This window comes from Peromyscus maniculatus, chromosome 8 (genome assembly GCF_049852395.1).
Source record: "Peromyscus maniculatus bairdii isolate BWxNUB_F1_BW_parent chromosome 8, HU_Pman_BW_mat_3.1, whole genome shotgun sequence".
In the NCBI taxonomy this organism is placed as follows: domain Eukaryota; kingdom Metazoa; phylum Chordata; class Mammalia; order Rodentia; family Cricetidae; genus Peromyscus; species Peromyscus maniculatus.
The window spans coordinates 44,118,782-44,260,470 of NC_134859.1; the positions used below are offsets into that span (position 1 = coordinate 44,118,782).

At 47.6% G+C, this 141,689-nt stretch overlaps 4 protein-coding genes and 3 long non-coding RNA genes across 13 annotated transcripts; 3 read left to right on the top strand and 4 right to left on the bottom strand.

Moving 5' to 3' along the window:
- Positions 1 to 2,772: 2,772 nt before the first annotated feature.
- On the bottom strand, positions 2,773 to 8,259 carry Pld6 (phospholipase D family member 6). Of its 3 annotated transcripts, none has more exons than XM_006973624.4 (2): positions 6,060 to 8,259; positions 2,773 to 4,123 (listed from the first exon to the last, which is right to left on the bottom strand). In XM_006973624.4, the coding sequence occupies exons 1-2, from the start codon at positions 6,504 to 6,506 to the stop codon at positions 3,989 to 3,991; spliced, it is 582 nt and encodes a 193-aa protein (XP_006973686.2). In that variant the 5' UTR covers positions 6,507 to 8,259; the 3' UTR covers positions 2,773 to 3,988. The 3 variants fall into 3 exon arrangements, with proteins under 3 accessions (XP_006973686.2, XP_006973685.2, XP_015847962.2); XM_006973623.4 differs by having other exon boundaries at positions 6,056 to 8,259; XM_015992476.3 differs by having other exon boundaries at positions 5,957 to 8,259.
- Positions 8,260 to 8,891: 632 nt separating this feature from the next.
- Positions 8,892 to 12,119, top strand: LOC143266869 (uncharacterized). Its single transcript, XR_013041670.1, has 2 exons — positions 8,892 to 9,023; positions 11,081 to 12,119. It is a non-coding gene; the product is annotated as an uncharacterized LOC143266869 (long non-coding RNA).
- Positions 12,120 to 25,935: 13,816 nt separating this feature from the next.
- Positions 25,936 to 48,199, bottom strand: Flcn (folliculin). 2 transcript variants are annotated; one of them, XM_006973622.4, is made up of 13 exons: positions 48,061 to 48,199; positions 46,805 to 46,911; positions 42,971 to 43,241; positions 42,126 to 42,272; positions 40,243 to 40,464; positions 39,157 to 39,317; positions 34,248 to 34,339; positions 31,912 to 32,102; positions 29,515 to 29,628; positions 28,904 to 29,027; positions 28,269 to 28,400; positions 28,077 to 28,182; positions 25,936 to 26,998 (listed from the first exon to the last, which is right to left on the bottom strand). In XM_006973622.4, exons 3-13 carry the CDS (start codon positions 43,217 to 43,219, stop codon positions 26,797 to 26,799), a joined length of 1,740 nt encoding a protein of 579 aa, XP_006973684.1. In that variant the 5' UTR covers positions 43,220 to 43,241; positions 46,805 to 46,911; positions 48,061 to 48,199; the 3' UTR covers positions 25,936 to 26,796. The 2 variants fall into 2 exon arrangements, with proteins under 2 accessions (XP_006973684.1, XP_015847960.1); XM_015992474.3 differs by lacking the exon at positions 48,061 to 48,199 and adding an exon at positions 47,254 to 47,614.
- Positions 48,200 to 48,487: 288 nt separating this feature from the next.
- LOC107400777 (uncharacterized) lies at positions 48,488 to 57,341 on the top strand. The gene is made up of 2 exons (XR_006075406.2): positions 48,488 to 48,627; positions 56,913 to 57,341. It is a non-coding gene; the product is annotated as an uncharacterized LOC107400777 (long non-coding RNA).
- Positions 54,354 to 83,561, bottom strand: Cops3 (COP9 signalosome subunit 3). 4 transcript variants are annotated; one of them, XM_015992475.3, is made up of 12 exons: positions 83,349 to 83,508; positions 79,816 to 79,945; positions 76,005 to 76,117; positions 75,858 to 75,907; positions 73,675 to 73,767; positions 70,856 to 71,035; positions 69,016 to 69,156; positions 66,856 to 67,029; positions 63,672 to 63,758; positions 59,257 to 59,370; positions 57,394 to 57,474; positions 54,354 to 54,768 (listed from the first exon to the last, which is right to left on the bottom strand). In XM_015992475.3, the coding sequence occupies exons 1-12, from the start codon at positions 83,401 to 83,403 to the stop codon at positions 54,733 to 54,735; spliced, it is 1,254 nt and encodes a 417-aa protein (XP_015847961.1). In that variant the 5' UTR covers positions 83,404 to 83,508; the 3' UTR covers positions 54,354 to 54,732. The 4 variants fall into 4 exon arrangements, with proteins under 4 accessions (XP_015847961.1, XP_006973683.1, XP_076398590.1 ...); XM_006973621.4 differs by lacking the exon at positions 54,354 to 54,768 and adding an exon at positions 56,809 to 57,117 and having other exon boundaries at positions 83,349 to 83,561; XM_076542475.1 differs by lacking the exons at positions 54,354 to 54,768; positions 83,349 to 83,508 and adding exons at positions 56,809 to 57,117; positions 82,572 to 82,851.
- Positions 83,562 to 99,918: 16,357 nt separating this feature from the next.
- Positions 99,919 to 121,227, top strand: Nt5m (5',3'-nucleotidase, mitochondrial). The gene is made up of 5 exons (XM_006973620.4): positions 99,919 to 100,378; positions 105,706 to 105,806; positions 108,658 to 108,718; positions 118,816 to 118,930; positions 120,082 to 121,227. The coding sequence occupies exons 1-5, from the start codon at positions 100,136 to 100,138 to the stop codon at positions 120,222 to 120,224; spliced, it is 663 nt and encodes a 220-aa protein (XP_006973682.1). The 5' UTR covers positions 99,919 to 100,135; the 3' UTR covers positions 120,225 to 121,227.
- Positions 121,228 to 130,868: 9,641 nt separating this feature from the next.
- On the bottom strand, positions 130,869 to 132,833 carry LOC121831637 (uncharacterized). Its single transcript, XR_006075150.2, has 2 exons — positions 132,631 to 132,833; positions 130,869 to 131,176 (listed from the first exon to the last, which is right to left on the bottom strand). It is a non-coding gene; the product is annotated as an uncharacterized LOC121831637 (long non-coding RNA).
- Positions 132,834 to 141,689: the final 8,856 nt, after the last annotated feature.

A 141,689-nucleotide genomic window follows, 5' to 3' on the forward strand; every position in this document is an offset into this window, starting at 1 on the left:
AGGAAAGGCGCAAAGCTACACAGAGAAACCCTGTCTCGAAAAACCAAAAAAAAAAAAAAAAAAAAAAAAACCAGGAACAGAAAAAGAATCACCCTCCCCACCAAACTGATCACACTCAGTAATTAAAGACTGACATTTCCCTAGGGCTGGGATTTCAATGAAGACATCTTTCCCCACTTCCATTCAAAAAATGGTACAAAGGATCTAGCCCAAGTAGTCCATTGAGAAAGAGGCACTTGGACTGGAAAGGAATAAGTCAAACTGTTCCTTTTGAATGAGTTCTGTGTATTGTTGATGTTAGCTATCAAGCGTGGGACAAATGGCTGAGAGGCACAGTAACGTATCAGAGAAGATGGTGGCCAGCTGCCGTCCTCCCCCAGCCCCCAATCACTAAGTCCCTGTGGCTCCCCCCAGTCCTCCTCAACCTGCCCCACCCTAAACCTCTTCCTGGGGGTGGGGGGAACAGGGTTTCCACTTCCCTTCCCCTAGCCCGATCCCTCTATATCCCTTATATCCCTAATCCTCAGCCGTTTGGGTCTTGGTTTCTTGGTCAGTGGCTCCTCATCTTTAGCCTGCCAGCCATGTTCAGCCTAGACTCTGCCCTCCTCCTGCTTTCGCCTTCATACTACAATAAAAATCTTCTCCACACTTTAGGAGTAGTCATGTCCTCCTCCTTTATTTCATTTTTTCATTCAGTTTACACCGATGAATTCAGAAAGGTAGGATGCAGGGCTCAATTGTATTTCTACACAGTAGCTCTGAAGACTGGAACATATCAAGCAATTCCATTTATAGTAACATACTCAAATAATACTCAAAACTACAAACACTGATGTGAGATACTTAAGCCCCCCCAAAAAAGGAAGGAAAAAAACCCAAACCAGATGGGCTGGGCGGTGGTAGCGCACGCCTTTAGTCCCAGCACTTGGGAGGCAGAGGCAGGCGGATCTCTGTATGGCCAGCCTGGTCTACAGAGTGAGTTCTAGGACAGGCTCTAAAGCTACACAGAGAAACCCTGTATTTGGGTTATTTAAAAAAAAAACAAGGCCGGGCGGTGGTGGCGCACGCCTTTAATCCCAGCACTCGGGAGGCAGAGGCAGGCGGATCTCTGTGAGTTCGAGGCCAGCCTGGGCTACCAAGTTGAGTTCCAGGAAAGGCGCAAAGCTACACAGAGAAACCCTGTCTCGAAAAAACCAAAAAAAAAAAAACAAAAAACAAAGAAAACCTCAAACCAGATGGAAAAGACTTAAAACTATCAACACCAACATTAAAAGGTCAAAAATCCAAGCAAGTAGAGAAGTGTATTGAACAACCCTGGGCACTCGTGGTAAATTAAGCCCAAAGGTGGGAAAAGAGGAAGGAGAAACAAGCATTGTTGATGCCAGGTTCCACCGTTAATCCAGACTGATGTCTGTTTTCACCTCAGCCCCTTCTCCAGCTTGGCTGTCCACCCCCGCAGGCTAGGAACCGGCTCTTCATTTCCTAATGTTTTCCTTTCCCTTGAGATCCCAAGAACCTGGCTGCTTTCTATTAGGAATGTGTCGTCTCTTTGATGTGTAATTACTATTGTGTCTCCTTGGCTACCCAATAAATTTGTGAGTGAACAACAGAAAATCGACAAGCATCAAGAGAAATTAAAGATATCCACACTCATGGATCAGGAAACTCAAGATGGTAACCCCAACTTAGTCTACAGGTCAACATCAAAATCCTAGATGTTTTTTTAATTTTTTTCCAGAAATTGGTGTGTTCATTTTAAGATTCACACGGAGATGTAAGAGACTATGTTGGAAACAGGATTCATGTTGCCAGTTCTCAAAACATATTACTGCTGTTCTTACTAATCTAGACTGCTGCTGGCATTACCACATTGAGACAATGCAGAGCCCAGACATAAACCATTAAATGAATGGTCGGTTGGTTTTCAACAAACGTTTTAATACCATTCATTAGGGGAAATCATCTTAAACTGGTGCTGAGACAAGTGAGATATCCACATGTACTATGCCCCTACCTCATAGCACTCAAAGCGGAGGTGGTAGTACATACATGTAATACCAGTACTTAGAAAGTGGAGGCAGGAAGGAATCTAAGGCCAGCCTCAGAGTGAGACTGTCTCAAAACAAAAAAAGATGAATATATGAAGTGATGTCATTTCACAAGTCTTCACACATTCCTGCAGGTAACAAGGCTACTTAACCCCTGACAGCCACAATGATGCCATGTGGATACCAGCCTTCTCTGGAAGGGATGGGGACAGGAGTCAAGGAAGATACACACACCGTCAGGCAGATGGCAGAGAGAAACAGGCTACTAGGAATCATGCTTTGATTTTTTTTTTTTTTTTTTGAAGGTCTGGAAATAGTACCAGAGAGTAGCTGGGGTGTTTGGAAAACACACTAACTAAAATAGACAACACAAAATTTAACAAAACAGTGTTTGCTAATTATGGTATATTCTTGGTGTTTGTTGGATTTTTTTTTAACTTTTTGTTCATTGAATTTAGAATAATAAACTAGGCCAGACATAATGGCAGCCAGCCTGGGCTACACAGCAAGACCCTATCTGTCCCCATAACCCCTCAAAAGATAATAAGTTTTTTGTTTTTTGTTTTTTATAGTAGCCACCAGAAGGTGGCTACTGTACAGTGCTATTGCTCTCCCAGGGACTCCTGTATTCACACAGGGGTCTAAATAGCCATATACCGCCCCCACAATGTATTTTAAGAGTAGCCACATTTGAATGCAGCAGGCTAAGGCAGACAAGTAATAGTTTATATTCTAAAGTAATATTTATTGAAATATGCCACCAGTCCAAGGTCCCCAATGGCACTGTCACTCAAAGGAAATTTTGTGATCTCCCCCCACCAGAGCACACACTTAGGAATTCACGAGCTCCAGAAGGAAAGGAACTTATCCAACATAACTACTTCTGAGTATTATACTTTATAGTGTCTGTTAAATCTTTTGGAAAATCAACATCAAGTTTGCTTGTCTTAACACTAAGTAAAAGGTAACATTTAAAAGGGTGAAAATAGCTGGGCATGGTGGCACATGCCTGTAATCCCAGTTCCTGAGGCAGAATCAGAGAGATCTCTGAGTTGAAGACCAGCCAGGGCTACATAGTGATACTATCTCCCTGCCCCTCCCCCAAAAAAAGAAAGAAAACACCTGTATTGAGCAGCATCTGCTGCTAATGGTTCCATGAGCTAAAGGACACTTCATCTACTCAGACTGACTTTAAGGGGCCACATGGAGCCTGTCACACACACAAGCATGAACAATGACAAAACTAGCTCTTACGTCACTTGAGCTACTTGCATATAAAAACAAAGTAATTTGGAACATGTCACACAAATGCGTATGAGAAACTTGTTCCTCTGACTCCCTGGGATGCCCACGGCAGAGCTCACAGCCTGGGCAGCTCTTCTTACCTCCCTTGGTCGTCAGCTCCTGATCCATGACTGAGCAAAAAGCCATGAGTCCACAGGTGCTAGAGCCGAGGTCACTTCTAAGTCACAGTGTTGCTCTAATGTGAGGGACATGGAAAATTAAAGGCGCCTAGACATAGTGCTCACCGGTGACTAACTGCCAGGCTACAAGGCCAATGGCAGAGGGTCAGTACTATCAGACATGTCGAGTGATGCCCAGAAGCCACTTGAAGAGAATGGCCTGCCTATCTAGACAACTACTGCTAGAGGACACCCTACAGCACTGCCCACTGTCGCCTCCTTCCTGACTTCTCATGGGGATGCGAGGACAAGAAGACTTATCAGCCCAGTGTACCCAGGACTGCCCCCTGCCAGGAAAGGCTTTTCCAAAGCAGGAGGGAACCTCACAAGAGCAAGCTGGAAGACGAAGCAAGACAGAGCAGGGTCAGTGCCCTCGCTGCTTCTGGGGGAAAAAGCTGTACTTGGTGGGGTCAAATTCTTCCCAGATGCGCTCGAACTCCTCCAGGAAGAGCCGCACATACTCAGTGTCCTCCATAATCAGAACGTTCTCACGGTTGTTCTGGATGGCCTGTGTGGTCCAATTGAGGGAGCCAGTGATGAGTACCTTCTTGTCAATGATGGCAAACTTATGGTGCATGTAGCCGAGGTCCTGGTCATGCCGTACCTGTATACCTGTGGAGCCAAGGCAGCCTTTATTATGCCCACGCAGGTGCAGCTACCCCCAAGCTTGCTGATGTCCTCTGTTGACTCCACCGGGAAACCCAGGGGCTGTCCCAGGGTGGTACTGAGATGACAGGGAGAAGGCAGTCTGTCATCCAGGTCAGTACACAGAAAGCAAGGACTCTGGATGACACCAAACACTTCTCTGGGGAACAACCCACCCACACCAGCTCCACTAAGCCTGTGTCTAAATGCTACCTCAGAATCCTTCAGAGAAAGGAGTCAGACGTGTGACACACACCCTTGCTGTTCTTGTCACTCACTGGATAGATAGGGGGGGGGCACGACACACAACAGAAGCCTACGCAGGAAAGGAGTGCACGTTGACTTTGGCTGGCCAACTGGAATTACACCTCCCAGGGTGCCTCACTAGCTGAACAGAAAGAACTGTGCCACATCCTAACCTGCTATCCTCACCCAAGTTCTGGCTTTGGCTTCCTTCCTTTTGGGGGTATGTTGTTTGGCAGGGATGTTGGGGTGAAACCCAGGCCCTTCACATGCTGGGTAAGTGATCTGCCTGTCTTTCCTTTACTGCGCTTCTGCCCTCACTCCATCCCAGCAAAGGCTGGCAGCATCACCTCGCTGCAGACCACCTTTAGTCAGTCCCCAGCAGCTAGTTCATGACTTGGGCACGTCGCGCTGTCCCCGGATGCCTCTGTAGCTATCCTAGCCACCCACTTCCTTTATGATCTTTGTCAAGTTTTCCAGACCTTTTTGATTCATGCGTTTTCCTACAAGTACCTGACTGTACCAAACACGGACACATGGCACACTTGTTGATGGAACAATCTGGAACTCACCCAGCTGTGGCCAGAACATCAGTGGAAGTTCCATCTGTGACACCAGTTTGGTTCTTCCCAAATCTGAGGTTTTGTGACTCGCCAAAATCTAAATACAGTGACATCACCCATGCCCGGTATCTACTTGTCCACCCACCAAAATGGCCTGGCTGGAGATCACCCTGTGACTGCCAGTGAGGGGGCAGGGAGTCGCCATGGTGCTTCTGCTGTGGGTGAGACACAGCAGGTTGGTGCTATGGTGCTCTTCCCAATTTGCTGCCTGAAGCAGATCTGGTTTCCAAAGCCTACATTATCCTGGGGACTAGGAGGGCAGGCTGTGTGCAAGGAAAATTCAAAAGCACCGCAAAACCTGAACATTTCCCAGGGGCTCCCCAAACCTGTCAGTCACTGTAGGCACAATGATGAGGCTAGGCAAGTGTGTGGAGGGGTGGGGGGCACTGAGTCTTGGGTAAAGGAGGGATCTAGCAGTCCCAGTTTGCGTTCCTGCAGTGCCCACCACTTAAAAGAGGGCAAACAAGGGCCACGGACCAAGGGAGAGTAGAAATCATCACACCTGTTGCCTGGGCAGAGCTGCAGGCTCCCCAAACACACTTGCGGGCCAGAGGTGGCTGATCAGTATTCATCCGCCACACTGTTGGGTCCACTTTCCAGTGATCGCCCAGCCTAGTGGGAAACTCACTAATCGACACTGACCACTGGTCACTCCTAGCTTCCCAGGGGCCCACGCAGAAGCAGCTGAGGGTCCTTCAGTGCTGACTGGGTTCAAACTGATTTAAGCTTTACCTTCCATGCCTTCGGCCTGCAACAATCACAAAAATTGATTGCATCTACACACGCCTCCCCTCCAAGGTCAGAGCCTAGGAACAGGTGGGAATTCCTGCACACCTTACTCTAGACATGGGAAATGACATTCTATAGAATAACCCTGGTTCCTTGGCCAGCTCACCCGCGCCTGCCTGCCTCCACCTTCTCCCTGAAAAGCTACCTGTTTTAGACCAGTCGGCTGGGGCATCCACTAAGTCCTCTGCCACCTCAGCCCCTCCTCTAGTGAACACCTCCGGCGGCGGCGGCGGCGGCGGTTTACCTGCCTTGCGCAGCAGGCCGATCTGCGAACCGTTGAGGGCCATGTAGTCGCAGTCGGTGATGACCCGCACGCGCACCCCGCGCTGGTGCAGCAGCTGCACCGCACGGCCCAGCTGCGGGCTGGAGAAGGCGAAGAGGCAGAGCTCCAGACTGGAGCGGGCGGCCAGCAGCGCGCGCAGCAGGCGGCTCAGCGAACTCTCGCTGTGCGGGAGACTGCACGGGCAGCCCGAGGGGGGCCCGGAGGGCAAGCCTGGGGTCTGCAGGAGGGCCTCGGTGCAGGTCACCTGCGACGGGAAGAAGAGCACCTCGCGCCGTGGCCGCCGCCCGGCCAGCAGCCAACGCACCAGCCACGGCAGCGCCTCTAGGGCCAGCGCGAAACCCGCGCCGGCCGCGACCACCAACCGCCAACTCGAGAGCCCCATGGCCACCAGCTCAGAGGTCGGCGCGGGCATCGGGCGCTTGCGCGTGCCCGACACACACCAACCCGTCCCCGCCCCCGCCCCCAACCCCCCCCCCGGCGTGCCACGCCCCCCTGCGCTGGACCGCCCCCAGCCAGCCCCTGGGTTAGCTCCTAGCTGCTAGGCTATCCTGGGCACGCCTACCCTGCTAACAGTTATTTATGTGCCAGGGATCACAGGCTAGTACCATCACCAAGCCAGCCACACACTGCAAGACCCCCCCCTCCTCCGCCCCGCACCCACTTCTGCTACGACCCAACCACCCCTAACCAACTCATCACCCTGGGCCGTACCTGTGCCCACGGTTGACCATTTCCCTGGCTCTAAGCTGGAGGCACTCTCAGGGCACACCTTCCCCCAGGCCCTTAAATTTTGGGCGATAAAGAACAACAGGTAGATCAACTCAGGGCCCTTGAAACGGGGTAATGATAACGATGGTGGTCAACTCCGCATAGGCCAGGTGAAGATCAAGACCAGGATGTGAAAAAAACCAATGAGTGATAGAGCAGATCAAAACTTCAGGGACTCCCTAGCCATGAGAGTTCGTACAGGGATGTTCCCCTCTGCCTAGGGAACTTTTCAATTTTGAGGGAACTTAAGCCCTACACAGATTCGTGCATCTTATGTACCTGCTGACAACACTGTTGAACTCTGGGTAAAACGGGCTTCTGAGAAATGTGCCACCTAGAAGTTCCCACCCTGGAGAAGGCACAGGGAAGAGGACAACAGAGAGAAAAATCCTAAACCTCCAGCCGTCTGGGCCGAGGCTGTTGCCGCTGGCCTGTGCTCAGGAGCACACACAGGCTTGCTTCCTTGCATTGTCTAATTAAACTTGACTGCTTGAACCATTCCTGAAGACACTCCCCACACAAGACACCACCACCCCCAAACCCCCTCCTCCCTTAGGCACAGGGTGGAGAGGGCCATGGGCAGCTTTACAGGCACCTGGTCTGCATTCACGGAGAGAAAAGCCAGGGCAGCTGGGATTCCTAGGCGGGGGAATTAGCCCAGCTGGTCTCGAAGTGAGGACTCTCAGCACCTGCTCTGTTCCACTGAGGGCTGGGTCATCCCGGGGTCCTGCTGACCTGCACCTAGAAATCCAAAGACCAGAGACGGGGTCGGAAGCACGAGGCTTCAGCCAGGGACCTCCCCAGGGAACCCGCCAGGCTCTGGGAAACTGCAAAGGTCCGTGCAGCCAGCCGCGTTGCCCAGAGTTAAATGGCCAATGGCTGGAGGGGGTAATGCTTAGAAACAGAAGGAAGGGTGGGATCTTGGGCTGCCAGATTCCAGTGAGAACTCCTGCGTTCAGTCTCATGTCTATAGGAATATGCCTAAGTATGCCCATGGTGACATACATGACCCACTTCTGCCCCAGGAGAAGGTCCAGAATCAGCCCAGCAGCGGTGAGGCTCTGGAGGGAGGACTAACTAGAAGCCATACTGGGTCCTAATGCCTGCCATGTCTACTGGGTCTCAAGCCGGCTTCCCCTGAGATAGGATGGTTGTTCTGTTTTGGGGGCTCCTTTGCCTTATACCTATGGTCTGCCTTTGTTTCTGCCCCACTGGTATTTCTAGTTTTTAGTTCTAAAGACATGGGCAAACTAAGAAAGAAACAAGCTGCTACCAACATTTACTGAGTTACCTTAGATGGCTGCTTTTCATAGTTTTCTGTTTGAGGGCTCCTAAGTCACAGGAACTTATATTATTCTGCAACTTGATATCTTTTTTCAGATTAAAAAAAATACTTGTTAGCTTTTCAGGTTGTCTGCCTCCATCTGTAGACATACACAAGATGCTTTAATCCCAGCAATGAGGAGGCAGAGGCTGGTGGATTTCTAAATTCAAGGTCAGTCTGGTCTACAGAGTAAGTTTCAGGACAGACAGAGCTACATGGAAAAACCCTGTCTCAAAAACTTAAAAAAAAAAAAAAACTCTAAAATCCAGGTGTGCCTCTTAAAGTAATTACAGCTGGGCTTGGTAAAAGCTAGTATTCCTTCAAAAAGAAAGCTAGGCAAACTCACTGGGAAGGTCACCTGGAGCCAGCCTTTCATCCCATGCAATTAGGTCCTAATTGCATGAGACCTCAAGGTTTTCTGGAAAACTGGGGAGTTCAGGCTAAACGCTAAAACTGGGGAGGGAGTCCACCCACACGGCAAGAAAAAGGGTGATACATATGTTGAGTAAGGGCCCCAAATATTGCTTAATACCGCCTTGAGAAAACCTGCAACAAATGATGAGTTTGTTACTGTTACGTTTCATGGTATTTAAAATTTTATAATGGAGAGAAAATTATATATAAAAGTTAAAATGGCTAAATGTAATCACACATGTCTAGCTCTCTGAATACTCCCTCTTCTCTTGGTCTTGCCCTCACCCTTCAAGGTCATGGATATCTTTGAAGCTCTTTCTGAAATGTAAACTTTCTCTCAGGATCTGTAAGACCATTGGGGAAGAGACTGTTAAAAACCTGTTCCAAGCAGAAAGAAGTCAGCTTAAAATTTATAACAAAAAGGTTAGTAGTTAAAAGTCTATCTACACACAATCTTAATTTGCTACAGCATGACACATGTGTCACTTGGATTCAACTCATCATGTTTAGAAAATAGAAACAGTAAGCTATGAGGGAAAATGTTTAAATGGATACAAAATCGATGGTTATGTTTTTGGTTTAAGAAATGTTAAAATCTTGGAGAAGGTTCCTTTTTTCCTAAGAATAAAAACTAACAGATGAGGCTGAGAGGCAGTGGAGTACACCTTTAATCCCAGCACTCGGGAAGCAGAGCCAGGCAGATCTCTGTGAGTGCGAGGCCAGCATGGTCTACAGAAAGGCACCAAAACTACACAGAGAAATCTTGTCTCGAAAAACAAAAACAACAACAACAAAAAAGCTTAAAGCCAAGTCACAGAAGGTCTGAGTAAGTTATACAGGGTTAAAATGATCTATGTTAGGGGCTGGAGAGACGCTACGAAGTTAAGAGATTCCCAACACCCACATGACAGCTCACAATTGTCTGTATCTCCATTTCCAAGGGATCTGATGCACTCACACAGGCATACAATTCAGTCAAAGCACTAATGCACAGAAAATAAAAATTAAATCTTTTTTTAAAAAAGAATGTACGTTTGATGATTACAATTTACAATTCCCTAAGGTTATAATGGTCTATTCATGCTAACAAAAACTGACTTAAAGATTTATGTCTAGGGGCTGTAGAGATGGCTCAGAGGTTAAGAACACTGGCTGTTCTTCCAGAGGCCTGAGTTCAATTCCCAGCAATCACATGGTGGCTCACAGCCACCTGTAATGAGATCTGGCTCCCTCTTCTGGCCTGCAGGGACACATGCAGACAGAACACTGTATACATAATAAATAAATAAATCTTTTTTTAAAAAAAGATTTATGTCTAATCACTTATGTTGTTTTCTAACTTTGTTAATCTCTGGGTATCTGGAGAAACTGGGTCATATAAAAATTATATTTGCTGGACATGGTGGCACACACTTAATTCCTAGCACTCAGGAGACAGAGGCAGAGGCAGAGGCAGGCAGATTTCTGTGAGTTCAAAGCCAGCCTCGTCTACAGATTGAGTTCCAAGACAGCCAGGGCTACACAGAGAAACCCTGTCTCCAACAACAACAAAAGTATATTTTGTAAAGGTACATTATAAAAGTATCAGGAGCCGGGCGGTGGTGGCGCACACCTTTAATCCCAGCACTTGGGAGGCAGAGCCAGGCGGATCTCTGTGAGTTCGAGGCCAGCCTGGGCTACCAAGTGAGTTCCAGGAAAGGCGCAAAGCTACATAGAGAAACCCTGTCTCGGAAAAAAAAAAAAAAAAAAAAAAAAAAAAAAAGTATCAGGAAAATGAGGTTCCCAGTCTCAATATGGACTGTATCTATAGTTTAAAAGTTTATTTTGATACTAACAGGGCTTCAATTCAAAATGTAATTTTTAAGGCTCAAATTCTTAAAAGGGATAAAATTATAAAATCCTAATCTTACTAATTTATTGTAAACTGTTAAAGATAATTAAGATATAAAGGTTAATGATCAGTCACCTTATAAATGATCAAATTCTTTAATGTGCTCAGAACTACGTTTGTAGTCATGCTAAGTAAAAATATAATTCATTTACAAGGTTGGAGGGAGAGACCAATTTACATCTCCCATTATATAGTTTTCTGTGTGTGTTGTCAAAGTTAAACCTAAAGCAACTACCTCAAAACAAATTTAAAGTAACCTTAAAGATTTTTAACGTATAGTAATATTCAAAATCAAGGATATTTTTAAATAGTTATAAAAACTTTTTGAATGCTTGAATAAAATGGGTAAAGCGTACCACACACTCGCATGGCAGGACACCCCCAGCTCAAGTAACGCACACTTTCCCTTGGGCAGGATCAGATCCTACCAAGAAAACGGCATGCTAGCCTCTTTGCAGGGTAAGGATGCAGGGAAACTAAGAGCTGCCAGAAGTCTGCTGCTCCTGTCTCTGGCTTTGTGGGCCTGACCAGGAAAGTCTCCTCCTTATCTATAGGAAAGATAAATTGCTCCTCTTCTCTCACATGGCAGGAGGATGAATTCCGTGGCCCAGTGGAGGATCTTGGAGTCTGTACCTGCATCCTGAACATCTAAACAACAGAGACAAAGAGCGACGACTCTGCCCTTGATGTCTCCCAGACTGACATATCAGGATGCTGTGAACAGAGGGACCTGTACCTAAGCTGACCACTTGATTGGGATGGGACTTGCATGCTAGTTCAATTGGCCATGACCTTCACCCTGGGTTTCACTTCTTCCTCTTAGAAAGCCAGGCATGGTGATGCACACCTTTAATCCCCACATAGGCAAGCAGATTATACAATTTTGTTTAACAAACAAACAAAGTACTCTTTACTGGGGACCCCAGAGCCACCACACTTTGTCAACAATCCAGAGAGGACAGTTGCCACCAAAGAATGCAACACCCGCCCAGCAAAGACAAGACCAGATATCAACACCTAGAAACACCTCAACAATCATAACTCCAAATGCTTAGACCCCAGTGCAAAAACACAAACATAAACAGTCAAGACAATATGCCTCCCCCAGAACCCTGCATCCTTTCTGAGCCCTAGGGATTAAAGCTGGATGTCAGCAACTACAGAAAGCATATAAACCCATGGAAACTGAACAGCTCACTCTTGGATGAAAAATGGGTCAATACAGAAATCAAGAAGGAAATAAACTTTCAGAATTGAGTGAAAATGAAAACACAACATCCCCCAAACCATGCAAAACAATGAAGGCAGTTCTAAGAGGAAAGTACATAATGCCAAGTAACTGCATCAAAAAAATCTGAGCTGTCTCGTATTAGCAACTTAATGGCCCACCTGAAAGATATGTAACAAAAAGAAATCACACCCACAAAGAGTAGACAGCAAAAGTAATCAGACTCAGGACTAAAATCAATGAAATAGAAATAAAAACAATTCAGGAATCACTGAAGTGAAGAGTTGGTTCTTTGAGAAAATTGAAAGATTGACAAAACCTTGCCCAGATGAACTAAAAGATGGAGAGAGAAGATCCAAATTAATAAACTGAGAGACGACAAGGGGAACATTATAACAGATACTGTGGTGGTATTTTGTATTTTGTGTATGCCTGAAGATCAGAGGGCAAAGCCAGCCACTAGTTAGCCATAGAGGCCAGGCAGTGGTGGCACACACCTTTAATCCCAGCACTTAGGATCTCATGTCTTTGCTACTAGTAATTGGGAGGCACACACACCTTTAATTTCAGCACTAGGGAGGTGGAGACAGGAAGTGATATGGCTGGGCAGAGAAAGGAATATAAGGTGGGAGGAGACAGGAACTCAGTCCTTTTCAGCTGAGGAGTTGGTGAGGTGAGAGGTGGCTGTGGCTTGTTCCTTTGTCTCTCTGATCTTCCAGCATTTACCCCAATATCTGGCTCCAGGTTTTTATTAAGACCAATTAGGATTCGTGCTATGGATAGGAAATACAGAGACTGATAAGAACATAATTTTAAAATCTATTATCAACCAAACTATAAAACCTAAAAAAAAAAAAAGACAAAATATTATAGCATGAATCTTAAAAGTTCTTATTAATAAAATCAAACCTGAGCCAGGTATTGGGGTGAACACTGGAAGATCAGAGAGATAGAACAGGCCACAGCCACCTCACCTTGCCAGTTCCTCAGCTGATCCTGTTTCCTCAGACTGGAAGCCTCTGAGTCCTCATCCAGAATGAATCTCAGCTGAACTGCTGCTCCAAAGCCTGAAACTTTAACCAGCTAAAAGCTTCTAGTTTCTGGTCTTCATGCCTTATATATCTTTCTGTTTTTGCCATCACTCCCTGGGATTAAAGGCTCACTTCTTGGGATTAAAGGCATGTGTCCCCATGCCTGGCTGTTTCCAATGTGGCCTTGAACTCACAGAGATCCAGAGAGATTTCTACCTCTGGAATGCCAGGATTAAAGGTGTGAGTGCCACCATTTTCTAGCCTTTGTATCTAGTGGCTGTTCTGTCTCTGACCCCAGATAAATTTATTGGGGTGCACAATATTTTGGGGAACATAATACCACCACAAAATATTTCTTTATATATAAGACCTACTGGGCTGGAGAGATGGCTCAGAGGTTAAGAGTACTGACTGATCTTCCAGAGGTCCTGAGTTCAATTCCCAGCAACCACATGGTGGCTCACAACCATCTGTAATGAGATCTGGTGCCCTCTTCTGGCCTGCAGGCATATATGCAGGCAGAACACCACATAATAAATAAATAAATAAATAAATAAATAAATAAATAAATAAATAAATAAATAAACTCTTTAAAAAAGACCTAACAAAGTTAAATCAAGATCAAATCAGCAATTTAAACAGACCAATAACACCTAGTGGAAAAAAAGCAGTAATTAAAGGTCTCCCAATTAAAAAAAAAAAAAAAGCCAAGAGCCAGATGGATTCAGCATAGAATTCTACCAGACCAAAGCCACACAGCAAAATCCTGTCTTAAAAAAAACAAAATAACAAAAAAGAATGCACATAAATCAATATGTATCAACCTGTACAAAACTCAAACTCCAAATAGGTCAAGGACATCAACATAAGACTAGATTCCCTGCACAAAACTCAAACTCCAAATAGGTCAAGGACATCAACATAAGACTAGCTCCCCTGAATCTGACAAGAAAAACTGGGAAATGAGGTTGAACTCATTGGCACAGGGAAAGACTTTGTAAGACACCAATAGCACAGGCACTAAGAACAGCAATTAAATGGGACCCCGTAAAGCTGAACAGCTTCTGTATGGCAAAGTGGTAGGCCACGGAATGTGAAAAGATCTTTACACATCTGATAGAAGGCTAATATCCAAGAAATATAAATAACTTAAAAGTAAACAACAAATAACCCAATTAAAATGGGGTACAGATCTAAACAGATTTCTCAAAAAAGAAATAACACAAATGACTAAGAAACACGTAAAGAAATGTTTAACATGATTAGTCATCAGAGAAATGCAAATCAAAACTACTTTAAGATTTCTTACACTAGTCAGAATAACCAAGATCAATAAAATAAATGACAGCCATGCTGACAAGGATGTGGAGTAAGGGGAACACTCATCAATTGCTGGTGGAAGTGCAAACTTGTACAGCCACTATGGAAATCATTATGGCAGTTCCTCAGGAAGATGGGAATAGATCTACCTCAAGATCCAGCTATACCACTCTTGGACATAGAATCAAAGGACTCCACATCCTACTACAGAGACACTTGCTCAACTTTGTTCATTGCTGATCTATTCATAACAGCCAGAAATGGAAAGCAGCCTAGATGTCCATCAGTAATGGATGGATAAAGAAAATATGGTACATTTACACAAGAAAATTTTATTTAGCTGATTTAAAATGAAATTAGGGGGGCTGGAGAGATGGCTCAGAGGTTAAGAGCACTGACTGCTGCTCTTCCAGAGGTCTTGAGTTCAATTCCCAGCAACCACATGGTGGCTCACAACCATCTGAAATGAGATCTGGCACCCTCTTCTGTATATATAATAAATAAATAAATCTTAAAAAAAAATGAAATTAGGGCAGGGCGGTGGTGGCACACACTTTTAATCCCAGCACTCAGTAGGCAGAGGCAGGCAGATCTCTGTGAGTTGGAGGCTAGCCTGGTCTACAGAGTGAGTTCCAAGACAGTCAAGACTACACAGAGAGACCCTGTCTCAAAAAAACAAAACAACAAAGTGAAATTAGAAAATTTGCAAGTAAATGGATGGATATAGGGACAAAAACATTCTGAGTGAGGTAACCCAGACTCCAAAAGACAAATATTGTATGCTTTATCTATGTGGATGTTAACTTTCAAGTCTTTGAAAGATATGTATTCTACAATCTGGACAACCATAAAAGGTGTATCAAGTTAGGGACTAGGGGGAGAAGAGGATCTCCCAAGGAAGGGGAAATAGAATGTATAGTTATGGAGAGGTGCTGGGGGAGACTGGAGTGGGAGGATTAATGGGGAGGGAATAGAATAGAGGGTTAAAGAAGGGAATATGGGGATAGACAGCTAACACTAAGGGCCATTGGAGGCCTCACATGGAAACCTACTACTGTAGACGCTCCCCAAAATATACACAAACATGGAAGAAATCTAAATAGAATCAGCAAATAACAGGGAAACAGACATCCTCCACCACCCAGTAACAGGAACAGGTTACATCTAGTTGAGTTGTTGGCCAAAGGGGCCCTAAGGGAAACCCCAGACATATCAGGCTATTGTCAAGGCTATTGGTGATGGTAAGTCCCTATTGCTGAAGACAACACATATCGAATACAAAGCTGGAAGGTCCTCTTCACATTACCAGAGGAGAAAGATTACCATCAATCCAGCTACAAACTCCACCATCTACAAAAGTGTCCTGCCTGCAAGATAGGCTGGTGAAATACTGGTACAGACATTGTGGGAGTAACCAACCACTCTCTGATTGGATTCAAAACCCACTCCATGAGATGCAGCCCATGTCTGACACTGTTAGGGTGGCCAAGAACCTGAGATGGACAGGCCACAGGCCTAGGGGAAAACCGAATACTACTGTTCTGCTAAAGGAACGTAACAATGAAATGAGTCCTAATGGCATCCTGCTCTGCCCATAGATCAGCGTCCAACTCAGCCATCATCAGAAAAGCTTCTTGCAGGAGATGGGAACTAACACAGAGACCCACAACTGAACAATGTGCAGAGAGTGAGAGATCGGAGCACTCACTGGAATGTTTTCATCCAATCCTCCCCCCTCAGGGTTCAAAGACCTATGAGGAAGAGGAAGTAGAAGGATTTTAAGAGCCAGAGGTTATTGTAAAATATTATTTTAAGATGTTACATTTGTTTATGCTGTGGAACATTTGTTTAATGATGCAAAGATGTGTTGCATTCTTTTATGTTGCATTTGTTTAACTCCGTGAAGCTGTGTTACTGTGCCTTGTCTAAGACATCTGATGGTCTAATAAAGAGCTGAATGGCCAACAGAGAGGCAGCAGAAAGGACAGGCGGGGCTTGAAGGATAAATTTGGGGGAAAAAAGAAGAAAGAGGAAATGAGAGAACAAGGAGAAGAGGATGCTAGGGGCCAGCCACCCAGCCACCCAGCCACACTGCCAGCCCCAGAGTAAGAGTGAAAGTAAGACATATAGAAGTGAGAAAAGGAAAAAGCCCAGAGGAAAAGGGTAGATGGGATAATCTAAAGAAACAAGCCAAGCTAAGGCTGGCCACTTATAAGTAAGAAGAAGCCTTTGTATGTATTTATTTGGGAGCTGAGTGGCAGGCCCCCCAAAGAGACAAAGAGTAAGAGAGCAAAAACAATCAACAGAAGGGTGATGGAGACTTTATCCTCCAGACGCAATGGCACTGACACACATATGAACTATGGTAGCATCCCCACAGGGCCTGCAGTTTCAAGCCTGATGGGGTTCCAACACTAAGAGGGGAGATTGGACACAAGCTCCCATAGCTAACCAAGAAGCTATCTACAGGGGTTGGGGATTTAGCTCAGTGATAGAAGGCAAGCACAGGCCCTGGGTTCAGTCCTCAGCTCTGGGGGGAAAAAAAGGCTATCTACAACTGGTACCACTTGTAAAGGAAAAATTAGTCTTCTCCAAGGGAGTCTCATTGGGTATATCAACAACGTTTCAGGGTAGGCCCCATGCCCAGGAGTAGTCGGCAAACACAAACTCAATGGTATTTTTGTATACTTTTCATCCTATATAGCTTTGTTTGGGCATTTTTTGTCTCATTGGTCTTTTGCTTTTTTCTGATTTTGTGTTTTTTTTGGTGAGGTGTGTGTGTGTGTGTGTGTGTGTGTGTGTGTGTGTGTGTGTGTGTGTCTTTCTCTAGATCTCATTACAGATGGTTGTGAGCCACCATGTGGTTGCTGGGAATTGAACTCAGGATCTCTGGAAAAGCAGCCAGTGCTCTTAACCTCTGATCCATCTCTCCAGCCCAAAAACAATTTCTTTAATTTAAAAAAAAAATGCATTTATGTCGACAAATGACAACCTCAGAAGAGTATGACAGGACCCGAAGTGGCTGTGTATTGTATTTTTAGCTTTTAACCAAAACTTACTGGACACAAAAGCAAAAGGAAAATGTGGTCCATACACGGAGAAAATATCAACAAAAAATCTTTATGCCCAAGGAGGAATTTAGTAAAGACTTCAGAAAGTAAGTTCTTATCTCCCTCCCAGAATTTAAGAAAAATTAAATTCTAAATTAATAGCAGTGAATTGACACAAGCATAGTTTCAATTAAAAATCTACTCACCTGCTGGGCGGCGGCGGCGGCGGCGGCGGCGGCGGCGGCGGCGGCGGCGGCGCACGCCTTTAATCCCAGCACCCGGGAGGCAGAGGGAGGCAGATCTCTGAGTTTAAGGCTAGCCTGATCTACAAAGCTAATTCCAGGACAACCAAAGATGTTACACAGAAAAACCGTGTCTCAAAAAACAAACAAAACAAAACAAAAAATCCACCAGAATCTTCCTTCGGTAGTTAAAAAGGTTTTACTGTAGAGGTTTTTTAATTTTATTTTATTTTTAGATTTATTTATTTATTATGTATACAGCATGTGTGACTGCTGGCCAGAAGAGGGCACCAGATCTCATTACAGATGGTTGTGAGCCACCGTGTGGTTGCTGGGAATTGAACTCAGGACCTCTGGAAGAGCAGTCAGTGCTCTTAACCTCTGAGCCATCTCTCCAGCCCCATAGAGGTTTCTTATCTCCTGCTTAGGCTTATTCATAGTTTATTTTTAGGCTTTTGTGAATGGGACTGTTTGCATGATCACTTTCTCTGGATGTTTGTTGGTGGTGTATAATACAAAGGCTACTGATTTTTCTAAGTTAATTTTGTTTTGTTTTGTTTTGAGACAGGGATTCTCTGTGTAGTTATGGATGTCCTGGAAGTTGCTCTGTAGTCGAGGCTGACTTCTAACTCAGAGATCCACCTGCCTCTGCCTCCCCATTACTGGGATTGAAGGCGTGCGCCACCATCCTTGTAAATTGATTTTGTATCCTGCCACTTTTCTGTATATAATTTCTAGCTTTCTGGTGGAATTTGGGGGATCTCTTGTGTATATCATATCTGCTACAAAAAAAGGGATAGTTTGACTTCTTTTTCTATCCGTGTTCCTTTAACTTCCTTCTCTTACCTTACTGCCCCAGGTAGTGTTTCAGGCCCTACACTGAACAGAAATGGGGACAGTGGAATACCTTGTCCTGATTTTAATGGGATTTGCTCTGAGGTTTTCTCCAATTAGCATGTGGTTGTTTGTGGATTTGTACTGCTGGTTAACAGGAGGGAATTCATGCATGGTACTGTAAACCTAGCCAACTACCTGACCAGTGGGAAGAACCTACTACTCCCAATTTCCTAAGCCAATACAATTCCTGTTTCCTAAAAGCTTCCCCTTTATCCACAGGTAAGTGTAGCTCTCACCCCTCATCCCAGGAGCCTCTTTCTGCAACAGATGAATGCTGTGGAATGTCGTTCTATATGCTGTGAATGTGTTACTCTGATTGGTTTATAAATAAAATGTTGTTGGCCAGTAGCCAGGCAGGAAGTATAGGTGGGATAAGCAGACAAGGAGAATTCTGGGAAGAGAAGGGCTGAGTCAAGAGTCGCCGCCAGCCAGACACCAAGGAAGCAAGATGACAAGGCAGAACTGAGAAAGGTACCAAGCCACGTGGCTAAACATAAATAAGAATTATGGGTTAAGTGTAAGAGCTAGTCAGTAATAAGCCTGAGCTACTGGCCATACAGTTTATAAGTAATATAAGCCTCTGTGTGTTTACTTGGGTCTGAGTGTCTGCAGGACTAGGCAGGGATACAGGAAAACTTCAACCACAGATGAAGACAATTACAGAGATCCCCAACTGATCACAATGCAGAGAACACGTGGCAGTGGGGGTGGATATCTGCTCATCAGGTTCAGCAGCAGACTCCCCCCCCACCCCTGCTGACACACCTGCACCATAAGCCCTACACCTAAGTTTGTGCATTATGGGAGAGGTGGTAGGAAGATGGTAAGAGCCAGAGGCTCAGGACACCCACTGTTAGATAGTTGGCCCTAGACAGGACAGGGCAAATGCACTCACGAAGTCTCGGCCACTGCCTGAACAAGACCAACATAGCGACACCACCAGGTGACATGAAAGTGTGGACGGGAAATTCCATACAGTCCCACCCCTTGATGAAGAGCCGCAGATGGTCAATGTCTACTGAGAAAGGGAGAATCAGTTTCCTCCAGAAACAAACACCCACATAGGTTATTCAATCCCAAGCAGTTGGCCTTGGACACAAATACATATGAGCAAAGCTAAACAAACTCAGTAGGTTACTTATACATATGTACACACATATATTATATTATATACATATGTGCATATATGCAAAAATAATAATTAAAGATGAGATCCTGGATTTGGAGGGCAGGGGACAGGGGAGGAGTTGGAAGGGGACAGGGAAGGATATGCAGACAGAGCTCATATAAGAAGTCTGAAGAAAAAAAAGAAACGAACAACAAAAAAAAAAACCCTATTAAACAACAACCACCACCACAACAAAAAGGCCATGGCCTGGAGGGATGGCTCGCTGGTAAGAACAATGCTCTTCCAGAGGACCTGAACTCACATCCTAGCACCTACATGGCAGCTCACAATAATCCATAACTCCAGTTCCAAGGGGTCCAACAGCCTCTGTGGGTACTAGGCATGAACATGATACACAAACATACATGCAGGCAAAACACCTATACACATAAGACATGGAAAAAATCAGAATACATATCTTTAAAGGAGTTTGAACAGAAATAGCCTCAATGGAGGGGCAATGCTGCCCCCAGAAGTAACTTGGGTTACTAAATGAAAATCACAATGCCAAGCAGGTAATACCTCCCTGTCAGTTACTGGTCAAGGAGGCCCCAGAGACACCCAAAACAGCAGGGGCTAATGCCATTCATTTGTTTGTTTGCTTGTTTTTTTGAGACAGGGTTTCTCTATATAACAGCCCTGGCTATCCTGAAACTTGCTTTATAGACCAGGCTGGCCTCAAACTCACAGAGATCCACCTGCCTCTGCCTCCCAAGTGCTGGGATTAAACGCGTGCACCACCGCACCTGGCACGGTTAATCTTGATTACCCACCACAACTAAATGGTCAGGCTCTACGGCTGAAGACATCAGTCCCCACTTTGAACGCAGGACATAGAGAAATCAACCTCTCCCAGGCTGGCTTGTTGTGGAATATCATTGTAAGGTGTGTTACTTTTGTTTATGTTGCATTTGTTTAACTCTGTGAAGCTGTGTTACTGTGCCTGTCTCAAACACCTGGTGGTCTAATAAAGAGCTGAATGGTCAATAGCAAGGCAGGAGAAAGGATAGGCGGGGCTGGCAGGCAGAGAGGATAAGAAGAAGAAAAGAGATGCAAGAGTGAAAGGGAGAAGGAGCCAGAGAAGGAGGAAGACTCCAGGGGCCAGCCACCCAGCTACACAGCAAGCCTCAGAGTAAGAGTAAGATTTACAGAAGTAAGAGAATGGGAAAGGCCCAGAGGCAAAAGGGTGATGCGATAAATTAAAGTTAAGGAAAAGTGGCAAGAAACAAGCCAAGCTACTATCACTCACCATCACCTCCAGTGACCCACTGGGAAACCTTTTGTTTCCTGGGTCCATGGTCTTGTACTCTGCAGACACAGGAATGTTTCTGCCGGGAAGCATAATAAACATCCCACTGAACTGGAAGCCTAGACTTCTCCCTGGCCATTTTGGGATCCTGATGCCCATGAATCAACAGGCTAAAAAAGGAAGAACAGTGGTAAGAGGCATGATTAATCCAGATTACTAGGGGGAAATTGGACCGCTATTCCACAGTGCAAGCAAAGGAGAGTATGTAGACAACCATCTCCAGGGATCTAGCTGGTGGGGTGTAGCACAAATCTCTAAAGATCTTATCAAATAAAAACAAACCTTTGAGCCTAGGTATTGGGGTGAATGCTGGAAGGTCAGAGAAGCAGAATGAGCCACAGCTTCCTCACCTTGCCAACTCCTCAGCTGATCCTGTTTCCTCAGACTGGAAGCCTCTGAGTCCTCATCCGAATGGATCTCAGCTGAACTGCTGCTCAAAAGCCTAAAAGCTTAATTAGGCTTTAGTTCTTGGTCTTGACACCTTATATATCTTTCTGCTTTCTGCCATTACTTCCTGGGATTAAAGGCGTGAGTCACCATGCCTGGCTGTTTCCAGTGTGGCCTTGAACTCACAGAGATTTGGATGGATCTCTGCCTCCAGAAGGCTAAGATTAAAGGTGTGAGTGCCACCATTTTCTGGCCTCTATGTCTGTCTAGTGGCTGTTCTGATAAGTTTTTTAGGGTGCACAATATATTGGGGAACACAGTATCACCACAGTGGGTAAGGCATGGTGTAGGAGCAGGAAGTTGAGAGGGCATATGCCAACCTCACACTAAAGTGGGAAAGAAAAGTGGAAGTGGGTGGGGCTACTTGACCACCAACCTCCAGTGATGCCCTTCTTCTAATGCATTAACTACCTGTAGACCAAGTGCTCAAGTATGTGAGCCTGCGGGTCCATTTCTCATTCAGACTATATCACAAACGCTTTACCTAAGCTAAGTAACTGGGCCCATCAGATTGAGTTTAAGCCCTAGGACCCACATGGAAGAGGAGGAAATCAGCTCCTACAAGTTCTCCTCTGGCCTCCCCATGTGGTGTGACACAGGTGAATGTGTGTGTACACCCTTGGTGGTCAGCCTCAGGAGGAGGAAGGGGCCAAACAAGGGAATAGACCTTGGTGGCTCGCTTTAGGGATGTCATCTAATGGTTCTTAGCTGAGAAGACCAGCTGCACTGGTGGCTAGGGTCCCTTCACATCTGAGATGCCCAGCTGTACTGGTGGCCAGGGTCCCTTCACATCTGAGGTGACCAGCTGCACTGGTGGCTAGGGTCCCTTCACATCTGAGATGCCCAGCTGTACTGGTGGCCAGGGTCCCTTCACATCTGAGATCCCCAGCTGTACTGGTGGCCAGGGTCCCTTCACATCTGAGATGCCCAGCTTACAGCTTTACTTTACCCATAGTTTTGGAGGTTCCAGTCCATCAACAAATTAACTGGGCCTGCGTCAAGGGAGTTCATCATGGTGGCGGCAGGTAACTGAGCAAAACACACACCAAATGGCCAGGAAGCAAAAGCAAGGAGGTGCCCTTATCCCACAACCCCAAGGCCATGACATCAGTAACCCAATGACCTCCCACTAGGAGCTCCTAGGGTTTCAGGTCCCCCTGAACAGTGCTATGCTACAACATGGCCTTGGCGGGGGACACTTGCTGTGTGATACTGTTCTTGGGGAGATATAAACAAACATTTGCTCACCCCAAATAGGGAACTGACATCAGGCCAAAGTACGGATACCATCAACCTGCTCAACCTGACGGACCAGTGAGTTTCACTGGGGTCACTTTCAGGAGCAGAAATGACTCAGACAGCTGCATCCCAAGCCCACCCCAGCACGGGTGACGGTTCACAGAAGTCGGAACCTGAGCACACTGCACAGCCTGCAGGCAGCTCAGCACGTCAGAGAACATCTTCCCAAGCAGATCCGTCTGAGAGTCTCTCAGCGGTCCTTACTGCTTCTGTCTGTTCTGGGAGGCAGGGGCTACCTGAAGCCATTGAATTGTTTACGGCTTAAAGAGCTTCCGGCAGGCTGGGATGTTTCAGGGCTCCACATAGCTTCTGTTATTCCACCTCCCCTGTAAACATCCTGTCTTAATGAGCTTTTCCCTTCAAGCATCCTGTTTTGCCTCCCTTCTAACATCCTGTCTTAAAACATTCTGAGGTCTGGGGCTGGAGAGATGGCTCAGCAGTTAAGAGCACTGGCTATTCTTCCAAAGGACCTGGGCTCAGTTCCCAGCATCCACATGGCAGCTCACAACTGTCTGTAACTCCAGTCCCAGGAGATCTGATGCCCAAAAGAGGATCCTGATGAGGAGGAAAAAAATAAAAAAGACTAGGAATTGAGCGAATTTACTAACAAATAAGAAATATTAGGTTACACAGGAATAGGAAAATAAGAGTAAGAAACTCCATCTGTCATTTGAAACACAGAAGTGAAGAACTGTCCATGTCTGCTTCTGTGGACCTACCTGCCCCATCCATTCTCCAGATAAAGTTAACGAATGAAAAAAAGAAAGAAAAGGAGGGCATGATCGCTCCTAAGTGTTGGGAATCTCCAGCTCAGGCCCCATTCCAGACCTGCTCTCAGAAAACCCGCCAAGCAGTGGCTCCTTCTCCATAGCTGCGCAAGACCTCGCCTACAGAGTACTTAAGCTTGGGCCTGGAGCCCATGTGCGCTCTCTCTCCTGCTTCCTTTTCCAGAGTCAGTTGCTTTGCCCAGATTAAACCTGGTCTTATTGGTTCTACTAGATCCGGCTTACTGCATCGGCAGAGAGACTTAATATCGGGTACAGAAACCTTTCACTAAGGGGTTGAGGTTTTTATTATAGATATGAGGGAGAGCAACAGGCAGAGGCAGAGACACCTGGGAAGTCCAGAGTGGACATCACCAGCCAACTGAACCCGGCCATGTGAGAAGGGAGAGGGGACGGGATGGGGGGATAGGAAGAGGGGAAGAGGCCAAAATGGCCAAAATGGACGGGCATGGGCAAAATGCCTGAGCAGCCGGGATCAGGGCAGTGAAGCTCGGGGGCTGGCGAGGTTGAGGGCAGGGGGCAGGGTGTGCTAGCCAGGAGGGCCGCGTAACAGATACGGACTGAGGGATGCTGGGAGAACCTAGTGGCCAGCGCCCACCTTGATACGTTAAATAGGCACCTCAGGCATTTGTCCTGAGTTTGAGACCTAACAGTTGACATCTGCTCTTCTCCCTTAAGTGACCACCAGCAAGTCTCATTGAGGTACATTCTGTCTACTAAAAATAAAACACTTATAACTAGAAACCTTCAAATTTCGGCTTCTGTAAAACGTGCTCAGCTTCATGAAAATGCTCTTTGGAGTGGGAATTAAAAGAGCACCCCAAGATAGTCACAAGATTAAGATGATACTTAAATATGAAATATTTCTTAAGACTGGATCTCTTTAAGCAATAGTTAAAGGCTAGGTTGCATGCTTAGTTAAACAATTTTTCATTTTATTTCCGAGTGATGAGAATTTCTCACTGGGAAAGGGTCAGCCTCCCTTAGCAATCTGGAACTCACTCTGTAGATCAGGCTGGCCTTGAACTCAGAGATCCACCTGCCTCTGCCTCCTGAGTGCTGGGATTAAAGGAGTGCGCCACCACCGCCCGGCTGTAGTTAGGGTTTCTATTGCTGTGATAAAACACCATGACCAAAGAACGCAACTTGGGGAGGAAAGGGTTGATTTAGCTTACCCTTTCACATCACTGTTCATCATGGGAGGTCAGGACAAGAACTCAAAACAGGGCAGGAACTTTAAGGCAAGAGCTGAAGCAGGACTGTAGACAAGTGGAGCTTACTGGCTTGCTCAGCCTGCTTTCTTCTAGAACCCAGGACCTCCTGCCCCACCCACAACGGGCTGGGCCCTCGGATAGAATCCTAGCCACTATTCCAGGACCTTACATCCCATGTAAACCGTGTGGCATAGCTAGGTAAACCCATTATGCGCATGTGTGTGGGGTGGGGAATCCATAAAGTGGGTCACAGACTCCCCGCCTCCTTGCACGACCATTTCCATGGGCCTAAGCACACCTTTCCTTAATAAACTCTTATAGTGGGCTTTGTTGTACTTCGAGGCTTTTCTCCCACGGTTAACAGCACCGCTTAATGAATCATACAGCACCACGTAAAACCAGCACCCTCCCTCACCATTAAGAAAATGCCCTACAGGCTTGTCTACAGCCAGATCATATGGAGGCAATTTCTCAGTTGAGGCTCCCTCCTTTCCCATGACGCTAGCTTGTGTCAAATTGACATAAAACTTGCCAGAACATGCACTTTCCGATTGTTGAGTCAATGTTGAAGAATGATACTGTTTTCAGGAGGGTCCACAGTGGTCCAGAACCACGCTCAGCATCCCCTCCTTTGTCCCTATTGATGCAGCAAGTTTTACTCTCTGATGGGAACGCAGAGGACATTCCTTCCCGTGAAATGAACTCAGAGCTGCCTCAGGTTGGGCTCGTACTTATTAAGAGGCTCAGCAGCTGAACCAGCAGACAACCGGAAAAAGCTTTGTTTGAGCCTAGTGGTGGTGGAGCATGCCTTTAATCCCAGCACTTGGGAGGCAAAGACAGGCAGATCTCAGTTCGAGGCCAGCCTGGTATACAGAGCGAGTTTCAGGACAGCCAAAGCTGTTTCATGGAGAAACCCTGTCTACAAAAACAAAACCAAACAAAACAGCTTTGTTTGAATATGGGACAGCGCTTCAGGGACTGTTACATGCCAGAAAGGCAAGAGCTCATATCCAAAGACAACAGATATCACCTTCCTCCATCCATCCGGGACACCCGGGCCAGCGTCGTAAGCTGGCTAGGGCGCCTCCCTCTTCTGCGACTCCACTCTCACACAGAGCCTCTGCCACAACCTTCCCGGGGCCGGAGCCGTTTTCTGAAGTAGGGCAATGTTAGACACACAGGTCTTATTCTGTGGCCTAGCCTGGTTTAGAACTTACTGTGTGGCCTCCGCTGGCCTCAGACTTGCAGCAATCCTCCAGCCTCAGCTCCCCAAGTGTTGGACAAGACTGAATCGTCATGCTCAGCCCAGTCAACAATGGACCACACACACAGCTCAAGCCATGCAAGATTCTGTTGTTCAGTGTGTGAGTCCATCTGAGTCTTGTAGCCATGCCCTATGATGTCTTCCTCAGCCGCGCTGCTACACACAGTTGCATCTCATTGGTAGTCAGCAGTTTAAAAAAATACAGATTTATTATGTTTCAATGATACAGAGACCAAGACACATAAGCTTAGTCTTCATGTTAAATATACACAAACACCAAAAATACTATAAAAACGAACTGGGAAAACTCTTCCAAGCTGCATCCTTATTAAAACTGCATTGGTGGGAGACCATCTGTCTTAAGACCACCATATTCTGCAATCACTGGTTAATGCTGCAGCAGCAGCAGCAGCAGCAGCAGCAAGAAAGCAATGTGAAGTCCTGGTGGCTCAGTTCTGTAATCTCAGCACTTGGGAAGCTGAGACAGGAGGATTGCTACAAGTGTAAAACCAGCACAGGCCACACTGTGAGTTCTAAACCAGGCTGGGATACAGAATAAGACCCTGACTCAAAAATAACAAAATTAAAACAAAAAACAAAAAGAACAGCCCTAGTTTCGATGTATCCACAAGCTGGCAAGCTGACCAGAGGCCATGGTGGGCACATGACCTGAGAATTCCACAACCCAGCAAACACAAACGATGCAGGATGCTTGCTGGCCTCCACAGTGGGAAGGCTTGTTCCTAACCCCGAGTGGACGCATGCATCAGGAAGACCTCCGAGTCAGGCTGACATGATCCATCCCAGTCAGTTCTGAGTCTCTGTCCTCACGAGGCACAAAGCACGTCTTGACAATCCCTGACGGGGCAGTGTGATGCAGGAGGACCACCGTCTCTGTCTCCCCTACATTTCAGTAGCTATGGGATAACACAGAGCCTCCCGGAGAGGACAGAGCCTAGGCCAGAAGTCTTCACTCCTCAAACAGGGCTTCACCGAGCGCAGTCTCTCCCACAGCCCTGGGACGAGCGCCTCCTCCCGGGTGTTCTCAGAGTCAGTTCCGTGCCTCAGGGGCAGTGGGGCTGCGGACTGTGGACATGAGGTGTGACTTGTAGGTTTTGCTCAGGCCCGTCATCCAGAACTTGAGCAGCTTGACGTTGTCTTCCTCTGAGGCGCCGAGGACGCTCAGGAGCTTCTGCGTGTCCTCCTTGGGGCGACTGTCCACCTTGGTGAATTTAAAGAGGACTTTCACTTTGCTACAGGAAACAGAAAAACAAGCGCTTAGACCCACGGCCCAAGTACCAAACTTTCCTCATGGGCCCAGCTTCCAGAGCAGGGAGGGCTCTGCAGGCCCCCCTGGAGTTCCTCCACGCAGAGCAAGGGCGCAGGGCTACGGAATGCCATGCTTAGAGCCTCGCCCTGAGGAAGGCCAGGCCACCACCATGGCACAAAGAGAAAGGTATATCGCAGTCTCAGCTACTCAGGAGGCCGAGACAGGAGGATTCCTTGAACCCAGGGAGGTCAAAGCCAGCTGGGGTAAGACAGGAAAAAAACAATCCTCTCCAAAAAGAAGAGAGGGGGCCCGCTGGAGAGATGGCTCAGCGGTTAAGAGCACTGGCTGTTCCTCTAGCGAGCCGGGGTTCAATTCCCAGCACCCACATGTCTGTATCTCCTTCACAACTGTCTGTAACTCCAGTTCTAGGAGGTTCATGGCACCAGGGATACATGTGGTGCATGCATGCAAAATACCCATTGCATAAAATAAATCTTAAAAAAAAAAAAGGAGATAAATTTATGAAGAAATAACTGCTCATGAGCTTCATTGCATTATCTGAAACCAGGAAAATTGTTCAGCTAGTTCAGCTGATGTGATAAACTAAGGCTCAAGGCACAAGGGAACAAGTAACTCTCCCTTATAAGGCAGTAGGAACGGCTGCCGGGCTGCACCCTGCTGCAAGTGTGCCGAGGTCTGATGCCTCGCACCCCCCACCCCTCCAAAACCAAAGGTGAGTTAAGGAATAAAGAAACAGCGCTTTGGTTGTTCTGAACCTCTTTCACATGGCCAGCATCTAATCTCAACGGCTGCCACCAACCACCTCCCAGGACACAGGGTCCAAGGCGGGAGATACTGCATCACGTCCCAAGGTCACCAAGCTCCTAAGCAGCCGGGCTGGTGTCTGAACCCCACTCTTACAGACTCCTGAGGGCCACGGCCTGGCCTCTTTTTAACAAACCCCCCCCAACTGCTTTTCCACATGAGCCCGCCCACCGCCATGGAGAGCTCCCCCTCCCCCACGAAGCTGGGGAAGCCGTCATGGCAAGGCTCGGGCTTACTTCATCCACTCTTCCTTGAGGCAGATGAGGCACTGGTCCACCACGTCCACAGACAGGTTCTGGTTGGTCAGGGCTGCTTCAATCTTATTCAGGATGGTGGGCCCAACTGGGGGTACAAACACTGCGTGAGGAGAGCCCTTGGTGCCCCCTCATGTCCCGACAAACGGTGACAGCAGCAGCAGCAGCACCCACCTCTGTCTGCGGCCACAGGGCTCCCGCTGGTCACCACAAACTCGTACTTGCTGAGGGACGGGTCGTCCTCGCATCCAGCTGGGTGGAGGTTTGAGCGTGTGGCCGTGTGGACCTCCACAACTACGGCAAACTCTGTAGCAGCAGAAAGCACGCTATCTTGTGACGTGGTCCCCTGACCCCCACCGCAAGCACCCCCAGGCATACACTGTCAGGGACGGGCCTCCCGTGAGCGAAGCCTTGGTGCTGAAGACCTTCTGCAGTTTATGCGCTAAGGGTTAGTTATTGCCTCAGCTTAACTAGAAGTAACTCTTAAATTACAATGATCATACATCGCAAACATAAAGTCATTCTAAGAAGCCCTCTGTGAATAATAGCCACTATTAGGCTACCCTGTAGATGGAAACTGCCTTGAGGTTCAGTGGCCACAGCTAGGGGCATCGGAATTTCACAGCCAAACACCTCTGCACAGACCAGTCCTAATGCCATCAGAAGGCACTGCTCCAGGGGCTCACGACACCCAACCCCAGTCCTCTCTGGGGCTGCAGAATACGGCCTTGCCGTAAATCTGTGACTTGGAGCCAGGTTGCCTTTGAGAGCATCAGGCAGTATGTGTCTCTAAGAGGGTACTCACTCACCCGAGGCCAGCACATGAGCGGGGATAGGCACGGGAGGGCTGAGCCCCAGGAAGTTGCAGCGATAGGCCTCCTCATACTGGCTGCTGTACGGGATGATTCGGACACAGCCGACAGGCAGCATGGTCTGTGGAGGACAGGCTGGCTCAGAATCCACCACAGGAGCGCCCTCTGGATCTGGTCCACAGCCTCCCTCCTGTGTGTCCCTGGTCTCTCAGCCCACACGTGGTCTCCCGCCACGAGGCCCCGATGCTGACATGTGCGGCCTCAGCCGGTGTCCTTGCCTGCTCGGAGGCTCACTGCACAGAGGGGCACTGGTGGGTTTTGGCAGCCAGCAGCCCTGCTGTGAGCTGCTCCTACCCCACCACCCCAACCTGAGAACAGCCGTGCAGCATCGGCAAGTGCCAGTCCCTGCCCACCAACGTCTCTGAAGAACTTCAGACTGAGGAAGGAGAAAACTGTAGCTGTCCATAGTGACAATACAGGTCCCTGCCACAGGAGTGCCAATGCCGCCATTGTCACCAGGCAAAGGAAACTGATTTCTGAGGCTCTGCACTGGTACCCCTAATATTCCAACCCCCATCAAACACCAGCACGCAGGGAAAGATTCTCACCCGGAGGACTTCAAATGCGGAATGGACGAGGTGCACATCTCTGCTTTTCCAGATCACCTGATTTCCCATGAGGACATGCCAGGCCAACATACGAAAAGAGGAGGCACCCAAGACCTGAAATACAGCATTTTATAGGAGCCAATCTGGCCCCATATGCTCAGAGACTAGAATCTCTTCACTGTAAAGAAGGTCACGGTCAGCAAAGGGAAAGTTACTTCTCTTCCTAGGGATACTGGTGACCTGTCCAAGGCTGACAGGGGACAGGAGAAGTCCCCAGATTCCAAAGATATTACATTACATTCTTAACACCCCTCTCCCAACTCCACTTTGAAAACTACGAAGCAAACAGTGTTGACGTTTTGCAGCTGTCTCCCTCCAGACACGCGGTCACACTGGAGTCTTTGGAGGTGACATCTGCCTCATCACGCCTGCATCAGAAGACTGAGGGCCTCCATCCCCAGGATGCGCCCACGTCCTGGCACTCGCCTTCTCCACAGTTAGTTCTTCAGAGGCCATCACCGCATCAGTCAGGTCTCTTCTGTTTGTGCTATCTTTATTCTTTAACCCAAACAGCCTCTCTCCTCCCTGCCTCTCCGAAACTCCTCAGCACTGACAGGAGGTAGCCTGTGGTTTCCTGAGGCCAAACATGACCTCGGAACAAAACAAGACAAACAAAAACAGAGGCTACAAGACCGTACTTTATGAAATGCTGCCAACACTCCTGCCTGCAACAGAAATCACAATCCCGGCTATCACAATCTCGTAAAGAGTCAGCCAAGCCAGCCCAGCTCGGCACAGGAGAATACATGTCCCCAAGCAGAAACTCCAGGGCTCAGTCCGTCTGTCTGGGGATCGAACTCAGGACTTTATGGCTGTCGGTGGGGGCCTTTACCCAGTGGGTCATCTCACTAGCCTCTCCCCTCTCCAAAATGGAAATAATTCTTGGCTGGTAAAATTAAAGCTCATTGAAAAATAAAAATAAAGAAGGTGAAAGATGGTTCAGTGGTTAGAGAGAGGCGCTTGCCATGTCAGCCTGGCACCTGAGATTCAGGTCCAGACAACATCCACACAGAGTAGGAAGGAGAAACTTCACTACAACGTTGGCCTCTGACCTCCACATGTACACCATGGCATGTGTACCCCTACACACAATAACAACAGTAAATAAAACTTAAATACTTTAAATTAAAAATAGAGAGAAATACAGTACAAAAGTAAACCTGGCACAGTTGCACATGCCTATAATCCTAGCACTTGGTAAACACGCCCAGAAATGCAAGCCCATCCTCAGCTATAGTGAGTTCAAAGCCAACCTAGGATACATGAGACTCTGTCTCAAAAAGGTAAAAATAGCGTGAAAAGGGGATAATTTGCCTTCACCTGGAGCAACCCTCCCAATAAACCACATTAATTTCATCACACGATTTTGTCTCTGGTGTGTGTATGTACATCCCACTTCGCTTTGCCTGCTTGCTTTTTCAAGCTAAGTAACATTCCACTGTCTAGATACACTGTAACAACCAAGACCAGCATGCGGTTATGCCCGGTTATTCCAGGAAAGACCACTAAAGTCCAGCCTGCACACGGATAGTAACGGTGCTTCCCAACACCTCCAGGGTCTAGACTAGCAAGGTTTCCGGAGCACCGGAACCCGCAGACAACACTCTCCAGCCCAGCTTCAGCGCAAGCTATGAGGACTTGAGTTTGCACCCCAGAACTCAGATGAAAAAGGCACCCAAGGCACACGCTTGTCATCCTAGAGCTGGGAAGGCACAGGTGGCAGATCCCCGGGGCCAGCCAATTAGTGTATCTGACCAGTCTCAGGCCTGTTAGGGACACTGTCTCAAATACAATGTCAGCAGTGTTCAGTTGGAAGCTCCGCCTCAGCCCCAACTCCTCCCTCTCCAAACCCCGCCCCCCCCAGACTGCCAAAGTCCAGGCTCCTCCCCCAAAGCTCAAGACTGTGGCTACAGGGTTTTTAAGGTCTGCTCCCTAGACCTGCCATGTGATCCCCTCCTCACTTCTGGGGGCACTGGAGAGTCACCCCAGAGTGCTTTGCTCAGATTAAACCAGGTCTTTTTTAATTCGGCTTGATCTGGCTTATTCCATTGGTGAAGAAACCCACTATTGAGGGTCCAAAAATACCTATCAAACAGTGCCCAGAAGAATGCCACTCTGGCCTCTACACACATGTGCATACAGGAACATGTACACACACACCAGATGCCCATTCTGTCCTGGAGTTAAGACACCTGACATCCACTGTGCCCTCAGCCACCCACCACTGAGAAGTTCCGAGTGTCACCCGCCCGTGGATGTGGAAGCAGCTCCGACCCAGAGGACAGGCAGACTGCAGAGTGGCCTGAGCTCTTCAGTTAGGACTACACCCCTGCTTACCTGTCTCATGTGTCGGAGGGACTTGAAGACAGAAAGCTTTGGGGGCTGCCAGCTCCCACAGGCTGAGAGGAAGGATGACTCCGCCGGGCAGGGGGGCAGCTCACGCCCTTCCGCCCCCTCGGGCGTAACAGCAGCCTTCTCCTCCTCTTCAGCCTCAGAATTGTCCCAACTTTCTGATTCTTCCTCTAAGTCTACAGGACACATAAACAGGACAGGTATGGAGTGCTTCCCCTTAGATGCTACAGCCTGGTTCTGTGGTCATTTCTGCCTCAGGGCACCTACGGCTACCCCACCAATTCCTGTTGTATCCAGAGACTGGACAACTATGTGCTATTGACTGGGCATCTGGGGCGGACGGGGAACGGCTTGGGCAGAAGGGACATCTTAGAAGTTTTTCCTGTTCTCCACTGCTGGGAGGCTTGACCATACAGTGCAGACCACCTGTGTTTACCAGTACTGCTCTGCCAGGGGCCACAGCGTGACCACGCAGTGCAGACCACCTGTGTGTTTACCAGTACTGCTCTGCCAGGGGCCACAGCCTGACCACGCAGTGCAGAGAGCCTGTGTTTAACAATACTGCTTGCTGTGGGATGGTCTGTATATCAAATCTGTTGCTCTGATTGGTCAATAAATAAAACACTGATTGGCCAGTGGCCAGGCAGGAGGAAGTACAGGCGGGACAAGGAGGAGAAGAATTCTGGGAAGTGGAAGGCTGAGTCAGAGAAACTGCCAGCCGCCACCATGACAAGCCGCATGTGAAGACACCGGTAAGCCACAAGCCATGTGACGAGGCATAGATTTATGGAAATGGATTAATTTAAGCTATAAGAACAGTTAGCAAGAAGCCTGCCACGGCCATACAGTTTGTAAGCAATATAAGTCTCTGTGTTTACTTGGTTGGGTCTGAGCGGTTGTGGGACTGGCGGGTGACGGAGATTTGTCCTGACTGTGGGCCAGGCAGGAAAACTCTAGCTACAACTGCTCTGCCAGGGGCCACAGCCTGACCAGGGGCCACAGCCTGACCAGCAGTGCAGACCGCCTGTGTTTACCAGTACTGCTCTGCCAGGGGCCAGTCCTTGTGCCCCACACACCATCCCACCCCATCTCCCCCAAGCCAGACAAGACAAACATTTTACTTCCGTTAGTCCTCATGGCGGACCTTCACAGTAGCAGCTCCGCTGCATGTCACAATGAGACCAGAGAGCTGGGTGCCCATGAGCACAGAGCCAGAGTTTGAAGTCAGTTCCGTCAGATGAAGGCAAGCCTGAGTCCATACTCATATCCTTCATGACCCAATTCAGGTTAAATGTGGCTAAGATCCCTGTCTGCCCGCACATCTCACTCTTTTCCCAGGAAACACATCCCACCAAGACAAGACTCTAACGGCCGGCAGAACCTTTCTATTTGTGAGTCATACTACACTGAAACGGTTCGAGTGCTGACTGAACCATAGGGATGGGAAAACAACTCCAAGCTCTATCTTTTCTGAGTGTGCCTGGCTCTTGAGACCTTGCTCCTGAGGACCTGTCAGAGCACAAGCATGTGCAGAGTGAGCCCTCAACTAGTCACAACCTGGAAAGAGCTCCAACTACTTACAATGGAGGAGTGGTAGCGTCATCAGGAACAAAATGTATACCATATACCGTAAGTGACCACTGCTATTCCACCTCTCAGCCGTCAGGGGGCAGAGGGGAGGAGGAAGGGGGATGGGACAGGACTATGAACTCCAGAACTCAAATAATCTCTATGGAAGTTGAGCCACAATTGAGGCCTGCACTCATGCATTGGGACCACCCTAGGAAGTCAGTCACATAGGACTCTAAACCCAAGGCGTAGAGATTCTAAGCATGGATGTAGGGATGATATTGTCCAGTGATTTCTTCTGAATTGAAACATTCTAAGAAGGAGAAGAGAGGCTCATGAGATACAAGTCTCAGGAAGTTCCTAAAACTAACAAGGATTCACAAGGCTTCTCTCTCCAAGGTTATAGAAGCAAAAAAACAATTGCTGGGGAGGAGACCAGCTGAGCTATCTAGAGGAATCTCTGGCAATGGAGCTACCTGCAGGGAACTCTCCAACCTACTGAGCTACCTGAAAGTCCTGCAGGGAGCTCCAGGGATCCCGAACCCACTTGGGAACGGGCCACCAAAGCAACCATCCCAGAAGATGAGACAGAATCATAACAAAATCACCAAGAGCATGGAACTGGTTGTCACAAAGGCCCTTCGGGCTTGTTCATATCTAAACTCCCTTGTACCAGCTCCACTCACTGTGGCAGCTACAAAGCCAGGGGCCCTGCTGCCACCACAGATGGCCCAGCAGAGATCAAGTCTTACCAGCAAGCTTCTCCATCTGGACCAGGGTGTCTTCTGTGGGTGCACCCTCCAACAGCTTTTCTGTCAGTCGGCTACCACACGCCTTCAGGAGCCTGGAGATGGAGACAATACCAGTCATGAGGTATCCCTGCCAACGGGAAAACTGAATCTGAGGCTTACCAAGCCCTTGGTTCAACTCCAGGTCACAGAAAATGGCCTACACAAGCATACTGGAGGACCCCCACACACACACATACCACCACCACCGAGGAATCAAGTGTCCTAGACATGAGTCTGGTCCTCCATTAAAGGGGACGAGAAAAATGGGCTGGGGGAGGTTTGGAGGAATTGTTGGTTTTAATCCCAATTCAGAAGTCACCTTTGAGACAAAAGGAACATTGGTAGCACACCAGAGAGCTCTTTAGTTCTACTGAGTGAAGTAATGTCTTATGGCTACATTATAGATGGAAAGACACAACCAAAACATTCTAGACAATTCTCCAAGGAAGGAATTACAAATGGCCAGTAAGTACGTGAAGACATACTCAACATCCTTCGCTATCGGGGAGCACAAATTAAAACTGCCTTCAGATTCCATTTCATACCAGTCAGCATGGTTGTCCCCAAGAAGTCCAGGGACCAGGGCTCAAGAGACGGCGCAGCAGCTAACAGCCTCTGCTGCTCTCACCGAGGACCCGTTCAGTTCCCGCACCCGCGTGGGGGCTCACACCGTTCCTAACTGCGGTTCCCCAGGATCCAACGTCCTTTGTGGTTTCTTTCTTTTTTTCTAACTTCCACAGACATCAGGCACACATGTAGTACACATACATACACGGAGACAAAACACTCCTACACATAAAATAACTCTAAAAACAAAAAAGAAAACCTTCATGCTGGTGAGCATGGAGGAAACAGGAACCTTATGCCCTGTTGGTGGGTGTGTTAACTGGTGCAGTCACCTGGGGAGTCAGTGGGGAGGTTCCCCTGCTGTGGATATTGCTCTATATATAAATAAAACACTGGTTGGCAAGTGGCCAGGCAGGAAGTAGGTGGGACAAGGAGAGAGGAGAATTCTGGGAAACGGAAGGCTGAGGGGAGAGACACCGCAGCCACCGCCAGGACAAGCATCATGTGAAGACGCTGGGAAGCCACCAGCCACGTGGCAAGGTATAGATTTATAAAAATGGGTTAATATAAGATAAAAGAACAGTTAGCAGGAAGCCTGCCACGGCCATACAGTTTATAAGTGATATAAGCGTCTGAGTGATTATTTTATAAGTAGATTGTGGGACTGCGGGGCTTGGGGAACCTGGAGAGAAGCCCTCCAGCTACAAATGGCGCCCAACGGCTCGAGTTTCCACCTTAAACCTGAAAATATTTAATAACCAATTCTGAACAGAGCCAAAAACAGGTTCCTGCTTCTTGTCTCATACGGGCAGCTAGACAGCGCAAGACGCAGGTTTGAACACTGGCGGGTTCCTGGCGGGTGCGTTTGACCGGCACTATGGCGGGAATGAGGCATCTGCCAGGGGCACATTATGCTATGCGGTAGATTTAGTCTTTACTAGTATTTAAAAAAAAAAAAAAAAAAGGTTTCTGGGCTACACGCTGCTTTGATAAAAGCTTAGACCCACTATTTCTGAGACTTGATGACTCCCAGAGCTGGCGAAAAACGTACCACTGCCATGTTGGGAAGCTGAACTGGGCGGAGCCAACAGCCACAGCGCTGTTTCAGGCTCAGAAGGATACAGTTTAAAACAATAGGCTCGAGGTAATATAAAACATAAGCCACGTAAAGATGGCTACCACACAGAGAATCTGGATTATGTTCTCTTTGATATTTGTAACTTAAAAAAAACATTTGATTACAAAATCTGTTGAGTTATGCCAAAATGTATATTTTAAAGGTACCTTCACTTCAAAATTTGGATTTAAGGATATGTTGCTTTGAAAAAGAGATTCTGCTTTTGTTTCCACAGAAAGCCAGAGGCTGTGGATTTGTTCCAGATTAAGATACATCAGGTTTCACCAGCCAAGACCCCCTGAAAGGCCTCCGGTGACACCATGGCCCAGATGATCCAACATCCAGAGCGGTTTCAAGGCAACTGGTTCACACAATACAGCCTCAAGGACTACCCCATAGGCCTAAAAATTTTCTTTGCATCCCCATAAGATACAGCGCCCACCTCCAGCAGGAAGTAGTAAGAGATGCTACGCCCAAATTCCCAAATATACCAAGCTGGCTTTAGAGGTGGAATTGGCTCACTCCCCCTCTAAACCCAGACATATTGCTTAAAAAAAAAAAATTGGTTAAGAGATTCTTGTGTCCCAAATCAAAAGAGCCCTCTGGTGTGGGACAGAAAAAAACCAATATTTTTATTTAAAACAGGTTGATTATAAATGTGATCTCTTTCTAAAAAAGAAAAGGGGATATGATATAGATATATAGGAGAATGTGGAGATGATGAGATAAAAGGGTAGATTAATGAACCTGCTTTTAAAGAAAACTTGTTTGAAATGTCTTACATTGGTATAAATTTTAGTTTATTGATACAAACTTTAAGTTAATTTTGTTATACTATATATATGTTTCTATTCTTGTTTGAGGTATTATGTTTATGTAACTCATTTAAAATTGTAATGGATAATTAAAAATAGATTAATAATTAGTCATCTATGATAATCATATTTGTAGCCATGTTAGTTAAGTCTTCTAGGTATACATAGATATATTTCAGATAGATAGGTAATCTTCAAACACTTCATAGACCTGGAGAATATGGCATTTAAATAACTTAGAATTCTGTTGACGCGAGACACAATTGCTCCTGGCTGCACCAATTTGATCCCGAGAGAATGTTGGGCTTCTAAGACATTTCCATTGGGAAGTTTGTCTTCTTGGCACAAAATGGCCTACTGGGCAAAGAACTGCCCTTGCCTTGATGGCTGACAGTACAAATGCAATGCTGTCCTTTCTGGACAAGCGGGACACAAGGAAAGCGACCACTGTACTCTGCCAAGACAGGGTAAGATGGTCTTTCAGAAATCCTGCTTCTAAAAATGGTCTGTCAGATACTCTAGGCCTGTAGCCAATTTGAATGCACCAACAATGCTGAGAAACATTAGGTGACTGTCCAGGCTGCCAGCTGTCTTGGTCTACTCTTACAAGATTCCCGAAAGTTGCTTGCATCCATCTACCATTTCTCAGGGACCATTATGTTCCTTCTCAGGTCTTTGATGTGGTTAAAAACTAGATAGTTGTAATTTCCTCAGTTATGATAAAAGATAAGTTAGATATAAAACCTTAAACTCACAAATATAAGATAGATAAGACATCTTCTTTAATATTGTAACTATAATTCTTGCTCGGTAATTGTCTTGTTATATGTAATTTTACCATGTTAAAGTTAAAACCTTCCTTTTTAAAAAAAGAAGAAAAGGGGAAGTGCTGTGGATATTGCTCTATATATAAATAAAACACTGGTTGGCAAGTGGCCAGGCAGGAAGTAGGTGGGACAAGGAGAGAGGAGAATTCTGGGAAACGGAAGGCTGAGGGGAGAGACACCGCAGCCACCGCCAGGACAAGCATCATGTGAAGACGCTGGGAAGCCACCAGCCACGTGGCAAGGTATAGATTTATAAAAATGGGTTAATATAAGATAAAAGAACAGTTAACAGGAAGCCTGCCACGGCCATACAGTTTATAAGTGATATAAGCGTCTGAGTGATTATTTTATAAGTAGATTGTGGGACTGCGGGGCTTGGGGAACCTGGAGAGAAGCCCTCCAGCTACATTCCCCCAAACCCATCCCCATCATACCACTCCTGGGCATTACCTGAAGGACTATAAGCCACCACCCCAGAGATCCTTAAATAGCCCTGTTTATGCTGCATTATTCACCAGAGCTGTGGGGGGACTCACCCCCACTTTTCCTCCAGGGTACTCTTTTTTTTTTTTTTTTTTTTTTTTTTTTGGTTTTTCGAGACAGGGTTTCTCTGTGTAGCTTTGCGCCTTTCCTGGAGCTCACTTGGTAGCCCAGGCTGGCCTCGAACTCACAGAGATCCGCCTGGCTCTGCCTCCCGAGTGCTGGGATTAAAGGCGTGCGCCACCAACGCCCGGCCCTCCAGGGTACTCTTGAGGAGTGAGGGATAAGAGATTTAGATAGGACAGAGGGGAGAGAGACAGACAGACACACAGGAAGCCTCGGGAGGGCCTGGATCCTTATCCACCGGCCCCTTCGGTCTCTTCTAAAGGGCATTTTAAAGGAATGCCCAGGGGTGGAGCAAAAGACCTCCTCCCCTAGCCCAGCCAAGTGCAGACCCTTCCAAACACCGGGTAACCACGCACGTGGTTAACCCATCCCCTTATGCAGCCCTGCTGGGTAAAGCAAGCTCAGATCTCACTAGGAACCTCATGGGCTCCCACACATGGCCAAGGAACAGACCAGCCTAGATGCCCATCAACTGATGAGCGTGGTACAAATGGAACAGCAAATGCTAGAAGGGGCAGCACATCCTGCTAGGCTCAGGGCCTGAGGCTCTGCAGGTCACACTCCCTTTCTCTAGACTACTCTGCTTGGGAAACAGGAGCTCCCTGTTCACAGCACACTGCACCCTAGACCTTCGCTCCACACACCAGCTGACTGCTCCCCACCAGCAAAAACTCCCAGACCTGAGCCTGAAGCGCCAGCCACTAGCTCAGAAGAGGCCTGGGCCAGAAAACCACTGCCATCCTCAGAGAGATGACTCGGTGGTCTTCGTACAGAAATGTTCTCTGTGCCAATGCAGAGTGAGTTCTACCTACGAGTGTTTCCATCCAGCAGGGAGACAGACAAGAGGAGGGGCCTCAGGGTGAGAGCCGACTCACGGTGCCTGCCAGGCAGCCCCACACAGCAGGGAGATGCTCAGAGGCGCGACCAGGATTCATTACCAGGCAAAGGAAGTGTGCAGACACGCCCACAAGTTGTCGTCACTGGTCAAGGAGGTCAGGGAGCGGGCAGCGTTGCCGTTCCTCTGGTGCAGGAAGGGTGTGAAGGCTGTGTTCATCCTCTGGGCACGCTGTGGACATCCAAACTGCTCTGCCTCAAACACCTGAACACCAAGGGCGGAGAAGGGTGCCTCTTCAGTGGTGGCTAGGACCTAAGCTTTCAGTTACAGCCACCCAGTTTTCCCAGAGTCTCTCATTCTGTCCTCTTGACTCAGAACACAGTACAAGGCAGCCGTCTGACTGTGCCTCAGAATGGTTCTGCTGACCAAGAGCTTTCGGTGACGGTCCTCCCCTCCCCTCCCCTCCCCTCCCCTCCCCTCCCCTCTCCTCCCCTCCCCTCCCCTCCCCTCCCCTCCCCTCTCCTCCCCTCCCCTCCCCTCCCCTCCCCTCCCCTCCCCTCTGCTGCTTGGCCCCCGTGGGCTCCCGCTGGGTATGAATCACTCTCCAAGTACTCTTGGCCTCTCCTGGCAGGTTCATTCTACAGACCACTGTAGGTGATGGGCACGTGACCATCTACTGTCACCTGCCTCCTATGCCCTGAGCCACATTCTAACACAGTATAGCTGCTCCATCTACGAAGATGGATGATGATGAACGGCCTGCTCCTCTACTGCCTGTGGACAGAGCATGGACAAGAAATGGGCCACTGGATCTAAGGGTCTGGGATCAAAGCGTGCCCATGCCTACCTGCATGCTCTTTTGCAGCTGGAGGGGGTGCCCTGGGTAGGGCTCTAGACAAGACTAGCAGGTAGTTTTGAAGAGTACAGGAAGCAAAGACAGCAGGCAGGAAGCCAGACAGCCGGCTGAGGGAGCGCCAGAGGGGCGGGGTAAGGTAAAATCAGGAGAGCTACGGGCTGGTTAGAAGCTACGGGCTGGTTAGAAGGGACACTCATCCTGTGTCATGACGCTGAGGCCCAGACTACAACTTGGGCCCTGTTGACAGAGGCAGAGCCAAGAGGACCACTGCTGCCTGGGCACTCAACATCCAGGCTAACAGCGCCAGTGACCCGGCTTCAATGAGGCCATCACCTTGAGGGCCTTGCCCTGGAGCTCATTGATGATCCCGCGGATCTTCCCCAGGAGGAAGGGCCAGGAGTTGATGAGGTAGATTCGATCCATCATGATGGCGATGATGCTGTACCAGCGCTGGAAGCCTCTGGCCAGGCTGTCTTTGATGAAGAAGGTGTGGCTGAACACAAAGCCATGCTGTTCGTCCCCAAAGAAGATGGGGCCTTCGCGACCAGGGCACACCTTGGAGGAAGCGACAGTAACTTTAGGCAAAGTTCTATCCTGACTTTAACTAAAGTCTCTTGGGTCCCTTTTCCTGGCTTGAATGGTGCTAGGTTACTCAGGGCCTTGACCCAGTAGGCCAGGCCAATGGCCTATCACTAAGTTGCACCCAAATGTTCCAACTTGGTCTTCTGAGAGAACCAGCAGATGTAATGGACTACTGCTGGGCTTGCAGAGTACAATAGCACTCTCTCTTCAACCACTGAGTGTGGTGCTGGTGGTGTTGGTGTTGGTGGTATTGGTGTTGTTGGTGGTGATGGTGTTGTTGCTGTTGTTGTTGTTGGTGGTGGTGGTATTGGTGGTGGTGGTGGTGGTGGTGGTGGTGATGGTGGTGGTGGTGGTGGTGGTGGTGGTGGTGGTGGTGGTATTGGTGTTGGTGGTGGTGGTGGTGGTGGTAATGGTGGTGGTGGTGAGGTTAAGTGCACATGAGTACAGGTGCTTGCAGAGGCCAAAGGTGTTGGAGCCCCCGGAACTGGAGTCACAGGAGGCTGTGAGCCACCCAATGGGGATTCGAGGAAACAACTCAGGTACCCCGTAACAGCGGTACACAATCCTAAACACTGAGCCATCTGCAGCCCCGGCACACCCATTTTCAGAGTCCTGTGGTCTCCTCCTCCTGACCAATTTGCTGAAGAGGTAACTACTGTGCACAGGACATCTGGCTGCTGCTAAGCATAGGTCAAGGAACAGGAAGAGGTGTAAATCCAGAGAAGGAGCAACATGGGCTCCAGGGATCAGATGAGGTGAATACACCGCAGCGAAGCTCTCGCTAGCAGACGTCTGTGTGACGGTCACACCTAAACGCTAGGACTCACGCTCCAGAGTAGTTCAGGAACAAACCATTCTTTTGCTGTTTTTGTTTTGTTTGTTTGTTTGTTTTGTTTTGTTTTGTTTTGTTTTTTCGAGACAGGGTTTCTCTGTGTAGCTTTGCGCCTTTCCTGGAACTCACTTGGTAGCCCAGGCTGACCTCAAACTCACAGAGATCCACCTGCCTCTGCCTCCCAAGTGCTGGGATAAAAGGCGTGCGCCACCACCGCCTGGCTCTTTTGCTGTTTTTAAACCTTTTTATTTTCTGTTCATGAGAGTTTGCTGGTATGCATGTATGTCTGTGAACCACAGGCATGCAGTGCCCATGGAGGTCAGAAGAAGGTGCCGGATCCCCTAAGACTGGAGTTCAAGATGGCTGCAAGCCAACATGTGTGTGCTGGGAATGAACTCGCTGAGCCATCTCCCCAGCCCGATTCGCTCTTCAGAAGGTTCTAAGAGTTCCAACATGGCGGGGTGGCGGTTGATAGAATATAAAGGTAGCACCTGGTTCAATAAGCCACACAGCGTAGGAACTGTTCTGTTCTATCTTAGAAACACACTCATAAAGAATGGGCAAAAAATAAAATAAAATAAAATAAAATAAAATAAAATAAAATAAAAATTAACCGACTGATAAAATTGTTCAAATTGAAAAGCTAACACCCAGTTAGATGGCCCGAGTCCACTGCTCTTCGAGCTCTAACAACTGCAGCCATGCTCACACTGCACCGACAAGCAAAGCCCCCTTGCCGGATAAACAGCTATAAACCTATATTCACGTGCGTTTCCCACAGACAGCCCGACACTGGCCTTACCTCACAGCTCAGGCTCCGGACACAGGCCTGGCGGACGATGCTGAAGAGCTGGGGGTGGTTGGGGTGCTGGTGACTGACGTACTTAATAGAGGTCTCCTTATCATGACTGATATAGCCCGGGTGCCCTACAGCAAGTGAGCGGCAGCCCTGCATAGAGAAGGACAAGAAATCTATTAGCTGGAAGTAGGCAACAAAGCTAAACGTAGAAAACGTAATTTTTTTTTTTTTTTTGGAGACAGGGTTTCTTTTGTCTAACAGCCCTAGCTGTCCTAGAACTAGCTCTGTAGACCCACCTGCCTCTGCCTCCCAAGTGCTTAGCGGCAAGTACCTTTAAACACTGAGCCATCTTGTCCCGGTCCCAACCTGGGACTATCCAGTAGGCACTGCAGCAAGACCCTCCTCAGGGATGCTCCGGGACCCTGAACATCCTGTCCCTTTAAGACAGGCTCTTCCTTCCCTCTCGCTGCTACCCAGGCCTAGAGGCCTGTCCACATTTGTTCCTCTCCTGTCTCAGGCCCTCAGCTTCCCACAACAAAGGACTTTCTCACGTGACGACTGCTTCTCAGAAGAACCAAATGACAATGTCACCTGATTCCTGTCCACCATAGCAGCAGCTGGAACCCCTACCCAAGCCAGCCAACCCAGATCCTCGCCAGCAGTGGCTGCTGGGGATTTCCATTTCACTCCAACAAAGAGGTACTGGGACCCACAAGGAGGATCACCCAGATCCTAAATAGGTTAAAAGGGCTCCTGCTGGGATGACGAGAAAAATGCTCTCAGGACCTTGGGGGGTCTCCCATGCTCCTACCTCCCACCTCTCACAGAAAGGTCCCAAAGACACTTGCCTCACACATGTCCGATTTCTTGGGCCCGGGGCTGCTGGACTCGGTGCTGGCACCCTCGGCCGGGCTGTGGGCACGGACCCGGCTGCTCATCTGGATGCCACCCTCTTCTTCCTCAGCCTGCTCAACCTGGCCAGGACTGTCCCCGCTTCCAGCACCCTGGGGCAGGGGAGCGTGGAGAACTTCGGTGCAGAAGAGGGTGCGGGGGCCATGGAGCTCGCAGAAGTGGCACAGAGCGACAATGGCATTCATGGTGCTCGGAGATGCCAGGGGCCTGCAGGACAGAGACGCTACTTGTGGGCTGCCCCGTCCATGCTGGGAAATCATGCCAAGGACTCTGACACACCGGGGCCACAAAGGGAGTCCTGACAGGCTTCTGCCTGGCGGGGGGATGTCCCCACCTGCTGGCACTGCTGAGCGCCTACTGTAACTGTTGTTATACCAAGGGCAGGAGAGAAACAAGGCGGACAGACAGACAGACGAAGAGAAGTATGAATCAATAACCACACAGAAAGTACTCGCTGGACTGCAACAGGTCCAGGAAGCAAACACATCTGTAGGCACCAGGGGAATGACAGTGAGAAACAAGATCAGTGCCAAGGAAGGTCCTTCATCGCCATCACCTGCGGGGCAAGGTCTGAGTGCTGGGACACTTGGGGTGGGGGGCTCACCTACGGAGACAGACACATCTCATTCCTGTGTGGGGAGACTTGGAACACAGCACCGTAGCACACACAGGGGACTGAGAGGAAGCAGGACCGGGGAGGGGGTGGGGGCTACACAGGTCCCTGTGGAGCTGGAGGGAGCAGAGTGTGCAGACCAAGCAGGCGGGCTGGGTCGGAGACGGGCAGACGCTCATCTCATGAACATCTGGCCACAGCCAGGCGCCTGGTCGGTTTTAGAAATGGCAAGACACGCAGAGTTCTGACAAAGACAAGTAAGCTCTGGCCTTCATCTTCCAAAGCTAATGTGCAAAAGCAGACTGCAGGTTCCCGGTGACAGGCCCGCTCACCACCCGAGAGTGATGGGGTGCGGGCAGGTGACCGTGACAGGAGGCAAGGCCAACAGCACCGGAGTTTCCAAAATGAGAGGCAGACTCCCCTGGAGGGAAGTGAGATTGTGGATCCTGAAGGCAGGAACAGGGGAAACAAAGGGGGGGGGGGGCAGGTGTGGGGAGGAAGTGGGGTGTGTGTGTGGGGGGGGACACACACGCTGGGAGTGAAGTCTGCAGGGACTTTTCACCTTCATGAGAACTGAGTGGGGCAGCCAGGGCCTCAGACACGGACCATGTGACTTCCACAGATCACGGGGCCCTCCAGAGATGGGGAGAAAGAGCTGGCCAAGGTGACTGAGGGGCCATCTGAGCCATCCTGCTGGGCCAGAGTGCGTTAATAAGGAGGGAAGGGGGTGTCATTCGGCCTTGAGAGAAAGGCTATCCTACAACCTGCTGTAGCCTGGACAGAGCCTAAGAACGAAACCACACAGACACAGGGCAAGCTCTGGTTGGCCTGCTCCAGAGATCTGGGGGAGCTGGACTTGACCCCTGCCTGTGAGGTGGACAGATGAGAGAGCTGAGGGGATGGTGGTGAGGGCTGGCCAACACTACTGAACTTCCACACGCCTGCAGTGTTCAATGTCATGTCCTATGTGTTTCATCACAACTTTAAACACGAGTAGTAGCCAGGCATGGTGGCACACCTGTAATCCCAGCATGGCCCAGAGGCAGAGGCCAGTGTGGTCTACAAAGCAAGTTCTAGGCTCGCCAGAATAAGACCCTGTCTAAAACAAAAACGAACACTCAAACCTGATCACCCACAGAGCCACGTGAAGGTCACTCACTGGCAATCATGTGATTTCTAGAGGAGCGAGCGTGGGTACTGGTGCTCCACTGGAAGGGATGGGGTGGACCTGAAAAGGATGTGGTGTTGGGGAAGTCCCCATCTCCACCTGATAAAATGATCCCAAATGAGCAGAACCTGGAGCCTCTAAAGAGGGTGGCGGCCAGGAGGCAACTCACTCCTTCTGCAGGGGTAGCAGCTGAGGGGCGGGCAGCCATGGGGACAGCTGCAGGGCATTTGTCCTCAGATTTACAGCAAACAAGAAAAGGCGTTAAAGATCAGAAAGAACGTCCTTGGGGTTCTAACAGCAGAGACCACCACAGCGGCAGAGGCAGGGACAGCCATAGCTAGCACACCTGACCCATGGACACTCTAGACCACACTGGCTGGCTGGAGAAACATCTGGAATGGCAGCTCAGAGTGACCTTGTATGCTCCATACCCATCATATCCACAGTCACAGGCGACAACTCAAGATTTAAATCAACCATAGCCAAGCTCAGGTCCACAGCCTCACCAGCCAGGTTTAGAGCATTCACACAGGACTCAAAGCCACCATCTGAAGTGTGTGGGTTCCACATATTTCCATCCCCCTCCCCCCCAAAAAAAGCTCTACAGAAGAGTCCTACTCAAGGCAATGTGCGGCTATTTGAGTCTCTAAATTATAGGCAAGACGACACTGCCCAGAACCCACACTGCGTCTCTTTTGAGGACACCTTCCTGGGTATCCATCCCTTGGAAGGTCAGGCATGAATATGACCGAGGCGATGTGGTCAGTCAGATGGCATGCCTGGGAAGCTGGCCAGGCAGGTGGCCAGGCAGATGGCATGCCCGGGAAGCTGGCAAGGCAGATGGCCAGGCAGATGGCATGCCCGGGAAGCTGGCCAGGCAGGTGGCCAGGCAGATGGCATGCCCGGGAAGCTGGCAAACAGGAGCTCATGCACCTGCACCAGTGGCAGGTGACAGACCCTTGGTTGTCTCTAGCTGCCTCCTTTGAGGTGGCGCTCCTCTAGTGTCTCTGCAGTCATCTGCCTGAGCTGACAGGGCTGCAGCACCAGCCCTTTCGGGTTAGACCAGGACTAGCAGTGGCCAGTAGAAAACAGAGGTAAAGCAGGAGACAGGGAACTGGGGATGGACCCTTGGCCCGTGGAGATTCTCACTGTGGTGTGGGACTAAGGAGCTGGTGGGACAAGTCCCGAATATGCTGCAGGCCCCACTCTGGCTCATTCTTTCTGAGCACTCCAGTCCTTACACACTAGGCCATGTAGACGGACCCCCCCCACCCCCCCACCCCCCCACCCCTCCCCCCGCCCGGCCCTACCAACTCCCGTTCTCTCACGTGTCCTTGGCTTCGGGACCTATGTCCTGGTGTTTCCCCTTTACAAATGCTATGTCCCCACCAGCGGAGACTTTGTCTAGTTAACCACAATCCTTCAGTGCCCGCTGCAGTTCCCAACACATGGAAGGCACCACACTTGCTCAGAGAGATAACCACTGTAACCAGAGAAATTGCAGTTGCCGAAGAAGTTTCGACACAACCACAGTCAAAGCAGAGTCTATGAATCTAGAGGCAGAGCGAGGGTTCAAAGGGCTTGCTACAGTGTGGTCGTGGACCACTATGGTTTAAGGATCCGGTACAGCTGGTCATGGTGGCACACATCTGGAATGCATAACACTAGAAGGTGCCAGCAGGAGAATCAGCCAGCTTCAGCGACATGAAACGAGCCAGGCCAGCCTGGGCTAGCCTGGGCTACTGTCTCATAAACAGAAGAAAAGTCCGCTGCAAGGGAGGAGATGAAGCAAGGTTCATATAACGGGATAAAGACGGTGGGGAAACGAAGGAGTCAGGACCCAAGACAGAAGCATGCATGCTGGGGAAGGGGCCGTATCATCTTTGCAGGGGCAGACAAGGAAGAGAAATGAGCTTCCTCCCAGCCAAGCATGCACAGGAAAGCAGCCCTTAGCCAAGTACCACCCACGTGTGGAGCATCAATACGAACCTTCCGCTCCACAGATCACAATTCCGCCATCCTGCCTAGACCAGAACACGCACAAATCCCGCCGGATGAGCCGGCAACTGCACTCGAATTCAAAGACTTGATGTTTTCTAGGAAAAGAAAGAAAGAAAAAATCAGACCGAATTCTGAGAGCAAAAGTCTTCGTAGCTTCTCAGGTTGTTTTGTACGAGGCACCTGAATCCTCAGGAAGGAAGAGGCCAGTTCTTCAGTACCTCTCCAATTCCAACGTCTACCACATTTTTCCTGAGCAAGCTTCTGGGAGTGTGCCTAACCACCCTGCTTCCCAGCTACTACTCACAGCTGAAGACCGTCTCTTCGCCACCACACTGACGTTCTTTGAGGCAGGCTGTGCATGTATGCTGCTTGCCCACACCGTCTTAGCCTGGCAAAAAATACCCACACCATTCTTCCCTGGTGTGCCCTGGTTTTACCTCAGCTCTATTTCTTGTCTTCTCACAGCACCAGGCCACTAAGAGTGCCTCGTAGGCAAACGGGGGGGGGGGGTGTTCAAGGACCCCCAGTGAAGTCAGCAGCAGCTGTGACTGTCTCCCACGGGAAACTCATTTCTCCCAGCTGCCACCCTAGCTAGAACAGGATGGGGAAGAAATTCAGCCAGAGGGCTGTATGTATCTACAGCTCAGAACCACTCCCCACTCTATGACAACTGCCAACTTCAGCAGGACTTCCTTCACGGAGCGCCCAGTCACTTGACACTAGCAAACAGTGTCACGTGCCATGACCTCGCCACTGTTCAACGACAATTGTAATAACCCTGCACCTCCAGCACTAACTACGCTGGCTGTTGGCCTTTAGGTGCTGGTGCTGCGACTTCTCTCTGCTGGGCACCATGGGTGGGGCCAGGCCCCCAAGAGGTGCAAAGCCAGCCCGCCCTCTCAGCAGGTCCTCCTCCTGGCTCCCTAAAGCCTAGGGCAGCTTCTCCTCGACTGCGATCCATTGGCTAATCCCAGAGCTAAACGTTCTTTCCAGCACACGAGGGAGAATTATCCAGCCAGAGTGGAGAGAAGTGAGGTGTCCTCCCTGCCCTGCCCTGGGGTGGCTGAGCGAGACAGGCAGAACCGCCCGAGGGGCGTCCTAGGACGGCCGTCCTGCTAGAAAACGGACAGCAGCGGTGCTCAGAAGTAAAGCAATGATCCAGCTCGGGGGTGGAACCCGTCACCTCCCTCTCCCCGGTGTTTACCATCCCCGCCTTCCATTCAGCCCTATAGCCCAACACCAACCCAACACGGGCGCTCGCCGTCTCCTGGATGCCGGGCCGGAACCCACTCGTGACTGTCGGGTCCCAGGAGGCCGTCCCTAGCGAGCTGCCCCTCGCCCAGTGCTCGCCGGGTCTGCAGGCCCTGCACCGAGCCCAGCGCGTGACCCAGCCGGACCGAACCATCCGCAGGCTGGCGGAGGGAAGGGAACTCCAGCTCCCGACCCAAGCGAGCGGCGCCACGTCCCCGGGCAGATGGCCAGGGTGTGCGGAGCCACGCTGTGCAGCGTTGCGCTCCGCCGAGCCAAGGACATAAGCCCCACGGCCACGCGTGCCCCTGGGCGCCGCTTGTCGCCCCGCGGAGAAGCGCAGATGGTTCCGGCCGCCGAGAGAAGCCATTCTGCAGGGGTGAGGTCAAAACTAACATTTCAAAAGAGTCGGAAAGAATTAGCCAGCGGTTACCCCGGTGTCTACAGAAGAGGAAAGGGAAGTGGAGGAATTTCTCTAGGGCGCTGTGAGTTTTCCTGGCTCCACTCCTCGCCGGTTAGGCTGCCGATCGGAGTCAGCTTCTCCCCTTCGTGAGAAGTGGAAGGTGCGGACAGGTCCTTGGAGGGAGGTTGGTGACAGAGGGAACTGCGGCTTAGCAGGGGTCCGAGCCCGACCGACCTTTGCAAACTAGCTTTCAAAACAGTTCGGGGGACCTTGCCTTGGTGGAGGTGGGGTTGGGTTGTGGGGGAAGGCTGGGGGGCGGGAGGAGGGAGGACAGAGGAATCTGTGGTTGGTATGTAAAATGAATAGAAAATCTCTTAATAAAAAAGAAAGAAAAAAGAAACAACAGCAGCAACAACAACAAAAACAGTTCGGGGTTGTGGTTTTGCTCAATGGTAAGCGCAAGACCCTGGGGTTGGTTCGTAGCGCGCGCGTGCGCGCGAACACACACACACACACACACACACACACACACACACACACACACACACACACACACACTAAGGAGTATTGGTTTGGCTGTGTAAAACTGAATTTTAAAGCCATTAGTGCATAGCGTGGGCCCTTCCTATGAAGACAGATGAGAATTCAGCTCTTGGCCTGCCTGCGGCTTGACGCTGGGACTCAGGCTGCCAGCTGTGTGCAGTGGGGCTGTGCACCCCAGGAAGGTGCTCAGAATGTGGTTCTCAGGAAGTGGGGGCGTTTCAGATGGTCTAAGTAGAAGTAATTGGTAGGTTCATTTGTTTTTCAAATCACAGGGGTCTGATTTCTTTTTCTACAACTTCGTTTTGTTGGAGAGGGAACAGGAGGGAAGAAAATGAAATTGCAAACTTGTGTTTTGTACCTTTGTTTGCAGCCTGGTAAAGATCAAGGAGTGCAGGGTAGAGTTACAATGTTAGGTATTGCCTGAGTTTTTATTCTTACCAATCTAATTACCTCTGATATTGTGAGTCAGTGGTGAAGACCACCTCCTGTCTCCGAAGAGGTTCTTGTGCCCCCCCCCCCCCAACAATGGGGTAAGCAGACAGCCGAATAAGAACAGAGATACTTGTCAACTTGGGGTTAACACCCTTAAACCGGACAAAACAACTTTAAACGGACTGCCACTCAGGATGTAAATGAAACAGGGTTGAACTCTCCAAAGCAGTGGGATGTTAGGAAGAGCCGGGAGAGCTCTGCAAACAGCTCTGAGAACCGTCTGCTGGAAAGAAATCAGAGGACCGGGACGGCTAACCAAAAGCAGTCATTTCGGAGCAGGTCTGGAGGTCACTGAGGGGCAGCAGGAGCTGTCTCAGGCTCCAGTAGGTCCCCAAGGCAGAAGCAGCTAACAGATTCCTTTCTGCAGCCATTGAGACGCCTTGGAGGCTGAGGTGGGAATGAGCAGTCCCTTTGCCTGCACCCACTGATCCAGTCCCAGAAGTCTCAGCCACAGGAAACCTCCTAACTGAAAAGAAGTTTGTCTATGGAAACTGGCTGATGAGAATTTCAGTACTGTGGAGGGATTGGAATATTGCAGGTCCAAAAGCTAGTTACCTTATTTCAGGCTGGTTCTAGCCCTCCAGAACAGCCATTCATTGCCCTCCTCTGTGTCTGAACAAGTAGATAAAAACTTTTTGGAGGGCTGGAGAGATGGCTCAGAGGTTAAGAACAGTGGCTGTTCTTCCAGAGGTCCTGAGTTCAATTCCCAGCACCCACATGGTGGCTCATAACCATCTGTAATGAGATCTGGCTCCCTCTTCTGGTGTGCAGGGACATATGCAAACAGAACACTGTGTACATAATAAGTAAATAAATGAATCTTTAAAAAAAAAAAAAAAGATGAAACTTCAAAAAAAAAAAAAAAACTTTTTGGAGTCTATTAACCAGCCCAACCCAAAAGTTCAGGTAATAAGTATCTTGGCCCTATAGAAAAGCCCCCATCTGGTTGCACCTGCCTCTCTGAGGTACCCAGCAATGTATTTTAAACTTGACTTATGACTTTATTCTGTAAAACTATAAACCCTCATGAAACTGCTTCCACCTTGGAACATTTAATTTGGGGTAACCTAACTCTTGTGTTCCCAGGCCATGGTTACTCAAAATGGCTCCAGAAGACTCCTAGAACCAGGCACTTAAGCCTTCCAGCTCTTCCTTCTCTGTGGAATTCTGTAGCAACTCTGGCTCTTCAGATCCAGAATATCTTAATTTAGAGAGGTTCCAGGGTGCCTAATGACGGTAGGCCTAATTATCTAAATGTGAATATGCAAATAAGGCGGAAAGAGGGCCAATCAGGGAAGAGCTAACAAGCCCAGTGGGACGGGGAAGCCCAGTCCTCCAAAGGTTGCCTGAAGTTCACCGTCATGTCTGCAGGTCACTGTACCTACAGAGGTGGGAAACTCTTGAGGTTGTCTGTTCCTGGTTGCTAAGGTACTTGTCTTGGGCAGTTGTTTTACTGAGCTAACCGAGTTGTCCAGAGGCCTACTTTCTTCTGCTCCTATGACAGCTATCATCACAAACTGTTGAAAAGCTCCCATCATCACACTCGGCCCTAACTTTATTTACTTCTGTCATCAATATAGCTGGGCATGTGGCGACAGGAGCCGGGGTTGAAGTCTGAGGCTAGGCTGGGTGACATGAGACACTGTGGCCATACCACCCTGAACACGCCCCATCTCATCTGATCTTGGAAGCTAAGCAGTCAGGCCTGATTAGTACTTGGATGGGAGACATTGTCTCACAAAGAAAACAAAAACCAAAAATAACCAGGGGCGAGGCATGCCCTGTAGCTTGGTAGTGTTTGCTTAGCATTCAGGAAGCCTTAGGTTCGATCCCCTGCACCACATAAATGCTGGGGTAGTGAAACACGCTGCAATCCCACACGGGGAAGCTGAGGAAGACTGGAGGATCAGGAGTTCGGGTGGGTTTGCAATAACACAAGAAACCTGACCAAACGGCAGATAACTGGAATAACCCTGATGAAAGGCTGTCTGCAGCCTCCTTGTTGCTAATGTTTCCGAAAGTCTAAAAGAAAACATCTTTCCAGGCAGACAGTGGTGGTGCACACCTTTAATCCCGGCACTCGGGAGGCAGAGGCAGGCGGATCTGTTTGTGGCCAGCCTGGTCTACAAAGTGAGTTCCAGGAAAGAAATCTTCCCAACTTTTGTTGAAGAGAATTCATGAAGGAGCCAGCTGCCTCTGTGCTAATGAGTGGAGGACTTATAAAACTTTCTACAAACTAAAATTAGTGACAATGGCCGGTTTTATTTTAAAATACTTACTTTGGTGATTTTGTTTTTCCCATTTTCCTCTTAGTAGCAGGTGTTCTTTGTGCTCTAGGAATAAATCTGCAGGAGCAGGGCAAGATTTCTGTACAGCTCCATTCTTCAGCCCCAGGGTTGTTGGGACTAATTCTTGCTTCTGGGGGTTTAAGACCAATTTTTTGCTGTCTTTTTTGTTTGTTTATCTTTTAACTTGAACGCTTTTCTGGATTTGTTTCTGAAGCTACTGCCTCATTCACACTGTCCTTATCTTCATGATGATAAGGAGGGCTACTAGGCCACTGGCCAGTTCAGTCAAGTCCACTGAGCACTCATTCCTGCTGGCCCTGACCTGTGTGTCACTGCTGTTTTTCTCTGTCACCCATTCTTTGGAAGTGATTAAAGAAAAATTATTTTTGTGTATAAGCGTATGCTTGCATATATGTATGCGTATGTATTATGTGCATGCCTGGAGTCCACAGAGGCCAGAAGAGAGTCTTGGATCCTTTGGAGTTTCGATGATGGTGAGCTATCACATCAGTACTGGGATTCAAACCCAGGTCTCCTGTAAGAGCAACCAGTGCTTCTGCCCACTGAGCCACTGTTCCAGCTCCCCTACTCCAAACAATTGTGTGTGTGTGTGTGCGCGTGCGTGCGTGCGTGCGTGCGTGTGTGTGTGTGTGTGTGTGTGTGTGTGTGTGTAGCCATGGCTGTCCTGAAACTCACTCTGCAGACCAGGTTGGCCTCAAACTCACAGAGATCCACCTGCCTCTGCCTCCTGAGTGCTGGGATTAAAGGTGTGTGCTACCACTGTCCAGCTCCAACCGTTTTTTTTAATACTTTATGCCCATATTTTCAAACTGAACGACGCATATTCACTTAAAGGTCTTTAACCCCCCACCCCACCTTTTTTTGGGCAGTGCTGATGGAACTCAGGGTGGAATATGTGCTAGGGAAGTACTCGACCAATGAATTAAACTCCAACCCTCTTTTTTTTTTTTATGATTTATTTAACTTTATTTTATGTGTGTTGGTATGAAGGTGTCAGATCCCCTAAAACTGGAGTTAGAGACAGTTGTGAGCTGCCATGTGGGTGCTGGGAATTGAACCTGGGTCCTCTGGGAGAGCAGCCAGTGCTCTTAACCCCTGAGCCATCTCTCCAGCCCCCAACCCTCTTTTTACTTTTCGAGACAGGGTCACATTAAATTGCCCAGCTGTCCTTGTACTTGTGACCCTTCTGCCTTACTCTGCTCAGCAGAGGTTACAGCCTGTATACCAAGTTCTGTAGTTCCTGTAACTTTTTTTCCCCCAAGACAGGGTTTCTCTGTGTAGCCCGGGAACTCGTTCTGTAGAGCAGGCTGGCCTCAAACTCACAGAGATCCACCTGCCTCTGCCTCTCAGGTGCTGGGATTAAAAGAGTGCGCCACCACACTCAGCGTGACCCTATAACTTTTAATCAAAGACTGGCTCTTTTATTGCTTCATTTGGCACAAATCCAAATAGAAAACACAAATGTAATGCAGATACTGGATTCTGGGGGCAATTAATGAGTGGTACTAATCTAGGCTATTATCATTTGAGATTACCATGGAAAAACAAACTTGAAGCTTCTTAGAGAACTGGTAGTTCCACCAATGAACACCTACCCATCTTGGATATCAGCAACATATCTAATTCCCTAAGTACAAAGTTGCCAACCTCTGGTATCATACGGATGCTACAGGCATTCGTGTGTCAGCATGTTCACAAAGGAATCTGCTGCGAGAACTGCCTTGAAGGACAGACAGCTAAGGCCATCTTAACTATGCATGCATTTAAATGGGCCCGATAGTGCTCCAAAGCCGAGACAGGCAGCCTCAAAAACAACATGCTAAGCAACAGGTGTGAAGTCCTAAATGCTCTCAGAAGTGAGCAAGGCATGAAACTTGTGGACCTAATGACTTGGCAAAGGAGCCCGAGTCAGGAGAGAAACAAAGATTCTTCAACCCACAACCAGGTCCTGGTAAAGAAAGTGGCACCCAGGGAAAGAGGAGCTGCTCCTTGAGTCCCGGGAAGCCCCAAGAACCGCACGACTGAGGGAGGGCCCTAGTGGGACAGGCTTCCTGCCTTCTGAGTGGGGGTGGGGAGCTCGCCTCCTGACTTGAGTCCACTAGGGCATTTTGAGGCTACTTTTAGGAGCATGGCAGAATGTGACTTGAACCTGGGACCATCCAAACAACTAGTGGCTCTTCTCTCCTGCCTGGCTTACAGCCCTAGTTCCTGCTGCTTCGATGGTCTGGCCTCAGAGAAGTTATAAAACTACCCGAAAGTCACCTGCACTTCCCCCCAACACTGGTTCAGGGATGACAAGGGTCAGTCGGCTAGCAGGTAAGAGATTCTTAAAAAGAGAATGTCACAACCCTTTGAACTCAAAAACTTTCAAGCAATGTGGAATTTTAATGAACCAATCTTGGGAAACAAATATAATAGTATTTATATCACTAGAAGTCCTTACCAGGCATCTTTATTTAGTCACCACTTGAAGCTATTGTAGGTGATTTTAATTTCAGATTCTGATAAATACTGCTCAAATTCAGCTTTTTTTTTTTAAAAAAAAAAAAAAGAGTCCACAGTTCACTACACAAACAGAAGATAAATTCCCTTTAAATATGTCCTCTTTCCAAAACACAGGTATACACAAACCTAAAAGATGCCAGCTACAAGCAATATTAATAATGGAAGAGAATCTGAGTCTAAAGTTGTCACTACTGGCTTATCAATTCCAGAGGACCTACAAGGACAGGTCAACTACCAGTGTGGGTCTACTTTACAGGCCTTGGAAGATTCAAGAGTTTCATTAAATTTTTCTTTTTACATTTATGTGTGCGCATGTGCAAGAATGCCACTGTGCGAGTGTGGCAGTCAGTGAACACGTCCTCTCCTTCCACCATGTGGGTTCTGAGACTGAACTCGGGTTCTCAGGCTTGGTACCTTTACACACTGAGGCATCCCGCCAGTTCAAGGGTTTCCTTAAAAACAAAACAAAAAAAACAAACCCACATTGTATGTACTTGTGTGCCACAGCATCACAGCATGCATGCTCAGGTCATGACAACTTATGGGCATCAGTCCTCTCCTCTTTCCATGTGGGGTGGAGGAACTGAACTCAGGTAATGAGGTTTGGTGGCAAATGCCTTTACCTGCTGAGCCTTTTCACTGGCCCTGAGTTTTGTAAATAGTGAAAATGTAGACTGAGGTATAGCCCAGGGCTAGGGTGCCTGCCTAGTTTTCAGGAGACCCTGGGTTCCATCCCCAAGACTATAAGTAAATGAATGAGTAAATAACACAGATGCCATTTGCCACTTAAAACATTTGGAAAAAAATGCCTATGAGCCAGGCATGGTGGTGTACGCCTTTAATCCTTGAACATAGGAGGCAGAGGCAAGCAGATGTCTATGTTCATGGCCGGCATGGTATTTCCTGGCCATCCAAGGTGCATGAGTCTCAAAAAACATGCTAGTGATAAAAATGATGACATTGATGGTGGTGGTGGTGAACTGGCACGTGTGCATGGGGACAACAGAGGACAAGCTACAGAAGTCTGTTCTCTCCTTCCACATTGTGGATCCTGTCATTTGAACTCAATTCACTGGGCTTGTCCAGAAGTACCTTGTGACCTACTGAGCCAGCTCACTGGCCTAAATGGTATTTTTAAAGAAAAAAAAAAAAAATGAGTTTATTTAGTGCTAGGGATGGAGCCCAGGACTTGATGCATGCTAGGTGGATGTTCTATCATTTAGCCTCACCATAGAGCTCATAGAGAAATTACGGTACGTTTTCACTATTTAAAATATGCTTCTATAATGATATTTAATAGTATTACCCCTGTACAAATCCAAAGAACTAACATTTATAGACCAATATGGTATATATTTTAAAGAATGTATTATTGTATGGCATTGTAGGCATGTACCTACCACAGCACTCATGTGGAGGCCGACAACTCTAATCAGTTCTTCCCACTGTTATGTGATTTTATTAAAATCAAGGAACTAAACTCAAGGTGTCAGGCTACAGAGCAAGTGCCGAGCCATCTCACCACTCTTTCTAAAATTGGTGTGTTGCACGTGTGTGCCCACGTGCATGCACGTGGAGGCCAAAGGAAGACCTCAAATATCTTCTCCACAGCTCTCTACCTCACTTTCTTGAGGCCTTTCGCCGAACCACATTCACCACTCTGGCCAGGCTGGTTGGCCGGTGAGCTCCTGGGACCCAGCTGTCTTTGCTGCAGTTGAACGGTCCTGTCCAGCTTTTCACACGGATGCTCAGGGATGGCTGAGGCCCTTGTGCTTCTTCTTACCACTACGCTACCCCCTTGAAGACCAAATTTACTGCGCTTTAACAGGGCCACACTTCACCAGCACTCTCTACCACTACAGAGGGCTAGCTCAAGGACTTCTGGCCAAGGTGTAATGAGGCTAGAACAAAATCCAAACATCTCGGCAGAGTATCCGAAGATGTTTCAAGAAGAAAAGGGGCTGTTTAAATGGCTCCGTGGGTAAAGGCACACTGAATGCCAAGCCTGGCAATCTGAGTTCATTCTCCAGGACCCACAAGGTAGGAGAATAAATCCCCCTATACATACACACAAAATAAAATACAATCAAAAAGAAAATTAGAGCCGGGAGAAGGCCCAGGACGGCAGAACTCTGCACACATGGTAGGGAGTGCTGAGAGCCAACAGCACCTCAGTCCCACCCACTGCCACCAACTCAGGAATTCTGATGCTGCAGTGTAGATCCCACTCACTCTCCCAACCAACCATCTCCACTCACAATGGAGGTATCATTAAAACCTTTGCAGGAGCTGGGCGGTGGTGGCACATCCTTTAATACTTAGGAGGCAGAGGCAGGCAGATCTCTGAGTTTGAAGCCAGCCTGGTCTACAGAGTGAGTTCTAGGACAGCCAGACTATAGAGAAACCCTACCTCGAAAAAACCAAACCAAACCAAAATGAAACCCTTTGCAGAAGGGGAAATTGGTAGAGAGCACACATTAACATTCAAGGGATTAAAACAAAAAAGGTAACTTTAATGCAATAATAACAATAATCTGAGGATAAATAAATCCACAACAGACTCTAAAGTTTGATTTTTGTTTTCTTTCTTTTGCAGAGACTGGTTTTCTGAAAGCAATAGGACTGAAGATGTTAACACTGAATTTCTCAATGTCCAGGTGGAACCGGCGTGGGACTGGCATGGTACTTCCTGCTGCCCTCTTCATAGGCCAAGGTGACAATTCTGTTAGCTCAGGATGGCGTTAGTTTCAAGAGAAACTGGAGGGCTTGTTTCCTGAATCATCTTCTTGTGAGCCCATACTCTGCGAAGGGGAAGGCAAGTGGTGTGCTGTGACTGACCCTACCAGGACTTGGGAAAGCAGGCATGCCAGCTACTCGGCCTGTCTCCCCTGCAGAAAGCCACCTGGGCCTTCCCTCGCCACACTCACAGGCAGTGCCTGACAAGCACCTCTGTGAACTTATGGGTACTGGTTTTTAACAACAGTGAACTTCTGTTTAATAAATGAAATCATGTTTTTGTGCTTAATGGTAGTAGCCCTCTGTGTCCACCCGTTTCAAATGAGAAGAGCCCTGTTTACCTTTTGAACAAACTGGGGATTCACCGTGATCTCCTGGTCCATGGCCTTCAGCCGTTCATCCAACTCTATACACTTTAGCATCTGTGCAAGAGCCAGAGAATCATGGTCAGCAAGGGGCTTTGGTGAGTCACAGCCTCTGTAACCGACTGTAGTGGGGGGCCAGAGACTCACAGTCACTGATCTGAAAGCCTCAGCTAAGGGCTTCTGAAGTCCAAACATGAGGATTCAAACAGTAAATACATGTACTATATACTACCCAATATCCCAGAGCTGAAAAAAACTACCTTCAGTAAAACCCATCAGCATCTGCCTCACTGAAACCGATTTCACACATATACATACACATACACACACACACACACACACACACATTTATTGTGTATATGTGCACACATGTAAGCACAAACACATGTGCCATGGTGCATCTGTGGAGTCAGAGGAAAACCTGAAGATGTCAGGTTCTTTCTTTTTTTTTTTTGGTTTTTTGAGACAGGGTTTCTCTGTGTAGCTTTGCACCTTTCCTGGAACTCGCTTGGTAGTCCAGGCTGGCCTCGAACTCACAGAGATCCACCTGCCTCTGCCTCCCGAGTGCTGGGATTAAAGGCGTGCGCCACCACCGCCCAGCTGTCAGGTTCTTTCCTTCTACCATGTAGGTCCCAGGAACTGAACTCAGGTGGTCAGGCTTGATGGCACATGCCTTTAACCATTGCTGAGCAATCTTGCCAGTTCTAAATGAAGGTAACATTTTAGGTGACATTTTGATATCCAGGAATTATTTAAAAAAAAAAAAAAGAGTAATAAAGTTCTACTTTTTACTATGTGTTATTTTTTAGGATTCCTGGGATTTTTCTTTAAAAAAAAAAAAAAGTATGAGTACTTAAGTGCACTAAAGTGAACCATGTGTGTGCAGTTCTTGCAGAGGTAAAAAGAGCATGAGATCCCCTAGAACTGGGGTTACAGATGGTTGCTGCTTATGGGTGTTAGGAACCAAACTCATGTCCTTCCTCTGGAAGATCAGCCAGTGCTCTTAACCTCTGAGCCATCTCTCCAGCCCTATCCTGGGAATTTTGTTGTTGGCTCTAGTGTTCAGTCTTGCTATATAGTCCAGGTTGGCCTCAGACTCACAGTCATCTGCCTCCCAAACATCAGGATTAAAGGCACAGGCAGCCACGCAGAGCCAGCTTTTAATTTATGTAACATGACCTCACTCATTTCCTTCCTCCAAGGTCCAGATGATCCAACTTACTCCCAGACCCCAAAGCAGCCCTTAAGAGCAGCAGGCCCTCACACAAAAGGCAGGCTATGGCTGTGGACCATGTTGCTGACACGGCACCCCTGCTCTAGATGCCCAGGGTATTGCTGCTGCTGACCTGGGAGATGCCTTCTGATCTCCCACCTCAATGTCCACAGAGACAAGTCCACACACTGGCAGTCAGGCACAAGTGAGACACTAGATCCCTTGAGTGTTTTTGGAATTCAATTAGGTTTTGGTAATCTATTTGGAAAAATCTATCCTACCATTTAGTATACGGATCCAATCAATCGAGAAGAGTTTCCAGCAGTCACTTTGAAATTAACATTGCAGGAACTGTGTCCACTCGCTGGGAACTGCCTATAAAACACTACTCTGGAGCACAGGAGGCCAATACAGCAGCTCAATCACCCATCAAAAATGTCCAAACACAGGGCGGTGGTCGTGCACGCCTTTAATCCCAGCACTTGGGAGGCAGAGGCAGGCAGATCTCTGTGAGTTCGAGGCCAGCCTGGTCTATAGAAAAAGTTCCAGGACAGGCTCCAAAACTACACAGAGAAATTTAGTCTCAGGGGAAGAAAAAAAACAAAAAGCCCAGGCAAATCGCTTACCTCTTGATCAATGTTATGAAGCATGGCTGGGTTATTATATTTTTCAGGATTATCATGGAAACTGACCATACCGTCCTTCTGATTAATACTTGCAAAAATTTCCCCATCTTCTATCTAAAAAAAGAAAGAAAAAGAAGGAAACCATCAAAGTTTAGACCTGACTCAGAATATATTGTCAGTGATAACCAAAGGTGGAAAAGCAAAGCATAAGTCTTGCCGTGTCACCCAGACTCACCTCAAACTCACGACCCTTCTGTCTCAGACATGGATCTAGGTCACAGGCTGGCTACTTAAAAAAAAATATGTATCGATGTTTTGCCTGTAGAGTAACCCTTGCAACTAGTTACAGATGGCTGTGAGCCACTCTGTGGGTGGTAGGACTCAAACCCACATCCTTTTGAAGAGCAAGTTCTCTTCTTAAGCCCTGAGCTCAATTACACACGCATTTGAAGTACTATCTATTTATTCAGTGTTTATTAAATGCTATATGCTAGGCATCATTACAGAGAGATGCCCAGTAGACGAAAGCTGACACTCGCATACACAACCTCTCCATGGCTGTTTTACCTACCTCCACACCTCTGTCTCTCCCTTCTCCTCTCACTCTCTCCCTTATTTATTGACATAGGGTCTCACTATGTAGCTCTGGCTGGCTTGGACTTCATTATGTAGACCTGGACAACCTCAAACACAGTGATCTGCCTATATCTGGGATTAAAGGCAGGCCTAACACTCTCATGTTTTTTATTTATTTGGTTTTCTTTGAGACAAGAGTTTTACTTTATAGTCCAGGCTGGCTTTAGCTTGAGATCTTTCTGCCTCCACCTCTCAAGTGCTGGAATTATAGGCACATGCCACCACCATGCTGGCTTAACAAACTATTATATCACTGTGTTCTAAAAACATTTTTATTACTTATGTGTAGTGAATATTTTATTATTTATGGCACTGCAGGAGTGCAAGTGCCAGCAGAGCCAGGAGAGTACCTCTAATTCCTGAGAACTGGGGTTACAGACAGCTGTGAGCCACCACTGAGGGTCCTCTGGAACAGCAGCCAGCATGCTCTTACCCACTGAGCCATCTCGCCAGCCCCTTTGTTAATCATGTTCAAGTCAACAATTCAGTGGGATTTAACTGTTTTCAGTCACCACCTCTACTTAGTTCCTAAACATCTGCAACTGTCTCAAGACATTCACCCACCTGAAGCCATTCCCTAGCCTTCATCTTCCCAGCCTGGCAATCACTAACCTGCTTTTTCTCTATGAATGTGCCTGTACCAGACTTTTTTCTTTTGAGACAGGATCTCATGTAGCCACACATGGATCTCATGTGGCCACACACTCTATGTAGCCAAAGGATGAGTTTGAACTCCTGATTCTCCTATCTTTACCTTCCATGTACTGGGGATTACACATGTGCAATCCTATATACAGCTTGAATTAGATATTTTCTATAATGGCAATGTATCTTTTTTTTGTTTTGTTTTGTTTTAAGACAAGGCTTCTACATGTAGCTTTGGAGCCTGTCCTGGAACTCACTCTGTAGTCCAGGCTAGCCTTGAACTCACAGAGATCTGCCTGGCTCTGCCTCCCGAGTACTAGGATTAAAGGTGTGTGCCAACACTACCCAGCACAGCAATGTATCTTAGAGGTTCTTTTTTTTTTTTTTTTTTTTTGTCTCAGTTTATTTAATGTTAAGGCTCCATCTTTCTTTTTCCATCTGCAGAGCTAAAGATTAAAGCCCAGGCTTCACACATGGCAGGTGGGTACTACAGCACTGAGCTACAGTCTCAGCTTGCTTTGTTTTTCTTTTTCGTGGTGGATTTGTGTTTTTGAGACTGAATCTTATATATATATCAGCCCAGGCTGGCTTAGAACTAGAGATCCTCCTGCTAGTGCTGAGATGACAAGTGTGTAGCACTGTGCCCAGCTCTGCCCTTGCATTTTTAAACAGTGTGTCATAGTCACATAATTTATTTTTCTTATTTTTACTGTTGCTACTGTCTGAGACAGGGTCTTACTCTACAGCCTTGGCTGGCCTGAACTCACTATGTAGATGAGGTTGGTCTTGGACTCACAGGACTGACCTGACCCTGCCTCAAGTGCTGAGTGATGATTTCTATTACTTCTGCATTTTAAAACATGAGGCTACAACATGCTTTTGTTTCATCAGTGGAAATTACGCTCTGCTTTTTCTGCAATCTTTTCTACTACTGCTGATTTCAAAGTAATTTCAAGGTCTGTCACTGTTTTAGTTACATCAGTGACTGGGGACTTATCTCACTGACACAAAGTTACAAAAGCAGTAGCAAACAGAAGTCCTGATAGCTATTTTGATCCCTAAAAATACTCCATGGTCTTTGTTCTGTTTTGAAACAAGGTATCACTCCATAGGCAGGGCTGACCTATACCCCACTCACCACCCATTAGGAAACCCAACATAGCCGGATGCCATAACAATCCTCCTACTTTAAGCTCCTGACTGCTATAATTACAGAATGAGCCACTGTGCCCAGCTTTCCAGTGTGACTACTGTTTGGCTCACTTGTGAGCAATGGAACAAGCTGTCTAAAATGGTCATTCTTTGCTTTGGAAGAGACAGTAGATGAGTTTAACGAGATAGCAGTTCCAGCCCAAAGAGTATTAATAGAATTCAGAGTTCTCTAACAATAGATGTAAGTTACTGCAGACTTAAATTCCATCCGGACTATGGTTCACCACAACAGCACTTTTTGTAACCCAGAATAGAAAATGAACTCGATGGCCACATAGTTAGAATGGAAGGACAGCGTGACACTACATCCTGAAAAGAGAAGAACTATAAATACATCTACATGCATGGCTCTTACAAAGCATGCATCATCCACCTTTCAGATAAAGCTTGAAACAAACAACCAAACAAACTGTTAGAAGTCAGAACATCACCGAACTTTTTAACTAGGGCTAGGGCTGGAAGCTGGTTATATTTTGTACCTTCACGGATATCTTCGTCTTTTGAAAATGTTTTAGTGGGGGATGGAGCAATGGATCAGTGGTTAAGAGCACCGGCTGTTCTTCCAGAAAACCCAAGTTCTATACCCAGCACCCACATGATGGCTCACAACAGTCTAGAACTCCAGTCTGAGGGGATCCAAAGTCCTCTTCTGGGGGTACTACATGCATGTGGTGCAGACAAAACACCCACACACAAAATAATAAATTTTAAGAGAGAAAATGTGTGCAGTGGAATACCCATTTAAGTGTACCTTTATGCACATTACCTAGTAAAATGGTAGCTTAAGAACCCTGCCTCACCAGCCTGTCGTCCAGGGCCGCAAAGTCTTTTAAAGGTTTGTTTTATGTGTATATGTCTGTGTAAGTGTGTGCCACATGTCAGGTGCCCTCAGAGGCCAGCCAGAATTACAGGCAGTTTATGAGGTGCTAGACATGGATGCTGAGAACTGAACTCAAGTCTTCTAGAAGAGCAACAAGCCCTCTAAATCATTAGCCTTAAACGTTTATGATGTAAGCTGGTTGCCGTGTGTGTGTGTGTGTGTGTGTGTGTGTGTGTGTGTGTGTGTGTATGTGTGTGTGTCTGTCCTAGCAGTCTGTCAGTTCTACTGCCACGTGCAGCCAGACTGATACTGCCCACAAGGAGAGATGGGACTTGACTGAGAATGGAAATCAATACGGCAAAGCACACTGCTTCAGCTACTATTTATTTATTTATTTATTTATTTATTTATTTATTTATTTATTTATTGGCAAGACTTTCTTGATGTTGAGGGTGCTTCAGCATACATACTTGTAATCAAATGATCCTATCACAGATCAGCATAATAGCACTACTTTATGTTTTTTGTATCTGAAATATTTCAGGGAAATTTCAATTGACTTAAATATAATAAATAAGGAACTTAAACTGGATACAACCATGGTGTATATTGTACAAGTACATTTAACTGTCTGAGTGTCCTCAAGGATTCACTGTGACTGAAACTTTGTCTACAGGGTGGTAGGTACTATTTGGAGAGCAGAAACTTTAGGAGAAAAGGCCTAGTGGGAGGGCTCTAGGGGTGTATCTTTGCAAGGAACTATGAAACCCCCGTCCTTCTCTTCTGGTTTGCTCCTTACATATGCTCCTATCATCATGTGCCACCTTCACCAAAGGCCCGACCAATGAGACCATCTCATATTGGACCCAAAATGTGAGCTACATTAATCTTTTCTCTTCATAAAGTTACTTGTCTCATTCACTTCTCTGCAGTAATGCAGCCATGACTAGGAAATCTGACTTAAGGAAATAGACCAAAATGTCAACAGTGGTTGATTTTGAACATTCACTTTTTAAAAACTTCTTATTTTTTTCATAATGAACACCCACTGCTTTTTCTAAGAACAAAAATCCACTAGTTAAAACTTTTAAAACATACTTACCATGTGTAGGACGTATTTCTCTGCCTCCTGAGGTCCAGATAACTGCACACGACTTGCCATATCTTGTAACGATAGTGTTAAAAAGGTCTGCAAATCAGAAGTCAATTAATCACACATAGAAATGGAAAAAAAACTATGTACTGAATGTGTTCTGCATTATTTCCATTGCTATATAAGATAAATCTTTCTTTGTGAAAATGACTTGTGGGCTGACGAGATGGCTCACTGAGTAACGGTGCCCATTGCCAGGTCTGACAACCTGAGTTCAGTCCCGACACCCAAATGGTGGAAGGAGATAACTGGTTCCCATGTGTTGTTCTCCACATGCTTTCCACTCATGTGTACAAGTACACTCATATAAAACCAGTAAATGTTTAAAAACCACTTGAAATGAATGAAACCAGTGGTCTTAGCGGTCACTCTCCAGAGGAGTAACCAGAAACAGTTAATTCCCTATACATGAATGGCCAGTTTTAAATTAAGAAAAAAGTCAAGTATTAAGGACTATGCAAACGTGGAAAAGGAAGTCAAAGGGACATTCTCAGAGAGAAATGCTCATTCTCACATCATTAGGAAAACCATACTAAGGCTGCATTTTCCACTGGTCAGCTAGTGGGAGAGGATCTGCAGTATCTGTGATACAGGCTTAGGTTGCTATGGAAAGAGGCTCAGGACATACTGAGGAAAAGAAGGGGAGACTGGCATGCTCCTTGTAGATGACTGTCTTCACAAAAACAAAGAGAAGAGACATGAGAGGAATCTAAAACCTAATGTCCAGCCAGGTATGTTTAAACACACTCAGGAGGATGAGACAAGTGGATCTCTGTGAGTTCAAGGCTAGCCTGGTCTCATTAGCAAGTTCTAGGCCAGAGAGGGCTACACAGTGAGACCGTCTCAAAAACAAAAACAACCAACTAGTGTCCAGACACAGTGACAGAAGAGTAACCCCTCTACAATGGATGTGGCAGGTAAAACCCCCATTCAACAATTCCTACACCTGGCCACCTTGGGACAGGGTTTCCATCACTAACATTAATGCATGCATGGTCTATCTGCTGAGGCTTCTATGAACAACTTCTTTCTGATTTTCTAGTAAGAAAGAAGCTTCATTTAACTAGAAACTCCTTTCTCTTGTCTGCTACTATTACTCAGGTACTAGCACCTGATGCCAAGTGTAACTACCACCATCAGAGATCTGCCCTTTGGGGTGGACAATGTCCTGCCTTCCTCACTTTATGGTGGTCCTCCTCTAGATGTCCTGAAGAGTGCTCATGAACTCAGTATTTTATGACCTACCATTTGCTGGCACACGAAGGACCCAGAACACATGAGTTATGAGCCACTTGCCTCAGCTTGACCTCACCACTTTAAGAGCCTCCTTATTTGATTCGATTCTTTTTTCTTAACATTTTATTTTTCTTTTGTGTGCTTATTTTGTTCCAGATTACCCTATCTGAACTAGAAAACATTTGACTATACTGCTACCTCAAAAGTACAAGCTGGTAACTGGATCACAGTGTCAACTGTAACTGATGGTTTTCACAGCAATGCCTGCATACATTTCAAGACAAGGTCTCACTATGTAGCCCTGGCTGGCCTTGAACTCAAGAGATCTGCTTACCTCTGCCTTCCAAGTGCTGGAGTCCCAGGCATGTGCCACCATACCCAACCATATTAGATTTCAGTTGGTTTGTCTAGCTGACAGGTTACATTTGTTTCTCAACTTTTCTGAGAGGCTTTCCTTTGTCACAGTCTTTATTTTCCTCTTACAAATCAACCTCTTACCAATTCTCTGCTGACTTCTCTGAATCAGGAAGCTACCACTATTCTTTGTAGAGTCTAGACTATTGCGAGGAATTCCTCCTGCTAATCAGTGACAGCTCCTTACTCCCCTTTCTCCTCTAGACCTTGTGTCCCCAATGGCCTGTCTACCTCCACCTGCCCAATTCCCTACTCTGCTTCTTTAGCTTCTCATCCAAAAGCATCCACCCTCACTTTCTGCTGCTAGGCATCCTGGCTACAGCTTGATTTTGCTCCTACAACTTTTCCTACTACCAGCTACTGATGATGTGGGCAGAGCCTGGGAATGGGACCCTATCATTTCACCAGCTGTCACTGTCAGGTTATGAGCATACTCCTTACCCAACAGCCAAGTGCTATTTAAGCTTCTCTTAGTACAATTCCTATTACTTGCAGCATACACTTTTAAAAAATTTTATTTTTATTTTATGTGCACTTGTTTTGCCTACATGTATGTTAAGTGTGAAGGTGCCAAGTCCCCTGAAACTGGATTTACAGACAGTTGTGAGCTGCAATGTGGGTACTGGGAATGGAACCCAGGTCCTCTGGAAGAGCAGTCAATGCCCTTAATCGCTGAACCACCTCTCCAGCCCCAGCATCCACTTTTTAAACAGGGGATTTAAATTTATATGCTTCTCTTCACAGTTCAAACACTTATAAAGAGCGTATCCCCCTCCCCCCCCAATCAGAGTCTTGCTATGCTGCTCCAGCTAGCCTTAAGAATCCTCCCTCATCAGCCTTCCAAGTAGCTAGGACTATATGCACATGCCATTAGGCCCAGCAGGCATTTCTTATCATCAGAACCCTTCAACATAAAAATGAAGACAGGACACAGTGGAGCACACCTGTAACTCCAGCTCTCTGGAGGCTAAGGCAGGAGGATCATGAGTTTAAGGCCCACTTGGTCAACACAGCAAAATCCTGTCTAAATAAATAAATAAAAAGTTCCTTACATCCTATGACTTAACCACATGTGGCTCATCTAACTCTGGACTAGATGGTAATGTCAGTCTTCTCAAGTCTAAGCAGAGATCAGCACAGCCTGAGAAGTTCAAGGCCAGTGATCGCTAGCCACCCACCATTCCCCACTTAGAACTGATGACCCCTTCAGGGCTACTTCTCTGCCTCCCAGTGTAGCCGTATCGCCTACCTTTCTTCCTCTTCACCTGCTCCTCTTCTCAAATACCCTGCTCTAGCCCTGAAAAGACCAAAAGGTATCAATCAAACTCTTTCTAAGAACCCAGCTGCAACAGATTCTCTCTTAGTGTAGAAATCCTGCCACACTTTATCCTGTACCTGCTTCCTCTGTGCTGAAGAGGAAAAGAAAAGGAAACCAGGTCCAAGGACAGACAGAGCCACCTCCAGGGGGCAGCACCTGCCTCACCTTTGTTAGCCTCTGAATGTTCTTCTTATAGAGAGATGACAGGCACTGCTTCACCAGGCCCATGTTGTTATCTCGAGTGAAAGTTTCACTGTGCTTGTTCACCAGGTTCCGGAGCTCTGACGGGTTATTCGTTGAATAAACTTGTGCTAACTCATGGTAAGCGTTGCTGAGAGGCTAGAGGTTTAAGGTAAGAAAAAAATTATAGCAGTTTGTTTTGAGACCATACAATGCATATTGCACTTTATCTAAAACAAATGATTCTTTTTAAGACCAAGGACAGAAATCCACTAAGAAATAATTTATTATTAATAACTTACAAAGACACACATCTTTTCTCTATCAGTGGTTCTACTTTTTGTACTGGTAAGTTAAATGAGAAAAATGAAGTCAAAATCATTATTCCCAACTGCCTCTCACCCCACATTCTCTACCAGGTGCAACAGGACAACTTGCTATTTCCATTCAGGAACTGGGCAGAGCAGAAAGAATGTAGAAGGGCCCAAGCACCACCATCAGACTGAAACTGATTCAAATGCACCTCTGACTGGTCTTGTCTTACCATCCACATTAGAGTAAGTTAACTAATTCTTAGGAGTACCCTCGGAGCTTTGAAGACAATCACTTTACAAAAGGCATTTCTCCTACAGCAGGTCTACTGTCTGCTCAGGGCCACTAGAGAGCTCAGTAGCTCTCAATGGTGCTCTGATTATGTCTCCCCTAAAAGGATCGCACTCATCACTTTCCCATGGAGCACTTTTAGCTACCTTCCCCTTTTGTGGGGGACAAGGCAGTCAAGTGTCTTGAAAGCCATGAGGAGCTCTAAGGCAAAGTTCAGGTGGCCATTTGTCAACAAATCAGCATGATATCAGACCGATGTCCCTAAAATTCTGAGGGTCTTTTTATTTATTTATTTTTTGAGACAGGTCTCTCTATGGAGCACCAGCTGTCCTGGAACTCTATATAGACCAAGTTGGCCTCAAATTCACGGAGATCCGACTGGCTCTGCCTCCTGAGTACTGGGATTAAAGATGTGCATTATCATGCCCAGCCTTAAAATTTTGAGTTTCATGATAGAGTGACATTATTATCAAAAGCACTGCAATCTCCTAACTCTTTGCAACTGCTCAATTTAAAAAGAAGTCATAGCCTGGTGGTGGAGGTGCACACCTTTAATCCCAGCACTTGGAAGGCAGAGGCAGGTGATCTCTGAGTTCGACACCAGCCTGGTCTATAGAGTTCCAGGGACAGTCAGAGCTACAGAGAAACCCTGTCTCCAAAAAACAAAAACAAACAACAAAAGAAAGAAAGAAAAATAAGTGAAATAAAAAGAAGTCATGAGCATATGGTATTTATTTAATTTTTTTTGCAGAGCTGGAGATTGAACCTAGGGTCTTGAGCATGCCAGGCCTCAGCTATGTCCCCAGCCCACATGTATGTATTTGTCATGTGCACACACATGCATGTGTCCAAACGAAGGCCAGAGGTCCATCTTATGTGTAATTTCTCAGGAGCCATCCACTTATTTGATGACACAAAATGTCTCAGTAGGACCTGAGACTCGCCTAAGGTTAGTGAGCCTTAGGAACCACTTGGTTTTGCCTTGTTCAACTTTTCACATGGGTTCTAGGAATCAAACTCACGCCAAGTACTTTATCAACTAAGCTATCTCCCCAATCCTCTTTCTATATGCACTTTAAAACAAACAAACAAAACAAAACAAAAAACCAATTCATTATTTTATTTTTAAACCTTGTCCCAAAGTTTGGTTGTCAGGGAGACCTGGAACAAGACAGTAGTTAAATAGAGCTTCAGTAAGGCATCCTAATATTTGAATAAATTAAAGTTCAATCAAATCGGAACTACATTTGCAATATTTTCACTAAAATGTAATAAAGAAATACAACATACAAATCCCCCCACCACAAGAGCTTAAACACCTACAGTCTAAGTCCAGAGCAGGGTCTGGAATCAGGCTTTACAAGACTGCATTGTTACTGGGGGGAAGGGGAGGGGGAAGAACAAGGGAATCCGTGGCTGACATGTAGAACTGAACTGTATTGTAAAATAAAATAAAAGAAAAAAAAGACTGCATTGTTACAATGTCTTCACATACAAACTACTATAGAATGTAAGAAAATCAGTTTTATTTTTAAAACTTACCTTAATAAATCTACCCACAATCTGAGATGTGTACTTAGGCAGCTGTTGTACTTTGCCAAGTAATATCAAAGACACTAAAATATACTTTTTATATGATTCCAACATGATATGGCTGACTGCCATGGCTGGAGTAGTAATAGCCTGAGCAAAAGAAGAATGAGGAGTGTGAAGAGATGGCATAATACAGCAGGAAACACCAACTGAGTACATGTATCCCTTTATTATAAAACGACAAGACTTAAATATCCATTATTATTAGGATATTTTTATTACATCTATTTATTTACTGAGTGTTCACATGTGCATACACCAGTGAACATTTAGTCAAAGGAGACATCCGTGGGAGTGACTCTCTTCCCACATGTGGCCCTTAGGACCAAACCCCAGTCAGGAGGCTGGGCAAGTACCTTTACCTGCTGAGCCACTATTTTAAAAGGGGGAGGTGTGAAAAGTCCCCAACTACCTCCAAGTCTGCTCTGAGTTTTCTGCAGCTGGGGAAACGGCGTAGGTGGGCTCATCCCCAGTACAATGGAGAAGCCTCACTCTGGGAAAACAATCTTGATCAAGGTGTCTCCCCTGCCAGGTTCAGTATATAACACTTTTGGTTTTTGTTTTTTTTTTTTGAGATAGACACTTGCTATGGCCCATGGCTGCCCTGGAAATCAAGAAGTGCCTACCGAGCTCCTGTGTATATGCCAGCATTTGTGGCTTGTGGCAGCTTTATTGATATATAACTCACAGTACAAAATTAGTTAATTAAATTAATTAATTGTTTTTTCAAGATAGGGTTTCTCTGTATAGTTTTGGAACCTGTCCTGGATCTCGCTCTGTAGACCAGGCTGGCCTGGAACTCACAGAGACCTGGCTCTGCCTTCTGAGTGCTGGGATTAGAGGCGTGCGCCACCACTGCCCAAAATTTACACCTTTGAAGTATATAATTCAGTGGTTTCCACTACCTTTACTAGTTTGTGATACAATTCCCATTATCTAATTCTAGAAGACCCCAGTCCCTCAAAAAGAAAGCCCTCCTCATCAGCAGTCATCGTTCCCCTTCCTCACAACCTCAGGCACCCACACTCTACTTTCTGTCTCTGGACACTTGTACAAAAGGCATCATAATAGGTGATCTTTTGTGACTGACTTCTTTACCTCAACAAGTGTTCAGTCCTGAGGCCAGCACCTCCCTTCTTTACATGGTTAAATGATTCTGCAGGTGGACGTTCTTCAGCTGATGAGTATGCTGGGCTGTTCCTACCTTTTGGTTCTACATGTTTTTATGTGTACAGTGTTTTTTATTTCTCTTGAATATATTCTTAGGAGTGAAACTGCTGGGTCACATGCTTTATTATAATTGTTTTTGTTTGTCTTTTGGTGTTTAGAGTTCAAGCCAAACCTTGAATTTATGAGCAAGGTAGACACTCTTCCACTAAGCTGAGTCCTCAGATCCTGAGCTTTGTCTCCCCCCACCCCACCCCCAGACACGGTTTCTCTGTGTAGTTTTGGAGCCTTTCCTGGATCTTGCTCAACAGACCAGGCTGGCCTCGAACTCACAGAGATCCGCCTGGCTCTGCCTCCCAAGTGCTGGGATTAAAGGAGTGCGCCACCACTGCCCGGCACCTGAGCTTTATCTTAACTGCTGAACTCTTTCCCAAAGTGCCTGTCATTCTGCAATCCTGCCCACAATTATGAGGGTCCTAAATTCCCTGAATCCTTGCTAACAGACTATCCTTGCCTGTCTTTTTAAACCTTAGCTCTCCTAGTATGTAAGAACCAGCAACACTCTGGGATTGTTCTGATCACAAGTTCAGAACCACATCACAGTCTTTAGAGAACTGATTACCTGCTCATAAAAGTAGAGTGCTCTTTCAAAGTTCTTCAGTCCCGTATAGATCATCCCTCCGTAATAATAGTAGCACAGAAAGTGTTTTGCATCATAGGCTCCATTCTCTTTACAGATATCCATCATATCCACATCAAGATATGGAAGGGCAGGTTTAAAGCACTTTGCTAGTAAACAAAGCTATAAAGAAATTTGTATTAAATCATTTTAAATTTCACCATGGCAGATTTAAAAGAAAACTCAGAGTCCAAAATTTTAAGATAATATTATTTTGCTTTACAGTTGATTAATGACATAAAATTAACACATTATATTTCATTTTCTTAACCTCTAGAATAAGAAAGCATTTCCTGATGGGTGTGGTCATTCACACTTATATCCTCAGGAGGCTGAAGCAGAACTGCTGCAAATTCAAGGCCAGCCTGGGCTACAGAGTAAGATTCTCTTTAAACAGAAAAGAAGCCAGGCAATGATGGTGTAAGACTTTAATCCCAGCACTCAGGAGGCAAAGGCAGGCTGATCTCTGTGAGTTCGAAGCCAGCCTGGTCTACAAAGTGAGTTCCAGGACAGCCAGGGCTATTACACAGAGAAACTCTGTCTGGGGGAAGAAAGAAAAAAAAAAAAAAAAAAGATAAAAATAAAACAAAGTAAAAACACTAAGGTAGAACAAATCACAGATAAACTGAAAATCAGAATTTCACAGACACAGTTCAGTACCCATCCACCACTCATGAGTTTCTGGATGAGCGAATAGAATTCATTTTCGATTCACTGAACTAGTAAAACAAAAACAGACCAGTACTGCCTTCAATCCCAGCACTTGGGAGGCAGAGGCAGATGGATCTTTGTGATTTGAGGCCTGCCTGGTCTACAAAGAGAGCTCCAAAACAGCTAGAGCTACAGAGAGAGAGAAACCAAACACCAAAACAAATGCACAAGTACACAGGGGACATGATGTACCCAACAAGGGCCACAGTGGAGAGGCCTGCACTCACTGTGGAGCAGCCCTCGTCTAAAAATTAGATAAGGGGCACTTTGAAAAAATGAAAGATGTTAAGAAAAAGGAACATGTCGGTAGTCCACACCACAAACACTCCACAGTCTAGCTCCAGTGCGACCTATTCATATTACAGAAGGCTATGTAGCATAATGCACATCACATATTCATCTCCAAGATGCATTAAATAGGAAAAAGCAAACTATATGGAAATCCACACATTACTGGGATTTGTGGGCTTTGTTTTGTTTTTTAAAGAAAAAGTAGGTGTATACACTTGCTTGTATGTGTAAACGATTTTTAGAAGAAATGCACAAGAAAGTACTAACGAAGGCTGTAGGGAAGAGGGGCTGGCTAAAGAAACCCACCCTGACCCTGGAGCCCAGAACTAGGGAAAGATGGTTTGGATCAGAGCCATCTCTGCCCCTGGCCAACCAACCTGTGAAACCAACCAATCACAGAGCAGGAAAGTAGCACCCTGGCCCAGGAGCCCAGAACCAGGGAAAGAAACACAGCCTGGGTTTGGGACCTGAGCCAGAGAAATGAACACTCTCTCCCCAAACCCAGAACCAAGGAAACATGCCTGACTCTGAAACCAGTACCAAAGAAACACTCTTGGTCCCTGGAATCAGTCAGTGAAAGAAATATGCCCTGGCCTTAGAATTAGTGTCAAAAAGCCAAGAAAGGCCTGTGAAAGAAACACAGTTTGGCTCTGAAATCAGGGCAATCTCTGCCCATAGCTTACAAAACCGACCAATCTCTGGGCAGAAAAAAAACTAACCAATCCCTGGTTGACTCTGTCCCAAGACATCCTATATAAACCACACTGCCTGGTCAGTTGTGGGCTGTTCTCTCCACCCTGGCAGAGGCAGCTACTCTCCTGGACTCCTCCTTCCCAAATAAATCTCTTTCTCAAAGGAGTTTTGGGTGTGAAGATCTTCATTCACTGGTGCAGAGAAAAACCTTGCTGAGATGTCCCATAGTAAAGAGAGCAAGGAGGAGCTGAACAGAAAAACCTTGCTGAGACGTCCCTCAGTGGACAGAGCAAAGGAGAGCTGAAAAAATAACACTTTTCTCTAGAGCCATTTCTCCAGGGGTTTCCCCTTTTGCCGAGTGAAGCAAAAGAAGCAACATCTTAACTGAAGAAGAAGCAGAGCTCTGCTGGGAAGCCCCCTTAAGTGGGGGCTGAGCAAAGCTCAGCTGTAGCGGCTCTCTAGGAGGAGCAGGATTGCTATATCCTGCGGGGAGACCATCCCCCACCACACCAGGTACAGACCGACTCTCCCGAACAGTCAGGATACCCTTCCCTGCTGAGCTGTCCCAGCAGCTCGAGATATCTGGGATACCTCCAGGGCTGCTGTCTCATCACAGCTCCAGCCGTCACCTGACTCCCCAAGTGGCCAGGATACTTCTCCCCCAGAGTTGCAAAACTCCCATTTTGGTGCCAAAATCCAGGACCAAACCCACAGAGCTACAACCAACTTTGAAAAGAACTGTGGCTAGCAACAGTGCAGGGAGACCTCATCATACCTCCTCACATTAGGGAGTCTTTTGGACTTTGAGTTACTTAGATCAAGATAAATAAAAAATGTATCAAGATACAAAACATTGCCTGTGTTTTTACTCTAAGTTCCATAATTTAGTGAACAGAAAATGACTTAAATTTCAAAAATGCTACAACCGTTATGATGATCCTATTTGTAAGCCCCATCCTCCATATTTCAACCCCTACAAGACACTCTACACCCATTATCTCTACACCACAAGTGCCCACGACCAGCCTCACACCAATACCAGGTGTTATCACATACTTGCTGCATACCTGGCAGAGATCGGCATGGACTGAGGTCAGCTGGTTCGTATTCATCTGCATCTTGTCTATGGCTTGCTTAAGGATGCCAATTCCTCGAAGGGGCTGTCAGAAATGACATCTCTTTCAGATAAGTTCTCAAAGTTGGCAGCACATTGGATCTTATGTTGTCACTTACAAATAAAAAACAACACTAATTGATAGGTTCCTTCCGTAGCAATAAGGTTTCCATACTATGTCAGGAAATGTCTGCCTCTATTTAGTTAGAAAGTGTTTTGATACGTTTCTTGGAATACTTAGTTTCAACATCATTTTTAAATCAACTGAGTATCAGTAATAAACTGTACTATTTTCTTGAGGGTGGGGGAGATGGCTCAGGTGGTAAAGTTCTTGCCATATAAGTACCAGGATCTGAGTTCAATCCCCAGAACCCATGTAAAAGCTGGATGTGACAGTACACACTCAGAATTCCAGCACTCAGGAGCCAGAGATAGGAGGATCTCTCTGGTTTTCTAGCTAGCTAGTCTAGACAGTCAGAGGGCTCTAGATCCATGAGAGACTATCTCAAAAAAACAAGGTAGAGAGTGAATGAAGAAGATATCCAGTGCCAACCTGTGACCTCAGCATACATGGCTACATGCATACAAAACTAGAGTACTTTCCTAATAGTTAAACAAAGAGAACTTTTCTGCATCATTCACCACAGATTAGCACCGTAACTTAGAAGCTAAGCTTGTGAATGATGGTACTAGCATGTTTTCACACAGAGTATTAGCCCTCAAGACTCAATTTATAACCACATATCATGAGCAGACTGCTTCCCACCCCCAGTTACAAACAACAGTACTCAGCCTCAAGTGAGGCACAACTCTCTGGTCAAATATGAGGCTAAAAATACATACATAAATTTACAGCTTTTTCAATAAAGAGAGGCATAGTAACAGCTCTCCTCTTCTCTCCCCCACCACTCAGAAAAGACACAGTAGTTAACCACCCCCAAGACAGGGATGCATAGCCCAATTTAACCTTGAACTAGATATGTAGCCAATGATGACCTTGAATGCATGATCTTCTTGCCTCTACCTCCCAAGTGCTGGCACTACTAAGTTTTTTTTTGTTGTTGTTTTTGTTTAATGTGTACAGGTTTTTCTGCCTGCATGTATGTCCACGTACCACATGAGTACCTGGTGCCCTGGGTGCCCTAGAGCCAGAAGATTGGATGCCTTGGAACTGGAGTTATATTCAGTTATAACTCACCATGTAGATCCTTGGAATGGAACCCAGGTCATTAGCCAATGCTCTTAACCACTGACCCACCTTTCTATCCTCACAGCTTCTAACCAAACTGCTTAGTGCTACTACAGAATATCAAAGGCTCCTTCTGCCTTCAGCCTCCTAGCCTTAAAAGTTCATTTTCAAATAAAAAAGAAAACACCCAAATCATAATTTGTGCCAAAGGCAAAGTCTACGAACCATTGCAAGTGAAAGCAAACTAAAGAGAAACAACAGATTATCAACCTATGCTCTGAGGTCTGCTTCTGCCATCGAGAACATCAACCATATAGCTGGCCACTTCTGGCTATTCTGTGGTTTTGTGAGAGTATTATCTTAAGATCTATTTCCAGATGCCGACCATCTTCACTGTGGTCTATGAGAATGTCTAGAGAGCCCCCACTGCAGTATTTAAGATAAGGAACAAATATCTCAATTGAATTTCAATGGGGGGAGGGGGATTAAACAAGTGCAGGGAAACACTAACATTTGGAGAATCTAAGTCAAGAGCATATAAAAAGTCTTTATATTATCCTTTCAGCGTTTTAGAAGGTGAAAATCATAGTTAAAAGCTAAAAGGAAAAAACAAAAATAGCATCATTGTAATACAAAGGGCACTAATTGGCAGTTTTCAGTTTGTTTTGTTTTTTTCTTCCTTCAGCACTGGGCATGGAGCCAAGTACCTCATACATGCCAAGCAACTGCTCTACCACTGAGCCACATCTCCAGCCCAGACTTGCAGCTTCAAAAACAATCCTCACTACCAGTCACCTCCCTGGAGGCATCACATCTAGCCAAAGGCTGCTCTCCAGGAACCACACATATTGGAATGTTGAGTACTAAACCTAGATGTTCACTATGCTAGTTCACGAGTCAAACACACATTTTAACAGAACTATGAGTATTTGAATAACATTTCTTACCTGTTTTCTTTCCACAAGTGCATTTGTTAGCTGATGGCAAAGCCCAGCAACTAGATGTAACAATAACAAAAAACAATAACAAAATATTGAAAATATAAACACTACAAAAGAAAATACATTCAGGAAGAGGAAATATTATTAGCTTACATGTATCTGTTGCATATCGAATGTGCTCGCCATTACAAGTACTAATGAAAAGCTGAACCTGTGAGAATAGTGTTTCAAAGTCAGGAACACTGGGCATCGAAAACTTCACAAACCTAGAATGGGGAGAAAAAGAACCAAATTATCTTGTATTTCATATGGTAAAGGACAGAAACAACTTAAGCCTGAAGTCTACCCCACCTCTGTGAGATTAAGTATCACAGGAGTGGAGAGATGGCTCAGTGATTAAAAGTACTTGTTACTCTTTTTTTTTTTTCCTTTAAAGATTTATTATGTATACAGTGTTCTGCCTGGGTATGTCCCTGCTGGCCAGAAGATGACACCAGATCTCATTACAGGTGGTTGTGAGCCACCATGTGGTTGCTGGGAATTGAACTCAGGACCTCTGGAAGAGCAGTCGGTGCTCTTAACCACTGAGCCATCTCTCCAGGCCCCTCTTGCAGAGGACCTGGGTTCAAGTCTCAGAACTATATGATGGCTCATAACCATAACTTCTTTTTTTAGGGGATCTGATACAATCTTCTGATCTCCACAGGCATCAAGGATGCAAGTGGTGCACATGTATACATGCAGGCAAAACACCGAAAAAATATAAAAACAAAACAAAACAAAAAACAAAAAACAAACAAGCTGGGCAGTGGTGGCACATGCCTTTAATCCCAGCACGTGGCAGGCAGAAGTAGGTGAATCTGAGTTCGAGGTCAGACTGACTAGTCTATAGAGTAAGTTCCAAAACTACACAGAGAGAAGTCCTGTTTGGCAGGAGGGGGGGAAATAATAATAATAATAATAATAATAATAATAATAATAATAATAAAGTATCAGAATCCACCAAATATTCCTGGCCTGTTTTTTCCCCTCCTCACAATACAGAACAAAGATACAAACAGAGGTTAAGGACAACATTCAGAATAAAAAAACATTTTTTTTTTTTTTTGAGACAGGGCCTCTCTACAGAGCCCTCTCTGGGTGTCCCAGAACTCATGATGTAGCCCAGGCTAACCTCAAACTCACAGAGACCCACCTATCTCTGCCTCCCAAGTGCTAAGATTAAAGGTGTGCACCCCTAGGCCAGGTTCAGAATGGAAAAAACCCTTAGATGAGGTCAATCATTAGGTTATATAAATAACATCTATGAATAACTGAGTCTAAACTTTTATCACGTATCCAATGTAATTGGGTTTTTCGTTTATTTATTTTTTTCTTTAAGCCCCAAGTGGTCAGGACACTTACTCAGTTAAGAATCAGTTGCTAGCCAGGTAGCATACCTTGGAGGCAGCGGCAGGTAGGTCTGAGTTTGAGGCCAGCCTGATCTACAGAGCGAGTTCCAAGACAGCCAGGGCTGTTACACAGAGACACCCTGTACTGAAGAACCACAAAGAATGAGTTGCTCAGGGCCACTATGGTGCTCAGCAGGTAAAGGCATTTGCAGCCAAGCCTGACAACCTGAATTTGATCCCCAAGAGTGACATGGAGGAAGGAGGGAACCAACTGTGGTGAGCTGTCCAATGACCTCTATACATGTGGGACGACGTACATGTCCCTCCTCCACACAAACAAAATAAATACACATCATTTTATTTAATCTCTTGTTACTTTTCTTATTTTGGAGAGAATGTACTCAAGTAAGGCAAAGAGAGGGATGGTGTGGCAGGAGGCTGAGGCAGTAGCCCAGGTTCAAGATGCTGTGGCCAGTTGGATGCCGTTTCTTGTCTGGAATATTGAAAGAATTAGCTGACAGGCAAAATAAGAAAGAGGGGCAGACATAACAGGGAGCACTCAGATGACCCATCTTGAGTAACCAGGCAGATGGTGTCATGGCTGCCATGAGACACGTTCGGATGGGCTTGCAGAGAATTTCAGGATAGAAAGCTGCCACCACTAGGGCTCTAGAGCAAAGTTCATGATCTCTTAAAACAACAACTGTTGAAATTAATTCAAGAAAAATGGTTGATTCTCCTATATCTAAATTTTCGTTTGGCTACCTTCATCTATACAGTACCATTTAACAATGTCACTATATATTTGTAATTATTAAGATGTACCAGAAACAATTTCACAGCAGTTAACAAAGCACTGTGATGTCCACCTGAAAAAAGGCAGAAGTTCAGGGCTCACTTTCTGAAAGTGAAAGAATATAGATTTAAGTGAGGCTTCAGACACAAGTTCAAGGTTCTTCCCACACAGTATCTACATATAACTGACATACAGTGGTAAGACACCATACAGCATCAATGTGTTTTCATGGTTATAGGCACTAACACTAGGGAGACTAAGGCAGGAAGATGGTGAGTTCAGGACCAGCGTGTACTAAACAGTGGGCCAGGGAGATGGCTCAGAGGGTAAGGGTGCTTACAGCCAAGGCTGAGGACTGAATTTGATCCCTGAAACCTCACAACAGGAAAGTCCCAACTCCCATAAGTTGTCTCTGACCCTCTGCACATGCATGTAAACACACACAAATACACGTAAAAAGTATGTTTTTACATAGATCTTAAATATACATACTATCTGCTCTTTCATATCAGTAAGAAAAATACATCTTTTTTAAAATTTCTTTTAAAAATACAGAATTCCTAATGTGATTGGGGCCAGATGTTTATTATTTTAAATGCCCTGACAAAATCCCCATATACTACAACAGCAAAACAAATTCTATGAGACACCGTTACAAGGAACTCTAGTTACAATAGGTTTAAAAATTTGTGGCAGGCCATAAGAAGATAGGTCACGAACTGTAGTCCACACTTTCCTATTCTATTGTCTATTTTCTTTCTAAGTTAGAAAAGGTGGGTAAGTCTCTGAGATAAATGCAAAATATAATGCCTAGAGTTGTAAAAGCCAGTCATTTTTTTAAAAGACATTTCCAAGGGGCAAAATGGCTCAGAGGTTAAGAACACTTCCTGTTCTTGCAGAAGACCTTAGTTCAGTTTCCAACACCCATGCCAAGTGGCTCACAACTGCCTCTGACTCCAGCTCCTCTTCTGTCTTCTAAGGGCATCCCCAACATATACACACACATTTTTTAAAAATTTAAAGAACTTTCAAACTTGTATAAATACAAACAATGAGTCAAAATGATGAAACTGGAAGCTGGAGAGTTCACTTAGCAGTTAAGAGAACCTGTTTCTCTTGCCTGGATTAGGTTTCTCTTGCCTGGATTAGGTTCAGTGCCCACATGGTGGCTCACAACCACCCATAACTCCAGTTTCAGGGGAATACAACACCCTCTTCTGACTTTTGTGTGCACCAGGAATGCATGCAGTACACATCTGTATATGCAAGCAAAATACTCATACTCATAAAACCAATAAATCTTGGCCGTGCAGTGGTGGTGCACACCTTTAATCCCAGTACTCAGGAGGAAGAGGCAGGAGGATCTTTGTGAGTTTGAGGCTATCCTCATCTACAAAGCGAGTTCTAGAACATACAGAGTTGTTACACACAGAAACCCTGTCTTGGAAAACCTTAAAAAAGAAGTCAGTAAATCTTCCAAACAATGATAAAGCTGGAGCTAGGTGTAGTGGTGCACACTAATCCCAGCATTCAGAGACAGAGACAGGGGATCTCTTAGTTTGAGTCTAACCTGGTCTACATAGTGAGTTCCAGGACAGCTTGGGCTACAGAGAGACCCTGTCTTCAAACAAACATCATGCGCGCGCGCGTGCACGCGCGCGCACGCACACACACACACACACACACACACACACACACACACACACACACACCGGTGCACACTAGAAAGCGCAGATTGTGACAAGCACAAAACTATAAAAGAAAAAAATGCCCTTACAGAACAGCAAGGACACCCAGGGAGTGTTCTTGAACATCTAGCGCCCCAAGCACGGTGTCCAGGTGGGACAAGTTCTTCGCAAGCAGCTCTCCACTCTTGTTGATCAGCTCACAGAGCTGAGTCATTTGCCCTGCAAAACAGAACAACGCGAGTGCTGAGTTAGGGTGCGAGCCAAGCTAAAGACCTCTCCAGACTTCCTTCTCGAAGCTCAAGTACTTAGGGATAATTTTTTTTTTTTTAAATTTTTTTGAGACAGATTTCTATGTATAACAGACCTGGCTGTCCTAGAACTCTTTCTGTAGCCCAGGCTGGCCTCGAACTCAGAGATCCACCTGTCTCTGCCTCCTGAGTGCTGGGATTGAAGGTGTGCGCCTTAAAGAGGATCTGTCATGTCTGTTATGTCTTCCTGTACTGGCAAGGACCAGAACAAACAACTTGCCCATGCCTCACAACTCAAAGTGTCAGAGAAACACTTTCCCACTCCCTCTGGTCTCCAGAAAGCACCTCTAGTCCCCAAGCCAGAAACAGACGTTCCCTCACTCCCTCTCTCACAACCAAACAGCACTTAATTTATTCCCCAAGCTCCTCAGCTCCATCCTTTCCCTCTCTCGTCTTAAGCTGACTTTATCACTTCTCATATGGATACATATGGCTTTTACACACCTGGCAGTGGTGGCGCACGCCTTTAATCAAGGTGCTCAGGAGGCAGAGCCAGGCGAATCTCTGTGAGTTTGAGGCCAGCCTGGTCTACAGAGTGAGATCCTGGACAGTCAGAGCTACAAAGAGAAACCTGTCTCAAAAAACAAAACAAAACAAAACAGGACAAGAAATCCAAACACATCAGCTCAACTTCCAGAGCCAATTTAGTACCTGGTTTCTGCAGTTTCTCTAGCCACGCCTCCTACTTCTATCCCCACAGCCCCCCATCTTCAGTCACACCCCGCTGAGAAAAATCAACATTCCACATTATTCTCTCCTCTTTGTGCTTCTGTACATATGATCTTCCACCTGCTACCCGACTCACCTCCCCTTCAATCATCAGCTTAGACAGTCTCTGAGCACACACACACACACACACACACATTCCCTGTGACTCAACTATCAGCCCTCTCTGCCCTCCCTGAACTACAAGGGATTGTGGTGGTCATGTAATTCAAAGTCAAGTCAAGTGTGAGGGACTATGCTACTTCTCCAGTTTGAGAATAAAGTGCCTACTGCAGCTTGTTGAATTAATCTCCAAACTGACAAAAAAAAAAAAAAAAAAAAAAAAAAAAGTCCACTTAATAATAGTGGTCTAGTGTGGCTGGGGGTGGAGACACCTTTAACCCCAGCACTCAGGAGGCAAAGGCAGGTGGATCTCCGCAAATTTCAGGCCAGCCAGGATTACATAGTGAGACCCTGTCTCCAAAACAAACAAAAACATAAATGCGTGTTTATAGACAGCATGTTTATAATATAAAATTTAACAGAAACCTCTCCATCCAGATTCCATACTCTAGCCACCCTTATCTTTCCTCAGAAACAGATCAGTGCTATCAATGAATGCCTTACATATCCTTCTAGAGATAGTCCACATGTATGGGGATGCTTGCCCATGGATGCATGCAGTTTTTCTTTTTATTCACAGGGATGTGAGTGTGTCACACACACTATTAAGCATCTTTCTGCTATTAAATGATGACCTCAGATTCCTTTTCAGTTCATAAAAAGTATATGCACTTTTCTTTCTACAGCTGCACAGGAGTCCAATTGTATGGCTGTGCTATACTTAATTTTATTTATTTGTTTTTTTTTTCCCCTGAGACAGGGTTTCTCTGTGTAACAGCCCTAGCTGTCTTGGAGCTCACTCTGTAGACCATACTGGCCTCACACTCAGATTCTCCTGCCTCTGCCTCCTAAGTGCTGGGACTAAAGATGTGCATCACCAACTGGTTGATTGTATTTTTAATTGTATGTATGTGTCTGTATGTGGGTATGTGCATGTAAGTGAAGGTGCTCAAGGAGACCTGAAGAAGGTATTGGGTTTTGGATTCCCTGGAGCTCATGTTACGAGTAGTTGGGAGTCACTAACAATGCTAGAACTGAACTCAGGTCCTCTGAAGGGTAGTTAGTATTTCCCAAGCCATCCTCCAGCCCCACTTAACTTGTTTATTTAGAGATGGGGGGGGGGGTGTCTCATTGTGTAGTGCTGGCTGGCCTTGAACTCAGAAGGTCCACCTACCTCTGCCTCCAGAGCGCTGACTGGGATTAAAGCAGTACACTGCCACACTCCTGTTGGTTGATATTTTGTTTGTCATGGCTGCTGCTCTGCCTCTTTGACCCCGCCCCCCCCCCCAAGACAGGGTTTCTCTGCGTAGCTTTGCGCCTTTCTTGGGAGTCACTTGGTAGCCCAGGCTGGCCTCGAACTCACAGAGATCCGCCTGGCTCTGCCTCCTGAGTGCTGGGATTAAAGGCTTGCGACGCCACCACCCGGCCGCCTCTTTGATCTTTCAAGCAAGCTTTATTTGTCAGAACACAAACAAAATATCACCCAACACGCTCCCACTTAACTTAAATCCTATCTGTGTGGTATAGATAAATGATATAATTAAAAAACAAAACAACTCACAAATATGTAAGTGGCCTGTGGGCTTAATAAGGAACCGAGAATTACTATTTATTTTGCATGGTTTCATACAGTATCATCTAAACCTTATAACAGCAGTCCCGACACACCTCCTCTCTCTCTCTCTTCTACAAACGGAGATGAGTCTAACCTCACAGAAATTTCCACGATGTCAACAATAGCTTGTAGTCATACTTATTGTATCCCATAAGAAGCACTGTCTCAAGCATTTTTTCTAGTCTTCTCCACTCAATTCCCTCAACTCCATTAAGGAGAGATCACATTTTTCTGGCTCAAGATTATGTGTGTCCAAGTGATTAAGATGAATGAACCAGACAGCATGTCAATTTAGGGAAAAATAAAGTAACAATTCTACGCCCTAGAAATGGAGTCCGACAAGTGAGAGCTCCCCTGGAGTTCGGTACGACCAAAAAGGAGCGGAGGATTCCGAGCGTGCGCTGCTGGCCAGCCAAGGCTCAGGCCTCAGAGCCAAGGAGCCCAGAAAGGAGTCTCCTCCAGCCGCTCCAGAGGCCTGGACAGGGCGGCCAGGCCGTCAGGACAGACAGGGCGTTTAACCAATCACCGGAAAGAAGGGATGGCCCAGGGACCAATGGGTGCTCCAGAATGCCTCTAGCGGAAGTCACGCCCCCAAACTGTCAAGCGGCGCACGGTGGCAGGGGCCCGAAAGCCAAGGGAGGGGGGCAAAGGGGGAGGGGGAGGAAAAAGTACCCAGAGCCCGAGACAGGGGAAGGCGACGGCGGGGACGCCAGCGTCCGACAGCACGCGGAGGGCTGCTCGCCGCCGTGCGCTCCAGCCCTAAGGGCCGAGACCCGAGCAGGTCCGGGGGGAGAGGCTAGAGCTAGAGGCGCTCCCGGCCTCCGCGCCGGCGCCGCGGCGTGCGGGCCCACCCCTGCGGCACAGGCCTCACCTTGAGCCGAGAGCTGTCGGACACTGTTCACGAACTGCTCCAGAGCAGACGCCATGTTTCCCCGCTGGAGGCCCGGGCAGCAAGGGTGGCTCGCGCGGGAAAAGGCCGCCGCTCTAGGAGGAGGGGCCCCTCGACCCACCGAAGCCTGGAGGGAGGCACGTCACTTCCGCCGGCCGAGCACCGCGAGATCTCACCTGGCTGAGGACCACCCCACCCTCCGGTCTCCATGGAAACAGTTCCGCCAGTCGCCGGAAGTTAGTTTCCCCTCCCTCGTCTCTTGGGGTCGAGCCCTGGGGAAATCTCAACTCGCATGAAATGGAAATAAGTAAGAAAGGAAGGAGTAATATTTAAGGACAAAACATCGGGGCCCAGTTTTGCTGAGAATGGCCGAACATGTTTCACCCAGCTACATACTTCTGACATAGCTCCACTGTCACTTCCGGAAAGTTTTTTTTTTTTCTATGAGAACTCAGGCTGGCGTCAGTTGGGCTGGGTTTGGAACCGTTTTTAACCACTTAGCAGCTGTGTGATTGAGTGGCTAGCTTGTCTCTTATTTTAACCACTTGTAAAAATCTCAAGTGGTTTAAAAAAAAGAAGCCGGAGAGTGAGAGATGGCTCAGTAGATAATGGTGCTTGCTGCCAAGCTTGATGGATGCCGTTTAAGGGGTGCAAGAACGGCTCCTTTTCTCTGCCAATTAAGGGTCTACAAGGCAGGAAAAAAGTGTTAGTAATGAACCAGCCAGCCTCCATCTTAGGCTTAAAAGCCATTTTATAGTAAAGACAAACTAGGTTCTTTCCTCTTTATGATTAAACCTCTGTTTTTCAAGGATTGGGCGATGCCCCCACCTTAATTACAAATGGTTCTGTACTGCCTGCTCCAGGAAAGGACAACCGTGCCTTTGTTTCAAAAAGTTGTTTATAACCATCTTGCAACCCTACCTTTGTGTCAAAAGGTTGCTATGACTACCTATTGTTATGGCTGCCTTGTTAGACCACCTTGCAATCTGCCTAGCAGTCTTGTCTTTCAAGATCTTGTTATGACTAACTTATGCTCATGTTCTGCTCCTGAAACCCTTCCAGTTTTGCCAGCCAAATCCCCCTCTGCTCCCGACCTTATAAAAACCTTGCTTTCCTCACATCCAATGCTGACCTCTTGAACCCTACCTTAGGGGGAGGCAGCCCATGTCTATGAATAAAAAAGCTTGCTTTAATTAATTTGGCCATGATGATTTGGGTCAGCAGTCTTTTCTCCTCAAATCTTTGTTATTAACATTACCAGAAATCTTAGGGCACCCCAGCAGAGCCATCATATGGTGAATGGGAATCAGAGTGCTCCTTTGGATTTCTTGGTTAACAAAAGAGTTAGACACTGAAATAACCTAGATGAGAAAATCATGAATCACCACACCTTCTTCAGCCAATTAATAAAATGAGTCCTCTAGCTGGCTCACGAAGGGCAGGCTCATGCCTGGGAGAGGCCTTGGTGCCAAACAAAGGCAGGTAAGGTTTTTAAAGTCAAAGGCTGCAATTACATCACCTCTGGTGCAGGCCCAGAGTTCTTTGTTTTTTGTTTTTTACAGTGTGACTTTTGATCTGAGAGGATGACAGGGTTGCAGCCATCTTAGAGAAGGGTCAGACTGGGGGCCACAGGCCCTGGGGAACCCACCAGAGGATGTGCTGCTCCTGCATCCTTAGGCCCTGGGAAACTCATCAGAAGATGTGCTGCCCCTAGACCCAGACAATTAGGGACTGCACACCAGACATTTCCTGCCATAACCTAAAGGATATGATATAACATAACTGGCATAATAAACAAAGCACCAGATATGTCCTGTGGGATGTTTTCTGCTGTTATAGATTGTATACCATAGCTGTCAGAGGGAATGAGTTTCCTGCAGATAAGAAATGGGATGTCTAACTATCAGAAGAAATGGGTCTGCTGGCAAAATACAGTAACATAGTTTGCTAGAGGAGATGGCAATTTCCTTGCAGCTGCAACTCTCCATTCAGTTCAAACCAAGCGTCTCTAACTTGAAGTAAGCACCAATCCTGAGCTTGTAACTACATAGAGTTGGAATTCCCCAGATCCCCTACCCTAACCATTATAGAAACCCTGCTTCATTGCTACTCAGGGTCTCTCCTGCTCTGCTGCTTCGTCAGATGGAAGGAGAGGCGTGGGTTAACTTGAAAACAATAAAAAGACTCTTTGCTTTTGCATCGGATTTTGTCTCTTGGTGGTCTTTGGGGGACTCTGGGTACAACAGATCTTTAAAACATTACCGGGGCTGGAGAGATGGCTCAGAGGTTAAGAGCACTGACTGCTCTTCCCAAGGTCCTGAGTTCAATTCCCAGCAACCACATGGTGGCTCACAACCATCTGTTATGAGGTCTGGCGCCCTCTTCTGGTGTGTAAGCAGAATACTGTATACATAATAAATCTCGGACAACTGTGGCTTATAATAAATTTCGGTTTTACTCAATTATTGAAAAAAAAATAGCCAAACAAATGGAAACACATGAACTATGAACCAATGGCTGAGGGACCCCCAACTGGATCAGGCCCTCTGAATAGGTGAGACAGTCGATTGGCTTGATCAGTTTGGGAGGCAACTAGGCAGTGGGACCAAGTCCTGTGCTCATTGCATGAGTTAGCTGTTTGAAACCTGGGGCTTATGCAGGGACGCTTGGCTCAATCTGGGAGGAGGGGACTGGACCTGCCTGGACTGAGTCTACCAGGTTGATCACAGTCCTTGGGGGAGGCTTTGCCCTGGAGGAGGTGGGAATGGGGGGTGAGCTGGGGGTAAGGGGAGGGGGTGGGAGTGGGGAGAACAGGGGAACCCATGGCTGATATGTAGAACTGAATGGTATTGTAAAATAAAATAAAAGGGAAAAAAAACACATTACACAAGGCCCTTTCTCCAGCAGTGGTTCTCAACCTTCCTAATATTTCAACCCTTATAATACAATTCCTCATGTGGTGACCCCAACCATAAAATTATTTTGTTGCTACTTCATAACTGTAACTTTGCTACTGTTATGAATCATAAAGTAAATATCTAATATGGGACCCAAAGGGGTCATGACCCACAGGTTAAGAATCACGGCTCCAGAGGACCCAAACTATTCTTATACACTAGGACCTTTTCTCAGCAGAGAATGAGGGCCTTTTTGGTGTTGTAAACCATTAAGAAGAGTGAGAAGCCATTTGTGTACAGACAAATGTGGCTCCCAAGTGGAGAAGGCACCCGGTCGAAGCCACCTGACCTTTTCTAAGTCATTTCGCATAAGCAGAAGCTCAAGAAAAAAGAATGGAAAGAAATGGAAGCTTGAGAACAATTTTTATTATCGTTTAAAAGTAAAACCCTAGGGCAGGCAAACTAAGTCTCAGGACTGCCTGGAAGGGAGGAGGAGAATGGAGAAGAGAAGCAGCGTAAGTCACTCAGCTCGATGAGGCAGCCTGGAGGTCAGCCGTGGGATGGCAGGGAGCCCAGCAGTGAGGAGCTTTAGAAAGGAGTAAGAAGGAGTCACAAAGCATATTTAGGTTCCGGCTAGCATGAGCAAGAAGAAGAAGAAGAGGAAGAAGAAGAGTTCCTCCTTTCTGAGCCGCCAACCTCCGGTGGCTTGGCTCCTAGAGGCTGCACTAGGGGGCAGAAATTCTGCAGAAGAAAAGAGCCTTGTCTAAGATGACTCTGCCTCCTTAGAGATGGCCCCTTAGCCAGGTGGTTGCAAGATTCTCCTACAGAGGCAGGTCACTAAGGCTACCCGCCAGGAGGCAGCACTTATTTGTGCTAGCACTAGCTCAGCGGATTCACATTCAAAGACCCAGCTCTGAGGACTAGCCTTATATACTCATTAGTTTCCCCTGACATTTTAGCCCCTTTGGCACCCTTAGGTGACAACATACATTTTGGCTGAATGGTTTATGTTACAGTTATAACAGACTCACTCCCTCTCTCTCTCTCTCTCTCTCTCTGACACACACACACACACACAAGCATTGATTATGTCACATTATTCCTTTGTTCTTGGGAGGCCCTTACCACATTCCTCCCCTTTGGTGCTTGGAACTCCCTCTTTGAGTTTAAAGAGCATCTGCTGCGGCCCCTGCAGCTGGAGCACAAAATCTGGCGAGGGACGCCAAGGTTAAACAGCACTCCAGACACCCAGTTTCAGTTGTCAGGGAAGCAGCTCTCTTTATTTCCACCAACGTGGGCTTATATAACCCTCCAACAGCAGGAGTCAAGGAATGGTTACTCTGTATCCGTAGGCAAGCCGGACACTGTTTTCCAAACAGGAAAAAACATAGGGGAACTGATCCCCAGCACCCTCCAGAACCCAACTGCACATTTCACACAAACAACTGGGACAGGACAAAAAGGACATTTAAAATTAAGGCAGCAAACTTACTGCTGCCAACATGTCCTCTCTTTTTATTTTCAAAAGGAACACATCGGCTAGAACAGCCTGTGGAAGATCAGATAGTCCCTGCCTTAGGTCACCTGTTGCAATCCTCAAACGTACCCATCATAGGGGGCTGCCCTTATGCCCCCTGCCTTAGGTCGAATGAGGACCACAGGAGTTGCCCGTCTCTGGGTACTATCTGTCCAACATTTGTGACCACATTTGTGCAGATTCAGAGGGTGACATGGCCAGAAGGGCTTGTTTGGTTACCTGTCGGTGTCCAGTGAACTGGCGTTGCCATCGGCATAGCAGAAATAACCCAATTCCCATACCGCCTGCACAGATTAATAAGAGGGAAACAGACCCTGCCCATCCAGTGATCCACCCAGTAGCTTTAAACATTAATGACCATCAGGTCTGTTCATTTATAGGAACAACTCTAGTTTTATCAATCCTTAGTTCAAAAATGTCCCATTCCAAGGCCCTCGCAAATAAGCATTCAATTTTGCAATCTTGGCCGATGCATTAAAAGCTGCATGAGGGGTTACACAAACTTCTGACATTCCATAAGCACATAACATATGTTGGTGTATTCACAACATATCTATTTGTTCTTATAACAGTGCTGCTTGCTGATTAAGCATCAGAATTCCAAAGTGAAATTGTCCATTCAATGTTCGCTGAATGTCCGAGGCACCAACCACCCTCTCAGATAATGTGTTGATAATGGCAGCCTGTTGAACAGTCTGAGACAATGCAAGCCCAGCAGCTGTAGCAGCAACAGCAGATGCAGCCATAGCCGCAACAATTGTGGCAATAATGCCCAAGTCTCTTCTTGTCCTCTTCAGTTGCAGTGGAAACTGATCAGAAGGACTCTCCTGAGGCATCACTGCAAATGCAGGTATTCTCACAATCACTGCATGGGACCAATTTGTACTCCAGCAATTGTTCAAGCTACAATTTAGAACTGAACAGTTTAGTAGCCTCTCCCCTCCCACATCACCATTCCAAACAACAAGAGGGAAAGGAGCACTTGGAGACCCACAGCATGGGACATGCTGGAACTACCTACAAAGTCTGCCAAAGAAGTATTATTACTCAAGCCTAGGCAATCATGAAGGCTGCCTTTCAGATTCAAGGAGATACCATTGATATTATTCTTGCCAGCTGTACTATTTTTCTCAAAACAAAGAGCATTTTTTTTAACTGCAAAGTAATATTTACAAAACCTTCTTGGAGTTTTACATTGCTGGCAGCAGTACTGAAAGACCCCCGGCTGAGATCTTTCTCCGGGAGAGACCCCAAACCCAAGGAACACACCGAAACCACAGATCAGATGCAAAAGCAAGAGGGTTTATTTAGACCAGGTACCTGGGGCGAAGTCTCTTGGAGGACTTGCGCGCTTTCCTAGGGCAAGGGGGACTTTTTATGGGATCCCAGGGGCAGAGGCGCGGTTACAGAAGCGAGAAGCATAGTTACAGGGTCCCTATTGGTTGTTTCAAAGAAGGCCAGGGTGAACTTGGGGTCGTATGTGTGTGGCTGATTTGGCCTTGTCCAGGCCAGCTGCTTATTCCTCAAGGCCAGGGGGCCAGCCATAAAATATCCTGATTTGACTTAACTGTCTTTCTCCCAAGGCCGTCGACCACGGTTATCTCTCTCAAGGCTGGGTGGCTGGCCATAGTTATCTCTGTCAAGGCCGGGTGGCTGGCTACGGCTGTGAACTCCTGTTTTTCTGATTCTTTTAGAATGGCGTTTCTTAGGCTAAGTTATAGGGGGGGGGGAGCATTTCATTGGCCCAAAGCCCCATGTCCTCATAATGGAGCGGGGGTCTTTCAGTACCAATTGTCCAATTAGAAGAAAATACAGCAGGAAAAACAGGGCTATTGATACTCACAGGTAGTAACACAGGTGGATTTCTTACTAAACTCTGTAATGGCTCAGCTTCTCCCTGAGGCATCATCTTTTCAAGTTAAAGGAACATGCTCCCGGACCACCTGTCCAGCTTGATTCTGAGTTTCAATGGCTGGATATGTTTCCTGCTACACCCCCCCCCCGCTTTTTTTGTCAATATGCTTTTGTATGGTGCAATTTTGTTGTTTTTTTTTTTTATCTTTTTTTAGTTGTTCTTTTTCTTTTATTAAATCTGAGACAGAGGCAAGATAATCGTCTTTTTTTAATCTATTAAATTTTTTTACAAATATCCTTATACGCTCTTTATAGGGGACCTTGACCTCTTTTTTTTTTTTTTTTAAAGATTTATTTATCTCTGCCTCTTGAGCGTTAGCAAATGTTTGATGTTTGTTCCCACTCAGAAAGTTGTTCTTTTATTTTTACTTTTAGAAGAGCATCTTTTACAAGTCTCCATAGAGAAAATGTAGCTGTAGGAAATTTATCTGTGCCCTTTTCTTGTAACATCTTTTGTAAATTTTTTTTACTTGTTTTTAATTTGGAATATTTAAACCTCCTCCCATCAGAAACCAAGGACTTGTTTTAGCTATGGTGTCCACAAATGTGAGTGTGGTGTTAGACTTAATTTTTGTTTTTTGTTTACTTAATTCTTGTTCCTTGCTTACTTAACTTAATTTTTGTTTTTCAGTGGCCAACTGAGCTTTAGCTGTGGAATTTCTTATGGTATGTACCCTATTTTATTTTGTTACATTTAATCCTCCCCCTTCCTTTGTGAAGGTGAGCCTCGTTCTCTTACCCCTCTTTCCAGGTCCCGGTGGTGACCTCCACTTGCTGCGGCCCGCGCAGCTGGAGCACAAAATCTGGCGAGGGACGCCCAGGTTAAACAACACTCTAGACACCCAGTTTCAGTTCCTCAGGGAAGCAGCTCTCTTTATTCCTACCAACATGGGCTTATATAACCCTCCAACAACAAGAGTCAAGGAATGGTTACTCTGTATCCTTAGGTAAGCCAGACACTGTTTTCCAAACAAACAAACAAACAAACAAACAAAAAACCATAGGGAAACTGATCCCCAACACCCTCCGGAACCCAACTACACATTTCACACAAACAACTTAACTGGGACAGGACAAAAAGGACATTTAAAATTAAGGCAGCAAACTTACTGCTGCCAACAAGCATCATCTTGGTTTAAGGGTTTATATGAGTGGCCATCTTTTGACCATGGCCTCAATTAGGCTAGATAGAGACCGATTACTAGTAGAGACAGGCAGCACAGTGTATGTGAGCGGGGGTGGGGGGTGGGAGTGGGGTAAAGAGACTGCTGAAAAGGCAGCTTCATTAGGGGGAAGGCTTTTATTGTGAGTAAGAGAGAGAGAACAGCCAGAGGTCCCTGGAAGAGTCCAGATCAGAAGAAACAGAAACAGGCTGGACACAGCAGGGCTAGGGAAGCAAAGAAGAGAGAATGGTAGTGGAGACAGCGAGAAGGAATAGTAGAGCAGAGTGGGTTATATGGAGGATGAGGAGCTAGGAGAGCCCGTGAACTGGAGCAGCCCAGGAGTGTGGGGTAGAGGTGGGGTGACAGGGGTCAGGATGCTAGCATGAGGCTTTGACATGTATAAAAAACTATGTGGGATGCCGGGCGGTGGTGGCGCACGCCTTTAATCCCAGCACTCGGAGGCAGAGGCAGGCGGATCTCTGTGAGTTCGAGGCCAGCCTGGTCTACAGAGTGAGTTCCAGGAAAGGCGCAAAGCTACACAGAGAAACCCTGTCTCGAAAAACCAAAAAAAAAAAAAAAAACTATGTGGGAATAGGGACTGAGGGAGCCTGGAGGCCAGTGTGGGCTTCAATATGTAACCATAGTTACATGTCAATGGAGAGCCCTATGTCCCTTCTTCCAGAGGCAACGGAAATCACTCCTTTTTGGAGGATGAGGAACTCATTTCACAAGTTCCTGAGGAATTCTGGCTTTTGTCTAACCACCAGAAATCCTTCTATAGTCCAGCTTGTGCTCATTTCTGGATATACACACTGCCTGAGACCTAACAGATCAATTCATCAAAGTCCCCAAAATCTAAAGTATAACACTTAGAAATTCTCCTAAAGCTGAAAATCAATCCCCAAGCAATTCCCAGGGTTCCAGCCTTCCCAGGTCTGGACTGAGACACAGAGTGATTTTTCTTGTTCCTTCTTTGATTTCTTCTATAGCCCTTTCCTCATCAATCTATATGTGAGCAGAAGTTGTTCAGGTTGAACTTGCCACAAACTTCTCCCTCTGAGGCAAGCAAGTAATCTAAGGCTAAGGGATTCTGATAAACAGCATTGCACATTTTGGGTTCCTGCTTAGCCAGGAACCAGTTTCTGAGTTAGGGTTTCTATTGCTGTAGCAAAGATGGGAGAAAAGCCACTCTGTATCTCCTCATAAAATGAATGAAAAACCTCATGAAATGGGGCGTAGGGTGGGACTGTGACTCTTGAAATGCAATAGGAATCCAAGGCGTAAGTGTTACAGCTCTGAGCGGAAAGGCTTCCCCAGTGGAAGTGTTATAGCTCTGAAGGGAAAGGTATCCCAGAAATCTGAAGCCAAGAAATACCACAAAGTCACACCACACAACAAACCTCACACGAGAGACTTACTCGAAGACATACAAAAGGATGGCTGCCCCTGTTGGGGTAAGAAACAGCAGGAACCATTGAGCAGAGACCGGCTTATATAGGGTTTCTTGGTGGAGTTTTCCAGGATGGGGGTTGGAGAGATTTCGAGCCAAGCCCAGGAATTGGTGGGACCACTTCAAACCTGGAAGTGGGCTTGGACCTTTTACCCTATGCAAGGTCTTGGTTACACCCAAGATAAAAACCATCTTGTGGCCATTCTTCTACCTCAAGTCTTCTGGATGGAGGATCGTTGTGTGGCAAAACTTTTCCTGGGGAGATGTTATACACATGTGTATTTAACCCTGATAAGGAGTCCACAACAGACCAAAAGTATGGATACCACCAAAGTCCAACTCGGTGAACCAATGCGTTTTATTGGGGTTACTTACAGGAGTATGGGGGGAGGGGTGACTTACAGGAGCAGAAATGACCCAACAACAGCTGCATCACCAAAGCCCACCCCAGCATGGGTGACAGCTCACAGAGCTGGAACCTGGAACACACTGCACAGCCTGAAGGCAACTCAACAGGCTGGAGAGTGTCCTTTCCAGCTAACTCAGCTGTTCTAAACATCTTCCAGGCAACTGGTCTGGTCTCAGTCTTCTTTTCAACTTGGCTTCTATGAGAGTCTCTGCAGTCTTTATTGCTGACTCTAGGAGGGAGGGGCCTAGCAAATCTGGTCCATTTCAGGGACTTCCTGGAGCTATGTTGAGTTGTTTACCTTCCTGGTTAAGGAGCTTCCCTGCAGGGTGAAATGTTTCAATCTTAGAGAAAACTGTTACACAACAAGGATAGGAAAATGAACAGGATTGTGGGTTCCCAAATTGTAGCTGGTGGTGGCAATATCCTTTGGAGGAGGGCTGTTTTATCTTTCTCCTTCCAGATGGTCCCTGAACCACAGCTCCAACAGAGGCAGTAACACCAGTGTTGTGTGGCATATCCAGACATAACTAGAACTCCTCACACATGTACTGATCATTAAGCCTGTACTCTTGTTCCCAATACAGATTCCCACATGATTCACTGTAGGTTGGCTGTTACTTATAATACTACACATGTCAAACATAAGGATACTGGCTATGTTTGGGGCCAATAACTTGGATTCAGTTAGTCCCGCTCCACTGGGCCATTTCCAGATTTCTATGTACTTCTCAATGGGGGAGTACTATAGGTCAAAACAGGTGTATTGATCTCCCAGTTGGCAGATGGAATAGGTGGTCTTACTATGTCTGTAGGCCCCTAAGACCTTTCCTGGGCCAGTGAAGTGGGTGTGATAAAGTCAAGTCTTCCTGATGACCCCTGGTCAGGTTGAGTGGTTCATGAGGCAAACTAAAATCTAAAAACAAGACCCAGAAGGGTAGCAACCAGCAGCAATGAATTGCCTGTCCTGCTCACAAGAGGAAAAGGAACACTAACAGAAGCCATTCGTCACATTTCTAGTTGACGAGAGCAGTCTCTGCCAACCCTATGTCAAAGATTGGGGCGAGGATCCCAGCAACAGGCATCATCGGGGCAAGGGATGCCACTGCATCAAAGGAAGAGACCAGTCTGTGCCATCGGATGGCAAATCCCTCCAGTTTCTGTCACACACAGATTAGTCAGCTTCTGGAGTGACTGAAGTGGGGCTGCACTCCTCCAAAGGATCTGACATCACAGCTCTCTTCCTCCAGGCGCTCAGCTTGCATGGCATTGATGAATCCTCAGTGCGTCCCCAGTCTCCAGAAGCCAGTGTCACTCTGCTATAGGGAATTTAGGGGACCACCTTTACTGCAATAGAAGTGGATGAAGTGACAGTGAATGGACCCATCCAAAGGGACTTGAGGGGTTGGATATTCCATCCTTTTACCCATATAGCATCCCCTGGTCTAAAGAGGTGGTCATCTGTGGCCAAGCTGGCAGGTAACCACTCCCTAACTTGATGGTGTGTGGTAGTCAGGGAAAAGCCAAGAGTCTCCATTTGTTATCTCAGAGCAATGCTGCCCAGCCCTTGTATCAGAGGCAGGGGTCCATAAAGGATAAGGGGAGAGCCCTGTCTGTCCTTGTATCAGAGGCAGGAGTCCATAAAGGATAAGGGGAGAACCCTGTCTGTCCTTGTATCAGAGGCAGGGGTCCATAAAGGATAAGGGGAGAACCCTGTCTTTCCAGCAGGGCTAGACCTAATATTCAACAAAGCAATTGGCAACAGCTGGTGCCAGTGTAGGTGGGTTCCCCCACACAGTTTCTGTTCGGCTGCAGCTTTGATCACTCCACCTTCCCAGAGCTCTGGGGACGGTATGTGACGTCCAGGTATTTTCAACTCCTTTGCCACCAACTGTATCACCTCAGTCACAAACATTAGCCCATTATCAGATCTTTTGATGACTGGGATCCAAAATTTGGGAAAGATTTTCTTTAGAAGATATTGAACCTTCTCTTTGGGAGTAGAGAAGGCCTCTACCCAGCCCAAGAAAGCACACACCAAGAGTAACAGACACTTGTAGTCACAGACTGAGGGAAGCTTGGTGAAGCCCACAACTATATTTTCAAATGTTTCTTCTCCAATACTCTGTACCCTAGAACAGACCTTAGGTCCCCAATGCAGGCCATTTCAGACACATGTTTCACACTATCTGCACACCTGGGCTACATTGGAGAGTCAAGGGATGCAGAAATGTTAGCCCAATGTGGCCTCAAGAGCTGTCCAGCTAAGAGACAGGGTCTCACTATGTAGCCCTGGCTGTCCTGAAACTCAGTATGTAGACCAGGATGGCCTCAAACTCACAGAGATCCACTTGCTTCTGCCTCCTGAATGCTGGGATTAAAGGTGTGGGCCACCACTGAGTTGATTAGGCACCTTTTATTCTATAAAGCCTCATGTATGTGGAGGGTGGTGAAGGCATCTCTAAGAGTCCATATGTATACTGACACACAGGGCTCAGGCAGGTCAGTGAGATGAGTTCTGCTTTTTGTGCTGAGATTCCCTTTGGTGGAGATTTCACCTCAATGATGGAACTCAAGTTGGCCATAAAGCATCCTAAAAGATATCCTCCCTATCACAAAACTGCTACCATTGGTGAAACACTCAGCATCCAGGATCCTTCAGAGTTAAGTCCAATTGGTAAGAAAAGACCTCATCCATGACTTTGACGCAGTCATGTCTTGCTGGTCTAGACCAGCAAACACTAGGGTCTTGGGGTTAGAGGTCCACACTACTTCTAGGTGAATATACAGGTTCCCACACATTTCCTGGTACCTGATCATGCATGCATTAGTTAGCCAGTATTGTCCCTTGCCCTCCATTAATGTCAGTATGGGGTGTGACACAAAGACTATTAGCTCTTTTCCCATAATCAATCTGTCAGTCTCCGACACTAAGATGGCAATGGCAGCCAGTGTCTAGAGCCAGGGTGGCCAGCTTTGGGCAATGGAGTTAAGTTGATTGGAAAGGTATGTCACTGGGTAATGCCGTGACACCAACATTTGTGTAGGATCCCCATCCTAATACCAGCATGCTCATGCATGCTCAAGAGTGTGGACATGTCTGAATGTCCTAAGGCCAGGCACATCGGTGAGGGCTTTCTTAATCTCTTCAGAAGCTTTCTGTTGTCCTTATTCCCATGGCAGAGGTTCTTGCTCTTCTCCTTTGTGGCCTCATAAAGTCGTTTTGACAAGATGGAGACATTAGATATTCAGATTCCACATAAACCTGTGGCCCCAAGGAACTCCCCAACGGAGCATTAGGTTGATGAAACCAAGATAACCAGACAGCCTGTTCTCTCTCTCTCTCTGGGCTGAGTCAATGTTCCTCTTGGGATAGGTGAAAACCAAGGCATTCGATTTCTTGACATATTTGGATCTTTTTTTTCCCCCTTTCAAACCATGTAGCCACCTCCCACAGGAGGGTAAAGCGGGGCTGTGTTCATTCCATTTAACCCTCCTGCACCAATGTGCCCAGCGGTAGTTCATCCACATACTGGAGCAGAGTTCAGCCATGCTGGTCTGCTGGGAAGGCTTTTAAATCAGAGGCTACCTCAGTGCTGAAACTAGTTTGAGAATTTCTGAATCCTCGAAGCAGTCTAGTCCATATTAACTGGCCCTTGTCACCATTTTCAGGATTCTACTACTGGAAGGCGAAGACTGGTTGGCTCTGGGGGGCCCTGTGGGGGGGCGCATACAGAAAAAGGCATCTAGACATGTGATTAATGCAGCTTCAGCAAGGATGAGACCCAGGAGAGGGCAGAGGTTACAGACAACTGGGTGTAGGGTAACAGTGGCCTTGTTTAACCGCTCATAGGTTCTGACCTGGCCCACAGCCATCTGCTCCTGTTTATAGCCGGGCAGGTTGTGTTCCAGGATGACTGGCAGGGTCAGAGGATTCATAATTAGAGCAAAATTCTTAAGACCCAAACAAGCTTGGTGCTTCAGAAAAGAATATACTACCACCGTTTTTGCTAGACTATAGTACCTGAGGAGAATCTTAATTTCCTATAGCATGTGTAACACTCTATTAGAATTGTCTGGTTTTCAAAAAGCAAAGCATTTGGTAATGTGTGCAGAGTCACTGTTGGGCTTGAAAGGGCAGGCAGATAATCCTAGAGGAGGCGGCAGGAGTAGTGCCATGCTGCTGTCAATCTCCCCCAAACCCTAGTTCTCCTGTGACATGTGTCTGGGAAACCAGACTTGGCACCTAGAGACCACATATAAAAGGCCAATAAGAGTCCTGGTGACTGAGAGCAGGTTCCTGCCACAAGGAACTCTTAGCTCCCCAACAAGGCAGGGGAGGGTTTATAAAACCACAATTACATCCTACCAGAGGCAGGCAGGGAGTCACAAGTTTGAAAGGTTTCAGTTCAACCGATTAAAACAATGTTTCATGTTGTACAACAGGCCCCTGGATGCTACAGATTGGCAGCATGAGAAGAGTCTGTACAGATGATGTGCTGAGCAGGGGGTTGGGGAGCAATTGGGTGCGCTAAAGCTAGGATAAAATGGAGCTACTTTGGGCAGTTCAAAAAAGATGCTGAAGGCCGGGCGGTGGTGGCACACACCTTTAATCCCAGCACTCGGGAGGCAGAGCCAGGCGGATCTCTGTGAGTTCGAGGCCAGCCTGGGCTACCAAGTGAGCTCCAGGAAAGGCACAAAGCTACGCAGAGAAACCCTGTCTGGAAAAACCAAAAAAAAAAAAGAAAAGAAAAAAAAAAGATGCTGAAGTGTTTGAATGGGACAGATGCATCTCTTCCCTCAGACTTCAGCTATCCCCTGGGTTACTCGTAATAACACCACAATGTAAATGCTGTCAATAACTGTCATGCTGAATGGTGTAAGGGAAAAGTATGCCTATGTCCTTCAGAAATGAAAAATTTTATTCATTTATTATCTATTTATTTGTTCATTTAATTTTGAGACTGTGTCTCACTGTATAGCTCCTGCTGGCCTGGAACTTGATTTGTGAACTAGGTTGGCCTTGAACTCACAGAGATCAGCCTGCCTAGGCCTCTACCTCCCAAGTGCTGGGATTAAAGGCAGAAGAAAATTTTAAAGAATATTTTTAAACCATGGTTGATTTCTCAAATGCAGAAACCTAGGGGTATCCAGAGCCAACCATAACTCAAAAATACAGAAAGAGACAAAGAGAGCCCTATGATATCCTAGAGTCACTAGAAACAATCTTTTTGGTTTTTCAAGACAGGGTTTCACTGTGTAGCCCTGACTGTCCCGGAACTCACTCTGAAGACCAGGCTGGCCTCAAACTCACAGAGATCTGCCTGCCTCTGCCACATGAGTGCTGGGATTAACAGCATGCGGCACCACCACCTGGCTGCTTCTCTACCATTTCAAGGAAACATAGTCTCACAGCAGATTACCTGGTCCTCTGGCTAGTTTCCTTGTTTATAAACCTCATCTAACTTGCATAGGCTGTGGGGCGTTTACCCACCAACCCCACAGCCCCCAGGGTTTTCTTGAGTGCGAGCAGCAGGGAATATTAGATAGAATGATTTATTGTGGAGAATATTGCGGAGATAAACAGATAGAAAATAAAGGATAGCCTCAAGAGGGCCTGGAACCTATTCCAACAGGCCCTGACTGTCTCTGCCCCAGGGTTTTTATAGAGACGCCAAGGGGTGGAGCAAAAGACCTCCTCCTCCAGCACAGCCAAGTGCAGGCCATCTCAGACACCTGCACTCAGGCCCGTGGTCCTGATCATCCTCTATTCGGACCTGCTGGGTAAAGCCACGAGGAACCCGAGAATGGGCTCCCACAATAGGCCTTCTGTGACATGAGCTTTCTAGCTTTGTATTTATCTATCTCATTTGGGAAAAATCCAGCCCTCACACTCTAGGGCAAAGTATTTTTTTATTTTAAAAAATTTAAACATTTTATTTATTTTTATGTTTATGTGTATGGATGTTTTGGCTGAATGTATGCCTGTGCACCACGTGCATGCAGTGCTCAATGAGGCCAGAAGAGGGCGTTGTATCCTCTGGGACTGGAGTTATTGAGGATTATGAGCTGCCATGTGGCTGCTGGGGCTCCAGACCAGGTAGGACAAAGTCTTAACATACAAAGAACTTTCTTTCCTAAAGTATCTTCATGTTTACATCCTTTGAAATACTGACTAGTTCCTTTTTTAATATCATGAGACATAGTTGAAAGACTCCCACCAAAGGCCCTGACACAGTTCCCGCAGAAACCCAAAAGAGCTGAGGAAAGAGATATCTTAAAATAAACAGAACTGAGTCAGTTCCCCCTTCCTGGAGAAGGTGAAGTCAGGTGTTTTCAAAAGAACAAAGTCAGGATGTCTGGTGGTGACCGATTAACGAGATGCCCCTCTTCGGAGATAACCTGACCAGACCCCGGAGATGGGTTGTAAAACTCCTGACAGGGCAAACAGATAAGCTGAAATAAGACAAAGTCCAGGCATGGATGGGGGGGGGGGGGGACTGGACCAATCAAGGATGGACCTGTACTAACCCCCTCCCCTCTATGGAATTTTGTGGGTTTTACCTATAAAAACTAACTTCCCCAAGAAAGAGGAACTCTCCTCCGTGCCTTGCTGTGTCAGGTATGGTGGACCAGGGTTCCCTGCTAGCTTGAACTACGGGTGCACGTTTGCTGAGTCAAATAAACCTTGCTATTGCATTCTGGACATCTTCGGTCTCCCATGGTCTCTTTGGGGGTCCTAATCTGGGCAGAACAATAGTAACAATTAACAAATTTATAGACATATTTGAAGACTCCCTGTTGAATCCAATACTGTCAGGCTGGACACTGAATAACTGTCCCCCTTATAACCTGTATAGACTTGAAGGCTTGCCCTCTGCTATCTTTAAGTTGTATAAGGTCATGGTTGCATACTATCAGCATTTATGATCAAAGAGGGCCATGCACAACAGGCACTTATGCCTTTCCCCGTGCCTAACTTGAAATCCTCCCTAGCTATACTTCGGGATGGCTAGCTGTTTAAAAACCTGTGCCCACAATCTATCTGTGTGGGCTCAGGATGGCCGAAACTTTTGTTTGTTGGGTTCACAGCCCAACGAATTAAGTGCTCAATAAATACCTAAGGACACAGCTTTGTCCCTCCAGCTACTGGGCTCCTCCATCCTCCAGTGTCACAGTTGGACGAGTGCTCCAGTCTGCCGCTCGCAGGCGCTGCAACCTGGGACTGGATGTCCCCCAGGGCGACCAGCAACTCGCGTTCGCGCTCACCTTCTCCCGGCGCTTATCCCTTTAAGGGCGGGCGGCGGGGCTGCGCACGGGCCTCGCTCTGGGCTGGAGCCTGCGCGTCCGTGTCCCCGGCGAAGGCGGCTTCTGCCGAGGACCCAGGGCGAGGAGCGGGGCGATGCTCAGGCTGCGCGGCTGCTGCGCGCGTCCCCGCGGCGCCCCGGTCCGGGCCGAGCGGAGCCGGGCGGGCAGCCGCGCCTTGCGGGTGCTGGTGGACATGGACGGCGTGCTGGCGGACTTCGAGGGCGGCTTCCTCCGGAAGTTCCGCGCGCGCTTCCCAGACCTGCCCTTCGTGGCGCTGGAAGACCGGCGCGGCTTCTGGGTGTCGGAGCAGTACGGACGTCTGCAGCCTGGGCTGAGCGTGAGCACCCGCAGGCCCCTCAGCCGGGCCCCGCGGGAGGGGAAACCGAGGCCACAGCTGGCCAACCCCAAGCCAGCCCGACTCCCCCATGACGGGTCCTTTTGTACAACGGGGCCTTTGGGGGGACAGTGGCCACAGCGCTAGGGGGACCCGCCCGTGCAGCTGCTGCTGGCTGTCACCCGGGCTTGCTTCAGTCTCCTTACTCTCCCCCTAGAAATCTATCTCGATCCTCTCTTCCTCTTTCCCTCCATCCCTCTCCCCACCCCACCCCTATCACAGCCCCTCTCTATCCGCGCGCCTCCGCTCAGTATTGGAGATTGAATGGAGTCTCCTGGAGGTTAGACAAGCTCTCTACCACTGACCTACATCTCCAGTCCTCTTACTTTTTCCCCTTGTCATTGGCTCTCACTAACTTCTCCGGGCTGCCCTTGGACTCACTCACTCTGTATGTAGCCTAGGCAGGCCTTGAAATTTTGATCCTCCTGCTTCAGCCTCCCCAGAAGCTGAGATCACAAGCCTGTAACACCAGGCTGGGCTTGGATTTTAAATTCTTGTTATATTTTGGTCTCAGGTAGTTTGTTACATGGGGAAAAAATAGACTAGCATTGTGTCTCCTTACTGTTACATAGACATGGGTATTTCTTCCTCCTGATGAATTTGATAGGTGTCTTCGCCCTCATGTTTTGCCCCAATCCATGGAAGCATAGCTAGAGAGTATGACTTTCAGAGTGTCACATGGGAAGTCAGAGTCTAGGTAGAATGAACTTCCCTTTTGACCTGATGAGGCCTTTGCTGAGCCCTTGGGCAACCCCCTCCCCCATGGCTAGACAGATACCCAGGTAGAGAGAGTGTAATTTGGAACTTTTTTTTTTTTTTTTTTTTTGGTTTTTCGAGACAGGGTTTCTCTGTGTAGCTTTGCGCCTTTCCTGGAGCTAACTTGGTAGCCTAGGCTGGCCTCGAACTCACAGAGATCCACCTGGCTCTGCCTCCCAAGTGCTGGGATTAAAGGCGTGCGCCACCACCGCCCGGCCGTAATTTGGAACTTTTAAAAACTATTTTATGAAAGAAACAGGAACATTTGCCCAGCATTAACTTAGAGGATGAGTTTTCTGGCATCTCTCAGTTGGCTACCTGGAGGCCATGGCTAGAGGGCTTGATGGTGAGTGAGGAGGGTGATATTTACCCAGGTTTGTAACACCCTCCAGGGACTGATGTCAGTAAGGTAATGAAGAAAAAGACACAGACAGAAAGCTGGGTTCAGCTGGACCGGGCTCTTTGCTGGAGAAACCCATACTACCCCCGAAAGCTCAGGGTGTTTATTATAGAGTTGAACAGAGAGGTAGGTGCATACAGGTGAACCAGGAGGCAAGGTTTGTGGTGTGCCACTGGATCTGGGAGAGACAGGTTTAGCTAATCTAGGTAGGAGCAGTCTGCAGATGGCACACACCCAGAGGAGAAAGCTGGGATGGACACTTTCTGCACACACTATCAAAATCTCGACTTGGACCAGAGGAAGGCTTTCTCAGGCCTCTAATTTTCATCCCAGGGGAGAGGCTCTGCCTTTCCTCCATGGCTCTGCCTCTGTCAGCAACATACATTCACTTAGGACTTTCTCCAATCCCTGCACAGTCCACTGCTTTGTCGTGACTGTAGGAAGATGCTACTGTCTCCACTTTGCACACAAGGAAGCCTGCTCCCACATCACAGGATAGTGAGGTGTGCAGGTGGGATTCAGACCCAGCAAGCTGTCTGCCTGCTGCACATATTTCTCTTTCCCCTCTCTTTTTTTTTAAAGACAGGGTTTCTCTGTGAAATGGTCCTAGCTGTCCTGGAATTCACTCTTTATACCAAGCTGGCCTTGAACTACCAGATCCGATGCCTCTGCCAACTGAGTGCTGGGATTAAAGGCGTGCGCCATCATCACCCAGCTCTCTTTCCCGAGTCTTAACGTCCTGTTCCCTGTTCTGCTTTCTCTCTCTCTCTCTCTCTCTCTCTCTCTCTCTCTCTCTCTCTCTCTCTCTCTCTCCTCTCTCTCTCTCTCTCTCTCTCTCTCTCTCTCTCTCTCTCTCCTCTCTCTCTCTCTCTCTCTCTCTCTCTCTCTCTCTCTCTCTCTCCCTCTCTCCCTCTCTCCCTCCCTCCCCCCCCCCACGCACTTTGGTTTTGGAGACAGAGTTTCTCTGTATAGTTTTGGTGCCTCTCCTGGATCTTGCTCTATAGACCAGGCTGGCCTCGATTCGCCTGCCTCTGCCTCCCGAGTGCTGGGATTAAAGGTGTGCGTCACCACTGCCCGGCTCCTGTTCTGCTTTCTCTTGATGTCAACAAGGTGCACAGACGGGCTGGTAATACAGCTCAGTGGTAGAGGATAGCCTAGCCAGTGTAAGACCCTAGGGTTCATTCCTAGCCCTGCAACTCTGCCCACAACTCTCAGACCCCTACACAATAAATACGGCACCCCCACAATAATCTGGTTTACTGAGGGACAGGTACTGTAAGGGGACATGGGGTATCGTTTCTGTTCATTCTCAGATGGTACTTCTGCAGGCAGCTTCCACAGAGCCCGGGTAGCTGACCTCTCCCAGAGCTGAGAACCATGGAAAGCTTTAAAGCAAACAATCCATGTCACCTTTGTAGCCTCAGCATTACACGAGGTTCACTTGTAGATGACTGGCCAGTGTTTGCATCTGGGGGACATAATTTCCTTATAGGAATGTATTCAGTTTGTTTATTTATTTAGTTTTATGTGTGTGAGTGTTTCGTCTGCATGTATACATGTGCACTCTGTACAGTCCTAGTGTACAAAGGTCAGAAGAAGATATTCAAAGCCTTGCAACTGGAGTTACTTACAGATGGTTGTGAGCCACCATGTGGGTGCTGGGATTGAATCCAGGTCTTCTGCAAGAGCAACAAGTGCTCTAAACTACTGAGCCATCTCTCCAGCCCTGGGAATATACTAAAGGGATAAAATGAAATCTACCCAGACTCTGCAAGCAGACTTATTTCAAACCCCAGCACCATAAAGAAGAGGAAGAAGAGGGAGAGAAAAGGAGGAGGAGGAGGAGAAGAAGAAGAAAAAAGGAAGAAGAAGAAGAAGAAGAAGAAGAAGAAGAAGAAGAAGAAGAAGAAGAAGACGATGACTTAGAGGTTTAGCTTAGTAGTGATCGTGATTACAGAGGATGCATGAGGCCCCCAGTTTCATCAGCAGCACCATAAAACAAAGAAGAGGTGCAGTGACTTAATAGCTCTTTGTGTAGATACTCCAGGCCCAAGGGGACTAACTCTTGTCTTCCAAGTGCAAGGTGAGAGAGCACAGGGAAGAAGGAGGCTACTGGGATGGGAAGGACCTATTGATTTCCACTCATTCTTTTTCTGGGCCTCAACTCGCTGAAGGATTCCCCCAGAGCCTCCTGTGGCCTAGTTGTCTGAAGTATCAGTGGTTAAACCAAACAGTCTAGGTATAATAGCTGTGGCCATGCTTACTTTGTATTCTTGCCCCCTGGTATTGGGGAGACCTGTTCCAGGAACCTCTAGGGTACCAAAAATCTACAGATGCTCAAGTCCTTCATATAAAATGGCATGACATTTGCGTATGGCCTGGGTAATCCTGTGCAGCTCAGCCCTGCTTAGGTGGCATAATACAAAGTGTAAATGCCTTGGAGATGGTTTTGAATCCTGAATGGTGAGGGAGTAATGACCCCAAAAAAGGTCTCTGAGGGTTCAGTGCAGACAGTAATTCCCCCTGGTAGTCTCTGTCTGTGGTTGTTTGAATCCATGGAGGTAGACCCCATGGCGCCTAAGAGTCATGGAGTACCTTTGTCTTTGTTCCTTTTGGTTTCCACAGTACTCTTGGAGGGAAATTGGGCAAAGGTGGAAAGAAAAATCTCATTTCAACTAACTTAGCATCCTTAATTGTTAGGACAGAGAACTGAGTCCAGAGAGGGAATTGCCTCTACCAGTGCTTTCCGGGGAGCTGAGAAGCTAACTATAGGTGTTGGAACTCCGTGTCTGTTCTGTCTCACCAGGACTTTGGGAGAAAGGGATGGGTCTTGTCTTCGTGTTGTTGGTGAGAAGCTCCATGAAGGTGGTGGCCAACCCAGAGCTGGCCCACAGAAAGGGTCATACTGCCTCCATATATGAGTTCAAGTCCTGATGGCATTACCCCTAAGTGGCCTTGAAGAAAATCATGTTTTTCTTAAATTGTTAACCAGCCATCTTTGGTCCTTGTAGATTGCACAGATTGAACTTGAGAATGTGTCTTAGCAACAGTGTGTTTGTTCAACCTGTGTAGTTGACAAGGAGATCGGCGCTCTCTTAACCAGGCAATGGGATTTCCTGTACTGCACACATGTACAACACTGAGATGCTCCCTTCTCGGAGGCTGAGATATCTTACTTCTGCCTTGCCTGGCCCTAGGAGAGATCTGGCCAGCACTCTGGGAACATGAGTTCTGATCTACTCACACAGGGTAGAAAGGGGATCCATACTCAGCCACTGTTTTGGTATATGGCATCAGTTTTACTATAGCTAAAAAGAGAGTTTGTATTTCTTTTTGAGACAGGGTTTTATTTTGTTGCCCAGCCGGGCCTCTCAAGTAATGGGACTAGCATGGGCCACCATGCCTGGCACAAGGTCTGGATTTTGGCTTTCAAACTTTCTAAGCAACAAAACTCCTTTTTTGGTGGGGGGAGACAGAGGCAGGTGGATCTCTGTGAGTTCAAGGCCAGCCTGACCTCCTTAGAGAGTCCCAGGACAGTCAGAGCTACACAGAGAGATCCTGTCTCAATAAAATAAGATAACGTATTGGTACCTCAGCACATAAACCAGGTGAGGGCACAGCTGTTCTGATTGGTGTGATGAGGAACCTGGGACTCTCCCAGCTGTCCTTTTCCCGGCTCACCATATCCCTGTTCCTGTAGACCCTGTACACTACAATGCACTTCAGGATCCCCGAGTTCCTTCAGCTTCCAACTCTGGTGACTCTTGTGGCCATGAATGCATTCCCTCAGCCCCCACTGTGTGCTGGCTGTTGTAGCCTAGAGCACTTGGTGAAGACTGTCCTCAGCCTGAGAACATCAGGTGGCGGTCCCAGAGCTGACCCCTTAGTTTGTCTCTGCTGTGTCCTAAGAGAGGTCACATCCTTCCTGAGAGAGGGGCCCAAGCACATGCCAACGCCCTGTGATGCCTCCTAGGACACAGGTCTAGGGTGAGTGTAGGGCGCCTTGAACCCCCTTCCCACCGAGCAGCAGCTCTGCCCAGCTGGGTACGTTTCCGAGAGGAGGGTGGTGGGTCAGTGGGGACCTGGAGGTGACTTGCTTTATTTGGCTTCTCAGGAGAAAGCCGTCAGCATCTGGGAGTCCAAGGATTTCTTCTTTGAACTTGAACCTCTGCCAGGGGCTGTGGAAGCTGTGAAGCAGATGGCCAATCTGCAGAAGTGAGTATGCCTGCTTGCCTGGCTGCCTGGGGACTCCACAGGCCAGCTCCACACCTTTATCTTGCTGTCTTGCCCTTCTCTCCTCAGCCCCGCAGAGGCCCATTACATTCTCATTGCTGACCCCGGCAAAAGACCTTCCAGGCACATGCTGTGGGCACCAGCCTGACTGTGACACACAGCCTGGGCTTTGCCCACCAGGGAAGTCCAGCTTGCCGTTGTGAAGCAGTCATGTGGGGCAGATGAGCCTAGTCTGCCAAGTCCTGAAGAGAGGGTGAGCAGTAGGCCTCGCTTGGAAGAGGGGGTTCAGAAAGGACAGAGGTGTCATTTTGTTCTGGTGAACCGAGAGCTTGTGTGTGGTGAAGCCCTCACCTCACCTTCTACGGTCCTCTGAAGCCGATCGGAACTTCCCTGAGATCTTCTAGCACAGCCTTACTGACGTGTACGCCACACCTTGTAGCTTACCCGTTCCGAGTGTACAGTTCAGTGGCTTTAGAGCACTTACAAGGTATGGAGCCATCGCTGCTGTCCATTTCAGAATTGTTTTCATTGTCCCCTAATGTCAAGCCCATTAGCACACTGCTCATTCCTGCCCTTCCATGGTCCCTAAGAGCCACTGATCCACTTTCTGCCTCCAGGGCTTTGCCTGTTATAGACAGTTCATGTAAGTGCTACCATCCAGTGAGTGGTCTGGCTTCTTAATGATTTTAAGGTTTATCCATCTTGTAGTAGCTCCTGATAACTCACTGTTCTCTTGTGAGTGTGTGTGACTGGAGATGGAATTCAGGACATTTTGTATGACAGGCAAGGGCTGTAACCATTCAGCTACACCCCCAATCAAGTACTTCTGCTTTTGACAACTGAATAGTATCCATTGTATAGACAGACTGCATTTTGTGTACCCATTCATTAGCTGGTGGACATTTGGACTGTTTTCGTCTTTCGACTTTGTGGGTAGTACTGCCATGAAATTTGTGTTAGCATTTGTTTGAACGCTTGCTATTACTTCTTTGGGGCATATACCTTGAAGTAAAACTGTGAGGTCATAGGATAGTTCTATATTTAATGTTTTAAAGAACCATCGAGCCTTTGCCCTAAATTTCAGGAAGACTGCGGTTTCTTGATGTGCTTGCCAACACTCGTTATTGTCTCTTATTTTTTTAGCTGTCCTGGCAGTGGCTGTGACTATGGTCTCTCATTGTGGTTTTTCTTTTTTGTGTGTTTTCTTTAAGATTTTAATTCAGATAGGTTCTCACTATGTAGCTCCGGCTGGCCTAGAGCTTGTTATGTAGACCAGACTGGCCTTGAACTTTCCGGCGCCCTCTTCCAGCATGGTCCCCGAGGTACAGGAGTATTGTTGTAGATGTCGATCTCCACTGGGATGGGATAACTTTTGATCAGTTGTGGCCTTCTGTGGTGGCCTCTGCCTGTGCCTCCTCCTCCCTACCTAAAGGTTTAGTTGGGATGAAGGAGAACGGCACGGAGGAGTCCGAATTGGCCGGGCTGTCTGTATTGAGGCTGAAGAGTTAGTTGGGTGCAGGTAAAGCTTGGGACTGAGGGTTTCTTAGAACAGTCATTCTAAGCTCTGTCGGTAGGCAGCATGTGGTGGAGCAGGGCGGGGTGAGGAGAAGGCTGTGTGGCCCGGGCCTCAGCAGCCAGGCTTTGGAAGGAGCAGCGAAGACGAGGGAAGGCAGCTTGTTTCTGAGGTGTGGGGGTGAGGAGAAGCCTGTCTGCAGTCAGCCCTTCGTGTGAGGCAGCTCCAGAGAGGCTGGGCTCGATACTGTCGCTCTGCCAACTCTGTTGTCTCTCTGCACCCGATGTTTTCCTGAACACTGAGCAGGTACAAGCAAAACCCCCAGAGGCCACCAGACAGGTCTCTATACAACCCCCCAGGGACTAATTTGCCAAAGAGAGTTGGAGAAACGCCACTCCTACAGCTCAGCTTGATGGGCCAGCCCGTACAGGCGCCAGCGTAGAACACAATGTTAGGACTGTTTGGGACGGGGTGGTGTTGGTGGTTGGGGATCCATCCTGTGGCTGTGGCTGTGGGGAGGGGCGAGCACCTGGGAAGCCCTTCTTGGTCAGGATCAGCAGCCCAGAGGTGTGACAGTGCATTCATCATGCAAAGCCCATGTCCCTCCTGAGGCCCCAGAGCTGGAGAGCTTGTCTCGGTGGAGCCTGGCTCACTTCCTGTGCAGCCTGCAGCCAGACGATGGAGAATCGTTTCCTTTCCATCAGCTGGGGATGCAGCTCTCTTTTAACTGTCTGTAGACGCTACAGTATATATTCCCTTTATTTTCTCCCTCCTCCGTTGCTGGTGCTGGAGAAGGAACCCACGGCCTTGAGACACGCCTTTTCTACCACTGCGCCCCCAGCCTCCGCATCCTTTCAATACTGTGCTTCTTACCAAACGCTTCTCTCTCTCCCTGCTTTCTTACTCAACTAGAGTCCGCAATTAACCCTGCTAACCTTCTGGGCCTAGTCCTGCAGGAATTGCCCACCTCAGAGTTTGTTGCCTGTGGCCAGGGCATATCATATGTTGCTTCCCAGGATCTTTGAGTTGGGCAGGAATTGCACGTTGTAGCCCCTTGTGTGGGAAGGTGCAGAACAGTGGGTTTTCCCGTAATGGGTACAGGCTTAGACCCTGGCTACAGTGGTGTGGATGTAGATGCGGGGCTCGGCTAGCAGAGGTGGGCAATGCACAGTGGTGTGGATGTAGATGCGGGGCTCGGCTAGCAGAGGTGGGCGGTGCGCAGTGGTGTGGACACAGATGCGGGCCTCGGCTAGCAGAAGTGGGTGGTGCGCAGTGGTGTGGACACAGATGCAGGGCTCACTGCGCTTTCTCTTCCGACAGCACTGATGTCTTCATCTGCACAAGCCCCATCAAGATGATCAAGTACTGTCCCTATGAGAAGGTAAGGAGTCTGTCCCAGGCCAGGGCTGCTGTGTGGCACAAGGCCCCATCCTGGTGCGCCCTCCCTCTCTCCACCAGCCTAAGGCTCTGTCTGTCTCATGGTCTGGATGGACTTGTTACAACGTGGGCTTGGTGGGATTGGTACCTGCCACGTTTATCAGCTGTGCCTGGTCCAGGAAAGTCTGGTGAAGCAGGTGACAGGGATCAGGGAGGGGCCAGGCGCTCAGGGACATCCATGCATGAACAGAGTCTTTTCATTTACTTTCACACTCTCTCTTGTGGTACTGGGCCTCGAACTCAGAGCATCACGCATGCCAGGCCAGTGCTCTGCCACTCAACTTCGTCCTCAGGCTTACGTGAAAAGTCTGACCAAGAGCTGGTCATGGTGGGCCAACCTGTAACACCAACACTCGGTAGGCTGAGGAAGGGGGATTGAAAATTCCAGGTCAGCCTGTGCTACATAGTGAATTTGAGGCCAGTTTGGGCTATAGTGAAATCCGTCATGGCCCCCTTCCTAAAACAAAAACCAAGAAAGAACGTATAAGCAAAGCAAACCAAGTTTTTTCTGTGAGCTCCTTTGTCTAATGAAGAAGTAAAACGGTCCAAGCGGTTGCTTTCTGCACTGGGCAGGATGATTGGGCCACCACACCTTGTGGGGTTCTCAGATACTCCTGTGAACTCAAGAGGCTGGGTTCCCAATCACCTCCACCCCCTCAGGCTTCACATCTTCATGCTGAGTGCTTCTGAGTATCTCTACCTTCCTCTCTTCCCACACAAGCCTTCCTCACCTTGAGTTGTTTGTATGCCTTGCTGGGTCAGCTGGTGCTCATCCTGACCCCTTTGAACTGTCAAGTCTGCGTTCGTTTCAGCCCGAGGGAGTGGGTGTTCAAGCCACAGCTTGTGGGTGGAGCGAGGAGTGAAGGCTGGGTCTCCTCTTTGTACCAGAAGACCGATCCACAAAGGAGGTTCTGGACAGGTGGGGACTGGTTAGAAACAGACATTTCAGTAACACTGACTTTTTGAGCCAGAAACTCTGGGAGTGGCAGCGTGGTCTCAGCCAACTTGTCAGATGGTTCTGCTGGACCCCTAAACTTGAGCCGTGAGGGTCAAGTGATTGGATGACTGGCCAGTACTAGTGCCCTGGGTGGCTGTCAAGTTCCTTTATAGAAACCAGTGTGGTATGCACACATCTCCCCTGTACTTGAGTACTTAAGCCATCCCCAGTGACTACAATACCTGATACAATATGCATGCCTTTGCTGTGGCCTTCTTCTCGTCCTCCATGGCTAATGATATGGGCTTTGTTTCCTGTGTTCTCTTTCTGAAACATGCCTGGCATCTGTCTGCTTCTCTTATTGCTGTGATTTTAAATTTCTTTGTAGAACTAATGAAACTTTATAAGGTGGATCATGGCAGCCCTGTGTTAATTACTTTACTATAAAAATAAGCCTGAAGGCCTGTCTGGCTCTTTCCATCCATGGAGTTCCCACCTTCTGTGTTTTATGCTGTCCTTGACTTGTACTATGGCTCAGATGTGAACTGCCCTCTGTAGACTCATGTGACTGCTTAGCCCCTAGTTTGTGGTGCTGCAGAGGGAGGTTGTGGAACCTTGAAGAGATGGGGTCTGGCTGGCAAATGTGGGTTGCTGGGGGCAGGTTTATGGGCTGGAAACCCGCTTCCAACCTGGGGTTCTCTAATCTCTGTTTCCTGGTCCATCCAGATGTGAGCCAGCTTTCCCCATGCCTTCCCTGCCGTAATAGATGGTGTGTCCTCAAACCATGAGCCAGAACCAATCCGTTCTTCCTTAAGTTTCTTCATCCAGGGTCTTTATTGCACTGACCAGCACAGTAACTAATGCAGTTGGCAATGTCTCACATCTGCTGACCACCATAGCTAATGTTGATTCTGTCTCTGCTGTGCCATAGCAGAGACATAGCAGTCTCAGCCTGGTTTCCTGCACACCGCTCAGATTGGCTCCGTTTCTTTGTTCCTGGGTTATTTTCTGTCTCCTACCAGACTGAGGTCTGCAGAGGTGGTAAGTGCCCTTCCTTCTTCCCCAGCACAGAGCTAGGCACCTGGAGAACACTTGAGCCGATCCATTGTTCAACAGAGAACTATCAAAGACATTTAAAAAAGTATTTTTTGAATTGCATACATGAGTACTGTATTTACATAATTTCTACCCATCCTCCCTCTCCAACACCTCCCCTGCTCTCCCTCCCTCTCAGCTTCATAAGCTCTTCTTTAATTAGCCTTCTTCTCTCCCTCCCTCCATCCCCTCCCTTCACCTCTCCTTTCCTCCTTCCTCTTGAGCCCATTTAGTGTTGTTGCGTGTACATACATATGCTTAGAGGTAGCCTCTTGGGATAGGATAACCTAGCAGGGAGCTCATCCCTGGAGAAAATGGACTCTCCCACTCAGCAGCCATTGATTCCCTGTAGCTCTTCATCTAGGGATGGGGCCTTGTGAAATTCCTCCCAATCACATTAACGTGTCAACAGGTTTTCTCCTGTGTAGGTCTGGTTTAGGTATTGTAGAGGTTTCGTGGGTAAAGCTTCCTTGTCCTGTCTTGAAGACACCATTTCAAAGCAGGCATCCTGGTCTGGTTCTTATGACCTTTTCCGCCCCCTTCTCTTGTTTTTCCTGAGCCTTGGGCATAGGGGTTGTGTTGTAGATGTATCAGTAGGGGGTGTGCACCCCATTGTTCTCTGCATTTGACCAGTGTGGCTCTCTGTGATAGTCCCCATCTGCTGCAGAGAAGCTTCTCTCTGCAGAACTGAGAGCTGCGGTTACGGGTCTACAGATACAAACTTAGAATGCAGTAAGGAGTTACAGGGTTTAGGGAAATGGAAGGAAGAGAGTCTCCTCTAGGGTCTGGCCTCTCCAGCCATGATGGGTAGTTGGCTACATTCGCAGTCCCGAGTTCGTGTCCTGAGTTCCCTCCACTGAGTAAGCCTTAGGTCTGCCTGCCAACACTCTGCAGCCGCCCCTGCTTAAACTTCACCTCACGGTCCCTCCTCTGCCTTCATCTCACACGTTGTTGATCATCTTTTAAGCAAACCCCTCTATTTGTTGTGAGATGAAGTGCTCCAGTCTTTGCTGGTTTTTCACTGGGTTGCTGTGTGTCCGCTTGTGTGAGAATCCTTCTGTATTCTAGAGACCAGTCCTTCATCAGGTGATGGGTTCTGCAGATATTTTCCCAGTCTGTGGCTTTTCATCTCCTTAGGTTTTTAAAAACTGTTGTTGCTTTTTAAAACCTTTCTTTCTTTTTTTGGCTTTGGTTTTTATCGAGACAGGGTTTCTCTGTGTAGCTTTGGTGCCTGTCCTGGAACTCACTCTGTAGCCCAGGCTGGCCTCGAACTCACAGAGATTCGCCTGGCTCTGCCTCCCAGGTGCTGGGATTAAAGGCGTGCACCACCACCACCACCACCACCACCACCACCGCCTGGCTTTCAAACATTTTTATATATTTTTTATTTTATTTTCTGTGTGTGTCCACAGGGCCTCCTGCTACACTGCATGTAAGTTGGTCAGATGACAGCTTGTGAGAGTCAGTTCTCTCCTTGTCCCGTGTGGGTCCTGAAGGTCAGACTCAGGTTGTAAGCCTTGACTGTAGTGCCTGTCCCACCATCAGCCTATTGTCGCTTTGTTTTTGGAGGCAGAATTTCCCTGAATAGCCCTGCTGGCCTGGAACTTGCGATTCTCATACTGCAGCCGTCCAAGATTACAGGTGTGAACTGCCATGCCTGGCTTAGCAGAGTCTTTTTTTTTTTTTTAATTAAAAAAATTTAATATAACATATAGTCACATATATTTGGTCACATTCTTTCCCATCCCCCAAGGGCCCCCAGGTTCCCCCTCCCTACCCATCCCATTTCATATTCTTTTTCCTCTCTTAAAAAAATTACAAAATCAAAACAAAGTACAAGCAGAAAAGAAAGAAAATATGATAGAACAAAACATGGCTTCTGTTGGCCAACCATTCCTGAGCATGCAGCTTTATTTCTCCAAGTCAGCAGCCCAAACGTGAAACCTCTTCAGCAACAGGCTCTTACATTCAGTCCTGGAATGCAACCAACAACTCTGGTGATGGCCTTTATTGTTTCAGGGGCTTCTAGGACCTCTGTGGTCATCAACTCCTAGAGAGATTGCCCATTCTTAACACTGGGGTTCCCAATTAACCACCTTACGGCTTCTGGGTGCATCTATTTTCACCTTTTGTGTCTCTTTAACATTGATAGGAACAGGGCATTGCAAACTTTCCCTATCTGTTTGGTGGGTATTGCTTGTGCCTTACCCAGCCATAAAGCTCCCACAAATTCCACAGCAACACCTGTTTGTGCCCTTTGTTAACTAATGTCCCGTGCTGGCTTCTTCAGGTACACTCACGTTTCTTAAGTGAGTCTCCAAATCTCCACGACCCTAGGGTTAGCCTTGTGCTGTCCATATGTAACGAAACCTTTCTACACAGGCTGGGCAGAGTGGCGATCTGAAGTCTCATAATGAATAGGGAGTGGGACTGTGGAGTAAGCCTGGCGGAGCACTTGGAAGTCCGTTGTCGTCTGTTTTGAGCTGTGTCAGGCGATGACAGGAGTTCACTGCTCAGGCGATACTAAAGTCAGCCATAGCAAGGTCTAACAGTGCGGGAAGATTTTACCCGTTAGTATCAGGTGTTCCCTCCACAGATCCAGAGGTGGATCGGAGGCACTAGCTGAGCTCTCCCCAGCTCTCAGTGGCTCTCTCTGAGCCATTTCACTTCCACAGCCTGGAGCTCTTCCATGGGACCTCCCCATATTTTCCTACCTTTGATGAACTTGTTAAGGGTGGGGCAATGAGATCCACCCCTCTGCTCACCCTGGTTCCCTGAGTCAGGGAAGCTCTGGGTTGGCACTATGGCTGGAGCTGCAGCTGTGGTCTCCATCCATCACACCTGGCTACTGGGGCAGGCCTTGGCTTAGCAAGCTGTTTATACCTTTAGCACCTTTTTGGGGGGAGGGGGACAGGGTCTCACTTTGCAGCCCTGGCTGGAACTCCCTGTGTAGACCATTGAACCCACAGAGCTCCACCCACTTTGACACTTGTCCTGGTTGATTTTTTTTTGTCAACTTGACACAAGCCCAAATTATCTGAGGAGAGGAACCTTTGTGGTGGAATATTATTTTAAGATGTGTTACATTTGTTTTTGCTGTGAAGCATTTGTTTAATGATGCACAGATGTGTTGTATTCTTTTATGTTGCATTTGTTTAACTCTGTGAAGCTGCATTACTTTGCCTGTCTAAAACATCTGATTGGTCTAATATAGAGCTAAACAGCCAATAGCTAGGCAGGATAAATGATGGTCAGGTCTGGCAGGCAGAGAGAATAAATAGAAGGAGAAAACTGGGAAGAGAAGATCGAGGAGCAGGAAAAGGAGAAGAGGAGGAGGACATCGGGGCCAGCCACCCAGCTACATACCTGGGTGTAAGAAGTAAAGAAAGGTATATAAAATAGAGAAAGACAAAAGCTCAGAGACAAAAGATAGATGGGATAATTTAAGAAAAGCTGTCTAGAAATAAGCCAAGCTAAGGCCAGGCATTTATAAGTAATAATAAGACTCAATGTATTTATTTGGGAGCTGGGTGGCAGGCTCCCAAAGAGCAAAGAGTAAAAACAAAAACAAAAACAAAAAACTACATTTTAAAATAATACTCCATAACAAATCTCAGTTGAGAAAATGCCTCCATCAGATTGCCTAGTCTGTGGTACATTTTCTTGATGTGGGTGGGCCAAGCTCACTGGGACAGTCACCCCTAGCCTCAACCTTCCAAGGAACTGGGATTTCAGACTTTCATCATATGCCTGACTTAGTTAAAATTTTTTATTGTGTTAAATACATATAACATAGAAGTTCCTCTCTTAGCCATTCCACATGTATATTCAGCATATTTCATTGTTATTCTTTGCAAATGTAATTTTTATCTAATTATAATATCCAGATGAATAGAAATATAAGTGATTTTGTATATTGTATTATCTAGTTTTTGGAGGGTGGTGGTGGTGGTGGTACTTTGAGATAGAGTTTCTCTGTGTAGCCCTGGCTGTCCTAGAACTCACTCTGTAGACCAGGCTGGCCTTGAATTCACAGAGGTCGACCTACCTGTGCCTCCCAAGTGCTGGGATTAAAGGCATGCACTACCACCGCTGGGCTGTATCATCTATTTTTAATAGTTCTAATTGGGGCCGGGCGGTGGTGGCGCACGCCTTTAATCCCAGCACTCGGGAGGCAGAGCCAGGCGGATCGCTGTGAGTTCGAGGCCAGCCTGGGCTACCAAGTGAGCTCCAGGAAAGGCGCAAAACTACGCAGAGAAACCCTGTCTCGAAAAACCAAAAAAAAAAAAAAAAAAAATAGTTCTAATTGGTTTTTTTTTTTTTTTGTAGATTATTTGGGGCTATTAGAGTTCGGTTACAATTATATGTACTAGGTATTAGTAGATGTTTGTGTTAGCCAGGTTCCTGTTACTGTAAAAATATCTGAGATAAATCAATTTATAAAAAGATTTATAAACCTTTGCTCAGAGGTTTGATTGATTGGCTCCCTTGCGTTGGGCCTGCGGTGAGGCAGCCTATGGTCACGGCGGAAGCCACTAGAGAGCAAAACCACTTCTTTCATGGCTAGAGAGCGAGAGAGGAAGAGAATGGGGCCAGAGTTCCACAGTCCCCTTTGAGGACATGCCTTTAGTGATCCAAAGACCTCCCTTAAGGTCCAGCCTCCCCAGGGCTCTAGCACTTTTAACAATGCCACCCTGGGAAACAATCCCTTACCACATGGGCCCCTGCAGGACATGCTACCAGTATCCTACATCAGTTTAACCATGCCGACTGTATCCTGAGGTGCAGATCTTAGGAGGTCCCACAGCTCAGGCATTATCAGAACCCTGGAGTGGGAAGGACACCCGGGTCCTCTGATTTGTGATAAGACCCAGGGCTACAGCTTCCTGTACCCACTGTGTGCCAGGTGCCACACACATCTCCCCACCCGTGAGATAGAAGGTGCTTGTATCAGTCAGGGTTCTCTAGAGGAGCAGAACTGAGAGAATGAATATATATTTATGCAATTTATTAGAGTGGCTTCCAGGCTGTGGTCCAGCTAGTTCAACAGTGACTGTCTACCGATGGAAAGCCCAAGAGTCCAGTAGTTGTTCAGTTCACGAGGCTGGATGTCTCAGCTGGTCTTCAGTATTTGCAGGAGTCCAAAGAAGTAGGCTCTAATGCCAGCGAAGGAATGGACTTGCCAGCAAGATCAAGAGCAAGCAGGCAGAGAGAGCTAGCTTCCTTCTTCCATGTCCTTTATAAAGGCTGCCAGCAGAAGGTGTGGCTAGATTAAAGGTTGATCTTCCTACCTCAAAAGTTCTGGATTAAAGGTGGGTCTTTCCACTTTAAATGATTTAATTAAGAAAAATCCCTCACAGGTGTACCCAGCTGCTGGGTCTTAGTTAATTCCAGAGGTCGTCGAAATTCCAGAAGACTAGCCATCACAGTACTCTAGTCACCACACATGAATCAGGCAGCTTGCCAGGGATGAGCAAGGCTCAGAGGCAGAGCAGTGGCATGTCCATTTAGAAGTGGTAGCTTAGTCGCTCAGGCAGGAACCCGAGCGCCCCTCCAGATACAGGGCAGGAGAGTACAGTGGTGGGAACCATCACTGGCCCTCTTTGAACTTCAGTTTCTTTATCTGTACAGAATCTGTGGACCACGGTACTGTTTCCTTTGTGCAGTTGCTCTTCTGTGGTCCATAGACAGGCCACGTAGACATGCCATGTAGACAGGCCACATAGACAGGCCACGTAGACAGGCCACGCCAGAGACAAGAGCCCCAGAGACTGGGTGCATGGGACCAGATACTTGTGATGATTTGATACCGATGCTGCACCCAAGCGCGTGATTACCACTCACAGAGGTGATGGCTACAATGAATTGGAAATTCACAAAGGGGAGTAAAACTTGTTGGCTCTGTGAATGGTTTGTAAACCACGGTGTTCAGGAACCAGACCCTGTCCTCCCTCAGAACCCCTGTGCCACTAAGCCTGGGCTGCCTAGTTGTGAACCCCTCAAGCCCAGGGGTTCCGAACCCCTGGTTCTTCAGTATGCCTCACACAGACAGGGCCAAGAGCTGCAGGGGTGAGGAGGATGTCTGCACCCAGGTTGTCATGAGGGTCAAGTACACTTACATTAGCAGCCCTGGTTTCCGTCTTCCATTCTCCCGTGTGTCACCTCCATGTCAACACTAGGGTCACTTATGTCTTCCCGATGGTCTGACCCCTGGAGGTTGTCCAAACCCCACTCAGGTAAGCACTCCAGGGACTCAGCCCATCCACCACCCATCTGCCTGAGGTAGCGTTTTGACCTGGCTGAGCTGCTTTGTGAGTTCAGTGGAAGCCTGTTTCCCTGCAGTGGTGTCTTTCTGGGGAGATGGCCTGCAGGGCCTGCAGGGCTTCACGGAGGCCTTGGCCATGAAGCCTTTCCAGTTAGAGTGACCTCAGGCAGTCTGTCCAGAAAGGACTGTTTCTTCTTCATGGGTCACGTGGACATTTGGACAGGTGTCCAAAGAACTACTGTCCCCATCCTAAAGGATGTCAGCGGTGGTTGCAGGGATACAGATAACAGGCGTGGCCATCACCTGGAAGGATGAGGAGTGTGAAGGTGAAGGAAGTTGAGGGGGGGGCAGTTTTAGGAACTTGCAACATCAGGGGAGAAGTGTGCCTGGACAGTGTGTGAGAGTATCATGTCTGTGTGTGTGTGTCGTACATGCATGTGTGTGGCTAAAGGCCTGAAGAGATGGAACTGTCTGAAAATGAAGGTTACCATTGTGAGGCCCGAGGCGGGTGTGGGATAGGGCAGGGCCTTGCAGCCCTCCCTGTGGGCTCTGCTCTGTTCTCCAAGTCCTTCCTGTGCTAGAGGTCACGTGGGGCCACATGGAGTTTGCTCATGTGTCTGCTCAAGTCACCTGGACCACAGCCGGGACAAAAGGACCTGCCTGAGGTTTGCTGCAGGTGGTTACACAGCCTTTCCCCGGGAAGGTCATTCCCTGTGAGCCAGGGGACACTTGCAGCCTCTTCTTCTAGCTCCTGGCTGCTGTTAGTTCTCCAGGTGGGGCCAGAGGCATCTGGGCAAAGGCTCCTGTTCCCTTCTGCTGGAAGCTTCCCTGACTAACGCCCATACCTGTCTTGTCTGTGAGCAGATCAGGGAGGATGTAGAAGGGTGGCCAGATGGCTAGATGCAGCTACCCACTGGGCAGTGTGGCGTGCCCGTGAACCTCAGGCCCAGGGCCACCCTCCTCTCTCCTGGTTCTCCCAACAGAGCCAGAGCCAGTGGCTAGTCAGGCCATATCTGCTGCCAGGCTGGTGAAGGAGGGAAGGCCGTTTTCCCAGTTCCCAAAGTGTCCCAGGAAAGGGAGAGGCGGTCCAGAGCCCCACAGTGGCGAAGGGAAGTGTGGCCTGCCGGAGTGCACAGTGTCCTGTCAGTGTCCTGTCTCCCGTGGTCTGATGGTGGAGCTCTCTGCCTGCCAGTCCGGCAGATACCCGCACTCTTTCTGTGTGCCCGGGACACCAGCTCTGCAGCACCCCTTTGCACTGATGTGACCGTCAAGTTCTTGTAGCTCTCCTCCCCCCCCCCCACTACGGCTCCCCGCCCCCCAGTATCACATCACACACGGTTTGACTGCTGCTGTCCCTGCTTTAAATTCCCCGCAGAGGCACTGGGCGGATGTGCTGGCTATTTCTCTGTGAGTCAGCCACCTTAGGAAGTCACCAAGTCCCCAGGACACAGTGGCAGCCAGTGTGACTAACCTCTGATGGAGTGCTGAGAGCGGTCTCTGTAGCTCTGGGGATGTCAGGTCTGGGTCTGAGTTGTGACCCTTTTGTAGTAGCTGAAGAGTGTGCAGGTCCCCAGCTCCCAAGTGACAAGTTCTTGGCCACACAGCTCCCAAGTGACAAGTTCTTGGCCACAGAGCTGCCTGAGTGGGCCCTTTATGTTATTAGGCTCCCTCCCTCCCGAGTGCTAGGGTTCTAGGCTGAGCCATTCCCAGATCTGTCTGATGTCATCTCCTCTGTTACCTCCAGTACGCTTGGGTGGAGAAGCACTTTGGCCCTGAATTTCTGGAGCAAATTGTGTTGACCAGAGACAAGACTGTGGTCTCTGCCGACCTTCTCATAGATGACCGGCCGGACATCACAGGCAAGTAGCCCAGGGCAGGGATGTGGGTGGCAGGGGGAAAGTGGGTGGCCATAGTTGCATTCTCCCTTCTCCCACATACCTCCTCCTGGGGTCTCCTCAGCTCCCTTCCCACCTTTACCAGGTGTTTACCAGCACCCAGCCAGGGACTTCCTCCTGTTGGGAAGTTCTGCCTGCGCCCTAGGGACAGGGGGCTACTGGAAAGCAGAATGTCTGTGCCTTACCCAGACTGAGTTGGACCTGTTGGCTTTCCTGAGTGAGAACCCAGCTTCGATTTTCAAACCTTTATGTTTAGTAACAATGGTAGTGCAGGGTAAGTCTGCTATATAACAGGAAGTCGCAGTCAGGTGTCTATGGCTGACAGTGGCTTGGGCATTGCATTTGTCCCTTTTTTCGGTTCCAGCTAATGACCCCTTCCCAGAAAACAAGCAAACTGATTGCTTGGCTCACTTAACTGAGAAGGTAGGGTGGACAAAGGGCTTCAGGCATGGTAGGATTTGGGAGTTCCGTTACTCAGTCCACACTGTTTCCGGTCTCCGGGATGTGTTCTGCCTGTTTTTGCCACATTGTGGGCAAGATGTTTCCCCCGCTGGTAGTTCTTAAGAGTTTGTTCTGTTTTGGTCACATCATAGGAAGACAGTTTCTTTCCTAAACCTTGCTGAGTGCCAGAGAAACATGGCTATCTACCCCAGTCTCTCCAGAGGCCCGTGTGGATGGAGACAGCCTCTCTTAAAGGTCTTCTGGAGGCTTCCAGGGGGCTTCAGCCACAGGAGCTAGTAGGTCGCAACCCCAGGGAGCCTATCAAGTTGCGGCACGGTGTGAAGGAGGTTGGTACCGTAACCGCAGGGCACGCAGGCCTGGGCTTCCCACTTGAGCTAGCACAGGATGAGCACAGAGGTGGTTGGCCAGGCCCAGCAGTGGGGATGACAGAGCCCCTTCAGCCCTCACCGTGCGGACCCGGACCGCTTCCTGGGTGTCGCACGGAGCACCCTGTGCACAGTGCCTTGCTTTACCCTCGTGCCTTCTGTAGTAGGGCAGGCTAATGGAGCATCACTTTGCAGACAGAGAAACTGAGTCAGATGAGGCACGACACCTGCTTATGGGGCTACCCCGGGGCCCCAGTCTTTGGCCTGAGGCGCTGCTCTCCTCCCCAGGGGCCGAGCCACACCCCAGCTGGGAGCACATCCTCTTCACCTCCTGCCACAACCATCACCTGCAGCTGAAGCCCCCTCGCCGGAGGCTGCACTCCTGGGCGGACGACTGGAAGGCCATCTTGGACAGCAAGCGTCCCCACTGAGGGCTGTGCTGTGACTCTCTCGTGGTCCAGTGTGGGGCTGGCAACTCGTGATGGGACAGCGGCCAGCCTGCTGAGGGCTGTACTGCGTTCCCTGGCACTTCCTGGAGGACCCCAGTGGACTCTCTGGTCAAGACAACTTCCTGGTACACTCCCCTTCTTCTCCTAGCCCAGGCCTTAGCCTGATCTTGGGGCAGTGCCGGGAGAAAGGCATTTGCTCCCGAGCAGCTTGGCCTGGCCTCAGGCGGTGGCCCACGCCACTCCCTCTCACTGCTTCCAATAGGGTGTTCTCCAAGGCACTGGGGTGCCCTGGTCCAGGATCTGCAGCCTTTGCAAAGGTAAGGAGTGACAGAGAGAGAGATGACAGGCTCCCCTGACAGGCATGTGCCCTTCCACCTCCAACACGGCACCTTGTCCAGTTTGCCCACCTAGCCTGTTCTCTCCCCCTGGCTTTCAGTGGCCACCAGGCTCTTCTGGAGGCCAGCAGTGACCCTGCCTATGGCTAGTGCTGTGGTTTCTTTCTCTGGTGTCCCTGGATCCTGTTCATGGCCCAGAAAGGAGTCGGCAGGCTTGAACATTTGTTGACCGTATGAGAAATAAATGCTATTCACAAAACCTGTGCCGTGGCCTTCTCTAGCACCTGCCCCAGGGTCATCCAGTGTGCCATCTGCCTGTGACGTAAGCATCTGGCAGTCCCACACGCTGATGAACAGGACAGAGGTGGGCATAGTGCTCCTTTGTGTGCCTCGCATGGTACCACACTGGAGCAAAGGCAAGATGGCCTAGGTAGTGACGTAGGCTGGCAGCCTGGTGGCTTCTTTTGGTCCCGTTCATCTGAGGGAGGCACTGCTTCCCTCAAGCACCTCCCCCAATGCCTTACCCCTTTTCTCCTCACCCTGCAGTCAGGCCTCAGCGGTTGTTCCCTTTGGGCTGAATCCCTGGGTGGCGACACTTGAAGCAGCCACCTCCCCACTGTCCCCTGGCGAATTTTAGAAACAGTGCCCTCGAAGGCCAGTTGCATTCTCAAAACACACGCCTGTTCTCTCAGCACTTAGGTTGATTGCTGTGAGTTCAAGACCAGCCTGGGCTACATAGTCTAGGCCAGTCAGGGTCACACAGCAAAACCCTGTCTAAAAACATTAAAAATCAGCACCCTAGTTTGTTTCTGGGCCTTCGTACTATGCCTTTCAGTATCTAAGGCAGGTGATCTTGATTGCCTAGGGACTGGGCTAAGGTAGAGAAAAAAACAAGAGAGAGAACCCTGGTTTCAGAGCTGGCCAGGAATTCCATATCCCATCTTTTGGTCTTAAGAGCTCAGTTCTGTCACCAGGCTAGGTCTGAGGCATCCACCACCCAGTCTGGAGAAGGATACCCCAGGAATCCACTGCCTGTCCTGGGCCTCTCTTGACTCAGCCATGTGTGGCTTTCCATAGTGCTACTCCATTGTTACCCTTGGGCTGGTTGGGGGCTCTGCCAGTGTCTTACTGGAAACACATGGCAGTGATGTCACTTGATCCTGGAACTCGGTGGCGCAAGCAGGGCAGTGTCTGGTAACGTCTTGACCGGGGGCCTGGAAGAAAGCCAGTCCCTGGAGGGTGGCTTCGTGCCTGCTCCAGAGACCCTTTGTTACCCTGACAGAAGACCTCATTCCCCAGCAAGACCATCCATGCCGGTCCAGGAAACAGTGTGACAAGTGAGAAGCATGAATTATTTCTTCGTGACTCCTCATGGTGGCTGGATGAAGCTCCCTCCTGTCTGTCAGCCATAGGGCCTGCTTTCCCGTGATCCTCATGCTGCCCAGTGCCAGGTCTCCACTTAGAGTGACCTGGCCAGTCTAGAGCCTTGCAGCCTCCAGCCGTGGCAGTGAGGGAACTCTCTTGTGCTTGTGGCCCTCCGTGATAGGTTGGGGATGGTCTGTTATGTACTTTCTAGGTGCCTGGGCTTTTGCCAAATCAGAGGTCACAGCAACCAAGGAGAGCCACTCAGCCCTGCCTTGAAAATACTGTGACTATCATTCAGGGAAGAGAAAACAGTGCAGCTCATTGCTACCCAGAGTCTGCCCTGCCGATGACAGATAACCCTGCTGTCTTACTGAGGGTTACTACTGCTATGATGAAACACCATGACCAAAAGCAAGTTGGGAAGGAAAAGGCTTATTTGGTTTACACTTCCACATCTTAGTCCATCACTGAAGGAAGTCGGGACAGGACTCAAGAGGGCAGGATCCTTGAGGCAGGACCGATGCAGAGGCCATGGGGGAGGGCTGCTTACTGGCTTGCTTTCCCTGGCTTGCTCAGTCTGCTTTCTTATAGAACCCAGGACCACCAGCCCAGGGATAGCACCGCCCACAATGGGCTGGGTCCTCCGCCATCAACCACTAAGAAAATGCCCTACAGCCAGATCTTATGGAGGCATTTTCCCAGTTGAGCTTCTCTCCCTTCATATAACTCTATCTTCTGTCAAACTGACGTCAGACTAGCTACCACAGTTGATCCCTTGTCAACTTGACACACACATCACTGCTAATCCATAACCTTTCCTTTCTTCTTCATCCCCAAGATTACACATTAATATGGCATCACAGTATAAAGATATTCTCAAACTTAAAAGCCCCACTGCCTTACAATTTCAAACATTTAAAAAAATCAAAGTCTCAGCTGGGTGGTGGTGGTGCCTGCCTTTGATTCCAGCACTTGGGAGGCAGAGACAGGTGAATATCTGTGAGTTCAAGGTCCACCTGGGCTACAGAGTGAGTTCCAGGAAAGGCGCAAAGCTACACAGAGAAACCCTGTCTTGAAAAACCAAAAAGAAAAAAAATTCAAAGTTTCTTTTAAAATCCAGTTTCAACTGTGGACTCCTATAAAATGAAAAATAAGTTAAATATATATGTATATATATTTCAAGAGGGAAGAACCAGGACATAGTCACAATCCAAACAGAGCAAAACAATACTCCAACTTTAAAAATTCAGTATCCAATGTCTAGGATCCACTCATGATCTTCTGGGCTCCTCCAAAGGGCTTGGTCACCTCTCCAGCTCTGCCCTCTGCAGCACACACAGCTTGTCTTCTAGGCTCCAGCTGGCTCCACTCCACTGCTGCTGTTCTTGGTGGTCCTCCCATGGTTCTGGCACCTCCAAAATGCTGGGGTCTTCTGCTTTGACTGGGCCACACTTTCACCAATAGCCTCTCCTGGGCCCTCTTCATGGTGCCAAGCCTCAACTTTCTCCATGACCGCTTCATGCCTTCAAAACCAGTACCACCCGGGAGACTCTTACACATGACCAAGTTCGGCTGCCAGCACGAGGTACAACCCTGGCCACCTCTGGAACACAGCTTCTGTGTGCTGACTCTGAGGAAACACTTCCCAGAAGATTCCACCTCAGTGACACTGGTCTCTTCTTAATCACTGCTAATTTCTTATCTCCAGGCGGCCAGCATCCATTGTCCCAGCACAGGGAAGATTTTACTTTAGTGGTTCTGGTCTCTTGTTAATCGGAGCTGATTCTTCAGCCCCTACTGACCAGACACCACAGATTCTTCACACAAAAGGCTGTCTCTTCTGGATACTCAGCCACATGGGTGCCCTAGGAAGGGAATGGAATTGTATTAGTCAGGATTTTCTAGAGAAACAGAACTGATAGAATGAATGAATGTGTGTGTGTGTGTGTGTGTGTGTGTGTGTGTGTGTATACATATTAAACAAGAGGGTTTATCAGAGTAGCTTACAGATTATGTCCAACAATGACTATCTCCCTATGGAAATCCAAGAACCTGATATTGTTGTGGTGTATTCACCAGAGAAGACTGCTCAGACTTGGGGTTAAGTCAGTTGAAAGTCTTTATTGGCCGACTGGAGACTGCACTGGGTGTTCAGGATCCCAGTGTAGCCCTGAGCCTTTCTTATGGTGAGCTTTTAAGCACAAAAACCATGTTCTAGGTTGACATACTTCAGCTAACGAGAACAGTTAGCCATAAGCAGAACTACAGGAGCTAAAGAAGCAAGGTTAGTATGTTTAGAGACTTCCCCAGAACTATGTGGACTTGGATGGATCAGGGCTTTGTTTTAGTTTTGGCAGGTGATGCTATCTACATGCAGAGTTTTATAGCCTAAATGGTAGTTCCACCATGGAGTCAGTTGTGCTAAGGTCTGGGGGCCTACTAAGGTCTGGAGCCCTCTTAAAATAGTTGTTCAGTCCACAAGGCTAGTCTTTAGCCTATGGTTGGAATCCCAAAGAAGTAGCTTCTAATACCAGTGAAGGAAGGCCACAGCAGCAGGATGGATGCCCTTGCCAGTGGGCGTGAGGGCAAGCATGCAAAGAACAAGTTTCCTTTCCCATGTCCTTTTACACAGGCAGTCACCAGAAGGTGTGACCCAGGTGTGGCTCCTAACACCTCAAATGATCCAATCAAGAAGGATCTCTCAGAGGTGTGTTCAGCTGCTTAGGATTTAATTGACTCCAGATGTAGTAAATTGACAACCAAGATTAGCCATCACAAATCCACCCCTCATCATATCTCCTTACATCATGCTTAATTTCCAAACGAAAATAATAACGAGGTCATGTTACACTAACATGATATAACTCCTCCATACAACCACAAATGCATTATATATTTAGAACAGGTGGCAATGTCCCCTGAGGAACATTCTATTAGTGTCTCATAGCTTAAGTATAACTACTGCTGTTATCTCAGTTGATGTTATATGATAAAGAAATTGAGGAAAGTATATGTGAATATATATATGCACACACAAAATAGAGGGGAAATACTCATGTCACTTATAATCTTCATTTCTGCAGCTGGTCACATGGCCTTAGCTGGTACTTATAACTATCTTCTTCTATCCATTCTGTATTTCCTCCACCCTCAGCAAGCACCTCTTGTCCTGAGAGATTGTCCATATCTTCATTCCTGAAGGATCTGGACCCTTCGTCATCCTGCTGCATTTGGGCTTTTGTAATTTCCCATTGACTGCAATCACGTGACACAGTAGCACCAAGGGATGTCCTAAAGTGGCTGTTCTCAACCTGTGGGTCATGTCCCCTTTTTACAAGGGTTGCCTAAGGCCAAAGGACAACATGGATACTTACATTATGATTCATAACAGTGGCAAAATTACAGTTACAAAGCAGCAATGAAAATAATGTTATGGTTGGGGGGCCACCACAACATGAGAACTGTATTAAAGGGTCACAGCGTTAGGGAGTTGAGAATCACTGCCCTAAAGGATCTCCTGCATTCAGTCATAATCTTTCTTACCTCCATTGTGGGGAAGTAATCCAATTTCCCCATGGTAATCTGGATCAATCACTTCTCCTAAAACTCCTACTCCTTTCTTAGCCTGTTGGCTTGGGGCATCAGACACTCGAGGTGGCCAGGGGGAAGTCTGAGCTTCCAGTTCAAGGACACGTTTGTTGTGTCTCCTGGTGGGAGAGCTCCCCCTGTGGAACCAAAACGTCTAGGCCAGCAGAACCAAGGTCCCAGGCACAGGGAAGCAAAATTTTCCTCAGTTGGTCACTAGGGGTGATAGTGGAACCATTCCATTTTCCACCCCTTGATTCCTTGATCCTGGTCATGGGAGAAACAGTGTTGTATATGGACACTGATTCAAAGCACATACCGCCTTCTGGAGAACTCTGCCCAGGCCACCTGATTGGCTCTGTAACTGTGTCTTCAAAAGGCCGTTCATTCCATCAATCTGTCAGGCCACCTGCTTCAGAATGGTGGGGAGCATAGGAAAACCAGGCAGTGGATTCCATGGCCATGGGCCCACTGATTGTTGCACATCCTTGGCTGTGGAGTGAGTTCCTTGGTCAGAAGCAATACTGTGTGGACTACCATGGCTGTGTAAGGCATTCCGTCAATCCATAGATGGTAGTTTTGGCAGAAGCTTTATGTACAAGAAAGGCAAATCCATAAGCAGAATAAGTACTCTAATAAGGACAAAGCCTTGCCTTTCCACAAAGGAAGTGGTCCAGTGTAGTCGACCTGCCACCAGGTCACTGGCTGGTCTCTGCAGGAAATGGTACCATATCAGGGCTCAATGTTGGTCTCTGCTGGTGTGGTACCTGCATAACGTGCAGAACCATCAGTAAACCAGGCCCTAGTCTTCTCTTCTCTTGGTCAACCAATCATAGAGCACACCCCATGAGGCTATAGGTGCATGCTTGGGAGCAGGTGGCATTTTAATGGGAATAGAAGCTATAGGCATTTGGGCAACTTCTTCATGTAACTTGCTTGTCCCCTCAGGACCTGCTGGGGCCCAGTCACATATATACCACTTCCATTTGGTAATGGATTGCTGCTGTGCACATCCTACTTTATGACTTGCTGGGTCAGATACCACCCAGCTCATGATGGGCACCTCAGGTCATATGGTAACCTGGCGGCTCACTGTCAAATGTTCAGTTTCTACTGAGGCCCAACAGCAGGCCGAGAGCCGTCTCCTGAAGGGAGGACTGCTGTCTATAGATGATGGTAGAACCTTTCTCCAGAATCCCAAGGGTCTGCTCTGATTTACCCAAAGGGACCTGCCGCTCCCCCAGCATCTCTATCTGCCACGGACACCTCAAATACCATGAGGTCTGCTGGATCATATAGTCCAAGTGGTATGGTGGCCTGCATCGCGACCTGTCCTGTTAAAGAGCCTTCTCCTGGTCAAGGCCCCAGCCAGAGCTAGCAGCTTCCCGCGTCACTTAGTGTATGGGCCTGAGTAACACCCAAAGTGAGGAATGTGCTGTGCTCTAGAATCCCAAGTAGGCTCACTAAGGACTGTGCTGCTTTCTTGGTGATGGTCCAGGTGCAAAACCTTCCCCTTCACCTTAGGAGGAACATCTCTGCCTGCCCCACACCACTGGACTCCTAAGAATTTCCCTGAGGTAGAAGGGCCTTGAATTTTGGTTGGGATTTATTTCCCATCCTGTGATGTATGTGTTACAGGTGGTTGCTGCCTCCTGTTCACTTGGTACAGCCAGCACCCACTCTTCCTTCCCTGACCCCCCAACTTTGTGACTTCATTTTTTTGTTTTGTTTTATTTTTCGAGACAGGGTTTCTCTGTGTAGCTTTGCGCCTTTCCTGGATCTCACTCTGTAGCCCAGGCTGGCCTCGAACTCACAGAGATCTGCCTGGCTCTGCCTCCCGAGTGCTGGGATTAAAGGTGTGCACCACCACCGCCCGGCTGTGACTTCATTTTAAAATGACTCTTAAAAAAATTAAGATAGGGATTCTCTGTGTAACAGCCCTGACTGTCCTGGAACTCCCTCTGTAGACCAGGCTGGCCTTGAACTCAGAGATCTGCCTGCCTCTGCCTCCCAAGTGCCGGGATTAAAAGTGTGCACCACTACCACCACCACCACCACCACCACCACCACCACCACCAGGCTAAAATGACTCTTAAGGATAAAAATGCATGGAAACCACATGTAAACTGTTTGGTTGAAAATTCGTTGATTAGAATGTACAGACAGGGATCCACAAGCCAGCAGCCCTGCTCACAGCTTAAAGAATGGCTCCTCAGAGGAGCTGGCATCTTCGATGCAAAATTCAGGAATCTTTCAACTACTTCTGCTGCTGGCCAGTCAGACTGCAGTGGTTCTCAACCTGTGGGTCACAACCCACACAGCATATCGGCTATGACTTGTGTTTACGTTACATATATTCATTACAACAAAATTATAGTAATGAAGTAGCAATGAAACAATTTAATGTTGTGGGTCGCCACAACAAGAGGAACTGTATTAAAGGGTCGCGACACGAGGAAGGCTGAGAACCAAGAGGAGCAAAGCTGATGGAGGAACTACAGTTCATCGAGATGGCCACTTGATGGCACCAGAGGCCTGGCTCTGGGACCTTGGAGCCCTTTCTGGCCGCCTTGGAGCCTGTCGTGATCCAGACCTGCCCACTCTTGGAAGTCTTATCCTGTTATTCCCAACCACTATTTCTGACGTGTGCACCTTCTGGGCAGGGCACGAGGACCTCAGCCGCTGTTGTCCCAGCAGTGGGATAATGACTCACATCTGCTCTTACCGCACTGAGAAGAGCCAGACACCATGGATGCCAGCCTCCAGACCAAAAGGAAGGTGCCTCCATGGGTGTCTGCTATGATGATGCAATGAGGCAGGTGCCTCGAAGCACGCCATACAAACCCAAGGTGGTCCTCAACATGCTTCAAGTAGCAAAGGTGAAACATTTCACAAGTTCCTTATGCCTAGCTCCCAGGCTCACCGTGGAAAGTTTCTGGAACATCTGGAGGCTGATGGGATTCATGGTGAACTAGTGAGTAGAGCCTGTTGCCACCTTCTGGGAGTCAATTCCACCCCCTCACATTTGTGTACACCCTCCTCACCCCCGTGGCATTTGAGTCTCTGACCTCTGACAAAGCAAAGTGTAAGGTTCTTTCCTACACAGGTTCCACCTCTAGCCTGGAGCCTCTGCTTTCCTTTCCCAGTGGCCCAGGCCTGTCCCACCCTCGGGCCCTGCCAGTGGTCTTCCTCCAGAGTCCCAACCTCTGAGAACTTCGAGTACTAACCGCACACGGACTCCAGGGGAGGAGGTGCTATCTAATGGAAGGGAAAGAGTCTAGGGAGGAGGTCGGAAGGCCCCAGAGTTTCAGGAGCATATGCTATGTGCTATGACGTCATTACTTTTCCCAAGTGACTGTGAGGCAAGGATAAGATAGTCACCAGGCGGTGGTGGTGCATGCCTTTAATCACAGCACTTGGGAGGCAGAGGCAGGCAGATTTCTGTGAGTTCGAGGCCAGCCTGGTCTACAGAGAGAGTTCCAGAAAAGGCACAAAGCTACACAGAGAACCCCTGTCTCGGAAAAAACAACAACAAAAAAGAATAAGATAGTCTGGGTTTAATTTCATGGAAACTGATGCAGAGACAGTGGACCAGGTTCATCAGAGTGATGCTCAGCATCCCAAGGTTGTGGGCATGAGGAAGCCCAGAGCACTGACAAATAGGGATCGAAGGGCAGAACACGGAGCCAGGATGCTGGCTGTCTATCCTACAGTTGGAGACAGCAGGGAGCAATATGACTCTATGGTGTGAGCTGTATGCATACTCAAGCCTGGGTAAATTATGGTCTGTGTGAGTGAGTGTGTGTGTGTGTATGAATACACATGCATCTTAGTTTGCACATCCATCTTAGTTCCTCCTGGAGGCGCTGCTGTAATGGATTCTTGGAGTAAGATGTGGTCATCTAGGAACCACTGAGTTCATCCTGTGGGAGAAAGGGTTGGACATCCAGAGACAGAAGAACCCAAACACAAACGGAGCAGCAGTGGTGGCTGCCAAGGAAGTGAAGTAACAGGCAAAGCAGCAAGAACCTGCAAGCAGCAGTCCCAGGGAACGGGAAGCAGCCTGTGGTCAGGGAAAGCGAAGGTGACCAGGGGGAGCACGAGGTGAGAGCCAAGGCCAAGGCAGAGGCCACAGAACCTGGGAAAGGAGAGGCAACTCCCACAGAGAAAGGAGAACAAAATGGACAGTTTGCTAGAGAAGACAAACCATGGGGGGTGGGGGTGAGGGCCCCCCCTTCCTGGACTCCCTCCCCTTCTCCCTCATTGGTCCCAGTTGGGGTATCCTCTCTTGGGTGGACTCTTTCCCTCTGCGCCCCCATGGGCTTTTCTTCCGGCAGTTTGTAGTCATTTGTAACTCATTTAAGGTTCTGGAGTGGGACCCCCCACCCCCACCCTCACCCCCAGGAGCAAGAAACAGCCTGTCTTACAGGGTCTTTCCTGCCCCTGCTTTCTGGTAGCTTTAAATTCCCCAGACCTCCTTTGCCTCCTGCCAGCATGCCGCCTCAAGCGCTTTTCAGCAAGAATTGTGGCAGGAACAAACCACATTCACACCGAACAAGGGACGTAAACAGTGGGGGCTTTTATTCTGGGAGAAGCCTGCAGAGATGGGATCTCTGGGAGCCTCAGAGCCTGCCATCCATTTACAGGGCAAAGGGGTGGGGGGGGATGGTGATGGTGTCTTTTTTTGGCTTGCACTGGTTACTAGGGGGTAACCAGTGAGGCAAGAATGGCAGACGATCAATAAACATCTCAGGGGAGAAGGTGAATAAGACCAAAATACATTGTCTGAAATCTCAAAGAACTAATAAAATACTATTTTGAAATAGATTTGCCTCTCTCTCCTTTCTCTCCTCTCTCTCTCTCTCTCTCTCTCTCTCTCTCTCTCTCTCTCTCTCTCTCTCTGTGTGTGTGTTTTTGGAGACAGGGTTTCTCTGTGTAGCTCTGGCTGCCCTGTCTAGACCAGGCTGGCCTCAAACTCAAAGATCCACTTGCCTCTGCCTCCAGAGTGCTAGGATTAAAGGTGTCCCCCCCCCCCCCCCCGTGGCTGACAGATTCACATCTCTTCTGGTCATTGTCCCCTCTACAGGGGTGGGAGCAGGAATCAGGCAAGCAAGTTACTTTAGTTTTGGAATACTAATTATGGTGGTTAGAGGAAACTAATTGTCACTATTTGCACAAAATAGGGGGAGGTTTTAAAAAAAATGGTTTGGTTGGTCTTGGCTAACAACCACCATGGTTGATAGGCAGCTGGCTCCAAAGCAAGAGAAGCAGACCCATGTAATGGGTTTTCTACTCCCCGCTAAGTTTCTCCACCAACGCAGTAAGGCAGAACAAGCCAAAATTGAAAAAGCATGACAACAGGTTTATTTGAGCAGAGTAACTCCCAGGTGAGTTCTCCAGTCCCAGAGATGGAGGCTGGAAGAAGCCTCACCCCCGCCCTCTACCCCAAACCTAAGCAGGGAGACTTTATAGGTTGTAGATGAGGAGTGATGACGTGTGTACCACGAGCTGGGTTTGTGCCCACTTATGGTCAGAAGCTGAGCACTTAGGCGGGGATTTGGGCTGCTGGTCACGACAGAGGAAGAAGCTGCAGTCATCACCAGGAATGCAGAAGTGGGCTTTTTGGTGCCTTTTCTTTGTTCGGAGACTCTGTGAGCAGGGTTTGGAGAGAGAGACAGGAATGAGGCTTTCTGAATTGTCCAGGGGTGAGCTGGAGGTTCCAACCGAACACCCGGGACTGGGAGTAAGAATTCAGAACAGGTGTAAGAAATGCCCTTTGAGAGGTGCACAAAACAGTGTCCTCAATCGATTAAGCGGGGACTGGGACAATCAAAACTTGATGGCTAAAAGACCTCAGTAAATGGGCTGAACCACAGCACGACAATTCCGATGAGACAGAATGAGTCAGAGGCCTGAGCTGAAGACTTCTGAAATGCAGCTCACAGCAGGGCTGAGGACAGAGCAGAAATGTCTTTCTTACTCCAGAAGGACATGCCCAAAGAACACAGAGCTGACATTGATGGTGCCCCAATGCCCTGAGCCAGGATTGATGCATGAACGGAGATTTTGTACTGCACAGATATGTTAACATTTAAAATCTGCGGACAAAATAATTCTAAATATTTCCAGACCAAAAAATTGAAGCAATTATCTTCAAGATCTGAAGGAAAATAATTTCAAACTCAACTTCTAAATGAAGCCAAATATAAAAGGGAAAATAAAAGTCCATGAGCGTGCTGGAGAGATGGCTCAGCTTTTGTGTTTGTTGTTTCTCTGAGACGGTTTCTCTGTGTGACCTTGGCTGTCCTGGAACTCATTTTGTAGACCAGGTTGGCCTTGAATTCACAGAGATCTGCCTGCCTTTGTCTCCTGAGAACTTGGATTAAAAGTGTACACCACCCCTGCCCAGGGAGATAGCTCAGCTTTTAAAAGCATGAATTGCTCTTTCCAGAAGACCTGGGTTCAATTCTCAGCACCCATGTCAGATGGCTTATAACCTCCTGTCACTCTAGGTCCAGGGATAGCTTAGTCCTCTGCCCTCTGTGAGCACCTGTGCATGAATGAACACACACACACACACACACACACACACACACACACACACCCCAAAAATAAATCTTTAAAAAACATTAGACAATTGAAATGTATGATGTCAGAACTTTATCAGTTCCTTTTTTTCATTTGTAAAATATTATGTGTTTTGCCTGCATGTATGTCTGTCCACTCACAGAGACAGAAGAGGGCATTGGATTCCTTGGGACTGGAGTTGCATGTGGTTGTAAGCTGCATTATGGGTGCTAAGAATTGAATCCAGGTCCTCTGGAAGAGCAGCCAATGAGTGCTCTCAACCACTGAGCCATCCCTTCAGCTCCTGATAAAGCTCCTTTTGACAGAGCTACCAAGTGATGCATTCTAGCAAGGAGAGGAAAAAGCTACAAGATAGCCCCCACCCTCACCTTCTTAAGTTCAGCCATCATAGATAAGGCAAGGTATATATGGGTTATCCTGGCCCCATATCTCCATCCTAGGGACCCCAACTTACTACTTGGCACAGACTCTGAGTGGCCATACTGTGTGTTGAACCCCAAATGCCAGAGACTCACATGTGAGAAGACCAGATGTATCCAATGGGCCTGAATGGTCCACCATGGTACTCCCTGTGGTGCCTGGCTTCAGTTCTGGCCCAGAGTTCCTTCCCCATGGACCCTTGGGAGACAACATTTTGACTTTTGAGGCTGAAGACCAGGTACCTGAAGGAGGAGACCTTGCCATACAGCCACCATTCTGTGGGTTTTGTGATGTCACAGGCTCCTTCCCCTGTAATTACAGTTTGAATTTAACTTTTTTGTTTGTTTGGTTTTGTTTTGTTTTTCGAGACAGGGTTTCTCTCTGTAGTTTTGCGCCTTTCCTGGAACTCGCTTTGTAGACCAGGCTGGCCTCGAACTCACAGAGATCCGCCTGCCTCTGCCTCCCGAGTGCTGGGATTAAAGGTGTGTGCCACCACCGCCCGGTGTAATTACAGTTTGATACCCCAAATCTGTCCACTTGTACAGTTGTCTGCTCTATAGATGTTTGCTGGTCACCCCACAGACAGGCCTGGCCTCAGTATCCCTGTGTGTGTCTCCAGCCCCACACCATATTGGCCACTTCTGCTGAGTTGGGCTCTGGGGCAAGATGGAACCAGCAGCATGGTTCCTGCTGCTGGAGGAGGGGTGTGTGGTGACATGCGGTGATTAGGTTACGGGGACTTTGCTCGTGCTCAGTGCTCCGAGGGAGCCCGGGTATCAGTGGGGTGGAGCGGGACTTCTCCGAGGAGGCCTGTGACCTCAGTTCCCATCACTCACTCAGCCTGTTTCCTGACACTGTCTGATGTCAGGTCCCACCACCTCTGGCTTCCAGCCCATCTGCTGTCACTGCCTGCTGGAGCTTAGGTCAGCGCTGTGCTGGGCAACTGTCCAGCCTGTCCCCAGGGTCTCAGCTGAGGTAGATGCCCCTTGTGTGCCCAAAGCCTTCCACGACTGCCGAGTCCTCGTCTCTGCTTCCTGCCTCGCCCAACTCCAGCCTTATCATCTACTCACCACCTCCCTGGAGTCTGTACCCCACCACAAAGCCTCTGCACTACCCTTCCATCCCCCAGAGGCCAAGCTGGGCACAGTGTCCAGGCTCTTTCAGACATGGCATCCTGTGCCTAAACTTGGATCTCCCCACCTCCGGCTTCTGGGCCACTTGCAACTCTCCTCCTCCATTTAGGGGGGAAGGCTATGTCCCTAACCCCTAAAATCGCAAACTGGCAGAGATGGAGAGGGAGACAAGAGATGGACGATGTTCAAATAGGACATGAAGGAGAAAGGGAAATTTGCAGGACATGGGCGGTGCCGTGAAGGGCCATACGGGAAGGGCCCGGTACAGGAGGCTGAAGACCGTGGAGGAACTAAGACAAGGCCCATGCAGCTGTGTGCAGATGAGTGGGGCCAGTGGGAGAGGACAGAGGAGCAGTACCTCCAGTCTCCTGTGACCGTGACCGCCCCCCCACCCCCCGCCACTTCCCAAGCACCTACAAACATTCTGAAGGCAGCTCTCCCAGCCTCCTGCGACCACACAGAGATATCCTGGTGGTAGCACAGGGCAGTGTTTAAACAGTTGTAGCCACTGGTGACTGTTCTCACATGGAGGGAGACCTAAGGCCACGTGACGCTGGGGGCCTGCACCCACCCCACCTTAGCCCCGGATTCTTGGGAAAGGCTTCTAGTGGGGAAGGAGTGCGCTTAAAAGAGTGAGGCAGGTGGACAGAGAACGTCAGGGCGCTCCGGGAGAGGGAACACCGGAAGCGTGGAGTGCTTCTGGAAAAGGCAATTGCTTAGAGACAAGTGTGGTCCTTCCTGGGGCGTCTGACCCTCCCTTGGAGGCTGCAGCCCCGGATGTCAGCACCTGTTGCCCCCTTTGCACGGTCTCCTCTCCCTGGGGCCCCAGGGAGTGGCCAGTGGCTCTGCCTGGTGGTGAATTTACCCATTTTGCCCTTCCCCAGGCTCCGCACCCGGTGCTGAATATTCAGACTGGCCACCTGAGTTACCCCTGCCTACGTTTGAGTGGTTCTATTTATAAAGCCCCAAGGATGGCTGACGAAAATGGTGAAAAAGAAACAAAAGTCTCCGAGTTTAAAGGCACCGTGCCAGCTGCTTGTTTGGAAGACAGAATGACGTCTATGCTCAGTTCCCCGCTTCCCCCAGGGACGTGGGGATAGATTAGGCTCAGGCTTTGCTACTGACCCATATGAGCTGGGCCACACACCACGTCCTTCTGCGCCCCTGAGAGGACTTCAGAAACCTTGTTTCTGCCTTGCTGGCCTTGGGGCTTGGAGGATGTTTTCCCTGTAGAGCACAGCAGATCCTTCTATGTTCTTCTAGTCTACCCTTCTCCATGTCTTTGGCTAAGCCCTGTGTCTTAGCCAGTGTTCTATTGCTGTGAAGAGGCACCATGACCATGATGACCATGATGACCATGGCAATTCTTTTTTTTTTTCTTTCTTCAAGACAGGGTTTCTTTGTGTAACAGCCTTGACTGTCCTGGATCTCGCTCTGTAGACCAGGCAGGCCTCAAATTCACAGAGATCCACCTGCCTCTGCCTCCCAAGTGCTGGGATTAAAGGTGTGAGCCACCATGCCCAGCCACCACAGCAACTCTTATAAAGGAAAGCATTTAACTGGGGCTGGCTTACAGGTCAGAACTTTAGTTCATTATCATCATGGCAGGGAGCATGGTGGCGTGCAGGCAGACATGGTGCTGGAGAAGGAGCTGAGAGGTCTACATCCGATCCACAGGCAGGAGAGAGAGAGAGAGAGAGAGAGAGAGAGAGAGAGAGAGAGAGAGAGAGAGAGAGAGACAGAGAGAGAGACAGAGAGAGAGACAGAGAGAGAGAGACAGAGAGAGAGAAACAGAGAGAGAGAGACAGAGAGACAGAGAGAACCACTGGGCCTGGCTTGAGCATTTGAAGCCCCAAAGTCGACCCCGAGTGACACTCTTCCTCCAATAAGACCACATTTACTCCAACAAGGCCATGCCTCCTGACCCTTCTCAAGTGGTGCCACTCCCTGATGACTGAGCATTCAAATATATGAGCCTATGGGGGCATGTAGGTGATTGTGGTGTTTAAATAAGAATGGCCCCCAGGGCTGGAGAGATGGCTTAGAGGTTAAGAACACTGGCTGCTCTTCCAGAGGTCCTGAGTTTAATTCCTAGCAACCATGTGGTGGCTCACAACCAAATATAGTGGCATATGATGCCCTCTTCTGGCATAAAGGCGTACATGCAGATAGAGCACTTACATACATAAAAAATAAGCTGGGCGGTGGTGGCGCACGCCTTTAATCCCAGCACTTGGGAGGCAAGAGGCAGGCAGATCTTTGTGAGTTCGAGGCCAGCCTGGTCTACAGAGAGAGATCCAGGAAAAGCGCAAAGCTCCACAGAGAAACCCTGTCTCGAAAAACCAAAATAAATAAATAAATAAATAAATAAATAAATAAATAAATAAATAAATAAATAAATAAATCTTAAAAAAAAAAAAAAAAGAATGGTCCCCATAGGCTCATATGTTCCACAGTTGATGGAACATTTTGGGAAGGATTGTGTCACTAGGGGTGGGCTTTGAGATTTCAAAAGATTCCCAGTGTGTTCTCTCTCTCTCTCTCTCTCTCTCTCTCTCTCTCTCTCTCTCTCGTTCTCTTTACTTTCTGCTTGTGAGCTCTTAGCTGTTTCTTTTCTCTGCCACCATGGATGCTAACCCTCAGAAGCTGTAAGCTAAACTGCCTTGGTCATGGTGTCTTATCAGAGCAATAGAAAAGTAACTATGACAGAAGTTGGTACCAGGGAGTGAACTGTTACTGTAACAGTCTTGACCACACCGTTTATTAGAGGAACATGCAAGACTTTGGACTAGGAAAGCTGTTGAGTGGGATAAGTGGGCCATCCTGGTCAGAACTGGAAGACAGTAGTGCTAAGAGCCATGTTGACTATGGAGGCCCAGCTCAAGGTTTCAGAGGGGAACAATATTAGCAACTGGGCTAGAGACCGTTCTTGTGACATTTTGGCAAATATGGCTTTCTGCCTTGTTCTAACAACTTTCCTGAGGCCAAACTGAAAGCTTTGGACTAATTCCCTTGGTGGGGGAGATTTCGAGACAGCTTACTAGAATGCTGTCATGTGGTTGTTAGTGGTCACTCTCACGCAAGTCTGCAATGAAACAGAGCAAGGGGGGCAACAAGAGACGCAAAATGACAGTCTGAGGAGAAAAACAACGCCAGGAAATTTAATATGGGAGCCAAGGCTTGTTCCGAAAGAGGTGAGAAGAATAGAGGGAGGCCTGGTGCCAGATGGAATAAGGGGAGTGCTGCCCTCACAGCAAGGCCCCACCCAGCCGAGCTTCCAGACTGTAAAAAGGACAGTCCTGAGGGGTTTCCTGTTCCTCAAAAACAACAAAGGAGAGCTGCTGCCCACTGATTCAAGGGGGCAGGCTCCGTCCCGAGCCTGCGTCAAACCTGGCAGGGCTGTTCACACGGTTCTGGCTTTAGAATGGTATGCTCGTGAAGGGGTTATGGGATCTTCTTCTGCAGTTCAGGAGAGCCACTGAGGCCAGCCTTGTGGCAGGGGAGTCCCTTCATGGAAGCCCCGAGAGGCCATGATGTGAAGGTGAAGCCTGGGTTTCACTGGAGACCCTAGGATGTTGGAGATGCCACAGCCGAGGGATGGCTGCCAGGGAGAGATGCATGCAGGACGTGGAAGCAGCCCAAGAGAGAGAAGTGTGCCACAGGCAGCCAAGCTGGGAGAGTGGGGCCATCTGAGCCCTTTGACATCAGACAAGGAGCTACAGGATTGGGGGTTTGCTCTGCCGGGTTTCAGTCTTGCTTTGATCCACTCACCATGCTCAGATGTCTTCCTTTTGAGATGGTAATGTATGTCCTGTGCCATTGTGTGTTGTTGATCCCAGCACTCAAGAGGCAGAGGCAGGGGGATCTCTATGAATTCGAGGCCAGCCTGGTCTACAAAGTGAGTTCCATGACAGCCAGGGCTGTTGCACAGAGAAACCCTGTCTCGAAAAACCAATAAATAAATGAATGAATGAATGAATGAATGAATGAATGAATGAATAGTATGTGATGTGCCTTTTGATTTGATAGGGGATTACAATCAAGAGATTGCCTTGAGTCTCAAAAGAGACTTTGGACTTCGAAACAGAGTTGAGGCAGTCAAAGACTGTGGGGACTCTTGAAGTTGGACTAAATGTAATCCACAATATGATACGGCCACAAGCCAATGAGGTCAGGGAGTGGGTGGTGGTGGCTTAAATGAGATTGGCCCCCATAGGCTCATAAGTTTAAATACTTATCCACAGTCAGTGGAACTGTTTGGGAAGGATTAGGAGGTGTGGACTTGTTGGAGGAGGTGTGTCATTGGAGGGGGGCAGGATTTGGGGTTTTAAAAGATTCTTAGTGCTCACTCTCTCTACCTTCTACTTGAGGGGGTCTCTGTAGGTGTCAGGCAGGGAAGCAAACCAGGAAGGGTGAGAATGAAAACTCAGTTCAGATTGACTTCGTGAACCTGGATCAAGACTTCCGGGAGTCTGATGCCAGGAGGTTCGTTGTCAGCATATTTAAAACACAGTGAAATTTGAAAAATAAGTTTCCTGGTGTAATACAATCCCTGGTGCACAAGAAAGCATAATTATATCAAAACTTGATTCAGGGTACATGTCATTTCTTCCAAGACTACCTGTACTAGGTTAGGTTAAGGGCCTAAGGAAGGGTCTGGACTGGTCTTGGTCATACAGATAACTCAGAGGTCATTTGGTCTATTAGCCAGCTCTGGTCCTGGTTGTGGGAGCTGGGAGCAGTTGGGGGGCCCTGGCTATACAGATAATGTAAGGGTTATATAGACTCTTAGTTATATCTGATCTTGATTGTGGGAGCTTGATATGGCCTGACCCAACAGGTAACACAGATTACCAGTCTGTTAATCACCTCTAATTCCGAGCCTTTTGGAAAAACTGGTTATATACATCCTTCCCTTGGAAAGAATAATCCTAGGTGCTAACATTCCTGGTTCACTGAAGATCTGTGGGCTGAAAGACCTTGGTACACCCAACACTGCTTGTGGTGATCAATATGAGCTCTCGGCTGTTCCTTCATGCCATCATGGACTCTAACCCTCTGAAGCCATAAACCAAGTTAAATGCTTTCTTTTGTAAGTTGCCTTGGTCATGGTGTTTTATTGTAAGACATGGATGAGACGTACTCCCACTTGTGATACAGTCATCTTGAGATAGACTTATTGGAACATAATGCCACTATGAGTCAAGGAGCATCTGTGTATTTGTATAGACCCATGAACAAATTCTCTCCATAACGTTTCATAATCTTTGATGTTTTTTTCAGACAGGATCTTACTATGTAGTTCAGGCCAGCCTTGAACTCACAGCCCTCTTTCCTCTGCCTTTTGAGTGCTGAAGTTGCATGAATGCACACCATACCTAGTAATGTTTTGTAATGTAAAGTGTACAAGTCTGTGATGGTTAATATTACTAACTTGACAGAATCTAGAATGCATGGGAGATGTACCTCTGGGCATATCTGTAGAGGGTTATCTTCATATGTTAATTAAGGTGAGAAGACATACCCATTGTGTGTGGCCCCATTCCTTGGCTGGTATCCTAGACTATGTAAGTGCAGGAAAACAGCTGGGCAGGAGCATGGGTTCCTGGTTCTCTCCTTTCTAATTGTGGATGCAGTGAGACCAGTTGTTTATGCTGGCTCTCGTGACAAGACCCTCCTGAAGATCAGGGTGTCTTTACCCTTAGACAGTAGACTGTCAATCATGCAACCAAGCATAAGACCTTGAACAACCCAAGAGGGAATTAGTAATTTCTAGTTTAAACCAATTCTGAGAAAACATATGAGGAAAATATTATAAGCCTGAGAACTAGAGAAGAGATGACATTAGTTGGGAAAAGTGAACAATAAAGCATGGTCATCCCAGGACTTGAGGCTCACTTGTATGCCTTTCTCTCTCTCTCTCTCTCTCTCTCTCTCTCTCTCTCTCTCTCTCTCTCTCTCTCTCCTCTTCTTATTTTCCCTTTCCACTCTTGCCTAAATGAGTGTATATGCTTTTGAGTTTTGATTTTTTTTAAAATCACATTTATTTATGTGTGTGTGCTGGTGTGTGTGTACATGTGTGTGTGTGTGTGTGTGTGTGTGTGTGTGTGTGTGTGTATTCATGCCACAGAACACATATAGAAGTCAGAGAAGAACTTAAAGGGGTCGTTTCTCTCTGTCAACCAGCTTGGTGAACCACCGAGTTACTTACAGAGCACAGGTGAGGACTGACTTACAGGAGTATGGGTGACCCCAGCATCACTCAAAGTCCCGCCCCGTTATGGATGATGACCTCATGGAAACTGCATCATGGAGCCCTGCCTTCAGTTTACCTTCCACCTCCTGGGTACTCTAGCACATCCTAAGGTCATCTGTAGCTGGGGTAGAGGCATAAAAAGAATAATGCCTGGAATCCCAGGTGGAGATCCTCTGTCCCTTCTACCCTCCTCTTACTTAGGAGAATTACAGATCCCTTACTGTGACAGTAAACCCAACTAGCAACAGGAACCCAACTACCAGTGTATCACTTTTGCTGATTTAGTTGCCATGGAAACCAGGCTGGGTTTAGCTTCACCTCAAGAAGGAGATAGGTTCATCATGTTATGGCCAGAAACAACAACAAAAACAAAAACAAAAGCAAAACAAAACAAAAAAGCACAATACAGCACCACTCTGCCCATGAAGAAACCTGGACCATTTGGAGCTTCCTGAGGGAGAGAGTGGTGGTGGGTTAGTGTAGCCAGCAGCAGCCTCCTCTCCAGCCAGTTAGGGTGAGGAAGGGATTAAAAAATGAAAACGAATCCGTGTGATGATGGTTAATGGTGATTGTCAGTCTGCTAGGATCTCAAGTCTCCTCAGACAAGCCTCTGGGAATACCTGGTTAGGTTAACTGAAGTGAAGAGACACACCCTGGCGGTGAGCATCTCCATCCTGTATGGAGTAGAGCCCTGGACTAAATAAAGAGAATCTGAGAATTGGCTTTTGTTGTTCTCTACTTCCTGATTGTGGATGCAGTGTGATAACTGTCAAAGCTGCTTCAAGTCCTACCCATCGCAACTTCTCCACCATGGTGGAGTGTGCGCGTCAACTGTGAGCCAGAGTTTTTCCCTTAAATTGCTTTTGTCAGGCTACCAAATCATAGCAACAGGAAGAGAAACACAGTCTCATGACTCTTACTAGTGCTCTTTATTTTAAATCACGATGGTATCTGGCAGAAGCCAATAGTAGGGATGGTTGCCAGGGGAGACATGGACTTCAGAGAAGTTACCCAGTTGGCATGGGGTAGACCTGTCATACTTAGGGGCATGCTCTAAATCACTATGCCCAGGTTCTTAGTGATCCTATGGGGGCAGAGGGCAGGGAACAGGAGGAGCTTCTTTGTCTGCAGAATAGGGTCATAGCTCTCCCTGGGGGATCCATGTAGGGATCAAGTCTTCAATAGTCCATGATGTGTCTATGACCTAACATATGTCATAACACTGCGTATCCTAAAGTCATCGAAACCATTAATCTCTGAAGAGTCTGAGTTCAGGGTAAACTATCCCCAGAGTGGGTACTGGGGTGGGGGACCCTCCTCTGCTGTGATAGGGCTGGTCTGAGGGAAGAGCTAGGGTGGGACTCTTGGGTGGAACAAGGAAGTACTAGGGCTTCTTCTCCCAGACAGACCCTAGGATTTTGTGTGCACAGCATGCATTATCAGTTCCGTAATGAATTATTGAAAACAGCAAGGACCAGGCTGGCAAGATGGCTCAGAGGGTAGAGGTGTTTGCCACCAAGCTTACAGCCTAAAGTCTGAGCTGTGGGACCCACATGGTGTAAGTCAAGAGCTGACTCCCACAAGTTATTTTCTGACCCGAATTATACTTGTGAGTCACAGCCTGTGCCCCCCACAGGTATATTCTTACATACACATTATATATATATACACATATATATACATATATATACATATACATACATACATGGTAGTACTTTATATTCGTATATATTAAATCAAAAGTAAACAAGCAAACAAAACCCAC

Bases quoted from the DNA above. Each gene is read 5' to 3' on its own strand.
- Cops3 (XM_006973621.4), bottom strand. From the start codon at position 83,403: ATGGCGTCTGCTCTGGAGCAGTTCGTGAACAGTGTCCGACAGCTCTCG. The intron at 79,946-83,348 runs GTGAGGCCTGTG...TCTGTTTTGCAG, and splicing joins CCGACAGCTCTCGGCTCAAG to GGCAAATGACTCAGCTCTGT. The intron at 57,118-57,393 runs GTAAACAGGGCT...TCCCCTTCGCAG, and splicing joins ATCCCCAGTTTGTTCAAAAG to AGTATGGGCTCACAAGAAGA.
- Pld6 (XM_015992476.3), bottom strand. From the start codon at position 6,506: ATGCCCGCGCCGACCTCTGAGCTGGTGGCCATGGGGCTCTCGAGTTGG. The intron at 4,124-5,956 runs GTAGCTTTTCAG...TTGGCTCCACAG, and splicing joins AGCCGACTGGTCTAAAACAG to GTATACAGGTACGGCATGAC.
- Flcn (XM_006973622.4), bottom strand. From the start codon at position 43,219: ATGAATGCCATTGTCGCTCTGTGCCACTTCTGCGAGCTCCATGGCCCC. The intron at 40,465-42,125 runs GTAAGGCCAGTG...GCTTCCTCCAAG, and splicing joins TCCGGAGCCTGAGCTGTGAG to GTGTGCCCTGGTCGCGAAGG. The intron at 32,103-34,247 runs GTAAGACTTGAT...TGTGTCCTGTAG, and splicing joins CCAGATGGAGAAGCTTGCTG to ACTTAGAGGAAGAATCAGAA.
- Nt5m (XM_006973620.4), top strand. From the start codon at position 100,136: ATGCTCAGGCTGCGCGGCTGCTGCGCGCGTCCCCGCGGCGCCCCGGTC. The intron at 100,379-105,705 runs GTGAGCACCCGC...TTGGCTTCTCAG, and splicing joins GTCTGCAGCCTGGGCTGAGC to GAGAAAGCCGTCAGCATCTG. The intron at 105,807-108,657 runs GTGAGTATGCCT...CTCTTCCGACAG, and splicing joins CAGATGGCCAATCTGCAGAA to CACTGATGTCTTCATCTGCA.